The sequence below is a fragment of the Festucalex cinctus genome, chromosome 7 (genome assembly GCF_051991245.1).
Source record: "Festucalex cinctus isolate MCC-2025b chromosome 7, RoL_Fcin_1.0, whole genome shotgun sequence".
Classification (NCBI taxonomy): domain Eukaryota; kingdom Metazoa; phylum Chordata; class Actinopteri; order Syngnathiformes; family Syngnathidae; genus Festucalex; species Festucalex cinctus.
The window spans coordinates 21,792,841-21,937,019 of record NC_135417.1 but is presented as its reverse complement, the minus strand read 5'-3'; the positions used below and the strand labels follow the sequence as shown (position 1 = coordinate 21,937,019).

Here is a 144,179-nt window from a genome sequence, read left to right as displayed (position 1 = left end):
AGGACATGAAATAAATACATTTCTTGTCAGAGCTAACTATTTTTCAAAGACATAAATTCATCATTTTCAAATCACAGGATCCTGAGCAACATATGGTGGAAGCAAGAGATGACGCAGCTGCTGAGATTGCAGCCGACCAATCGATGGTACAGCACATTATTTGGATTCATCAAGCAAGATGAGTGATAATTCAAAAGGGTGTTTGAGACCTGTTTATGTCATGCAGGTGGCAGGCAACAGCAGGCAGAAACGCCACAATGGACCTTGCCGCCTTTGCTGTAACTGCTGTGGTGATGTGGCTTTCTGTGGCCTCTGCTGCCAATGGTGAAACATCTGCATTGTCACATCAATGAAAAATAAGCATCTGCTAATTTTTGTTCTGCCTGTGAACATTTCCCTTTGGTAGAGTTGAGGATGCCCACATGGTCAGTAAAAGAACTTGTGAAATGTCTCTTTGCACAATAAACACCAATAAACAGTATAATGTGTCAACGTGTTGTTTGGGTGCACAAATGACATACATTTATTTCTTGATCCCTCATTAATTATTAATTCTCAAAATGTCTTCAATGTGGCTGGAAGAACTGACATTTGTTCCATCAACGTGGCTGATTTCATAATGTTAATTGATTGGACCAAGTTGTCCAAATTGCAACTTAACTCTATTTAGAGAAGACTTTTAAACAACCACAGCTGCATACAAATTTCTGTACATAAAGTAAAATCAGATATAAACAAAGAATGTGATTGGCTGGCGACCAGTTCAGGGTGTACTCCGCCGACCGCCCGGTGACAGCTGGGATAGGCTCCGGCATGCCCGCAACCCTCGTGAGGGTAAGCGGTTTTGAAATTGGATGCATGAACAAACAAAGATGGTTGAAGTACTAAATTAACATAAAAATACAATACAACACTAAAACAATGATCATGAACATGCTGATGATAAAGCCAAAGAAGAAACATACATTTTAAGACAAGTTTTAAAGCTGTATGTGGAGGAATTTACTCCCCCAAATTTTTTTACAATGGCCTTCTTATTTGATCATTTCTGGTATATTGTAATGAGCAGATTAACACCTTAGCTGTTCACAAAGGGTACTACTGAAAAAATAATTTTAAATAAAAAATGTAAAATAATTTTAATGTTGCCAGGTTAAAATCTCTAGTTTTGAGAAAAATTGGATAAAGTTTTGGTCCTTGCATCTTTCAAATATCCACAGCAACGCGTAGGAAAACAATATTGACCCCAAACTGTCAGGAACTTTTGATCACTGGAATATTAATTCCAATCGCAGGTAATGAAATCATCTGAGATTTAAACTCTTTAAAAGTTTAGGAAGTTTGACCTCTCAACAGATGAAATCAGCCTCAACTCTGAAGATGACATTGAGTTTCCGATTCATCTTCTGAGCCATCATCAACCAAACTTTGGTTATTTTATTGTTGCTCCTTGTGATATTTTAAATTAAATCATATTACCGCAGTGGGAAATTTTATTTCATAATTGTGTGTGAATTAAAAGATTGGTGTGGCCAGTGACAAGTAAGTTTATTGATAACTTAACATGGATGTTATGTCTCAAATGCATTTATCACATAAAGAAAATGACAATGTTTGAATGGTTCAACACAGTCACCCACACCCCCAACGTAATACATAAGGAACACAACACTCATGTACAGTACTGTAATTACAAGTCACTCCAAATATGTGCTGCATGCATTTTAGGGCGGGGAGCCTCGCTTTGGGGGGATCATCACAATTCACATTTCATAGCTCATATTTCATTTTAATTTCATCTCACTTAAAAGAGCATGAAGTGGAAATTTGGGGTGATATTCTGCGACTCAAGCAGACGGTTCATTTGTGACATTATATTACTTACAATATCTACATTAGCCTAAACCAGAGGTGTCCAAACTACGGCCCGGGGGCCATTTGCGGCCCGCCATCCATTTTTCAGTGGCCCGCGACATATGCTAAAAATGGCATTTGACTCAGTTCAGATAAAATAAACAAAACAAAATTTTTTGGAGATGGTCAAAGTAAGAAGGGAGGGTATCGAAAAACTGGTGCCATTAAAGGTTATTTTAGTTCATTAAAACTAATGACAAAACTCAAATTCAAAAAACAGTATTTTTACTGAAATAAAATAAAAAACGAAAATGCTTTTAAAAAACGAAAACTAACTGAAACTACATTTTATGTTTACAAAACTAACTAAAACTAACTATAATTATAGCAAACATGTCCTACGTTTTAGTCTTTGGTAATTAATTTAATGCATGAGCCTTTGTGGATGATTTTAAATGTAATTTTTATTAGATTTATTTTTGATATAAACCGGAATCATGACGTTTGAAAGTATGTCACACAGAAGTGACGTCATCTAGCAGCAGCCAATAGAAAAACACCTTCAGATGACGTTGCCCCCATGCTGTTTTTTTAAATATTGCGCACCAGTAATATACATTAAAAAAAACTAATACTAATACTGAAAATAACAAACTAAACTAAAACTAAGCATTTTTTAAAGAACTAAACAAATAAAAACTAACAGAACAACCCTGAAAACTAATAAAAACTAACTCAAATAAAAAATTCCAAAACTATAATAACCCTATTGCCATATTACATATAAATTGGTTTATATACTGTAGCATTTTTCTAAATATGCAAAAGCACAAATAAATTATTTCTCCAATTTTTAGGACTAAACACAATTTCTCTTCACAACATTATGTGGCCCTTGCATCCTTCTGTTTTTCTGTATGTGGCCCTCAAATGAAAAAGTGTCACGCCGCCACCAGAGTGGCGGGTCATGCTCTTATTTTTCACAGTCAGGTTCCTGTTTTATTTTGAAAATACTAACTCTCATCTCACCCCAGGTCACTTACCCTTCCTGCAGCTCACTGATTACCGGTCCACGCCCATGATTACCACCACCTGTTCCCAATCAACCCGGACATAAAAGCCACCTGAATCATTCCCTCAGTGCCGAAGTGTCACATCTCAGTGCATGGAAGCGTCCTCACAGTCCTTGATTCACAGTCCTTGATTCACAGTCCTTGATTCACAGTCCTTGATTCACAGTCCTTGATTCACAGTCCTTGATTCACAGTCCTTGATTCACAGTCCTTGATTCACAGTCCTTGTTCGATGTCTTGCCTTGCCTTGCCTTGCCTTACCTTGTCTTGCGCCCTTAGTTTGCCCCTTGTTTTCCTCCCTAGCGGAGCGCCTTTAGTTGTCCCTGTTTTTGAGTGCCCTTGTTTTATCTCCAGTTTGGAGCTCTTTTTGTTCTGCCTTTTTTCCCTCTTTGAGAGGTGTTTTTTGGTTCGATTCATTAAAGCTGCAGCCTTGTTGGCCAACTTACACTCTGCGTCTGAGTCCTACCTCCTCGCTGCGTGTCAGTACACTTCGGCCAGCATGGACCCAGCGGAGAGGTTGGAGATCTGGCTGCAGACCCAAGAGACTCGCATGTCGCACCAGGAGAAGGTCCAGCAAGCCATGGCCACCCGGATGGGGGAACTTGCTGGACAAGTGCAGGAGGTTGTGAGCTACCTACAACTCTCCACGCCGACCGTCACGAAACCAGAGACCGCAGAACCACCGATCCCGACTCCACCCTTGGCCGGGGCTGGATTGAGACTGGCTCCCCCGGAGCGATACTCGGGAGATCAAGGACAATGTCAGGCATTCCTGACCGAATGCGACTTACACTTTGAACTCTCACCACAGGCTTTCCCCACAGACCGTTCCCGCGTGGCCTTCATGATTTCCCACCTGACGGGACGAGCCAGAGACTGGGCCACCGCGGAATGGGCACGGCACTCCCCGACTTGCTCAACTGCAGCCGGGTTTAGCAGGGCACTTCGTCTCGTGTTCGATCCCACCAACTTGGATCGGGAAAAGACTCGAGAGCTAAGCAACCTCAGACAAGGCCGAGAATCGGTTAATGACTATGCTATCCGATTCCGAACTCTAGCGGCCAAGAGTGGCTGGAATGATACAGCCCTCTTTGACCATTTTTTGAAGGGGCTCTCCGCCGCTATGCAAGAACTCCTACTGCCCGTGGACTTACCTCGCGACTTGGACTCATTGAACTCGCTGGCCATCCGCACCGATCACCGACGGCGAGATCTCATGCATACCAGCGGTCACCATCGAAGGACCGGCTCCGAATTCTTTCGGCACCCCGCAGCAAGGGAGTCACCACAAGGGGCACCTCCCCAGTCGTCCACCGCGGGGAGGTCCAGCGAGATTGGCGAGGAGCCGATGCAGCTTGACCGCGCCCGACTGACTCACCATGAACGCCAGCGACGTCGTCAAGAGGGGCGGTGCTACTATTGTGGAGAAAGAGGACATTTGGTGGTAGCTTGTCCCACCAAGCGAGGCCCTCCGGTGACTTCCGAGACTCCCAAACAGGTCAAGAACCGAAAACTCACGCAAGTCACGATTTCCTGCAATGCCATTTCCACAGACCTACTAGCTCTCATCGACTGGTGCGGACGAGAGCCTCATGGATTGGGGTCTGGTGAAAAAATTGCAGGCAGGCACGGAACCACTTTCTACCCATATGAGGGCCAGGGCGCTTAATGGCAAAGACTTATTCCTCATCACGCATGTCACAGAGCCACTCGAGATCCACATTGGGCAGCACAGAGAACTCCTTCATTTTCATGTCTTCCGCTCCCCATCACACACACTGGTCCTGGGTCATCCCTGGTTACAGATGCACAACCCCCGCATCGACTGGCGATCAGGGCGAGTCCTGGACTGGGGAGGTGATTGTGAACACCATGGGGTGGAGCGGCCAGCGGCAGAGGCACCTCCCGCTGCTATCCGACAGGTGTCTCTTGTGAATGACCAGGATTACCCGGACCTGAACACCGTTCCCACCTGCTATCATCCTCTCAGGGAGGTGTTCAGCAAAACCAAGGCCATGTCAGTTCCCCCACATCGATCCTATGACTGTGCAATTGAGCTGATTCCTGGGTCTTCCATTCCCAAAGGGAGATTGTACTCGGTTTCGGAGCCCGAACGCAAGGCCTTAAATGAGTACATCGACACTTCTTTGAAAGCAGGACTTATCCGGCCATCGTCATCGCCAGCTGGAGCTGTTTTTTTCTTTGTGGGCAAGAAGGATGGCTCGTTACGCCCTTGTATTGACTACAGCCCCCTGAATGAAATCACAGTCAAGAACCGTTATCCTCTGCCTCTGATGTCCTCAGTATTTGACCAGCTCCAGCAAGCCAAGGTGTTCACCAAATTGGATCTTCGCAACGCCTATCATCTTGTTCGTATTCGTGCAGGGGTGAGTGGAAGACCGGCTTCAATACTCCCCGAGGCCACTATGAATACTTCGCCATGCCCTTTGGACTCACGAATGCGCCAGCGGTTTTCCAGGCCATGATTAACGACGTGCTCAAGGACTTCACCGACCAGTTCGTATATGTTTATTTGGATGACATATTGATCTACTCACCGGACTTGAAAACCCATCAGCACCATGTCACCCAAGTCTTGAAACGCCTGCTTGACCAGCAACTCTACGTAAAGGCTGAGAAGAGCCTTTTCCACACCGATACCATCTCATTTCTGGGATTCGTTGTATCCCCTGGCAAGGTCGAGATGGAGTCGGAGAAGGTCAGCGCAGTTAGGGACTGGCCCACACCTGAATCCAGGAAGAAGATGCAACAATTCCTGGGGTTCGCCAACTTTTACAGACGCTTCATCCGCAACTTCAGCTCCATCGCAGCTCCACTCCATGCCTTGACCTCCCCACAGCAACGCTTCACCTGGACGCCGGAAGCCAACACCGCATTCAATGAACTCAAGAAACGATTCACAGAGGCCCCGATACTCAGAGTTCCTGATCCTACCCGCCAGTTCGTGGTCGAGGTGGATGCCTCCAATCTGGGTATCGGGGCCGTCCTATCCCAAAGGAGCCAGGAAGATGGAAAAGTGCACCCCTGTGCATTCTTGTCCCGAAAGCTCTCCAAGACTGAGCGCAATTACAGCGTGGGAGACCGGGAACTCCTGGCGGTCAAGGTCGCCCTAGAAGAGTGGAGGCACTGGCTGGAGGGCGCGGAACACCCCTTCATCATATGGACAGATCACCGCAACCTGGAGTATCTACGCCAGGCAAAAAGACTGAACCCCCGACAGGCCAGGTGGTCATTGTTTTTTAACAGATTTTCTTTTTCTCTGACTTACAGACCTGGAAGCAAGAATGTCAAAGCAGACGCTCTCTCACATATTCATGATCCGGAAACCACAGCAATCGAACCTGAACCCATTCTGCCTAAAGACTGCATAATAGGAACCATGTCCTGGCAAATAGAAGAGGAGGTCAAGGAGGCACTCCAGGACACAATCACGCCGAAGGAGTGCCCACCACGGCGTCTTTTTGTCCCGGAGACCCTAAGGGCACAGGTGATCAACTGGGCACACACCTCCCGTCTGTCTTGTCACCCAGGTACTCGCAGGACCCTGTTCGCTGTCGCCCGAAGATTCTGGTGGCCTTCTATGGAGTCCTCGGTACAGGAATATGTAAAGGCCTGCCCAGTCTGTGCTCGGAATAAGTCGTCGAATCAACCCCGGATGGGTCTCCTTCAGCCTCTGCCGATCCCCTCAAGACCCTGGGCTGAAATCTCGATGGACTTTGTCACTGGACTTCCCACATCAAATGGTAAAACCACAATACTTACAGTTGTTGATCGCTTCTCAAAGATGGTCCGATTCATTCCATTACCCAAACTACCCTCCGCCAAGAAAACAGCAGAAATCATGATTGACCAAATATTCAGAACCCATGGATTCCCGCGACACATTGTGTCCGACCGCGGGCCCCAGTTTGTTTCTCGTTTCTGGAAAGAGTTTTGCAGAGCCATAGGGGCCAAGGCGAACTTGACCTCAGGCTACCACCCAGAAGCCAATGGACAAGCCGAGAGACTCAACCAACAGCTGGAGACCGGGCTGCGATGCTTGGTCTCCCAAAATCCGTCCTCATGGAGTAAGAACTTGGTCTGGGTTGAATTGGCACATAACTCTTTACCTACCTCTGCCACAGGAATTACGCCTTTCAAATGTGTGCACGGATACGATCCGCCGTACTTCGCGGACCTGGAGGAGGAAGCCTCAGTCCCCTCGGTCCTCGCCATGACCCGCCGATGTCGCCGAATCTGGTCAGCAGCTCGACTGGCACTTCAACGTCAAGGCGACAGGGTGAAAAGAACTGCTGACCGGAAGAGGAAGGCCGCACCACAGTACCAGCCAGGGCAGAAGGTATGGCTTTCGACAAGAAATCTTCACCTCAAAGTTCCTTGTCCAAAGTTGGCCCCAAGATTCGTGGGGCCATTCCCGATTGCAAAGACTATAGGCCATGCCGCCGTGCGCCTTCGCCTGCCTCGATCCCTCCGGACCCACCCCACCTTCCACATGAGCCAGGTCAAGCCAGTCCAGGACAGTTCCCTGGTCCCGCCCGAGCCCGCGCCGCCCCCTCCGGAGATGGTGGTGGGGGGGGGGGCCCAGTCTATAAAGTAAGGAAATTATTGGACGTTAGAAAGCGGGGCCGGGGACACCAATACCTGGTTGACTGGGAGGGTTACGGGCCTGAAGAACGGCAATGGGTGCCCGCCCGATTCATTGTAGACCCCTCCCTCATCGACGATTTTTATGATGAACATCCGGAGATTCCTGGGCCGTCGAGAGCCGGCCGTTGAGGGGGGGGGGTACTGTCACGCCGCCACCAGAGTGGCGGGTCATGCTCTTATTTTTCACAGTCAGGTTCCTGTTTTATTTTGAAAATACTAACTCTCATCTCACCCCAGGTCACTTACCCTTCCTGCAGTTCACTGATTACCGGTCCACGCCCATGATTACCACCACCTGTTCCCAATCAACCCGGACATAAAAGCCACCTGAATCATTCCCTCAGTGCCGAAGTGTCACATCTCAGTGCATGGAAGCGTCCTCACAGTCCTTGATTCACAGTCCTTGTTCGTTGTCTTGCCTTGCCTTGTCTTGCGCCCTTAGTTTGCCCCTTGTTTTCCTCCCTTTAGTTGTCCCTGTTTTTGAGTGCCCTTGTTTTATCTCCAGTTTGGAGCTCTTTTTGTTCTGCCTTTTTTCCCTCTTTGAGAGGTGTTTTTTGGTTCGATTCATTAAAGCTGCAGCCTTGTTGGCCAACTTACACTCTGCGTCTGAGTCCTACCTCCTCGCTTCGTGTCAAGTTTGGACACCCCTGGCCTAAACCAACCCAGACAGCAAACCCCGCCCATTGTGAATCTCTTTGGGTGATCAAAGGATTTTACTGGCTAGATTTTAATGCTAATGTGAACGCTAGTGTAATGTCCCTACTTCTGTCCTTCAGCAATCTATGTTTTATCTTGTTACGAAAGCATGAGCACACCAACTGTCGTAATAAGTAGCAACCCAGCTCAGCTCAGCTCTGCGATGTTGGTGGAGGAAATGCAGAGGCGGCAAATCCACTGAACCTGGATTTGGTTCCTCGAGGTTCCCTTTGAATGCAATGCATGTGCATTGAAAATAAGTCAAACTTGTTCATTTTACAACTAATTGTTCATGTCGCTTAGTTTTTTCTGTCAATGCCAAAAGTGTGTGCTATCGATACAGAAAATGCATCCTTGAGTTTTTGGTCGTTTTTTTGTGACAACCCGGAACGCAGCAACACTTTACTTTATCTACCCAGTTTGCATAGCTTTGGTTCCCAGAAATAAATTTCCTGGCGCCATTCATTTAATTAATTAGGTCAATTCTTGTGATTTTTGTAAGTGTAATATTTAATGTTGAAACATAACACACATGAAACCTTTCGATCACATGACACTTCATGAGCCAGCCTGTCAGCCAGCCAGCAGTTAAAACTGGATTTGTGCCATAGATAGGGCAGCCCGAAAAATCCCTTCTCTTGTTCCAGTCACCAGATGAGGAGGGTCACATCCGAGAAGCAGGTAAATATTGCCAGGTATGATGAAAGAGTCCATTTGGTAACTATATATAAAGCAGCCTTTGCTACTTCTGACAGGATTAACTCAACCGAGCTAAAGAAACTAAACACAATCGCAATTGACAAACAACGCATACTGTCTGGATCATGATGAAGACCTTCAGTTTGTCTGTAGCAGTGGTCATCATGCTTGCCTTCCTTTTTATCCAGGAGGGCTGCGCTTTCCCCTCTGATGATAGGGTAAGATATGAAATAAATGAACAACCAAATAACCAACTGTTCTTTTCAGGCATCATTTTATACTTGATATTTAAATCGTAGGATCCTGTCCAGCATATGATGGAAGCAAGAGATGATGCAGCTGCTGACATCCCAGCCGACCAATGGACGGTACAATACACCATTTTGATTCACCAAGCAGGTTGAATGCTATTGTATATTATATAGGGTATATATAGCACCTGCATTATTCAGTACCAAATATTTTCCACCGGAATTATAGGTAAAACCGTCTTTCCCATAGATTTATTGGTATTTTTTTGCTGCGTTATGTTAAAAGTTCATATTTAGTCCATTTATCCAAAACCATTAAGATAACGCTAGCTATTGAGTGTAATATGCTTTCAACTTAAAATACTGTTTTATTTAAAAATCATGAACAACTTCAAAGGTGCATTAAAGTGATCGTTCAGCTTTTTTAACATGAATCTCAATTTGATCCTCACCTCCCGTGTGTGCGATCAGCACTGACTTACTTTAAGTGCTTATCTCTTTTTTTTAAATTGTTTTCATGCATTGTTTTTGTGGGAATGATTCCCACATGTTATTGTGATTTTTATTCTCCACACTTTTTTTTGCCGTGTAACAACTCTCACATAATACTTCCAATTTATACTGTACAAATTTCAACTAGCTTAAAAAATCGATGCCTCCTAGGGTATTTGTCGTCTGATTCCACATTACTTACAGTATTTACACAATTTAAAGTTTAATATAAACTTTTCCCCATTCATTTTCAATGGGACAGACATTTGAACTTTTTATAAATATCACTTTCCACGCCCACTTCCATACGTATAACTTATCATCATGACCAGGTGTCTGATACTGCTTGGTGGCACAGTTGGTAAAGTGCATTGCCCGTAACAAGGAGGTTATAATTTCATAATTTATCTCTCAATTTACTTCAAAAGCATTTCACATTCATTCAAATCTTAGCATTCGGCTATTAGCATTCAGCATTCCCACGCAATTTCTGTAGAAATTGCACTTAGTCTAGTTCTTTCTAACATTTAATTCCTCTATTTATTTAAATCCATGCTGGGATCAAAGATTACACAAAATTCTTGTTTACTCCTGAGCACATACATGCATGTATAAAGTAGTCAGCAATCAGAAAAAAATACTACTACTACTACTACTACTACTACTACTACTACTTTAAAGCTTACTTTAAAAATGATTTCAAAATATTAGCCAGCATAAAATAACATGGGCAATGAATGCGGGTGACACATATGTTTGCTTCTGTTGTATATAAAAAGATTAAAAAACTGTTTGTTTTAAACACTAGTCAAGTGGAAATGCAAAGTCCATTGTAAAAACAGAGGCTGCCAGCGATTAGGAAATATAAAACTACGAATGTCAGGATTTGCTGCACACACTACACAAGAGCTACTAGAAAGAATTTAGCCAGAGAAAAAAAATAAGAACGTAAAACCTACTGCTTTTGTAACAGGAACAGGATGCGCTCGGAGCAAGACATGACCAAGTTTTGAAAACATGTGAGATACAATCAGAACCACCGAAGGTAGGTTGAGATCAAGGCAATTTCAAAGACACAAATGAAACGAGTGATGTTGAACCACCATGCTCATCTCAGTTCTTTTGCCACACAGATGGACTCTGATGCTAGACGCACACCTGTCAGCAATGAGAAACGCTGCCGCTTGTGCTGTGGCTGCTGTAGAAAACCACCTACATGGTGTGGTCTTTGCTGTGAATGGTGAATACAGGAACCATCATCTGTCTGTATTATCACAATAAATCAATACATATCAATTCGTCTTCGTTAATGATTTTTCACCATTGAGAAACTGATCGTTGTGTTGCATGGCATTCCATCTAATCCCCTCTACATCCACATATTTGCTATTGTGTTTGCTCTGGAGCAAGTTACTGACTTTATTTACTCTCTACATAGACAAACAACCATTTATAATTGCATTTACATTTGGACACCCTGGGCTCAGAGTCGAGCCGTTCGTCCTCATGGTGAGAGGAGCCAGTTGAGGTGGCTCGGGCATCTGGTTAGGATGCCTCCTGGACACCTCCATAGAGAAGTGTTCCGGGCATGTCACACCGGACACACTGGAGTGAATGTGTCTCTGGCATGGGAGCGACTTGGGATCCCTTCGGAAGAGCTGGATGAATTGGCTGGGGAGAGGCAAGTGTGGGCTTGGTTGCTGAAGCTTCTGCCCCCGCGACCTTACGTCAGAGTTAATGGATGGATTGAATGATAGACTTGGAAAATGGATGTTCTTCAGTTAAACTAAAATTCATGTTTTGGGGATGTGGGAGGAAGCTATAATACCAGGAAAAAAACAAACAAACTCTGAAATACATTGTCAAAAATGAAACCAAATATAAATGACATTGCGATAGTTTTTTCTTTAAATGGTCAGCGCACAAAAGATGCTCTCAAAGTGCCCAGTGTGCTATAATAGCCCCTGTGTTCTTTCTTACTTTACCAATTAAAGACATTCAATGGTTTAATTACTATGGTCTCCAAATTGATGATTTTTTTTTTTTTTTTTTTTTTTGGTGGATGAATAGAAAGAAAGAAAGAAAGAAAGAAAAAAAGAAAGAAAGAAAGGTGTGCTTGAAAGTTTACATTACCTTGGGGCATGATGTAAGCTTATGAGCACAACAGTAACTGTACAAAAACTAACGGTCACTTAATGACTAAAAAATGTGATGAATCATTACCAAAATTCTCATGCACATCTCTACTCATGACAACTTCAACCTCTGAAAATATCAAAACAATATATATTATAATTTATTTATTATTATTATATTACATTTATCCATCCATCCATCCATTTTCTTGACCGCTTCTTCCTCACAAGGGTCGCTGGGGGTGCTGGAGCCTATCTCAGCTGGCTCTGGGCAGTAGGCTGGGGATGCCAGCCAATCGCAGGGCACATAGAGACGAACAACCATCCACACTCACAAGCACACCTAGGGACAATTTGGAGAACCCAATTAACCTGCCATGCATGTCTTTGGAATGTGGGAGGAGCCCGGAGTACCCGGAGAAGACCCACGCAGGCATTGGGCGAACATGCAAACTCCACCCAGGAAGGCCGGAGCCTGGACTCGAACCCGAGTCCTCAGAACTGGGAGGCGGACGTGCTAACCACTCTGCACCGTGCCGCCCTATATTATGTTTAAATTATTTAATTATTTCAAAAGATCAGCTTGCATGAAATAACATTGGCAACAAATGTGAGTTGCTCATATTTTACATTAAGGGGTGTGCTTATGCTGTGGGAAAAAAAACAAAAAAAACGGGGGGGGGGGGGGGGGGGTCGTTTCAAAGACCAGTCAGTTGGAAAAGCAAAGTCCATTGTAAAAACAAAGATAGGCTGCCAGTGGCTTAACTATAAATGCCAGTATTTGTCGCACGCACTACACAGGAGCTACTCTAAAAAGCTGACCAAGATAAAAATTTAAGGACTTAAAATTTTGCTACTTATTTAACAATTAAAACCACACAAGCTCGAAAGATGAAGACATTCAGTTTTGCAGTTGCAGTCCTTTTGCTCACCGTTATTTTAATACAGCAGAGTCGTGCCTTCTCATCAGTAAGAGTATGGTTTTAACCATTTTTTTTTCTCATCAGAACATTAACAAATCTGCATTTCACAAATAGGAACAGGAGGCGCAAGCAAGAGATGATGAAGTTTTGAAAACATTTGAGATGCAATCAGAACAACCAAAGGTAGGTTGTGATACACAGACAAGTGAAAGATTCAAATGGTATGAGTGATGTTGCTCATTTTCGGTTATTTTGCCACATAGATGGGCTCTGATGCCAGAGAGAGACACGTGAGAAGTGAGAGACGTTGCCGCTGGTGCTGTGGCTGCTGTGGTCAGCCATCGACATGGTGCGGTGTCTGCTGTGACTGGTGATTCCAGGAATGTGTAATACTGGTCTGTCATCTGGCAAACAATGAAATCAATATATAGGAATTTTTCTTCACCAATCACAACTGAAAAAATGATTGTTTTAATTCGTTATTGACCTCTTGTTATATTTTAGATTTGTTGCTATATCAAAATATATTTTTCAAGCATAAAATCAAATCTGAATGACATTGTGGTTGTTTTTTCTTTTTTTTTTAAATGTTCAGTACACAAAAGAAGCCCTCACACTGCTGAGTGTGCTATAATAGCCCATGCTTTGTTTCCTACTTTACCAAATGAAAACATTCATTGGTCTAATTATTGTGGTCTCCAAATGGATGTTGTTTTTGTGTCACGGGTGTCATATTTGTGTTGTGTATGTCTCTCTAGTGATGCACCTCGTGTAGGATGTCTGGGGTTACAAACAAAATCTTAACATGGCCACTTACATGGCCACTGTTTGTGCAGCGAAACAATATCATACAGGGTTTGAAGGAGATAATCAAAACATGAGGCTACTTGCAGGCTTGGATGTTGTTTCTGAGAGGCCAAATTACTGTATAATCACTGGGAATATTTCATATGGTGGCTTTAGTAGCAATTAGCCTGTCATACATGTGGTCATTTGTTAAAAATAAAGTTGGTAGGGACCCAAAATGAGGTAGGAAAGAGAGGACAGACACATAAATTGAAGTGCAAACAAGGACAGATGGATCAGTGACCAAGACCGGGTGAGACTGGTTGATGGCTGTGTGTTTGCTCCTGACTTGTTTGGGGCAAGTATTGATAGAAATGAAACACACCATGGAAACACAAGCCAAAACAAATATGGCAGAATTCAGGACTTCAGACATAATTCACATAATCCCTTGAAAGCTTTATAGCTCCGCTATGTTCATATTTAACTTGCATAACAACACTTGCAAGTTTGAGTATAACTTCATCTGAATTTTCTGTACCTGTTCTGCAACTATTAAATTGCTGTTCTTTTACTTTGGGAAGTGGCCATGTACTTTTTTTTGTCATGCCGTTTCCACTCAGTGTCATTGTGTGTGTGAATGAGAAGTGAATGCATCTGACTCTACATGTGTCGTGATTGACTGACCACCTGTGCAGGGCGCTAAGTGAGGCGCCATCTTCCTGCAACCCTACACATAATGCAGAGCAGCGTAGCGAATGTATGGATTCCCTGGAAAGAAATAAACAAACGATTGACCTATTCCAAGACAAAGGGTTCGCTCTGTCTTTCGAGTATCTTTAAAATGTCCTAAAAGGCATTGAATCCATGATTCTAACAACAAATGGCATAGGAAATATCTAAAATTTGCAAACATATTGGACTTTTTTTTATTTTTTTTTATTTATTTTAGTCAATAGACATATTTGTTTTAAAATTCTAACAAAAAAGTTCAGAGACCACCCAGCAAGTCTAAAAGCAACACCAAGGAATTTTTCACATTCATAAAATATTTTCATAACTCTTCTGATGAAACATCGACTTACCACTAGCTGAATGTTGTCATGGCCTGAGCTTTTACAGGGACTAAGCAACTTTGAGTAGTGTGGCATAAACCCTGCCACACAAAAAAATCAACACGTTTGACTGCTTTATACGGCATACATCACTTCACCCTTTCCTCATTTGTTGCAAAGACGGAAGTCAAATTTGAACGTCTATGAGCAATTTCTGTTGTTATGGCAGAAGCTGCAAAACAAACAACAAAGAAATGAAAACCATCTGACGAAACAAATAAAAAGGAAAAAAGGAGGCTACCCGGATAAAAGGACAGTCAAGGATCAAGATCGGCCCGGTTTTCACTCGCTGGTGTGAGCTTAAAGATGGCGCCGTGCTGGTCCTCATGGGAAATGTGGTCTTCTTATAGGCATGACGCTACTGCTCTTGTCAATATGGCGCTGCCATAATCAATCAAAACTTACAAGTTCTTAAAGCTGCTCAATAAATATAAAACTGCACACTCCTCACGTGCACGACGTTACATCTACTCGAAATTCAAACTCAATTCATTGAGTTTAAGGCACTTTTATAACTTATTTGTAATGATTGAAATGGTGTAGTTTTGTGAACATGACTTCAGTGGGGTGGGTGAAGGGAGTATGGGGAACTCACGAACACAAAATAGCAACTATCATGAGGTGAGAAATTCCCAGTGTGCTTCCCATCATCACTCAGAGAAAGATGCAATCCATTCCTGGATGCAGGGTCAGTACATTGACACATTGATGAAGCAACAGGGACCAAGAGGAGTATAAAGAGCAGTACAGTTGAGCACACTCTTCAGACTCCGTCAACGGGATCAGGAGAAATCCAATTGTTTTGCCCAAGAATATCTTGAGGCAGTCAGAGATGAAGACGTTCAGTGTTGTGATTGCAGTGACCATTATGATGGCCTTTATTTGTCTTCAGGAGAACTCGGCCAGCTCAGTCAGTGGGGTGAGTGTAGATGTGACGACTTTTTGAAGACAACCGTTTCAATGTTGAGATTTAATCTCAACACTGTGCTTAATTCTTGAACAGACACAAGAGTTGGATGATGTGTTGGATGAAGACAGTCCAGTTCCCGCTTTGGAGGAGACCTCTGAGGAATCCTGGAAGCTCTGTGAACTAACTTGGAGGGACGTTTCTCCCAAGTTCTGCTGGACATTTTGATCACGTCTGTTCTGTTTGGCCACACAGATGCCGTACAGCAACAGACACAAGCGTGCCTTCAAGTGCCGCTTCTGCTGTGGATGCTGCAAACCTGGAATCTGTGGAGTGTGTTGCAGATTCTGAGTTGTCTTGCGCTACAACTTAGACGCTTGTCATTCATATTTCATTTTTGCGTGACCATTTTCCTAATGTGAAATGTTTTTCTTACATTATCTATGTTACAATCAGAAGATGTGCCATGATAATGATCATATATTGTGTTTGGATTTCGAGCAGTTTAAATGTTTAAGTGTATTGAAATATGAAATCATCTTTATGGAAAAACTGCTTGTTTGGGAATTGTGTGATTTTGTTTATTTGGTTCATGGTCTTTAGCTATACTAGTAATACATTTTAATAATGTAAACATTTCTGCAGTCGAGAAATTATCTTGACATATATCTTGAAAGATGAACAGATTAAATCTTTTATACTCAGGTATTTACACACTAGGGGGCATATTCACTAAGAATGCGCTGCATCCGGTAATAGCGTGAAATATTGCACCGCAACTGCACCCGCAGTCTGCGCCCAGTTACCAACCTATTCACTAAGGATATTGCTCTAATCATATACCGGCGCAAACACGCCCACAAAAATGACAGCTTGGAGCAAATTTGCACCTGATTTACCACACATGGCAACGGATTTGCGCCAAGAACATGGTTGTTATAGTAACAGTTGCGAGAAAGATGACATTATCAGAAAGCGAGGTTGGACCGAGAGTAAGCGTTTATTGCGCCATTAAACTATACAGAACAGAGAGGACGCAAATGACGTCATTCATTCATAAAGTACAAATTATTGGTGCGATCGTTTAAAAAAAATATATTTTCAGAGGTTGCCGTGGGCGTACGGTATGCATCTAGCACGTACAACTGATCGTAAACCCAATCAGCCCGGGTCACGTTATGTGTCCTAAACCAACACGGGAAAATTCCCCCCTCTCTCTCTCCCACTCTGCGTGATCTGCCGTGCATGTAGTGCTGCAAATGGCATGCACTACTGTCATATGATCCCGTTGCGTCAGGTTAATACATGCTTTCCAAAAACGTTATTTGCGTCACGCAAACGCGGTGTGGCTATTTGCGCTGGCGTTAGTGAATTAGACGCTGCATATCAATGAGTCTCATTTGCATTGGGGTGGGCATATTTTGCGTCAAATGTATGCAAATTACCTAACTTACATATGCGCAAATAACACCGGCGCCCTGTGACGCAATCTGTTTGGCAGCGCGCTTAGTGAAAGATTTCCCCATCTGTGCGTGTTTAGTGAATTAGGCACTCACAGATTGCTCCATTTTTGCCGGTTAGCGCAATGCAAAGGTGACACAAACCTTTAGTGAATAGGCCCCTAGGTGTGTTTCCACAATCCTCAGAGTTGTGCAAAATGCAAGCTGTGCAAAAGCAAACTGGTAATGGAAACACAGAAATTTGGAAAAAAAAATTCTCAAAAATCGCAAAAAAGTTTTTACGCTCTCATGAGATGGCTTTTGAGATGTGTTGAAAAGTATAGAGAATAGAATAGAGTCAAACTGGTTTTTCACGACCTTTTTTTCCCATCTTAATTCATGAGACTTAACATTTCAATGCAAACATGTAGTTTGTACCTTGGAACACCTAATCACACATTATATATATATATATATATATATATATATATATATATATATATATATATATATATATATATATATATATATATATATATATATATATATATATATATATATATCACGCACTGCGCGTAGGGCACCAACTGCCTAAGGGGGCACCAAAAAACAAATCAAGCCTGTAAAAATAATCATATTAGTAATTATAATATCAGTGTCTAATATTTAAAATAAAAGCTTGTAAAGCATGTTAATAAATACAAAAAATAACGTAGCATTATTTACTGGACGAGCGGTATCGCTGGTCTACGTTGGTGCCCCAGATTTCCAGAATCGATTTAATTTGATTCACAAGGGCCCGATTCAATTCATGATTCACAACGATTTTCGATTCAGTTGAGAAATTCATGCAGCACATATTTTAGACAGTCAAAAGTACCAATGCTGCAAAGAGTAGAAACTTCTTGCTCTAATTTAATGCATTATTAAGAATATGAATATTTACATTAGGAATTGAATCCATTGCAGTTACATTAATCTGTTTCATTTAACATGGCCTGATAAAAATAATAAATAATAATTTAAATAAATTACAACCACAGCACAGGCTGTGTAAATAAATTGACAAAAATGGGGGGGTCGATATATTGATACATGGTTTTATGTATCGATATTGGGATATGAAAAGGTGTATCGCTATGATAGAGATTTATCGATATTTCAAACCCAGCCCTACTTACAAGTTATTTTGTTTAATAAAGCAAAACTGACAAATACTCAGATATTGTTCATTTCTACCAGGGGAGGGGTGATGGGGTGTGCGGACGGAGTGTTTTTGGGGGCACCACAAAACATTTATGCTTAGGGCATCAAAATAGCTAGCGCCGGCCCTGTATATATATATATATATATATATATATATATATATATATATATATATATATATATATATATATATATATATATATATATACAGCTGCCAGCTGAGATAGGCATATATATATATATATATATATATATATATATATATATATATATATATATATATATATATATATATATATTTTTTTTTTTTTTTTTTTTTTAGCGCCATTAAGCTGTACAGAGATGAGAGGACAACGACGTCATTTTATCCTTTAAGCACAAATGAGTGGTGCCATCATTTATTAAAAATATATATTCAGACGTTGATGTATGCATACAGTATGCAACTGGCACGTAAAAATTATCGTAAAATAGCAGGTCCGAAAAGAGCAGCAGTACATTTCGGACGGGAAGTAAAAAAAACAAACAAACACAGTATGACTATCAGTGAAAGTAGTCTTTCACATTTCACAACTTACTAAGCTGAAAATATGCTTTATTTTCGACAGTTTTTCAATGCTAACAAGATTTTGAAACATTTATTAATCCAAAGTTTCTCTAGAATTATAACATTACAATAATGACAATCAATTAATAAAAAAACGAAAAAAAGTAAGATTAATATTTTCAAAATCACCAATAGCAGCCTATGCTCTAATAATGAGTATGGGGGAAATCAAAGCAATAACCTACACAGACTATTTGTTTTGATCGTCAAAGTCTTTACATACAGAATTTAATGTATTCAATCTTACATACTGGGACATGAAACATTGGTCCACATAGTGTGTTAACATGACTTCTGTCATGGTTTGGGTTTAGGGAGGGTTTTTGGTTTTAGTTTTTTATGTTCATGTTTACTTTTGGTTCCATTGTTTGTGTGTTTTGTTGCGTTTTCCTTGTCTCCTTTGTCTTGTTAAGTGTGATGTTGTCCACCTGCGCTTGTCTACTCTCCCTCTTGTGTCAGCCAATCATTTCAATAGGGAAAGTGAGCTTTAGTCACTTCATATGGTTGGTAATGGAACTAATCAATCTCACAAGTCAAGGTTCCACTATAGTTAAAACACTTTCGCCCCATCAAAATCACACAAAAAATATTTGTATTTATTAAATGATCTTGGTTATGAAATAAAAGTGATTACTGTATCAGTATTCACTGACTTTCTTTTGACTGTCAAAATTGTAATGTTTTAATACAACAAATTCGGTATATGCTGAAATGCGACATTAGTGCAGATAAGTGGATCAACACTAAATCATAGTTTCTGTGATTCACAACATTATTATCAAATTAAACTCAAGTCAAGTTTGGAGAGCAGCAAGGTGTTTAGTCAAGGACTGTTATGTTCTGGAGTTGGATCCCAAAAGCGCAGACACAAATAAGAGGTTTCACACTTGATTTACATAACATCAAGAGGCGTGGAACTAACTTGACTTGACCAGAAACAACGAGAAGGCATCGAGTAAAAGAGGAGCAGGTGGGCAGTTAGGCTTATATAGACAGTGAATCGATCAGATTGGCTGTGGCTAGACATGTGGATAACAGGACTGACATGGAATTATCTGATTGGCTGTTTTTCTATAATTGTACTTTTTGTCATTTTATCATTCTTGCCCCTTGATATACTGCATATTGTATCACATTTAAACTTTTGTGTGAAATTAAGAAGTTAAAATATTGTACTAATTCAAACATGCCAGTATATTGCTGTTTAACTTTTCACATGTGTACAGTGCTGCAGTGATAAGCAAAAATAAAAAATCGAGCTTTCTACAGTATATATAGTATATTTAACATGTGTACTCATTTGCATATCAAAGAATGGATGGAATAGCTTATTACCACTTCTTAGGTTAAGTTGGTGGTCCATGTTTATGATAACAAGCTTGAGTTTAAGGCACTTTTATGAGACTTATTTGTAATGATTGAAATGTAGTTTTGTGAACATGACTTCAGTGGGGTGGGAGAAGGGAGTATGGCAAACTCACAAGCACACAAATGAGCAAATGTCATGAGGTGAGAAATTCCCAGTGTGCTTCCCATCATCACTCAGAGAAAGATGCAATCCATTCCTGGATGCAGGGTCAGTACATTGACACATTGATGAAGCAACAGGGACCAAGAGGAGTATAAAGAGCAGTACATTTGAGCACACTCTTCAGACTCCGTCAACAGGATCAGGAGAAATCCAATTGTTTTGCCCAAGAACATCTTGAAGCAGTCAAAGATGAAGTCGTTCAGTGTTGTGATTGCAGTGACCATTATGCTGGCCTTTATTTGTCTTCAGGAGAACTCGGCTAGCCCAGCCAGCGAGGTGAGTTTAAATGTGACTGACTTATTGACCACAACCGTTTCAATGTTGAGATGTAAACTGTGAATGTGCTTAATTCTTGAACAGACACAAGAGTTGGATGATGTGTTGGATGAAGACAGTCCATTTCCTGCTTTGGAGGAGACCTCTGAGGAATCCTGGAAGGTCTGTGAACTAACTTGGAGGGTTGTTTCTCCCAAGTTCTGCTGGACATTTTGATCACGTCTGTTCCGTTTGGTCACACAGATGCCGTACAGCAACAGACACAAGCGTGCCTTCAAGTGCCGCTTCTGCTGTGGATGCTGCAAACCTGGAATTTGTGGAGTGTGTTGCAGATTCTGAGTTGTCTTGCGCTACAACTAGGCGCTTGATATTCATATTTTTTGCTTAACCATTTCCTTAATGTGAAATAAGTTTCCGTTGCATTATTTATGTTAGAATCAAAAGATATGCCATGATAATGATCATATTTTGTGTTTGGCTTTTGAGCAATTTAAATGTTTAAGTGTATTGAAATATTAAATCATCTTTATGGCTTGTTTATAAATTGTGTGATTTCATTTATTAGGTTTGCGGTCTTTAGCTATGTCAGTAGTATAATAATGTAAACATTTCTGAAGTCAACTGACAAGATGAACAGATCAACATTTAATTTTTTTTATTCCCAGGTATTTATACACTGTAGCTCAGGGGTGCCCAAGTCCGGTCCTTAGGCGTTTTTCCACCGGTGGAACTTTTGGAGAACTTTTCAGTTTACCTTGGTAAAATTCAGTTCTCGTGTTTTTCCACCAACAACAATTACCAGGGTAATTAAATTCCCCAGGGGCCATCCAAGTACTATCTCAGCAGCAGGGTCTTGCTGAGCCAGGCAGGAACTTTGAGGGGGCGGGCTGTAATGACCAAGGCTGATTGGTCAAATTTGGGTGCGGTTTTTACATCAGCTGGGCTCAATCAAACTCATTTGAATTAATTACCGAGAACTTTAAGACACTGTAGAAACACAATGGGCTCTTTGCACAGCTCGACTACTTCCTGAACTGAATACCACATTTTTGTTTCCTGTCTTTCATGAGTGGACAAACTGATTAATCCAGGTGTGTCTGGCCAATGTTGTTGTAGTTACTGAGATCAGGCACACCTGGATTAATCAGCTTGTCCACTCATGAAAGACAGGAAATGAAGGACTGGTGTTGAGTTCAGGAAATAGTGGATTTGTGCAAAGAGCCCATTCTAAATTCCCTGCTGAACTTTTACAACCAAGAGCTCCCTTTACTCAGAACTCAAAGTTCCTGGGCTTGTTGGTGGAAAAACGCCTCTTGAGAGTCCCTATCCAGCCTGTTTTAAATGTGTCCCTCCAACATGCCTGAATCAAATGATCAGCTCATGAGCAAGCAATGTACCTGCTAAAAATATCACAGGAGTCAGTTAGTAACCTCTCAAAACAACCAACTGAAAGAGGCTGATACAGATACTCAAAGCAAAGTATTTACAACGAAATATTACATTTTGTGCATGCAAAATCTTGGCACAATGTCGATTGCTCATGCCAAAATGTGAACGCTGATCTAATAACTGGGTACATCCAGGAGTGTGTCTGTCAAAACTGTCATGGAGTTCATTTTGTGCATTGTAAGTTGAGTGTCTACAAATTGTGGAGATACTTATAGTGCAAGGGTGTCCACATTTTTTTTTTTTTTTTTTTTTTTTAATTTGTGGACCGCATACAGAAATGTGGAAGGATCGGTGCCACTTGAAAATTCTTCAACTTTTATTTATTAATCATGCTAAAATCTATCAATCAAGCAATTATGTATTGTTTATGTTTGTTGGTTAAAATGCCGCATAACAGATTTCTGTTACAGTTGATAAGGCAAATAGGTTATAGGAATTTTCAAGACTTAGGGGTGGTCAAGGGCGCTGTTTGCCATTAAACTAGTTCCACCCCTGCACTGACCAGCAGCTGAATCCCAGCAAACGGTAGTAAGTTGACCATTTTTTTTTTTTAAGTTACTTGAGGATCATTTATGTCATATCTTTTTAAATCAGACTTTGACGCAGAGCAGAAAGTGAAATAAAATATTTTTGCTTCTAAATTTGAATTATGCTTATTCACCAAAGTGTTTTGAAAAAAAATTATCTTATTTTAAAAGTTAATTGATTGGTACCTTTTCATATTCAGAAAAACTCTACAGTAGATAAACAAATTACAACGGCTGATTTTGCGTCGTTAAACATAGTGTCAGAAAGACGTGCAGACGACACAGCTGCGGGTAAACACAAATGATCTAAAAAGTACATAAGGCACGGATCTCCAATTAAAATTTAGAGGGGTCCAATTGCAAAGGCTTTCTCAGGGCAAAGGTTCGAAATCCAAATGGCATTTTTTTTTGTCATTTGCAAAGCCGACCTGTCATAAATAAATAAATAAATACATGCACATATCCTTACCAAATATATTGATTGGTGGTTTTGCAAATAAGATGTTTTGCTTTCCATGAAAATACTAATACCGGTATCTGCCTGTACTGTAAATAATTGTATTCCAAAAACACAGAAATATATTTTGTTGTTGTTGTTGATCTAAAGACACATTTGAACCCTTAGGAATTCAATCAAAAGAAATTCAATAACTTAAATATTGAGTAAACTGGGAAGTGAGTTCTTGGAGACACACCTGTCGCTATGGGCTATCAAGATGATTGTGCACCCGTCTTTTGAGGCAGCTCTAAAAATAAACTAGGTATTCTGGCTTATACGCAATGAATACGTCAACGTTAGCGTGCGACATTTTTCAATTTGAAGCTGCAAGTTTTTTGGGTTGGTGTTGTGTGCTGTGGCAAGACATGCCTGGAAAACTTCTAGGATTTTACTTTCCTTTTTTATTTTTAATTCTGCTGCAGACACCATTCAAACAGATGGCTCACTCAAAGCGATATGTCAGCGCACCTGCCATATTGAATGTGGCAATTGTGTTCGCAATTAAATGGTAAATAATTAGTAAGATTGAGTTTGGATGGGATAATACAATCAAAGGTAATGGTACCTTATTAATCCAATGCGTTGTGGCTTGATGATCCATCTCCAAAAAGAAAGTGAACAAGGGATCTTTACAAATAGCTTCACTTTGCCTCATCCAATATAGCTGCAGCGTCAACGTACTCACAACAGCGTTGCCGTCTACTGTATGTGTATGTCCTGTAAATGCTGTCTATGATAATACTGGCAGTGCTACGTGAATTTATCCAAATATATGGGGCAAGTTAATGCTGTCTGTAGGGTATTCGTAATAATTGGGCTCACCCATGCATTACATATGCTCCCTTAAACCTGGGCTCTGGCGACGGGTCTGTTTGGAGGCCACCACCCCTGATCGCTCGTGAGTTTATTGTTTTTGTTTCCCCCAGTTCAACAGTGATCATAACCTCAATACAAGACTTGCAAATTGGCTACATCTCCCAATGTGCCACACAGAGCTCTGTCTGTCTTCCATAAGATATAGGGGAGGGGGGCAGTATAAAACAAATATATATTTAAATCTGGGATACAAACGGCCAAAATGAGTTTCCTCCACAGGCTCTCCCATAGAGATAGGGTGAGAAGCTCGCTCATCTGGGGGGGACTCAGGAGGTTATGTCATTCTATTCTATTTTGTTGTCAATGTGCAAACACAAAAATGCTCAGGAAATGTATGAAATCGTAAAGATCGCATTATTAGGTGTGCAAAGGAAAGAAGGAAATATCTAATCACACTTTTTGGAAATTCCCAGTACAAAGATCACTGAAAGTAATGCTGACACTCATGAGTAAATAGCTTCCCAGCGAGTATAATCTATAAATAGGCCTACCAGTTGACCTTGCGCAGAATTTTTCATCTCACAGAGCATAACTCATCAGGCTCAGAAGGAATTATATTATGTAATTTAATAATTGAAAATGAACTAAATAAATGTTTATTGTGAACATTGCAGTATGGAAAGAGTGGAAGGGAGCATGAACAATGAGAGCCCATGAAGAAATAGAAAATGTGGTCTTGTCTTTGGAATACTATAAGATCATTTCAAAAGGTTCACTCTGGACTGGTCACCAACCAGCAGGGCACGTATAGACAAACAGCCATTCAAATTCACATTTACTCCGACAGACATTTTCTTTTGCCTTCAATTAACCTAACATGCATGCTTTAAGAAATTGGAAGGAAGCTGGAGTATCCAGACAAAACCCACGTTAAGTACAAGGAGAAGAAAGGTCGGAACCTGATCATTACCCTGTCAGTTGCTGTAAGTGGTACTTTCTGCTACCTGCCCCTCCTTTGCTGGAGTTTGGGTTCTTGCGCAAGTTACACGGAAACTCTCAGATTACGTAAAATTCTACTGACCCTTGATTTCAGTGCACACAATGGTGTAAACAGCGGTGGAACAAGGTTGGTCTCAATTGTAAGCGTAAGGTTAGTGTCGGGGGGAAAAAGCTGTTTACACAAAATATTATGAAATGTAAATACGCGCAAAGATACAATTTTAAAGTGAGCAAGCATAAAATAGGACAGAAAAAAAGCCAGAAACTTGTTTTCATAAATATTTATTCAGAAAGCAGAACCTACAAACACAATCGCCAGTGACATATCAAGCAGTAGCAACAAGACAGAATCTTGTACTGCAAACATATATAATAAAGCGGACACAGATCCAAAGATTTAATGCCGTTCACATTTGTGCAGTGTCTCATAGTCCTAATGTTTGACTTCATTTTCAAAAATGCAAACGCATGGTTTTCGATTATTCTGTATGCCATTTAACCAATATTAGGATAAAGTTAATAATATTAAATTCAGTTTTTGTTCACAACAGGAAGCCAAACAATACAGTAATGTTCAAAGCAAAACAAAAGATGACATCAGAAGAACCTTCATAAATCTATGAATTACCATAATTTCCGAACTGCAAAGCACACTTGATAAAAAGCCCAACAGATATATATATACAGTAGTATTATACTGGCTGCTTTGCTATATCAGACATGGGACTCCACATTATAACATAGGATATTTATAAAGAAAGAGGTCACACAGATGGAGTTTTTAAAACTTTTAATTACCTTAAACACCAGTACACTTACAAACTGAACACATCTAGTTACACAGTAGCCTCCCAGAAAAGTAATTTATCGCTATTTTTATCTTCTCCTGCGCACTAACTCCACCAAAGCCCTTTCTTCGTTAGTTGTTAAAAATCCATAAACTAACCGCATCACATTTAAAGGCGCAGTTCAAAGCGCAGGAAAATAAATAAATAAATTGCGGCTCATAATCTGGAAATTACAGTATTCTTACATTTTATTATTAAGCAAATATTTTGTTGGCAAGGCTGGAGACTTACATCATCACTACATCACATTACATCAATAATCGCCATTGCGCAATGACGTCAGAACGGAATAGTTCATTTGTTGGCCTTTCCTGTGTTCAAAAAGAAGTACCTTTTCATTTCTCCTTAACCCGATGACATATTCCAACAAGGTAGACTAAAGGTTAGGAGACTTTCTTCACTTTTATCTACTTCTCTTACTTCTTTCTTACTGTCACTTCCCCAGTCAAGCCAGTCAGAAGTCGAAATTGTTCATACCCTTTCTACCTTCCCGCAACAACGCAGTGGCGCCTAACAACCGCTGCCAGCAGTGTGACGAAGACAAATTTGCTTTCCAGCTAGCTAGCTAGCTCTGCTTGTTATCCAATCCAACACTGGGGCACATGACTTCTAACCACAATGGTTTTGAGTTCTTTTGTGCTACTTTCGGTATGACTGGATTGTTCACAACAATTATAAAGACCACAAAGGTCACATAAGTGGTCTGGTGTTAATTTGAAGCAGAATTGGTTTGGGAACACACAGACACAGATGGACTGATGGAGTTGAGAACGGTGAAGCAACATGGAGAAAGTTTCAACAAATTACAAGTGACAAGCTGAACAATGGCAACACTGTGGTTGGCATTTAAGCTTGTGTGATTGCAATTTAATTTACCCTCACGGACACAAAAATCCATGTATGCATAAAGACACACACTATTGTACGCAAACTGATAGACTGGAGCCTAGTAGACTCGCTAATACATTCATGTATCCTTGCGGGGGGCTGAGCAGCGTGCCAGCCGTGACTCGCGCCCAGACGGATGCCCGTTTTCCGCCCCCGTAAGAACAGAATTTCTGCCAAACCACACAGGGTGATAGTAAAAGGAAAGGGTTTTGTTCAGCTTCTTCTTAACACACACATATGCACACGCACGCACACACTCACACTGACTCATAACCACATGAGCGCACACATAACAGAACGCAGCCAGGCAGCAATTAGAGGCCTGTTCGTTGTTACCGCCAGTAAACTTGCTCCATAAATTGAGAAGCTAGTGTTTGGGAAAAAAAAAAAAAGTAGGTCTACATTTGTGATTTCATGAGACATACAAACGCACATAAAATATTAGTGGAGTGGCGTGTTGTTCTTGTATCTGAACACAGTGAAGAGTGATTACTAATCATATGAATTTAGATTTCAATTTCAATATTCTCTGAGTTTATTTCAAGATTATTAAACTATTATTTGGGATGCCAGTTAAATTGCAATGCACATGTTCTGTGTTCAATATCTGCTTTGTAATATTATTATTATTATTATTATTATTATTGGGCTGGATGACTGGTTAGCACACCCGCCTCCCAGTACTGAGGACTCGGGTTCGAGTCCAGGCTCCAGTTGACAAGACAAGACGCCGGTGGCGGCGTGACAGTACCCCCCCCCTCAACGGCCGGCTCTCGATGGCCCAGGAGTGTCAGGGTGCTCTGCGTAAAATTCATCAATGAGGGAGGGATCTACGATGAACCGGGAGGGGGCCCATTGCCTTTCCTCCGGGCCGTATCCCTCCCAGTCAACCAGGTACTGTCTCCCGCGGCCCCGATTATGAACATCTAAAAGTTTTCTGACCTTGTAAACGGGGCCACCTTCAATCATCTCCGGGGGGGGGGGGGGGGGGGGGGGGTCGGGTTCGGAGGGCACCAGTGGGCTTTCGTGGACGGGTTTGACTTGGCTGACATGGAATGTTGGATGAATTCTGAGGGATCTTGGTAGGCGAAGTCGAACGGCGGCAGGACCTATGGACTTGGTTACTGGAAAAGGCCCCACAAGTCGCGGGGCCAGCTTTGGACATGGTACCTTGAGTCTGAGGTGTTTGGCTGATAGCCAAACTCGCTGGCCCGGGCGGTATTCGGGTGCCGGTCTCCTTTTCCGGTCGGCGGCCCTCTTCACCCGGTCTCCCTGGCGTTGAAGCGCCGTCCGGGCCGCCGACCAGACTTTGTGGCACCGACGAACCATGGCCTGGACCGAGGGGACCGTTGCCTCCTCCTCCAGTTCAGCGAAGAATGGTGGATCGTAGCCGTGGACGCATTTAAACGGAGTGAGACCTGTGGCAGATGTGGGCAATGAGTTGTGAGCAAGCTCGACCCATACCAGGTACTTGCTCCAGGTGGTCGGGTTCTGGGAGACAAGGCATCGGAGACCGGTTTCAAGCTGTTGATTTAGCCTTTCTGCCTGCCCATTGGCCTCAGGGTGGTACCCAGACGTTAAGTTGGCTTTGGCACCTAGGGCTTTGCAAAACTGAGTCCAGAATCGGGAGACGAACTGTGGTCCACGGTCGGAAACGATGTGTACGGGGAAACCATAAAACCTGAATATGTGGTGGATCATGATGTCTGCTGTGGTCTTGGCGGATGGGAGCTTGGTTAGTGGGATGAAACGAACCATTTTAGAGAATCTGTCGACGACTGTGAGGATTGTGGTTTTACCATGGGATGGTGGTAGTCCGGTCACAAAATCCACTGATATTTCCGCCCATGGTCTGGATGGGATTGGCAGTGGCTGGAGTAGACCCATCCGGGACTGGTTGGACGTCTTGTTGCGGGCACAGGTAGGACAGGCAGCTACGTAGTCCTTGATTGTGGTCTCCATTGCCGGCCACCAGAATCTCCGGGCGACAGCATACATGGTCCTGCGGACTCCAGGATGGCAAAATAATCGTGAAGTGTGGGCCCAGTGTATTACCTGGGCCCTCAGTTCCTCAGGCACAAAGAGTCGACGTGGTGGGCATGACGTGGGGGGAGTGACGTTCCGTAGTGCCTCTTTGACGTCGTCCTCAATTTGCCACCTCATGGCCCCGACTATGCAGTCCCGGGGCAATGGTCTCAGGCTCGGCTTCCAATGGCTCGGACTCATGGATTCTTGACAAAGCGTCAGCCTTGACGTTCTTACTGCCGGGTCTGTAGGTCAGAGAGAATATGAAGCGGTTAAAAAACAAAGACCATCTGGCCTGTCGAGGATTGAGTCTTTTGGCTTGGCGTAAGTATTCTAGATTTCGGTGATCGGTCCAGATCACGAAAGGAAGTTCGGCGCCTTCCAACCAGTGTCTCCACTCTTCGAGAGCCACTTTGACCGCGAGAAGCTCCCGATCTCCGACCAAGTAATTGCGTTCAGCTTTGGATAATTTACGAGAGAGGAAGGCGCAGGGATGTGTCTTGCCGTCCTCCTGACAACGCTGAGACAGTACTGCCCCAACTCCAATACTCGAGGCGTCTACCTCCACCACGAACTGGCGTTTGGGGTCAGGGACTCTGAGGATTGGGGCATTGGTGAAGCGAGCCTTTAAGTCTTTAAATGCCTAAATGCCAACGCTCGTGCCTTCTCTCGGTCATTGTTCTCGGGGTCGAAGACTTGACGCAAAGCGACTTGAAAGTCCTGTACGCTTTGACAGACCGAGGAACCCCTGGCCCATTCGGCGGTTGCCCAGGTTTTGGCCCGTCCCGTCAGGTGCGACACCATGAAGGCCACTCGGGATCGGGCTGTGGGAAATGCCTGTGGTAACTGTTCAAAATGTATGTCGCATTCCGTGAGGAAAGTCTGACAGCGTCCGGGTTCACCGGAGTATCGTTCTGGGGAGGCCAGTCTTAATCCTACCCCGGTGAATGGCGTGGACGGTACGGAGAACTCAGGATGAGGAATTTGTCCGGTGGGAGCTGGCGCTCGACGCCGTGAGAGGCTCACCAGCTCGTGGACCTGGCTGGTCAATCCCCAATCTGGAACAGCATAGTCTGCTGGATCCGGTCCTGGTTGTCGAGCCGGGCCTCCTGGCTCTGCAGTGCGGCCTCGACCTTGCCTGCTGGGTCCATGCTGGCCGAAGTGTACTGACACGACGAGGTAAGGTAGGACTCAGACGCAGGCGTAAGGTAAGCCACCAAGGCAGCAGGTTTATTTCCGGCCAACAGGTGTCTCCTCTCAAGCTGAGAGGAGAACAGGGAAGCAAAAAAGTGGAGAACAAAAAGCGCTCCACTAGGGAGGAAAAAACAGGCAAAAGGTACTGGGGACAACGAAAAGCGCTCCGCTAGGGAGGAAAAAGGGCACAAGGCAAAAGGGGTAACAAAAGGCGCTCCACTGGGGAGGAAAAGGCACCAAAAAAAGGCAAAAACACTTGGCAACATGAACGAGGACATAAGGACTGTGGGACGCTTCCATGCACTGACTGTGACACTTCGGCACTGAGGGGAGAATGCAGGTGGCTTTTATTGTGAGTCTTGATTGGTAGCAGGTGGTGGTAATCATGGGCGGGGACCGGTAATTAGGGAGCGGCAGGAAGGGCAAGTGACCTGGGGTGAGAGGAGAGTTAGGATTTTCAAAACAAGACAGGAAACATGGACACAAAATAAAAGCATGGGCCGTCACGCCGGTGGCGGCGTGACACCCTTCTGTCTGAGTATACCAGGATTTCAGAGAACTGCAACCCTGGTCAGAATTACATAAAACCTCATAAAATAAGAGCCTGTTATTAAAAAAAAAGTCATTAAGAAATTACATTTATTGGAAAAAAACTAAACAAAAAAACACTAAACCGATCCATCTTTCAGGTCCATCTTTCCCTTAGCATGTGAAGGGTAAGTCCATGAGGAGCTGCTACTAATTGAAAGAGAAAAATTGAAGAAAACGACCTTTCTGAGGAGTTTTTGAACCGTGAAGGAGCTATTTTTGTATTTTCCACCATGTCCTTACCTTGGTGACGTACACTTTGCTAAGAGTGACTTGGTGAGTTTAAACTCATATTTTCTTTGATGCAATTTATTATATTGTGCTGGTCAAAGGATGAAAAAGAAGCTAGGGTGCTGAATTTATGTTGTTTTATATTTATAAAGAGGGATGTAAATTTTAATTTTGTATTTAATTGAACGCGAGTCGTTGTGCATGTCCTTGCAATGTTTTTTCCAACCGCCATTTCGAAACTGCGTCATTGTAATTTCACTCGATGGAAAATGTACTTTTATTCCTATTGGAGAAGGACTGCTTAAAAGATTAATATGATAATATGATAAAATGCTTAATGTTGTCATGTTAATCAAAATAAAGCTAGCTTCAGTAATTCAGTAAGTGACAATACAGTTTCATCGCTACTTCACAGTTTGGTTATGGCAACTTCATTCTCTCGCATATTTTCATTTGTGACCATAACTTTATCTTGTACCTCTCGATTTTGCAGCTTATTTTTCTTCTTCTATTTTTCCCCCCTAATAAGTCGGACCAGACCAATTTCGGGGAAATTTTGTTTTAGAAAAACCAAGACCATGAACATTAAAGCTCGTCACCACCAAAATCCCCGTTCCATCATCGTGGGTGCGTTCAGAAATATGCTCCAACCGCGCAGCTCCACTCAGTCCATTCGGAAACTCAGAATGCTGCTCAGATGTGTCGGTCAGTTATCAGAGTATCCCCTCAAAAACTAAGCCAAGTGTGGGCAGTACAAGGGAAGTAAACAGTTGTGTTCAGAAAATAATGCCAGATGAGCTGTTGTGTGCTGAGGGTTGGATCCCAAAGCGCAGACACAAATAAGGTTTTAACTATTTATTCACATAACTTGCCTAAATGAAAAACAACGAATGCATCGAGAATCACGAGACACCAAGCTCCCTTGGGCTGCGGAGAAGCACAGAGGAACGGAGAGCAATAATCTGGCAACCACACACATTTCTCAGACAGCTTATATAGACAGTAAATCGATCCCATTGGTTGTGGCTAGACATGTGGGTACCAGTGCTGACATGGAATTATCTGATTGGCTGTTGACCCAGTAACGCGATTAAAGATTCTTGACATCACATAGTTCTTACAGGTAGTTCTTGACATCACCTAACATCGCACAGCATTAAAGATTCTTGACATCACATTGTCTAAAACTAGTTGAAACTAGATGATCGTTACATCCGTACAAAACAGACGCTTGACTTGTCGCATTTATAGCTAAAGTTACAATCCTGGTGGATTAATGCGCTTTATAAGTCCTCGTTATGAAAACAAAATCAAGTTGCCATTAGCCTACTAAGGCTATCTACTTACAGCGTAAGTTACTTCTTATTTGTCTTATTTAGACAAAGAAGAAGAAATCATGGCAACTTGGTTTTGGTTTCCACAAAAAAGTCAACCTCTACTTCGCAGAATTTCACCTATCATGGGAGAATATGGAACATGTAACCTGCAGAAAGTAAGGGCATTCCCTCCTATTGGCTGTTGCTATATGATGTATAAATGCAAACACTCCTTAGCCAGTATCCTCAATGTTGAATGCTAAGCATGTAAAACTGCTGACAGTATTTCTTCAGAAAACCAGTAATAAATGAATAGCTGACATCCTGAAATAGAACTTCAGAATTGATTTAGGTTAGTGTTCCCCTTGACCAGAGTTGTTTCAGACTCTTAACCGACAAATGAGTCATCGGTCTTGTACAGTTAATCATTTAAACCAGCACCAGGCCAGAGCTTAGTGTGAACCAGAGACTCCACCGCAGGTCACACTCAGCAGTAAAAGCTGTGAGCCATCCGCCTCTGAACACTCCTACGTAGAGACACAATCAATGCCGCTAACATGAGGTCAAGACCTTTCTGGACAGCGGAGTTGATTAAACACGCTTGTACAACCCACACACTGACCAATAAAATCTGCTGTGCTCAGCATGATGACTTTGCTGTATAACCAGAGATTCGATCCCAGTAATTTCGGTCCAATATCCTGCCTGCTGAGCTCTACGTCCACCCACTTGAGGTAGAACTCAATATGGTTTTTGCCTCAGCAGATCCTTCCTGTTTTGTACTTGTTAATGTATAACTGAATATTTCCTCCTCAGACCCTCCAAGTGAAGGCAAATGTAGTTTTTGAATCATTGCTCTGCATAATCTGAACGCGGGGGAGGAAAAACATTCCGGAACAATGAGACCCCTGCTTTACCCCCTACTGTACTCATACCCACTAAAATCTGCGTACCCACAATACAACATTTGGCTCGAGTAAACAACACCCACGAGAAGCTACGCAATGCCCACTTCAAGAAGCCACAAGTGTCAGTCACGGTGCAAATCCATCCTTTCCGTTTCCTGGCCCTTAGTGAGCACATTACATCCTCTTCAACTGCTCTTAATATACTTTAATAAGACCTGTTTTCGATTATTTCTCCCTGGAAACCGGTAGTAACACGGCTACTCGACACATATAAAATTGAATGAATGGAGTGCGATTGCAATTGAGAGGGGGAAAAAAGAAAACTTGTGGATTTGTCCACACCAGCTGGATTTGGAGCCCAATATAATACTTGTGCCCATGCCTCTGAAAGTACCACTGTGAGGAAATATATGCCCAGCCCGTAATGTTTTTAAGGTGTGCATGATTCAGCTCAGGTCATACATAAAGCACTCACATGTCACATCCTGCGTGGAAGGACATGGAGGCTCAATTTCCCTCATGGGAACAAGGACAATGGTTAATGTGTTGTATTTGGCACCCAAATTTCAGAGCAATATGGGCCAACAACTTATTGCACCCACGGGGGAAAAAACTATACAAGTTTGGAGAGAAACGCCTGCAGTTACATAGATGGTTATAAAAATTCATGTCCCCAATGCACCTGTTTTTACCAAGCTGAGCTGCAGGTACACTTCCGCACACATAAAAATGAATGATACACACACCCCTCCAAAAATTAGTGGAACGGTGTGAAGCCAATTCCGTGATTTTTGCTGAAAATGTTTCCGTTTGGCATCAAGAGGTAAGACAAGATATCCTCATACTGTATTTTTATTAGGCTAAATCTGTATATGGATATACGTACACAATTTCAATGACCATCAAATTTTCACTTTGTAACAAATTACATTTTTAGGCAGAGGTGGGCACTTTCGTAATTTGTCAATTCCCGTCACTGACAATGCCCACCTTTTGCAGAGAATGTCATGATGCACGGAATGAGAAAGACCGTCTAGTGACCCCAACTGACAGACGTAAATATGCTTCAGTCAGTGATCAATCTGTGTGCTTTTTACGAGTCTTTACGACATAAAGCCCTCGCCGAAAATTGGGCATTGTCACTGACGGGAATTGGCAAATGACGGAAGTGCCCACCTCTGTTTTTAGATATGCGAAACTACTAGAACAGAAACATTTAATACAGTTTTGGAATTTTCATTTTAGGTAGTTTTTATTTCCTTTTGAGTTTGTTTTTTGTTTTTTTGTTTTTTTATGTAGTTAGTTTTCAGGGCAATCCTGTTATTTATTTATTTATTTATTTATTTTTAATTATTCAAAAAATGTTTAGTTTTAGTTTCAAGTATTAGTTTTCGTTTTTAAAAAAATATGTATTGTGTGCAATATTTAATCCCTGGTAAAATGAAAAAAGTAACACATTTCTTACCTAGTGTTGCATTTCGGCTGTCTTAAATGAAAAACTAGGCGAGCCGAGCCATTGGAGCCAAAAGTCAAGCACGCAAAATTGTCGCCTACAAGTGATGTCATCTGAAGGTGCTTTTCTATTGGCTGCTGCTATATGATGTCATTTCTGTGTGACACACTTTCAAATATGCTTATACCGGTTAATATCGAAATAAATATACTTACAATTACATTTAAAATCAACCCCAAAGCCTCATGTATTAAATTTATTACCAAAGACTAAAACTAGGAACATTTTCGCTATAATTATAGTTAGTTTTAGTTAGTATTATAAACTCAAAATGTAGTTTCAGTTAGTTTTTATTTTTTTAAAACCATTTTCGTTTTTATTTTATTTCATTTAGGAAAATATTTTTTGAATTTCAGTTTTAGTTATTTAATTAGTTTTTATTAACAAAAAAAAAAAACCTTGGGTAGAACCGATGGGTCACTGACAGCGCTTTTGTTTTGCGTTGTCAAGAATGACGTCATGGACAGTCAAATAGCAGTAGCAGTTCAAACTGAGCCACATTCTGTCCAAATCCTATATGTCAGCATGAAATGCATCATGAAATGTTATTCAAATGAGGGGTTGGTCCTAAATGTGGTCCTAGAGCTAAACTTTTCAGTTATTGGTAGATCAACATGTCAGTCTATCAGACTCTGCCCATGCCACAGCAAGGGCTAAGAACTCACTCACATGAAACAATGGACCTTTACAGGAACTTGTGTGAAGTTGTCGAGCATTGAAGTCGCAAGTTGTGGTGACAGTGGACACGTTGGTCGTCTGTTGCTGGAGCTCTCCATGCAATCCGTTGAGACTTCTTTGTTCGCTAACCTGCTTTGGTGTGAATGAGGGAACACTCCACCATCGAAGGGCAGTTTTTCAGCGGCAAATAGTCCAACACAAGGCAGGCTTCGGACCGCTCCCTCCCTCCCTCATGTATTTCATGCTGACAGCGTCTAAACACGAAATAAATATGAGAGCAGAGCGTTATTATTTATTGATTGGTATTTAATTCTATTTATATATTTATTTGTTATTTTTTTTAATATCCTGTTGTGTTTATTTGTACTTTTTTATTTACAAATTTTTGTTGTTTTGATTTCCATTTATATTATTTCATATTTGAATTATAATTTTTATATCCGCATTTATTTATTTATTTATTTTGGCATTTTTGCTCGTCCATATTTAATGACATTCACAGGCAAAGCAGAAAAAAATTGTCATGTCTGGAGTCATGCCAGGGTTAAGTTTGAGGTCATGACCTGTTAAGTTTGGGTTTATGACCGTGAGGTCAAGTGTCTGTTTTGTACTGATGTAACCATCATCTGGTTTCAACTGGAAAGACGCTGTGATGTTATGTGATGTCAGGACCTGTGTGATGTCAATCACTCCTTTAGGTGATATCTGGACCTATGTGATGTCAATCTTTAATCCTTTACTTAGTTACAACCAATCAGATCGATTCACTGTCTGTAGTAGCGTTCTGAGAAGTGTTTGGGTTTGCCGGATTATTGCTTTCTATCCCTCTGTGCAACTCTCTTTGTTTCTCGTCTAGTCAAGTTTGTTCTACGCCTCTCGATGTGAATAAACAGCTAAAACCTTATTTGTGTCTGCGCTTTGGGATCCAACCTCCAGCACATGACAAAAACAAAAGTAGCATTGACATTATTTAACACATAAAAGAAAACTTTAAAAATATTTAAGAGAAAAGTAAATAAAAGTAATGCCAAATCTGCAAAAAAAAATTAAAATAATCAATGTACTTGGGCAACCAAGCAGAGCTGTTCCAATACTTTTGCTCACATACAAAAAGGGTGGAATCAAACAAAAAGTGGTTCCTACTAAGTTGTACATCAGATCTAGATGTAAATACCTAAAAATATAACCTAAAATAGAATGTTGGTTTTGTGTCTCATAATCATGCATTATGCACAACAGTATATTGTATACAGAGGTACATTACATCCCGGGATATAAATGCTTCCAGTGCATGCCACTACCATAATCGTTTTGTATTTTTTTCCATTCTTGTCACATTCAGTTTGAAAAAAAATCAAATGAAAATAACTCTAGAGCAAAGTAAAAACGGTCACAGACAATTTACTTTTATTGAGAAACATTTATTTTGGGCAACACCATATTACTATTAGGTAATTCAGAGCAGACTTACATGACACTTTAGAGTTGAATGATTAAAAAAAAAAAATTATATAAAATGATGGTCAACATATGGTAATCCCATTCATTAGTATTAGGGTCACTTCGTCTTCTTCTTTTTTTTTTTTTAGTATTCCGACATACGTTTTGGCCGGAGCCCATGGCTGACCAATGTGATTCCATTTCCTTCGACTCAAAGGCCAGGAGGTGATTCATTAAAACAGCAAATTATAAAAACATGTAACATCCAGTGCAAATTTAGTTGCAATTGGAACAAATGTGTCACTTGTGCCCCAACTTCAAACTTATTGCAGGATAACACAACATGGCGAAGTAGAACACAGCTCCCCATTTCCTTATCCTTCCACCGTCTTCCATTGCATGCTGTGGAAGCGTGACGCCACTCTGACTTGTTTTAAAGATTGCTATCACTGCTGAGCCCACTGGGTTATTTCCTGCTAGCGGTTGCACTTGTTGGGCCTTTGAACCAGACTTTAATAAGAGGACTCAACACGACTAATGAAAACTCTCCCAGTCAGATTAAAAGAGTGCTTCAATCTCAGCCAACTAACCACATTTAGTGCAAACACAAACACACGCGCACACACGCAGTTCACAGATGTGGTTTACAAAGAGAGCACTATTCCCTCTGGTGTGTGGATGATTGCCAACCCGCTTATCAAGTGTCCCATTTCTAATGCACGCGCAACGCATTGTCGAAGTACAACGGTGACAATAAAGTCATCCTTTTTTTATAGAATGCATTTGCCAATTGCTTATTTGTAGCCCATTTAATTTGTATTTACTTTGTGTACTGTAAAGTATGTCTTTCGTGGTGGTCTTCACTTCAGTGCAATTTGTCTTCATAAGCTTTTAAGGTACCCACTTTAGAGGAGTGATAGTGTGGCCCAGGAGATGACATCTGGGAATCGTTATTAACCTATAACAGGAAGGAGATTTCTTCAAAGTTACTATTGTAGGATGTGGACTGATCTTTTTTTTCGGAAATATTTGTTGTTTACTTGTGTTCTTGTATTAAAAACAAAAAAAATGAAGTAGTGTAATATTGAGTCTTGGGGCAGCACAGTTAGTAGTGGGTAACACATCTGCCTCACAGTACTGGGGTTTGAGATTTGAATCTTGGCTTTGGCTTTTCTGGATGCAATTTGCATGCTCTCTCCATGCCATATTGTGTATTATATCTGGGTACACCAGCTTACTCCCACATTCGGAAAACATGCATATTCACTGAAGATTCTAAATTGTCTGTGTGTGAATGTGAAGGATTGTTTGTCTCTTTGACCTGCGATTGACAGGCCAGCAGTCCGTGGTGTGCCCCACCTCTTGGCCACAGTCATCTGGGATAGGTTCCGGGACTTTAATGGGGACAAGCAAAGTAGGAAATGGATGGATGGGTACTGAGAAACAAAACTAAAAAAAAAAAAAAAACACGAGTAGAATCCAAGTCATTTCCTATTTTACCGATAATTAAACTCAATATATTTTTACAGTCTCATTTAAAATGTTATTTTCCTCAGTTTTGCATTTTTTTGGCCTTGACACAAAGCTAATTGAAATTTTCCACAAGCAACGTTCCTGCTGGGCCATGAAGTGAGGAAATGGAAAAAACACTTTTTTTCTTTTCAATATCAAATAACAGTCAATTATGTTTTGCAAGCACATATGTATACATATATATATATATATATATATATATATATATATATATATATATATATATATATATATATATATATATATATATAAATATTACTTTCACTAGCTTTTTTTGGTACATATTAATTAAATATCATAATAGCAAATATATCAATATTGTTCTCCAATATTTTGCAGCCATAATTAGTACAATAGTACTATACTATTAGTATTACTAGTAGATAAATTAGACGTCACAATTATTTAGCATTAATATTTAGCGTTCTTATAACTATATCCCTGTGAACATTGTTATATTTTCTTTCTACATATGTTGCTTCACCATTTGTATTCAAATATCAATTGCTTCAGGGGTTACAGTATAACACCAACACATAGATGTTATATTCTATCTGGCTATGGAGTTTCTCATTATGTGTTAGCATTAGTATTAAAACCCCCGGGCGGTATTGGGACCCGCTTTGGGCTTTTTGATGGTTCTGACCAGGCTATTTCAAAATAAAATACCACCCATGCCCACAGGTTAAGCTAGCAGAATTAAAGTCTGAGCTACATGGTTGTTAGTGACACAAAGTGTAATTCTTTTGAATTTAAGTTTAGTTTGATAGTAAACTTAAACTGGAAGTGGCAATCAACAGCTTGAAGTCTCTTTTTGTTAACACATTCTGACCATTATACATGTATCTTCTCCAGAGTATTCTTGACTGCTGTGGATGTTGTGAATGTCTAAATAGTAAATACTGGACTATAACACACTATGTTCAAATAACCTTTTCAATTTAAAAGGACAGAGTGTATATTTTTTTTGATTTTTCAATGTTTATTTTTGAAACCCACTAGTACTTTGAGTAATATGCAAAACAATATGTACTATCACATTAACATAAATATATTTTTTAAAATACATGTAATTGTAGGTCTCGTAATCGCTAATTATATTACGTGGGTCATCTTAGAGGAGGCTGACGTGTCGTGCCATCTTTCTGCTACAGATATCCGAAGGAGAAGAACATAGTGAACGCAGTAATTGGTGGTAGGCTTGTGAGGCAATGTAGTGTGCATGCTTCAAAATGCTTTGAACTTAAGTCACTGCATTCTATTAGTTCACCACTAGGTGGCACAAACTCTACACACTGTAACTTTAAGGAGGGATATGAGATATCTACTTTTTATTGGTTGTATACAAATAGTTGTGTCTCGCCTTCAAAATAAAAACCAAGTAAATACTTGGCTATAGGTGTATATATGAAAAAGTCTGTGCTCTGCACTTTCGCCCCTGTTACAAAACTGCTAATTAACATGGTAAACACCCTCACGTATGGTAACCAGATGTCTCACTTCCCACATTGTTTTGTTCCGCTACTACGCATGTCCCATTCCTGGCGTCCCGTTTTTTGTTTTGTTTTTTTGTTTGGCACGTGTGCTGTATGTCAATCACACAGTTGTCATAGCGATTCATACGTTTGCGTTCTCATTTGTATCCACCGTCAGTGGCAGGCATTGGCCGGAACAAGAACTATTTATTGTTTTGCTATCTAAGAATCATGGGAAATGTAGTCCTGTTGTCCACTGTGGTCTCCATTCTGACGGTCAGACAACGCAAGCTGAGCTTTCTAGTAGTATATTTTCAATGTTACAGTACGTGGGTAACACAAGGTAAACAGCACAGCCAGGTTCTAATACCTGTCGGGACAGGGTAAAAAATGTTGGATAATAGTGAGTGAATTGATGAGCTTAGCACTGTTTATTAGCGAATCCGATTAGATTAGGTTATATGTATGGGGACGGGTCTTGAATAAGCCATCGGCTTCTACCCGTCAGCCCTTCTTTCGGATGTCAATGTTGCAAATGATGTGATGTGATCGATGTAACCTGTAATGTGTCCGAAAGGAAAACATGAATAAACCCAACTCAAAAGACTCAACTGAATGACGATGTGAGTCTATTGGGTTCTCATGCCTGTCACTCCGCAATTAGGGCTGGGTTTCCTGTATATAGTAGGACGTATAGTGTCATTGCTTTGGCTTCATGTTAATGGAACTGCTCAACGAGAGAGATTTACGCCACAATTTGTGAATGGAGGTGCAAGCTTGGACTAAACTTGTATGCTTGCACTAATGTTGGAGTGGTATCATTTCTGAGGAGACACACGGGAACGAGACTGACTGTGACATGCTGCGAGAGGGAACCTGGCGTTTGATGAATAAGTAGTCCAGCTGTACGTTTCAGATACAGAAGATGGGGACTTCGATTTTTGAGGATTGATCAAAAGTAATGCGAGTACATTGTCGAATACTTGCATAAAACCCAACCAAACTTAGTTTTGCTCCGCTGCCTTTTTAAAAACATATGCTAGCAAGTGAAAGAATGCCACCATATGTTTTGAGCTACGTATGTTTAACCGTGCCTTAATGGTGCGCCTTATGCTCATGAAAATATGGTAGGTAATCTCATAGTGCTAATTTACAGCACAGCACAACAGTGAATTTCAAATTAGGGATGTAACGATATCCAAACATCACGATACGATATCACGATATGAAGGTCACGATACGATAATTATCACAATATTGTGGGGAGGTTGGCGATATTTAAAAAAGATCACAATATTGTAAAAAATAAATAAATAAATAAATAAAAGAGCTCATACTAAAAAAGCACAATATTGTGCTTTTGTACATAACAGCAATGCATATACACCACCTACAATCTCAAATAATATAGAGGCACTTATTTGCTAATGCAAGCACACATTTATCACTCCACAAGCAAAAATTAGATTCCCCTTCATCCGACAATTAGCATAGATTTTAAACATAGAAGGCCAAAACATTCCTAATGAAAACTAAATTGCACTAATAAACCAGACACTAGAGGGTGCTAGAACTGCACAAATGGAAATCAATCTGACTTTTTTAACAGATGTGTTCCTTTTAAATATTGTGAACATCACGATGACGATATTGTGGGAGTTTTAATATCACAATATCACGATATTGCCCTTATCGTTACATCCCTATTTCAAACAATGCTAGACTAATAACCGCAGCGTATATATCTTACCAATCTTCTAATGTTGATGGACCTCGTCTCCACTCCATGTCAGGTTGTCCGGGCACAACATTTTCAGCGTCCTGATCAGCATCTGGCTCGGACATATATGGTCCAACATATTACATGCTGATCTTCTTCTTTTCCTCCAACTCTTCAAAGACTTAAATCTCCTCATTTAAGCTCGACATATCACTTTCTGAATCCATTTTTGACTGGTTTGTATACTTTCCATATTGAGTGCTGTCATTTTTGTCGCCGGTGTGACGTATCACTTCTGGGTTTGTCGGTCACCAGGCCCTAACTTCGGAAAAACTATTCTTTTTTCAAATATGCATAATATTAATTATTTTGTGGACAATGTTTAATTACATCACTTGTGACCCTTTTGGGCTTTTTATGAAGTTACTTCTAAGTTGGTCTTTAAATAAGCGGTTCAGGAAATGTATTGAAGGATGAATGGATGGATAACAGTGTTACTAACGTTAGCATATGATATTATTAATCAAACTTTTATATTTATTAATTTAATTGATATTCCGAGAAACATAATTTATTAAGTGCAATGTGCAGGCCGTGAAGATGTGATCAAATGTTCTGCTTGAAAATTAAAGACATGATTGTGTATTACTGAATATTCACAATACTGTTACACTATTTAGACCAAATTGTCCATATCAAATTCTTTGGCTTGCTGCTGTATTTGTGTTTTGCGGTACAACATGATGAATTCCACAAATGTTTTTGAAATCTTATAACACTGAAAGAAAAGCGTGAAAGAGTTTCATAGTGTCGCCACATACTTTATATTAGAGCTGTAGACAGTAACAAACAATTGTCATACAGTCACATGAAATGTTTCATAAAACACAACGTACACATATGCAGTCCTATGACCATACATTTGCTGGCGTCTAATTGTTAAACTCATATAATATATCAAAGCAGAGTTGTATACGTCATTTTTGCAAAAGCGAAATCAGTAGATGTAGTTGAATGGATGGAATACAACACCAAGCATGACATAACAAAACACATTTTTGCAGATATGCACATTTTGTCAAACTCAGAGAATATTAAAGCATATACGTGTAACAGTTTGAGGCAAAAAGAAATTGTCATTACAAGTACAAAATCGAATCAATAAATAAATCAAATATATATACCATATAAATGAAATAGCTATGTGATGGCTATGTTATTGTTTTTAATCATTTTAATATGCAGCTCCGTATTACAGCTTTTTATTTGATCTCTACAACATTTAGAACGGTGAACAAGTCAATACTGAAAATACAGCAATAAGCTTTCATAATTAGATAAACTATGTACATGTGTGTCTCTTGCCATGCTAGTCGAACAACTAAAGATCTTCGGATTTTTTCTTTCTTATACACACTATACAGTTAGAGCATACAGCGTACTGAACGTAAACAGTTTGTGCTGAGAATAAAATATTTTGCAACTATGCATGGTAATTTATTTAAATTACTCTCAAAAATGTACAGAACATAAAGGCCACACATGGGAAGAGTCTATATCCATTCAGACAGAAAGGTGAGGGTAGCTTTGACATAAATAGAGGGGGGGAAAAAAAAAAAAGTCTTTCATCTCAAGGTGCCATCTTCTTGGACGTCAGCCTCACTTACCTCGGAACGGTCTCTTTATCTCTTTATCCTCCGCCATCTTGTTCCCTGCTTCCTAGTTTCCTCTCTTTTCTCAGGGCTGTTTATTGACCCCCCCTCCCCTACCCATGTCCCCCTGACCAATCCAGCTTGCCAACTCTCTCACTACTTTCCTCTTACACCTCCTCCTATTTGGCTTGCCCGCCTTTCCAGTCTCCGGTTGCCCCCACCATTTTCAATCACGCTTGACAGTTAATGACATGAAGGGAAATGAGTTCAGTAATGTCAACTGTAAAAGTCCACAAGGCAAGTCATGGGGCGGGGCTGCGGGAATTGAGTCACCTAGCTGAACAGTGCAGCCAAGGGGAAGTAGCAAGAGGCAGGTGCGTGAAGTGTGTTTTTAGTGTCTTGGTACCGATATTGTATTGTAGACACGCATTTTGCTTTTGACAAATTTCGGAATCATGGCCATGTTCAGGTAGGTGAGGGGTGGGAGATGTTATTGGAGGTCTGAGAGGCAGGCGAGGTTGACGGTGTTTGGTGATATTGGTCAGTCAGAGCATGGTTGCAGCTAGCAGCTTTGCGTAGGTTTTTTGACAACGGCGAGTCCGTCTTTTTCAGTCCTCACTGGCTGGAGCGTGCAGAGGCCAAGTGGTCGCTGTGCTGGTTCTGGGCCCAAAATCGCAGCCTCTGCTTGCCCTTCTTCTTTGATTCTTTGGATCGATGCTTCCCTGAGCCTCCTGAGAAAAGAAGAAGAAAAAAAAAAAGAGGAAAACGTGTTATTCCATAAACTACCTCCTTTCTCCTTTTTGTTGTTGTTGTTGTAACCATAAACTACTATGAAGCTTGTGGGGCTACAATGTGAACATTGAAATGCACCCCATTGTCATGATCTGTTTTTGTAGATTTCGCTTTAGTTGTCATGTTTTCCTTGTCTCCTTTCGTCAATGTCTCTTGTTAAGTTTGTGTTAGTCAACCCAGGCCCTTGTGTCAATCAGCTCCTTCAGTCACGTGTCTTGTTGTCTCTCTTTGTCTATGTAATGATGTGTTGCTTTTGGTGTTTTGTTTGGAGTTTTGAAGTCAAGTCTTTTTCTTTGTTGGTTTTAGGAGTTTAAACTAGGGGTGTCAGGCGATTCAATTTTTTCATCATAATTAATTGCATTTCCCCCATAAGTTTGCATTAACATAAAACTGGAAAAAAAGTTAAAATGCTGTTTGTTTTTTTTGTTTTTTTTCTTAGCAATGCTACTGGGGGGCCACAAACATTAGGACAACGCCCCCCAAAATGGTGATTGCGATATTATGTGCGATATTTTTTTCCAAGGTCCTTTTCAATGATTTTTTTTTTTTTTTTTTTAAACAACAAAAACTCAATTAGAATAAACAATATCAGAGCTATTATACATTACAGGATCTTAAGATAAAGGCAAATGAAGCCTTTTAATATCATTTTTTTCTTTTTCTTTCGTTACAATTTATATGTCATGACGTCATCTAGTGGTGATTGGTGATCTTACAATGTAAACCTACAGTCGACCCCTGCACATTTGCAGTTCAACACCCATAGATTTGCATATTTGCTAATTTTTTTTTTCTTTTTAAAATATTTTATCATATTCTGAATTTATTTTCTATTGTTTTCTGCTATTTATTTTCCCTATTTCCCCCAGTCTTTCGTAGAAAATGCATATTGGATGGTAATCAAAATTTTGGAAGAATTTGGGGGTTTCTCTCTCTCTATTTTTTTTTTAAAGATTTGTTTATTTGTTTGTTCGTTTTTTAATTAATTAATGTTTTTCATTGTTATTTTTTTGAAAATTAATCAAGGGTCCACACAGAGTGGTCCCGTAATGTATGCGTGTCTGCCAGTTGCCCAATTACCAAATTAAAACGTTAAACCAATTACCTGCAAAGCCTTGTTCATTTCACTACCTTTGTATTTCCTTTTGGCAAAATAAATAAATAAATCCAGACATTTTAGTTTCTTCTCCTAACTTACACTTGTGTAACTTGTTATCAAGCAGGCAGTCCATCAAGCAGAACAAGTCAATTTGTGGACCTGACGTTGTCCAATCATCTGCCAAGATTCACAGCGGCTGCCCTTTCAAACACTTTCCATGAACACTTATCAAGTTATTGCCTCACGACATGATACCAAATACACATGAAACATTAAACGAGTCAATCGTACTGAATGTTGTAAGCTCCAATATTCGGGTCTGAACATGAGGTTTGAACTGTGCGTTCACCCCAACACTTTCCAGTGCCAATGGAACTTGTGAAACTCAACCCTTCCCAACTTCGAGGTTAATCGATCCCAGGTTTCCTCGCCGGGACAAGACATGCTGGAAACTGACATGCTGCTCTCATGGAAGCATGTGTGGTGAAGGTTTTGCACCCTCAACTCTGTGACAGGGAAAACGCTGGCTACTTAACCACAAGGCAATAATCTGGCTGCCAAGGCCACAAATAAGATAACGAGGTGTATGTGCGTGAGAGAGAGATTTATGTCAGACAGAGTGAGTGTGAGGGAATATAAGGTAAAAAAAAAAATGTAATTGGGGTAGGGGACTTGGACAATGAGACCAAATCTGGGTCCTGATGTAGAAAACATGGTACTCTCCACGCCATGGCTCATGTGGGAGTCGGGTGAAGTGTGGGAGGGATGCTTGAGCAAAATAAATAGGTTTTTGGAAAACTTTCAATAGCTTCTGGCTCTCATTTGTTCAAGTCTTTCTCACGAAAAAAATAGGTAAGCACGTGTAAAACGGCATTATCTGTAATTGCCTTCTCATATGTGCTTACACTTGGCCTTTAAAGCACCCCGAGAACACACCCTGCGCCCATTCCTGGAGTCAAATTTGCACTTGTTTAAGCTGCCACGCATGAGAAGGTGAGATATTGCTCAGCTAATAGGCTCTCTCGATGAATAATACAGATGCATGCAAACATCAAACCATCTCAGAGCTATTTCCTGCAATTAATGTCAATTGGTTATTTTGAGCCACATTTCCAATTTAAGCCACGGCCATAAAGCTTCTCACACGCAGCTTAGCCCGTGAGAACAAATTTCACATCACTTCCATCGAAATTGTATGCCCTGACATGGAAGAATGTGAGCGGAAAACTTTTGTACACTTGCTTTAACTGATGCCACTTTAGATTTTTAGCATGGCTTACAGCACGAGAATGTTTGTTAAAGCAAACCTGGACCAGAAAGACATTTGGCTTATAGCAGAATTTTCCTAGCCTTTTAAAGAGGCAATTTTCATTCAAAACAGTGTTGCTAGGTGCCTGATAAACAACACGTTCAGTGAATCAACTCAACGTAAATTATATTTGACAGCTATAAAGAAACCGGTGCGCCATTAAACTCCTGTAACACGGAAAGCTCAATTCCTTGGACACAAGGTTACATTTAAGCATTTACAGCAACTGTTTGAAATGTAAATAAAGACAAAAGTAAGAAAAAAAAATAGCTCTCGTGTTCGGGTCTGGGAACTTCTACAATGAAGCGTTAAATGTTTATACGTGTGTTTAATATCCACATCAAGCTTCTGCTTTACAGAGGTGTCATGTGCACATCATTTTATACAAATATTGAGAAATGACAACATTTCACAGCTTTAAAAAGGTTGTTTTCGAAACATTATTGCTTCTACAGTTAGTCTCTCTCTCTCTCTTTTAAATTGTTATGGACAAGTAAAAATTTTACAGGGTCTAAAAAAAATCTGATTAGAATAAGAGGCATTTATCGAATTCATTACACAGAAAATGCACTCTATGAGTTTATCTCTGATGTTTCCCAGTGATAAAGATTAACCTTACCACCAGTTGTAGTAGATTCATACAGTGCACCCAGTCTGACTATATCACCATTATTATAGTGCTATATGTGTTAGGCCATCTGACACACTCCACCACCAGTGTCATTTGTGGCCATGTTAAACTCAAACTTCTCATTTTTGGCAGCTAGAGGGCAACCAATCTCCACATAAGCCTCTTCCTCCAGATTCTGATACAATCAAAGATAATCTATCATATGTCTCCGAGAACCTCATTTAGTTTTTCCTCAAGGCACCAAGTATTCTGTATACTTCCATCAGCTTATATTACTTAATGATATTACCAAGGTTCATAGAAGAGGCCGTTTCATTTACCTGGAAACAAATTAAGTTGATTATTCCTTTCAAAACCTTTTAATAAATCTCATGGAATGTCAAGGTGATTTATTATTTTTTTTCTGGAGGCACAGAAAGTTGAAAATCATTTGCCGTCTCCGTTTTTACATTGTCAGTGGAACATAAAGGATTGAATTAAAGGAGAATGGCTTTTATCAGAAAATGATGATCCCTCACATGCTATTTATTTCCGTTCTGGCTGCGTTTACACACCACAGCAGAAGCATAACTCACTAATGTTTAGTTTTCCTTTACAGATACAATCTTTTTCTGCCAGCTTGACATTTGTATTTGAGCTGGAAATAAATGTAAATCAAACAAATAAACACAAAAAAAAAAAAAACAACAACTTTCAAGCGCAAATCAAAATGTTTTGTATTTCAAATCAGAAGCAGAGCTTGCGGTGGGACGGTTGTTTATTGCTGTCACAAACGACCTTTCGTGGAATTCTTTTATGTTAATGTGCCTGTGCGTGTTTGAAACAAACACATGCCAGTAATTCCTTGTATCCCGCTGAGTGTAAGCTCCTATGTCATCTACATGAACTTGAGAAATACTTTGGCAAAATATTCATCTATTTTGTCCATTTAGAGGCTCTCAGCAATCATTTTTAGACTTTAGACATACTTTATTGTCATTCAAATATAATGAAACGTTGTTGCAGAGCTCCATCAGAAAAACAAAACAAAACAAAACTAACAAAACCAACAAAACATCAATCACAACCAGCAGCTGAAAAATACCAAGGTTGAATATAAATAAGGATAGAATAGAAATAAAAATAGATTATAAATATGATGTATTTAAAGTGCAACCTCGGAAAGGGGTGTCGAAATTAATTAATTTATTTTTTAAATTAATCTAATCTCGATAAATGCATGGAAGGGAAAAAAAATCCAACAAGTTACCCACAATTACGCATATACGGTCACAGTGTTGCTTGTTTCCATACCACAAGGCTAAATAAATAATCCATCCATCCATCCATCCATTTTCTTGACGGCTTTTTCCTCACAAGGGTCGCGGGGGGTGCTGGAGCCTATCTCAGCTGGCTCTGGGCAGTGGGCGGGGGACACCCTGGACTGGTTGCCAGCCAATCGCAGGGCACACAGAGACGAACAACCATCCACACTCACAAGCACACCTAGGGACAATTCGGAGCACTCAATTAACCTGCCATGCATGTCTTTGGAATGTGGGAGGAGACCGGAGTACCTGGAGAAGACCCACGCGGGTACGGGAAGTAAATAAATAAATAAATGATAATTTAGCAATTGTTTCCTGTCTTAGACAAACAAAGTACTGGATAGAATCTTCAAACAAGTGCAACAAGATCACTGCCATTTAATTGAGAAAAAAAAATGTGCAGTAGTCTAAACACAGCATTCTGATTACTATTGTGTTTGTGGAATATGAATTAAGCGGCAAAATCCACCCACTTTTATCCATCTCAGGCGGCCATTTTGCCACGTGCTGTGGACTGAAAATGACATCACAGTTACTCAGGGTTCAGGTAAAGTCCAATCAAGGCTCACCTGTTTTCTGAGTTTTGTCATGTGATGTTTGCAAGCAGAGTAGTGATTGGTCGTTTCCTGAGCCCCGAGCAACTGTGTCATGTTCAGTCCACAGTAAGTGGAAAATTGGCCGCACACGGAGAATGGATAAAGACAGACGGATTTTGCTGTGTAATTGATATTCCAATAAACAGAATATTATTCATAATATAATTCTTAGACTAGTGGGGCTGAATAGAACATATTATTGTAAAGAACATTTTTGGGTTGGCTTCCTTCAATTAGCATTAATAATTGAGCTGATTTAGTTAAAATAAGCAAGTAAGTAAGTCAGCTTTTATTTGGATAGTGCTTGGGCAGAATTGGTTGAAATTATTCTCTTGCGCAGTTTTTGCAGTTATAGAATTTAGGTATTATATTGGTGAAAGCTGCAATGCATAGCATGTCACCAGCCCAACACGGTATGAATCTCCAAAAATTTGTTTTGAATCTCCAAAAATATTTTTTGAATGACTGAAAAATCTCTGAAAAAGCATAAAAATAAAAATAACTGACAAGAAAAGACCTGCGATTGGCTGGCGACCAGTCCAAGGTGTACCCCGCCTACTGCCCAAAGCCAGCTGAGATAGGCTCCAGCGCCCCCCGTGACCCTTGTGATGAATAAGCGGTCAAGACAATCGATGGATGGATAAGAAAAGACACATTTTTAAGGTATGACTTTACAGTGTTTCACCCATAAATTTTCAGAGGTTCAATACGGTCATCAGCCAAGTTTCAAAAATGGCATTTTGGCATCGTTCTCCCTGGGCATTGTTTCCCATTTTTGAAAAATGTAAACTCTGAACGTTCTCAAAACGTTAAAAAATATTTATAAACCTAAAAACTTGGTTTGAATCTCCAAAAAGCATATTAAATCATTCAAAAAGCCAACCTTTTTGTTTTTTTCTAATTTAATTTTACAGTGTTTCACCCACAAACTTTTCAGAGGTTCAAAACGGTCATAAATCAAGTTTAATTAAAAAAATAAATAAAAAATTGCCATTGTTATCCCTGAGCATTGATTTGGTTCCCATTTTGAAACCTGTAAATGGTCATCATTTTTAAAACTTGTAACTTTCAGGTTGAAAGACTGAAAATGTTTTCCCATGTTATTTGAAACTGCAATTCAAAGTCCCATTCAGTTACACAATAGCGACGTTCACAGGACCATGGAAGAACTACCTGGTGGTGTGGGGGGAAGGGGGAGGGGGCAGAATAACACTGCCAAAACGTTGCGAATCCAATAACTTCGTATTTGAAACTTGAAGCCACGCGGTGGTGGTGTGGTTGGGAGTAGGAAGCGGAAGCGAACTTCAGTCCAATCATCTTTTCTGTTTGCTGAGCAGGGTGGTTCTCACACTTTGTGGCCAATTGGACGGACTGAAGTTCACTTCTGAACAAAGTTACAAAAAATGAATACATACATAAAGTCCATAACGTATTACAGTATTGTGAATTTTCATGAGAAGCTTTTGCTAAATATTACTTCACAACTGATTTGTGAACAAATAGAAAAGCACTGACTATAGGCACAGGCCAAATGATTTCATCCACTAACACTGGCAGCGAAGGCCTAATCTTACCTCTGTTGCTTGTGGTATGAGAGAAATCAATGGCCAACCTGAAGGAGGCATTAAGACATACGGTAAATGGGATCCTATTCCGCTATTAAAAAAAAAAACTAATAAAAAATCTTGTTAGCCTTGCGCATCTCTCAGTGCAGGCTGCTAATTAATATCCTTCACAGCACAAAGGGAGGGGTTGACATGTAAATCAACAAATGTGAAGTGGAGGACTTAAAGGTAAATTCATATTCAGCACCTCATCTCTTGCATAAGCAGGCCGTAGTGCAGACCATCATTTGTGAGGGGAAAAAGAGAACTACTGGCGCCAGTGAGATTTGATTTCAGTGGGAGGAATTGGATTATCAGCCATTAAGGGCCTCCTCACACATACATTTGTAACGTTGTGAAGGGAAAAGGAGACGTAGCCAGGCAGCGTTCTCTTGACTTACACACCAGCGGCCGTCTGGAAAAAGGTTACGTACTGTATACACCAACGCATCCCCAAACTGCTACTCATGTTTCATCTGATTTATAGGTGGCACTCGGCCGAATGACATCAGGTGAGCTAAAGTTCAATAAGATGTAGTCCAAAGCTTGGCCCAAAGACTAAAAAGGTTTTGCTTCATTTCAGAGTTGGACGTTATTTCCAGATAAAAACATGCCAAAAATGGAGAAAAGTACAATATTTTAGAAACGCTGAGGCAAACAAATGCTGGGAAAAAGAAATGATTGTGACAGGGAGAACAATCATTTACAACACGCTCACCTTGCCAACCAACTGACAAGAGGTTCTCTGCACAGTGTCACTGGGCTCGTACAAGGTTACTGTGTGTCACTCTTTCATTCACTCTTACACTTTGTGCTTCTCTTCTTCCTCCCATGATCTGCTTCCTATCACTGTGCTGTGGGGCTAAAATGATTTAAAGCACACGCATTCCAATTCAAAAAGCTAATGTTGGGATTAGTTTGGTCATTATTTTCTCATCTAAAACCTGGTGCAGGATATGCGGAGGGATTAATGCATGCTAGCTCACCCATTCACTCTTTGATGCGCTTTCTTACTGACAATAAATTGAAGTGAAAAGCGACTTTGAGATTAACATCGCTAAGCGGAAAAGTCCCGGCTAAACATGCATGAATGACAAGGTGATTAATATGGCCAATAGTCAGTACGGACAGCATGTTTTTCCCTTCTGAGAGGGTCTATCATAGCCACAAATGGTCCAGTAGGGCCAAAGAACAGAGGATGACCCTGCACATTAAAGTATCCATCAGTCTGCTCGAAGTTTAACATGACACTTTACTGCATTTCACAATATGTTAACTGTTCCCTTGTGCTGTTTGGGTTACAACTTCTGGCTCCAGCGTCTAAAGGTGGATTAACAAGTATTATTATGTTCTAAGGTTCGCTCCCAAGCCTTTTCCCTTACGTACGTCTACGGTCCCTAACATTAACAGACTCACTGGAAACATTGCTTCCAACTGTACACAGAAACCTGCAATTCAGTGATTTGTTTGATTGCATTATTAATCTTGGAAACACTGGGACATGCGTCTTCATCCTTCCAAGAGGCACTTTGGAGGATACAGTATAACCGCGGTATTGTAATTTCTAAGCTAAATAAGTATTCAAGATCTTTTTTTGGACTAAGCATAGACTAAGAATAGACTGATATGGTCTATCGATATTAGTAGCCAATGCGTAACCTTGCTCTGCAAGCTGAATTCTCGCTCCATTTGTGAGTTCACAAACATTTTGTACCTAGCCCACTGATTTTCACCGATCTGTACACATTTTGTACGGACCAATCACAAAGTGATATTGTGTTTGAGGGCGGGATATGCAGCTGTGACGAAACCAGGTCACGCAGATACCGAGGGAAACAAACAAACCTAACATGGACGAATGGACCACTGATCTGAATATATGACTGGATAGCCGATAGGCCAAGACTTTTGAAGTCACAAGGCTGCCATATTGTTTCTCCCAAGAAACATTTTTTGGCATACGATTCTATACATTTACAGTATCGAAATTGGAGAATATTTGAGACAGTATTTAGTAGAAACAGCATGATTTATTATGTTTTAAATTTGTTAAACATAAACAAGAGGACTTCAGGCATTTTACAACTTGCCTTAAATACATGTATAAATTATATGTTTAATTATATTTCGAGGAAGAAACTTGTGTATATATATATATATATATATATGTATTATTAAAGAATTAATAAAGAAAGCATAATACTGGCGTGAAAATTTTGAAGGCCAATGCCGATATGCTTCAAAATGCCAATTATCGGCCACGATAATTAGCCTATCCCGAGTCAGGACATTTTCTGTCTGCAAGTAAAACAAATAAATGTAATAACACCCTATTTATGGCATTAAGTATTAAGTATATTTATATTCCTTTTCCAGGTAATACAGTTGGGTTTGGTTTGGTAAAGAAAGAAATTTCTTGTTTACATTGCAAAGGGTCACAAAATAGTCCCACTTTTCGGTATCAAGTTTTGGTGGTGCAGGTGGCAATGGTACATTACAGTACACGCGTTGAGAAACAAGGGATTCAGTATCATCATGAAGGAAATTTAAGTCTGAGAGGAGCCGAAAGTCGAACCAGTGACGCCAATACAATCAGCTCACATTACTGACAATCAATGACTCGCTCGATAACGATACTTCACTTCATGTCACCCACAATGGAAAACAAAACCTTACTGCTTTGAATCTCCTCTTTATGTAACTTCTGTTACGTCGTAATTTCAGTTTGATGGACGCGTTGTGCGACTTTGAGCGCCATATTCTCATATCAAGACATCAGGAGGATTACACTAAAGAGGTTCGTGAATCACACTATTGCAGGCGACATCATTTCAACATCAACGGGTGGACTGATACAGGCATGGGTGTCAAAGTGGGTTGGGAGGATTGTTGAGATGGAACCATGGTCTTTGTAAAGTTTTGAAGATAGTTTTTTTTTCCACTTTATTTATATATGTCAGTTATAATACCCAGTACTACAAATATTCAAATACAAATACATATTGCTGTGAAAATGTTGAAAATATTGCTTTACTAAAAATTATTACTGCCACTGTGCAATGGGGTTATTTTTGTACATGAGTGATTTTACTTATTCACATTTATTTTTGGCTCAACAGCGCCCCCTTCACATTCGGTGGCTATAAATACGTGAGTTTGTCACTGGTGCGGACAGTTCATGTGTCTGCCGCGGTAAATTGGTGTTAGCTAATTAACCGCAATGTTAATTTAACATTTTGTTCTCTAGAGCAGGGGTCTTAAACTCAACTAAAGTGTGGACTGATTGAGATAGAGTCCGAGTGTGTCTGAGCATCAAGTTTTCCACAAAAAAATGGGTTCAAATAATAATAATAATTAAAAAAAAAGCCAATTGTTTAAAACTTTAAATCCAGCAACTGTTTTTCTTGAAATTTTCTGTTCTCATCACCAACCTCTCTCTGCATGGCAGGTTTTGAAAAAGACATGACTGTGACTAGGTGACAGGATATATTTTCTTTCTACTTTCACGACTGTCAATTCAGAATTATGTTTCACCGAAAGCTGTCATGAGCCTGAGCCAAGAATGGGCGTCCGGGGCAGGCAGGAGAGGCAGAGCCTCCCTGTCTTCCCCTGCATGTGAAAAGTAATTAAATAAATAAATAAATAAATAAATGAATGAATGAATGAATGAATGAATGAATGAATGAATGAATGAATGAATGAATGAATGAATAAATGAATAAATAAATAAATAAATGAGATTACATTAAAATAGTTTCCATTTTGGTTATGTTGTTTGTGCTTTAATTTGGTTTTCTTTTTCAATCCACTTATGTCAATTTCTTTAATCATTGAAATGAATAAAATAACTGAATTTGTGCATTTCCTCTGGATGTGTGTGGAGTGAGCGGTTATATGAATGTGGGCGCAGAATTTGTTACTACGGCCCTTTTTGCGTGACACATTTTAACATCCGGCATCCACAAGTATGTCCGTTCTCATGACGTGACATTGTCTTAATAACAACAACAAACAAACAACAGAGCTTGCTGATTAATATGATGAATGCCTATAAGTCTTTCATTGCATCAGTTGAAAGTTAAGTTGAAAAAGAAAATTATATTGACTTCAGCTGCACCATGTGCTGTCACCCATTGTAATTCTTACTGTGTTGGAGGAAGTTAACAAGGGCCCCACAGGACCAGATGGTTTGTAACCAACCCATGCAAGGTTTATTAGTTTAAATCGACTCTCTGCAAGATTAAAAGTACATTATATGGAAAAAAATACACCTGGTTTTTCATCAAACAATAAAAATAAAGAATCAATCTCTACAACAGTGTAGAAGTACTACTACACAAGAGTCTACACTAGGGGTGTCAAACTCATATTAGCTCAGGGGCCGCATGGAGGAAAATATATAACCAAGTGGGCTGCATCGGGAAAATAACTTAAAAACAATTGCCGTCATTTATGCGCAGATTTTCGCTATTTGTGGGCCAGCCCTAAATTACAGAACTCCACTGTCATCATATTGGTCCGAAAAATAACATGGACCCAAATGGAACGTGGCAACATTTTGACCGTATAAGTTCCGGACGTGTTAAATCTACCTGTTTTGCATATATATATATTGTTCCCAGAATGCATTGCGTGGCGCAGTTAACTCATTAAGTCGCAGCACATTTTTCGCCGTTTGGCTGGATTTTGCAAGGCCCACAGAATATTGTATCCTATGGCTATCAAAACATGGAACCTACCAAACCAAACGATTAGAGTCTCTTCTTTCATCAGGAAAAAAAATATACTTGTATCTGTTTCTATTTTGCAGCAATTGGCATTAGAAGATAGCAGAGTTTCATGATTATTCACAAATCTGTTTTAAACTGTGGGGAAAAAGAGCTTGTTGCAACATGGCCCTGGTTGATCTCTTATACGCTGCTGCCACCTGCTGGCCGTTTTTGTAATAACTACCATTGCTTGAAGCATTCTCTTCAGTTCAGAGGCTGCATCAAATATATGCTCTAGCATAAAAAAACAAGCAAACATAAATATGTCTTTGGGAGCATGGTAATATTTAAAATAGAATGTATTTATACGTTTTTGGGAGCAAATGAGTTAATGACGTTATAAGGACACTAATCCTTGTCATAGCTATTTGTGTTACCAGTAAATGAATTTGTGTCGTATTTAACACGTTTATATCGGTCTATGATTTTAAAAAATAAAAATAATTATACAAACTGTAACTTTAAGTTGTGCGTAAAATGACGACATCCAGGACGATTCCCCGTACAAGTTGCATTGCTCATCTGAGGACTGCTTGTGAAATTACAAATGGATATGTTTTGATTGTGGACGGCTGATTAATTAGTCCGAAATTACAATTTATTATTATTTTTTTACTTTACAAAATCATCTCGTGGGCCGGATTAAACCCCTTTGCGGGCCTGATCCGGCCCGCGGGCCGTATGTTTGACACCCCTGGTCTACACAGGACCCATCCAACCAGCCATCCGAATAAGGGCAAAAAGTGGAGTACAGCCGGGACTGTTCACCTGGTCACTGTTCACACATACTGACCATTTAGAGTCTTCACTTGACCTCGCAGGATTATGTGGATGGAAACCAAAGTAGCTGGAGAAAACTAAAACAGTCGAACAGCTCCATCACTTGACAACAAGTTGTCAAGTCTTTTGAAGGCAGAAATAAACGGCTTCAATATTTGCTCTTTTTCTGTCTCGCGAGTGTACACGGGCTTGTGAATGCATGAAACGATTTGGAATTTCCACTTTGAAATCAGCTAAGCTAAAGAGCAGTGATTTCGCACAGCCGATTGTGTCATGAGAGCAGCCAGGCAGTGAACAGCCATTAACGACAGGCCCGCTCAGCCTGATGCGTCTGGAAACCACAGCACTCCCCAGACGAGCGAAGCCCCCATTGTGGTTTGCTATCTCCCGACTGGCTCATCGACACATCTGGACTTAAGTACATGTGGCTCTCATGCTGCACGGGCACTTGGGTAAATGAGGGATAATTAGGCTTAGTTGGCTTTAATGAATGGCTTAATGTTGTGTTTCATTTCAGATGAGAAAAATATAAAGCACAAGGCTTATCAAAGGCAGGGCCGTGGTGATGCTCCTAGAGGCGTGTTGCACTTGCGGCCTAAAAGTTTTGTAATTGTTGTACGGATGGGGTCAAGGCGAAGTGAGCTGAAGATAGCAGCAGGACACGAGGGAGTGGTTAAAATGTGACCACAGATTTAAAGATTGGGAACACACTGGGACACACGGTAGCAAATTGATCTTTATGTCTGGAAAGTTATACAGATGTGAATAGCGTCATTACTCAAGGACAGAGAGAGAGCCATAGCACTGGATTTCTTATACTTGTACTGTAACTGTACATTTGATAAATATGAAGAAAGAGTCTTTGATCATCTTTTAATTTTATTTTTTTGCACATCATCCCTGCTGTATATACCCTGTACAACATGTACTACAGATATACATACCCTCTTGAAGCGCGTGCATCACATGATGTTGTGCCACTCAAACATTCCAGTGACACTGCTACACATGACAATATGCTATGATTCATTCTCACTCAAATCCGAAAATTTTGAGTCGGTATTTGTCTTTAACGACTAATTCTCATCCCACTTCGAGTTACCGCCGATTCATGCACAGCCCTAATGTGTGTACATATATACTAGGTCAGAATCAGACCCGAAATCTCCACTCGCCGTTTATGTTAAATCGATTGGCATTGTAGGTTTTTTCAACAAGAACAAAAACAAAACAAAACAACAAAACCCACCTCATAGCCTAACACATGAAAAAATAGATTAAAATGGTAAATAATACATTTAATGCACATATAGCAGTGTATGTACATCATATGGTGGGTGCCCTAATTGCTTTTAGGCCACATATTCACTTACTTGCAAACTTAATAGACCATTCTAGTGTGACGTCACGTTGAAGTGCGCCCCTTGCGGTTGGCCCGCAGCACGTCAATGCGAGTGAATTAGAAAATAATTAGTGTGAGCTAGGAAATGGTCAAACAGTTGATAAATCAGCGACCAATGCTATGGTGAAGTTGTGCGCGGCCGACAGATGCACTAATGGCTCAAAGAGAGATCAGATGAGATCATTCTTTTGGCTGCCGGCAGTGATTCTAAACCCCGCGAAAGACAGTGAGGAGTAAAAGACTGGCACGGTGGCTAGCGTCAAACTACGATGCAACTGCATTGCACCCACAAAAAGTACGAGGATATGCTCAGATAATATTATATCAGGTAGTTTTTTTTCTAAAAATCTTTTTGACATACAGTGGGTCATAACATTATTCTCTGATTGTAAATTTGAGGCAACATGAACCAATCATTCATACTTTTTTTGCATAAGTATTCAAGTAATTTTGAACAAAAAGTTAACGATTTAACACGATTATCACAATTAACACTTTAACTCGGGCTTGATTTCTGCTGTGGAATGTGTAGTAAATGTGCCGTCTGTTTGTTAGCGGCTAGCAAGCTAAGATAGCTCGAAGACTTCGATATACAGTGTAGCACCCGTGTGACGGCGAGTGCTTGGGTTATACAGCAAGACGAGTATATCCGTACAGAAACGATTTACTGAATGACAATTTACACCATGAAAGTACTGATCGACGTACTGTTCCAACCAAAAATAACATACCTTAGGCTTCCACTTCCACTTTGCCACCCAACAAACTACATTATTTTGTAGCTAGTGGCTTCAAACTACTGGTTTCAATGATTTACAGTAATGTAGTATCCTATCCGGGACGTTTTTTTGTGACACTTGACAAATTTCCATAACCTTGCTCTCGCAACATGAATTCTCGCGGTATTTGTGAATTCACAAACTCCGAGAATACCATCTTGTACCGCTACCGCAGATAATCGCCATTCCCGAACCATTGGTGGTCCGGACCAATCACCGAGCGACATTGTGTTTGGGGGCGGGATATGCAACTGTGACGAAACCAGGAAGCCAGCGCCGACGCCGGACCTAACAAACAAACCTAACATGGACGAATGGATGCTGCAATTAATTTCGTTCTCGCAGAATGACTGACTGTTTCCATGTTGAATGTTGAACATTGAGAGGCGATTTGTGCATTTCTGGCTGACAAGATGTTTGTGCTTTCCCCCCCCTTCGACATGAACGGAGATGACATTTTGAAATTTTCACCCGTGGCTACAAATGTGTAGAATGTCGTCCAATCGGCTCAAATTATTATACAGAATGTCCCGCCTTTTCCCGACGAAATTACTGTGGAGCGGTACCAGATGGATATTATCTGGCTATTGCCATTTTAATGTTTCCCACCTTTTAACGAAAACGCTCGCTGAAAATCTAGCTCTCTACATTCATTTTTTATGGGACGTTTGCCTTCCGGGAGGCGCAGTGGAAGCTAAGCGGTGACGTCAGCTGGAAGGGTCTATTTCTTAAAGTGAAAAGCTAACCTCTATCATTCAGTACCTAACATATTTTGTTCCAACAGCAACCATGTTCCCACCATACATAGGATTTGCCTTCATGCCAAAGTGTTACTCATTCATGTGCGTGCACACATTGGTCCCCTAATTCCACCTGGACTGCTTCCCCCTGGTTTCCGTGGGCCTTGTAACAGAACAGAGTACAACATAGGAGGAAATTGTCCAGAAGGATTCATTCTAATTTCTGCACAAGGCCTTTCATCTCTCCTTTACTGGGAAATTTCATGAGGAAATCCCTCACATGTTTGGACATAGAGCGCAACTGTCCCAAAACAGGACCAGACCCTAACGAGAGGGGAGCCAAACTAAGTCAGGCAGGCTTAGGCACTAAAACAGAGAGAGACAGGGGCTATCAGGATCACGCGGAGACCCCTCAGCAAAAGCCGGTGATGAGGGAGTACATGCACTGATGCTTGTTGTTTTCTCTGATTGTAGTACTAACTCTGGAAGGCACTGTTCAGTCTCCTTTGCTTATCCGACACATATTGTTTGATATAAATAGCTCATTGGTTCACAGAGTTGTGGAAGAAAGAGGAACGTGTGTTTGATCTATTAGCAGAGCTGCTGCTGCACAGGGTAAAAGGAAAAGCCCATCCAGGAAGGGTCTGATCCTCTTTAAGGCCTGCGCTGCATCAAACACTTGTCAAACACCAGGCAGATGGACAGCTGAGTGGCTTCGACAGATCGGATCACAGAAACAAGCCTACAAGAATCACTGCTGCTCAGCTCATCTATCCAGACATGCCTCTCAAAACTCTTGTCAATAATCCCGCTTTTGTCTCACTCAAACACAAACACAGGGCTTTGGGCCATATGGCAGACATTTGCTTGTTGGTTTTAGATGTGTATGATTACAGTGCAATTCCAACAGTCATTTCAAGGTCTCACCTCACTGAGGTTTGTGTACCCCAAAAGGCAGCAGCATCTGTCAGAGTTACAGCACAGGAAGGCGAAAGGAATCAAATCAAAGAGAGACCTTAAGCTCCCACTAATCCAAGAGAGATGTCCAAGGTCTATTGGGATCAGGGACCTGAACCTTGCCACCCAACAAGAAAGATATTTACGTTTTAAAGGGGTTACTACCCTGGCAAAGTGCAGTGTGTGGACAGTAACCACGCAATTGTGTCTTGAATTTTGTTTATCATTCAGTTATACAGTCTTCCCACCAATACGAAAAAGGACAGATGCAAGGGCAATGCTATCTAGTGGTTTTATATATCTATGGGAAGAGCTTCAATTGACTTCTTCTACTTATTGCGCCAATGGAGCTCAACCTAACATTGCCATCGAGTGGCAGCAGCAATGTAGAGCTCTCTGCCTATGCTGACAGCACGTCTCAGACAAAAGAAAAAGGGACTTTCTTCAACGCAAACAGAAGAAGTTAATCAACTCCAACAACCCCATGAATGCAGGTCGGCCCTTATGTTTTATGCCATCAGAAAACCCGTAAAAGTCACTCTTTTAAGCTTAAATTGCTAATGTGTGACATCACCTCAGTGTTCAGTGTGATGGTGGGAGTGCAGGACTCGACTGCATGCTCTCTACTTACCACCATAAAGGTTCTACTTTTAGTTGCCCCCCCTGTATTTGTTGCTGTGTAGTTGACCTCCCCCTCACACCCACACACTCACAAAGGGAGAAAATCACAAAGATGTGGATACAACCAAAGAGAGCAGGTCTATACTTGTCACTTTGTTGTGTCTGAAAGTCTCCACCCTGGCCTATTGCTCATGGGCAAGATTGGGTCAGAAGCCAAAGTCTCCCTCTGAATCACTAGATGCAATTAAAAGCTGTAATGTCTCTATAAAACTGACGGCCAGATATAGAGATAGACAGGGAAGGAGGGTGGAAAGAGGAGGAGAGCTGAGAATGAGCTTCTGGTGGCTCAGTCTGAGTTGCTGCAACTGTGCACCAGATGTTTTCGGGCACCCTTGTTCAGATTTCCTTCTTTCTCCTCAAGTCAGATAACTGGGAGCAGACAGCATGCAGGGCTGCTCTCAACTATGCGCGCCACATCCTCTTCTATGACATGCGTGTTTGTTACTCAGGCAGCCTCGCTGAGTGAAATGTAACAAGCAAGCCAATGTCATCCCTATCTCAGACAGGAAAGGAGTGGAAAAAAAGCCCAAGAAAAAGTGCTGCTAATGCGGTGACTTACTCTGCCTGTGAGGTCGATTTTATTGTTTCTATGTGACTTTAACTTGTTTCTCGCAGTCTGTTTGAGAACGTATGCATATGATTCCTCATCTGCATGGTGTGGGAAATGATGACAGTTTTGTGGCCGACAGGAGAATTGTCAGCTGCACTGTAGTGGAGGTCTGGCAGACTCTGACCAGCTTGGGTTATCTAAATATGAGGTGAAAAACCCTGACACTTAAAACAAGGGTTAGGTCGATATACAATCGGGTGACAAATAAGAGCAAGCAGCCAGAACAGCTTCAATGTGCTTTGGCACTGATTCTACATGTTTCTGGAACTCAACGGGAGCAATACAAAATCATTATTCCAAATATATTTCCTTATTTGGTGGTGGAGTGTACTGTCTCCAAAGCTGATCCAAAATGTCCCAATTAAATTAAGTTCAAATGGTTTCAATTGAGCATTAAACCATTCAGTGATCCACGTTCTATTTCAAACCATCTGCATTTGTTTCTGCACTCATTTATTCATATTTTGCCACTCGTCACTGATCGGTGGACACTTGTGGTTTTTGGATGTGACTTTTTTTTTTTTTTTCCTTTAAGTAGGATGAGCAACTTTCATACAAACTTTGAAGTCACTTGTACCTGTCCTGTAACGTTTTTCTACAAATCATGATGTAAAATAACAATGCAGACATATTCAATCACATCAATGAATTTTGAGCGTTCGTCAGTTGTCAACAGGGTTGCCATTCTGTCATTATCAACCAGTCAATATTTCAAGTGGAACCAAATTGTAATCGTAAATCTGTTATTCGACATTCATCAGCGAAATGGCCGTTAGTCAATGTTTCCCGTCATTTGTTATTTTGCTCACATTTAGTATGTGCACACAGTCCTAACTGCCACAAATACCAATACTTAGGACTCTTTGCTGTTCAAAAACTTGTCTGACTTAAAATGACGCACCAAAGGGCTCTTAGCTGTCGCATTATTGCGGTCTGCAGTCACCTCACAACATGGCCGGCTATCAGTATTGGGACAGAGCCAGTAGAGAGAAAGCTTGGAGAATGATGTGCAAGGAAGATAGCATACCTGGTAAGTGTATATTTAATTTACTGAAGGAGAAGAGAGTGGCTCATCCCAGTCCCAGAAAAGAAGTGGAAGTGCTATTTTGTAAACGCATCACGTGACTCATGGGACGGTTTTCGTCGTCGGCTACAGGCCAGCTAACAGTAGCAAGATAAATAAACAAGATGAGACAACCAACCAACATCTACCAACGTCTACCGTCAACGTACATTACAGTCCCCTGCGGTGCATCAGTGAAGTGGGCGTCCGTCAATGTTTCAATGTGTCATTGGACTGCAAAATGATCCTTTTGTTCTGACCTGGTTATTGATGATTATTGACAAGCAAGCTCACTTCCGGCAATACTCGTTAACAAATCCTTCGTTCCTCATTGATAGATTTACGGACTTTACGTCAATATTGATAGAATGTCTTCCATTTCTTCCTATTTATATAATGTTATGTTGATTGAGCAGTAGTTTCGTAAATGAGCATATTCCCCCTCACAAAGCTATCCTAAATAATAGCTGATTGCTGAACTTCAAGTTTAGTAACATCACATTGAATTAGAACAAGAATTGTTGTTATTGCCCAGAGTACAACTGAATTTAAGCTGCATTTAAACTGGTTTGTAAAAAGTGGCAAACAACTGTAGTTCAAAAATAATAATAATGATCTTCCAGGTCTCTCAAAACATGATGTGGAGGGCAGGATTTGTCCAACAGACCTGAATTTGGCATAGTATGTGTCAGAGGGTGTGAAAAGAAAGAAAGAGCATAAACTGCCCATCAAGTGGAATACTCTCCAAGGTCGGCTTCACAGCCTTAAACATGTCATGGATAATATCAGCCCATATAATGCTCAGCAGGGGGAAATAGCTCCCATTCGCGGAGCATGGGAAACTTGTTCTGTGAATTTCTTGGGGTCTTCTCCCTTACTTGGGTTTGTTGTCACTTTATTTGCATATTACAGAATATGGGGGTATTGATGGCAACCCCGCATTTCCTCATTTTTGAGTGAGTGATTCATACGTATCAACAATATGATGACGTCTGTTAATCCTGTGAAAATGATTCTCAGATTCACAAGGGACAAAATCAAGACATATACAGTCTGTGAACATCACCATTGGTGATGTTTAAATTGTACAATTTAATCAGGACATATATATTTATCTGTCCAAAGCATTACTACCAACATTAGATTTATACCATCAAATAATCTTATTTTATGTGTTGCCGTACATGAGTCGACAAAAGTTAGTTTAGCAGAAACATAACTCAACCGGGGTGTGAAAAAACACTCAATTGGAACCCCTCCCAGTCATCCTGCCTTGAAACGACCAGATGACAATAACAGAGGAAAATGCCAAGAGCATTGCTAACCCTTTCACCTCCCATGTTCCTCCCCCAAATCTTTGAAGAACCTCCACTTTTATGGCTCATGCATGTGGTATGAAGATGGGCACTCCATATGAAGCCACCAGGATCATGGGGTGTTTCATATATTGCATTTCTGAAGACAGTTGATGTCAAAATAAGAGCAGCCTACTATTTATTTGTATATGGAAGGAAGGGCACATAGTAGAAAGTTAATCAGAAGTTTGACAAGATAACAGAGGGGGTCACAGTAACTAGTCCATTTCCCAACTACTGTTGAGGTGCCCTGAGCAAGGCAATAAGAACTACATTATTTGTGAACGGCATGAAGACATATTCCTTGTTTCTCTTTTCAGCTGACCTCTTCAGTTTTACAACCAGTTTTAATAGCGATTAATGCCAATGTCAGACTACGCGATTTTTTTGTCTTACACGACAGTTGCGCTGTCACATTACACGACAAACTCGCTCCGTGTCGTGGACGGGGCGTGTAGTCACACTACACGTCTGAACGCGACAAGACACCAGCCGATCATCGCGTGTTGTCTTGCCAAGAGAGACGCGTCGGCCACTGTTTGTCGGGGAGGTGGGACGAAAAAAAAAAAAAAAAAAAAAAAAAAGCATGGACAGGAAGTGTTTGCGTGAATGGAGCACGGATGGGACAAGTGTGATGCGAGCGCATTGCTTTCGCTCCCTGCTCCTCACTAGTGTTTAAAATATGATTTAGTAGCCAACACTGTATTTTAATTTATTTAGGCCTATATGCGCCGGGATAATTATAGCTGATTTTGTTAATTAATTTGCGGGATGACATCTTGTTTTATTATTTTATCAAACACTGAAATATTATATTGTTTGAGTATTTTCTACTGCTTCATTTATTCATATTTGACTTGTTTTAGTATGGTGCATTGGATTGTAGGCCACTCACTCCGAGGGGGGAAAAAAAACTTTCAAATGAGAGCGGGTGACAGTTAGGGCGGCGAGGCCTGGCCCGACTATATGAAAATGTGATCGATCCTCACTAAATATGTGCCCATCTCATATGCCCAAATTTCTGAAATTATTAGAACAACAGTCACAATATATTTTGGTCCTCTATTCACGTCGCTGTTGCCTGACGGGTTGCACGGATGCGTGCGCGCTCCATGCAGCCGCAGTGCTCCTGGGGGGCGCCTTTTTTTGTTTTTTTCCCCCCTCGAGATGCACCTGTCTGGCCCCATCCCATGAACTATCCAGGGGATAAATAAATAAATACATAAACGAATAAATAAACAAATGTATACATAAATAAAAAGAGCTCTAATGTGCTGTTCAGTGTGTGATTGACGTTTCGCTCCCTCTCGCTATTGGTCAATGCTGTGGAACCAAACGGACGACGACGTAGGTATGTCACATTATGCGTCAAGACGAGCAAAAATTCTACTTTCGTCGTGATGGTCGTGAACCGTCCCGGACAACAGGCGACCAGTCGTTGAACGTGTCACATTACGTCAAGACAACCCAAAATCCTTTACGACATGCCCCGTTTGTCCGCGACACGTCGGTCGGGCTGAAATCGGGCTGTTTTCGTGTAGTCTGACATCGGCATAAATCTAACTGACCCACCATGGTGGTGATAAAAACAGCAAGAAGTCACACTGGGATGGCCTGTATCCAGATCCAAACTGACCTGACAAGACAGGATACTTTTGAGGCCTAACTAGTTCCTGTCTGACCATATGGAGCGGTCTTATTAAATGAAGATTAAGCAATGGCTCCGTCAGTTAGAACAGGCCACAATGTGAGCCACACATAATCACTGTGACAGAGTAACTGCCAATTAGAACTCCCTTTCTGTCCTGGGAAAGCACTTCTCACTTATTGTAGCTCCCGCTGGCAGGAAGAACAGATTTAAATTGTCTGTGATATTTGCCTGGCCAGAGATAACCCTTAATCACCACCCATCATTACATTGCGGCAGAAATCAGAGCAGAATGTTTCGAGGACGTCAGTAGAAAGGAACATTGATCTGAATAAGTACAACTCTGATTTATGGACAAACAGACCATCATATGTTTTGCTGACATAAGACCAAGATACTCAATTTGACTCAAGACTAATATAGACTAGGGTGAGCTTGTGCATACTTTGCTTTGTGCAGACTAGCTGACGTCTTAACTTTACAACTCCAAAATGGCATTTTAAGCATGACATTGATGTTGCTAATCATGTTTGTATCTGTTTCTATACGGGTGTGTTTTATTTTGAAGGCCGGTCTATAACAGCTGTGGCCAAATGTCTAAGATCCTTGTCTGCCTCTGTGGGAACTCCAGTTCTACAATATCCACCTCCAACATCTCCTGGACACACGTCTATGGTGTCCTTGAACAAGACACTGATATCCTGAATTACTCCCTGGGCGATGAAGTAGCCTCATGCTCCAGTGTGTGCCGCTAACAGTGTGTGTTTGTCCACTATGATGATGGGTCAAATGCAGAGGTTAAATTGCGTGTGTGTGTGTATGACAAATAAGAATGATTCTTCTACCGCCGCAAGGATGTTTATGCAGATAATGCCTTTGTGCTGCTGGCCTGGCCACTGTTTCCTGCATTTGTGAATAAAAGCTTACATTGTGGAATATGCCTTGTCATCTGTTTCAACCTCTTGATAGGACAAGCGGGAATTATTCCACCAGACATGAAGAGGTCCATAATTACAAACAAACATCACAAATTCCCGCCATGCGGAACCAGCTGTGATGGTGGATCCAGAATGAGGGCGGCTTTGTGTTCTAATCTGCATGTTCTGAGTGAATTTGGTGTAAGAGCTGTCCATTGTTTGTTAATATGGATTATGACAAAGTGTTCTCGACTCCTTTGAAAATCAATGATGTCATTAGTGGACATCCACTTGACTTTCATCAAATTAGTCTTGACTTAAAAAAAATCTGAACTTGTGCAACCCTCCTAGACCATAAAAATAGCCTGCAAGATACTAAAATGGTTTTGTGTTTTGAGCAATGGATTTGGGCCGATCTCTGTACATTATTTTTTAGGGGCAGATATTTTGAAGCAGACGTTTCACAGACAGTAATGACCAGAGAGTTCACAGCACTGAAGATTCACCCCAGACCCAGACTGGGCATGGATCCCACCAGTCAAACAATTCCTCACGGGGTCTGGATCTGAATTTACATTAGCTTTTGTGCCAGACAAGTACAAAGACTTCAGTAAATAAACAACTGTCCCTTCTCTGACATGTCCAAATGGGCTTCAACAATAGGTTTTTCTACGTTGCCCTCTGGAGGAATGATGAGGTAGTAATCAAACTCTTGCAGACTATACTGTCTTCTAAAGTGGAACTCTCGGATACATGGAAAAAGTGTGGCAGAAGTAATGAGATGATCTTGATGACAGGAAAGGTAGTTAATCATCATGCTTCTTACCATACATGCATGGAATGACAGAAGGCATATGTAGTGACAGCATCTTGGAACTCAAATAACATATGAGGCACACAGCCAGAAGATTGTTTCTGGTTGCACATATGAGAAATCAAATCCCTCACAATCAGCCTAATGCTCGGGTACAGGTATCAAAATGTAATCATATTTCCATCTTTTGCATCACACTTCTTTGTATGACTGTCGGTGCCCTGTGCGGTATATCCTCCCTCAATTGGAATAGGCTTCAGGGTGTCTGTACTTCAGTATGTTTATGTTCTGAAAAATAAGCACTTAACTCATTGACTGCCAGACATTTTAGAAAATTTCAAAATTTTCAATGCCCACGCGATATTATGTTCAATAATGGGGTATATGCCACGGAAGAGGCGGGACGTGATTTTGCACATCAGTTTATTTCCGGTCCGGGTTGCGAACGAAGAACCCAGGGGCACAAAGACGGAAGCACAAGTATTTTTGACGCAGCCCACACGTCGCAAACCGAACCGGAAACAAACTGTTGTGCAAAAAACAGTCCCGCCTCTTCCGTGGCATGTACCCCATTATATATAACCGAATCTGCCAAATGACAAAATAGATTGTTGCCGTTCTGCCCTTCCCCGTCCTTTTACAATCAACAGTAGAAACATGGAGGTTACACAAAAAGCAGCCATTACTCCCATGGCCTCTCAAACTGTGTTTATTTCATATAAAATAGGTCAATGATGTCATCTACTGGTGATTTTGCATCAGTGAAGTTGTTTCCAAGTTTGACATTTACAGTGGTGCAAAATCAGATTATTCCCCACCAAGATCCATTGGAAAAAAACAAACAATTGACAAGTATACTTGTCAAGGGCAGTGAATGAGTTTTAACGTGTTTTTTTTTTTTTTTTAATTTAAAAAAGGGGCTGTGCCATGTCACACCACCCATAATACTTGCATAATTGTTCACATGATGTAAACTTATAATACCCTACAGCAGCCTATTAGCTCCTACTGACAAGCAACCAGAGAGCATTTTGTTTGCACAAATAAATACTACTGAAAACTACAATATGCCCTGTGATAACATTCTGAGATGTATTCAGTTTCCAAATTTTTCAAAGACTTTAATTTCAATGACTATATTGACCACATAAGAGACACAAACAAATCAGAACTTAAGAGATTGTTTCAAATAGAAAAGTTTCCACCATGTTGCTTAAAGGTCCCTTTCCATCATAATCCATTTTTCCCCACTGTTTTATGCACAACATATGTCAAAATGAGCCTGTGACCCGGTTTAAGGTTGACATTGTGCAGTTTGTCATTTGCATGCAATAAAATAGCCTTTGAAAGGCAAAAGCAGCGCAGAAACAAGCGGATTTTAATTTAGCGCTGTTGTGTCGTAGAATCGTATGTGCCAAATTTGTGGTTGCTACATACCCACTCGACTCAGGAAAATAGACTGACGGTGTCTCAATCTTAGAATCATCTACCAATCTCAGAAGAGGTGTGGAATATACTGCCTCAATTTATTTTGGGAGAAACTCCCAAGATAATTGTGCTGTGTTCGACATATTTCGTGGAGAATGGACTTGTCAGTGAAAGCCTTCACACGGTGTACGTACATTTCCGTTTAAAAAAAAATACATTTTTTTTTTTTTTTTAAGTGACACGCCTCTATACACATTGATGAACACATTGTGCAATCCCTTCAGGCCGCAAGGTCATGTGATGTCCTCAGGAAGGTATGCTGGTATTTATCTCATAATCTTAAAAAAACCAAAAAAACCACACAGATTAGGGACATTCTTCGGTTGTCCACATCACACGTGTGACTGACTACATCATCCACAAGGGAGATCTTGCAGTTTACCTGTATAAGCATACATTGAACACCAATGTCATGCATGAACCATAGCAAGTCCATTTCTGCTTCGGCAATGTCAAGCACTGTGTGCACTTCCACTACCCTGATATTAATGGAAATGAAGGGAGTCTTTGGGAGCCCCACTTGGTTCCTCTATTTTCTTTTTTAATGCACCATAACACATACACATTCATTTTTTTGGGATACGGGTGGATCGGAGTTGGGGAAATCTGTATCCTCCGCTCCATCCCACCTGCTCCCAATTTTAATACACCACATGCACACACTTGTATATACACTGGGTGGGGCCACATTCGGCGAGCTGGCGAACTCAGTAACAGGGTTGGGTGTCACTAGAACGCTGGCGTGACCACCGGGTCTTCTTCCCACCGGGCTTGGTGTTCCGGTGCTTCCTCCTCTATTATAAATTATGTATGTTTTCATTTATTCTTTGTTTAACCAGGTAAGGCAATGAAGAAACCGTTCTTACTTGCAGCACTGACCTGAAGGCATCTTGAGGTTCAATGCCTTGCCCCAGAACACGTCAACAGCAGACAGTCAGAGCCATGATTGATCACTGAGCAATCTGCTCTATCAACTGAGCCACACAATAAATAATATGTCTCAGTTTTGACATGACTCAAAAGTTCTGGCAAGCACCAACTAACTCCTCAAAAGCTGTTTTTTTTTTTTTCGTATTGATATACAGGTGGAAAGTTACGATCAACTCTTGCCTATTTGAAATTTCTTAAATAAGTATAAACCAGCTAGTGTTTGAAGAGTAAATTGCAAAACCTTACTTAAATGCAGATTGACAGATGGATGAAAACAACATGTGGTTAATACCACCACATATTTTATACATCCTCCACATAAAGGATGAACCCCCTTTTTTAAGGCCAAGTGAAGAATCAAGACACTTCTTGTGGCAACACCAGCTGAGAACAGCTAATCAATCCCAGCAGTGTGAGCGATTTATGCTGTTTACACTGACCTGCAACTTACATTGAACGCATCAGACACGGTTTACACCACTCTTAAAAAACAAGTTGCCTTTTGACATGATCTGCACTTTAGTTTCCATGCTTGTGTCTAATTTCTCAGAAGGATTAGATCATTCCAGACATAAGGAAAAGAGTACGATTGGCCACATCATTCTTGTATATCTCAACAAAGCTTGAAAACAGAGATCCATCAATAATTTCCAGTGTAATTCAGCTTCTTAGAAATGCAAGTTAGGGTTGAACGGATAAGCATTCCCATAAGTGATATATACTTACTGTACCTCTGTTGCTTTGTTTTAAATCCTTTCTCTGTTTAATCCATATGGTGTTATAATCCTGTTTTTAACAAACACATTTGTGTATAGTGTCGAAAGAATTGCAGATAAAAATGTTCATTTTTAGATTATTTTCCACATTTGACTGCTATGAATTCCTTTTATAGATTCCAAAGCTTCTTTTTTTTTTTTTTTTTTTGTATCTGCTTAAACTGGCTGCATCATGTCATCCGCCACCTGCATTTCAGACCTCTCGTGCCCTATGACAAAAACAGTATGTCTTGTGGAAAGTGACTTTTTTAGCCAATGTCAAGTCAATGTCTTTTCGTCTTTTTTTTTTTAAATTCTATTCATCCCATTCAGCTTCAGCAGCCTACATTTTCTACATTGTATTTATTTAAAGGAAAGAGTGTTAAGTTTCATTGGCTTTTGGCAAATGGGGATTTTCTCAGGCAGTTAAGCAGTAGGGAATTAATAACACATGCCAGATTTTGAAACGTACCTATGTTAAAGCATGTTACAAGGTTAGGAACTGCTGGGATGTCCATATAGTGACATTTTTACACATAACTTTAAACAGTACAGCAGGGATGTTACTCAGTAGGGAATCGTACCGAGAGATTTAAAGTGACCACGTTAGTAGGGAACAGTAGCTTTGTGACGGATGAACACAGGGAGCCTGCAGCTCGTTTCTAAGAAATGAATGGAAATAGTTCTTCAATTCAGACTTTACAATGTTTCACCAGCACCTTTACGTCAGGTATAATTTACTGTAGTAACCATGCATGTAAAACAAAATTTTTATCAAATATCCCAGTAAAGTCTCTTGAAAAGGTCAAACAGGCAAGGCAAAGGCATTGGAAGGTATGTGGGAGTTGGGGGAGAATTTCCCTGACAAACAGGACAGCCTTTAAGAAATAAATGTGCGGTGGAATCACAGTTTCCAGCAGCAGCAGCTTCTGTATCATTGAAATATGAGATCCCAACAGAGTTTATTGAGGTTTATTAACTCTTTCAATACTTGACTTAATCATGCTTGCTTTCAATGTGCAGTACTAATTTCCTCTATCTGTTAGGCATTTTGCTTTCTTTACTCAATAGCCAAAATGATATCTGCCACTGTAATTGGCTCCTTATTTGGTGAATTAAATATTTATACTTGGCTTATCCTAATGCAAAGTTTACAAGAGAGTACATTAAGGTTTAGTACATTTGTTTTTAAAGCACTGTAAACTGAATCCATCACACCAAATAGTGCGTTGAGCCATTAAAAATGACTACTGCAGATTTGACTTCTCATTTAATGACCTGCCACGCTTACTGTGTGCACCACAAATATCTCTCAAACTGACGGGAGGAAACAGAGGCGACCATTGAGGCAACCTGCAGATCGTCCTTAAGAAGGGAGGTGGGAGAGTAGGGGGAAAATATACCTCAGAGAGAAAACTGCCTTGTAGCCCACAATGGAAAATAACTGATATTTCATACATGGAAACGTCACAGAAAGCCTCACTAGCACAGACGAAGTAAAAACAATGTGGTGTGTTGGGGTTACATGAGACAGGTGGAACTCAGAGTGTGGACAAGGTCTGCGTCTGGGATCTATTTTCTTTATATTTGCAGCGTAAACTTTTAGATGAATGTGGAAGCTGTACAAAGTATTGCTGTGTGACCTCCCTACCTTTTCTGCAGTGTCTCATGGCCATTTTGCACCTGCGCGACTCAGCAATGGTGGGACACGGTATTGTGTCCTTGGGTGGTTTCTTTACAATGTGCCGCGTCCGGGTCTCCAGACCCCACCTGTAGCCGCAGGTTTTGTTTCTTCTGGTGCAAGCTCCCCATTCGCTCCACTGCCCGACCTCGCAGCCCTCTGTAGATAAACACGGTGGTATGCAGGGAAACCACAACAGAATGTCACTTAGAAGCAATCCACAGTCCACACGTCAACGCTTTAGTAACAGGTGAAGGAGTTTTACTTAGGATGCCACAAGTGGAGTGCTTGTTTGTGGTATCTAGAGAAGAAAATAATGTCAGAGGTGGGCATTCCATCAGTAGGTCAGTCAGGCTGGCACTGTCGGACGCCCGATTTGCTGATGACTGATAGAAACACGACTTTTTCTCGTGTGTTTGTTCGCGGGAGTTTCATAGAGAGGATTATATTGTGTGTCAGAGTGAGTTCTCCTGTTTTCAATAAGATCTGTGCGGCGACTGGTGGCTATGATTGGCTAAGGAGGCGGAACAAGCCAAATTTAGTCAAGATGTCATTCCACTTAGCAATACAAATCTTAGTTTGTCTTAGTTTGTGTCTAAAATTTTAATTCTTGTGTATTTATTTTTTTTGGTTGGTTATATATGGTTGTAGTTTTCCGTTAATTCTTGGTGAAATTATTTTTGCCAAGAATTAGGAATGTTTGATACCACTTTTTTGAGACCGATACCAATACGATACTCAAATCCTCAGTACTCACCAATACGGATACCAAGTGCCGATACCATGAGTAATTATGATACATAAAATTAAAAATAAATAAATAAATAAATAATGGCAGCAAATTTTTGTCTAAAATACCTAAATATCACAATTATAGCAAATTTCCTTAAAATGGATTGAAATGAATGGAAATTATATTTTTTCAATTTGCTCATAAGTCGTTTTTCATACAGCACGCAATAAAATGAATTTCAAAAAATAGATGATATACTAGAAAAACTAGACAATATAGTATATAATATACAAAGGTCTGTCTGCACTTCAGAGCAAATTAAATTGTTGAGTACAACTGAAGACTTATGTGCTCCCTTACCGGAGCCCCCTGTTGCGGTTAATAAATGCAAAATAACCATTTCCGCCTCAGTTCCTGATCGAAAAATGGCCACAATCACTTGCTGTTTGGACTCGGAGAGAAAGACAGCAGCATTAAGTTGTGTGATTAACTTTCATTTATCTCTGATTATCTAGTACTGGAGTTACAAGGTGCACAATGTATGTTGTGTTGTTTGTTTGTTCATGAATGTTTGAGTCAAATAGATTACTGTCAAATAGATTACTGCAAATATTTATTGTAATATCTCTGTTTTAGTTAGTTAGGTAGTAAGTCATAGTAGAAGAAAGAGAGGAAGTTGTGTAGGTCCTCAAGTAGCGGCGATGAACTGTAATTTCAGCTGTGACAAACTCTTATTTAGCGGCAATGGAAGCACGGTTAAAATAACAATGACTGACTGAAGATTCCAGTTTTGTTCGGCTTGAAATAACGACGGACCAACCGCTGACGAATGACGGACCGGCTAAATTTATTGACATGCCCATCTGTGAATAATATGCACTACAGTATGTGAATATGTACAAGTCTTTCATATTTGTGTTGTTACCTCCACACTCCATGGTGTCCTCCAATGGGGCAAAGCCCTCGGGGCACTTGTCAAAGCATCGCCCTTTGTGTAGGTAAAAACCTGACTTGCATTTGGTGCAGAAGTCTTTACTGAAGCAAGACTCACAGTTCTCTATCCTACACCCTGGAGAGAGAAGAAGAGACATCAGGGTCCATCTGATCTCATCTGGAGTTGATCGAGAGCTTTGGGGTTTGGGGAGTGGGGTTCGTGAAAAGGATTACACAGTCTATTCCTCGGAAAAAAAAAAAAAAAACGCCAGTGCCCTGTGAATCATTTCCCACCAATGCATGGTAAATGTTGTACTTTTTTTTCTTTTTTTGAGACAGCAAACAACTGGTTTAGAGATAAGCAGAAATCCCGATGATGTCCTGTGTGTCCGACTGACCTACAGTACATCAGCAGATTGCACGAGCATGTAACTGACTGGCTATAAAAGTCGAGTATCCATTAAGCAGTCTAGTATAGAACAGTAGAGTTCAGAACACGACAGTCAAATTTGGAACTGTAAACATTGATCTGGCTTGCATTTCCTCCATAATGCGAGCCTGATTGTGATAGACTACAGTAAATAGTGCAACATCAAATCAACAAGACTGCGTAAACTACCAAAGAATTCAACAAAGGTACATAACATTGATTAACAGTCAGCTTTGTCTCTGTAATCACACATTTAAGTTCCTCTCATTCAATTCCTGACATCGCATGTAAAGTGATTATTCCCTGTTCTCTATCAGTCAACCAATAGGTTGCAGTGTCTCTCTCCACGTCTTTGGTAGTGTGTAGCACTTGTGGCTTACAGTATATGGAAGCATGTCTAAGTGGTACAACAACTATCAGTAGTTTTGATTCCCAACTTTTGAAAATAGTAATAATGTAAGAAATAGTGTACCTTAGAAAAATGAATAGAAACGTGTCATTGAAAGAAAGCTTCACAGGAAGTTCACGTTTTGCACTAAGTGGTACACTACAGTAGGATGAACACGTCTTTGGGCTATGAATGATGTCAAACATGTCAGTTTTGATCACTGATGTCCAATTTTCATCTAAGTTGGCTCGCTGACTGGATCTTTTAGGATTTACAGATACAAAACGGAAAGGATGGGTTATGATAAGGGGTGGGAAAAATAATGTGAACACTCTTGCTAAAGACACAATGATGTAGATGTCATAAAACACAACATGACATGCAATAAGCTTGTGTTTTTTTGTCTGTGCAGTGTACAGGTCATGTGGCAAAGAAGATGATTGTAAGACAGTACTTCGTGCTTTCATACTCTGTAAACAAAAACAAAACCAAGTTTGAGCTGCCATAATGTCATAATTCACGATTTACTTTTAATGGTGTGTACCGTTCTTCGTATTTCATTCATGCCATACAGAAATGATGATGCAATGTGATGAACGCCACCATTTAGGCCAGGATTAGAGAGCCCTGATCCTTGTGAGCCACTGTCCTGCCTGTTTTTATGTCTGTCTCCCTCCTCCATCACAGCTGACTTAATTGATCAGCTCAACAGCAAGCTCTCTAGGAGCCTGAACCTGTTCATCAAATCAAGTGGGGGGAGACATTGAAAATAGGCAGGACAGTAGCTCTTGACGAGCAGGGTTCGCTGCCCCTGATTTAGGGATTGCATTCAGACAAGTTCTTTCCATCTTTCGGCATTGGTAACCAAAAAAGATTGCACACCGAACCGAAACTGGACCTAAGGTACTCAATTAGTGTTGTAGTCACGACAACACCAACCGAGACCGAGACATTATTGAGACTAGACTAGATTAGACTAGACCAAAACTGTTTATATTAAATACAAAGCACACGCACAGGTGCAGTGTCATCTGGTCCTTGTGCCTTATAAGTCAGTGGAGCTGGGGTATTAACCTTTGAGTTTCTTGGAGCTTAAACTTTCATTTGTGGCCTCTTACTGAGGACCCAAATGCTGAGAAACAATTGGTGCCAGACTCAGATGCAGATCAAACTGAATTTGTATTTTTATTTATTTATTTTTTTCATAAACAAAACAATAACTAACATAGGGGGAAAACTGCCAAATTCAGAAAGTAACAAAGTCCTGATATAAAGTCTAAACACAAAGGAGCAAAGAAACTTGGCACAAACAAGAGATAGGGACTCGACAATGGTACGTCCAACAAGGACTGAAAGGAAACTAAAGAGACAACAAGAATCACCTGAACAAGACACAAGTGGCTGAGGGAGCTGATTAGAAAACACAAGGTACTGAGATGATGGGACATGGTAAAACTTAGCGAGACAATGACAACAGGAACACATAACTGTTTACACAGAAGCAAATCCGGCTTCGTTCCTCAAACAAATCTTGTACAGACATAACCGTCTCAAGCCATGCGAGTGTACAAAAGAAGACGACTAGGGCGTTTAACGGCTGTAATATATATGCCAAGTCTGGAGTGGGCTGTAGTACTGCCACAGGGAGTTAACGGAAAGCATAGAAGAAGAATCAGCGAAGAAGACGTACCACTGATTTGAATAGCCGGTTTTGAAGCCGCGAGGCCGCCATATTACTCCTCCCAAGAAACGTTTCTCGGCATACGAGCCTATACAGTTACAGTATCGAAATTAGAGAACATTTGAGACAGTACTTGGTAGAAACAACAACAGGGGTCTAGCAACTGAGCGATGCAAGAAAAGGGGTCTTCAAAGTAGTTTGTACAGTAGTCTGCTCGTGAGATGTGAAGAGGCTGCCCTGTAGATTCAACGGCTTGCACGGCCGTGTATGGGCTATCGACTATCCAGTAATATATATACAGATCAGTGAGACGAACACAACACGAGAAGTGACTATCCGGGTGATTCAAGGACAACATCACGCAAAACATTTTGCTGTAGAATCATAAACAAGATAAGGAGGGTGCGCAAAACAACAAAGACACGCCTACCCGCCATTGTTGTTGACAGACTAGCGGTTCGTGCAAAGTCACAGAAGAAGTAGCTATCCTGGTATGGTGTCCACATTGGAACGTACGGGGTGCGTTTTGAAATCTTTGCACTCTGGAGCCCGGTTTCAAAAGTGATCGGTTTCAAGCTCTGAAACCAAGCCGCCGTGTGGACGAACTGCCCAAACGGTAAAAAACATGTGCAAGAAACATTGATAGAGGTTTCTTGTGAACGGGGACTAAAATCTAACCAAAACAAAACCAAACAAAACACAGATCATGACATAAACATTGCTACTGTGATTTTCCATATGTGAAAGCAAGAGACACAGACGGTTGCGCTTTTATCTATGACCCTTACAGGGCTCAGGAAAGAGAAGGCTCTCACAATCACACCCCTTAATTACACCATCTCTAGCTAACCATCAGGCCTCCTCCTCAACATTCCTCCAAAACGAGGGGGTCCCTCCCCACATTACTTTGAACCCTAAAATATGGCCTCAGCCCACTCATTCTGGTCCCACGCTTACCAGAGCAGCCTAAACAAACTATGGACACATACACATGTGCAAACACACAAAGCAATCAGATATGGCTTGAGATAGACCAACTGCGTGAATCTGTGATAAAGGTTCATAACATACTGAGAAGTGTTGCAATACTAAACAAATCATCAACATCTTTGGTTATTTCATGTTTGTATAATGACAATTTGTTGTTCTTGTTCAAGTTACAATTTGAAAATACATTGACTTTTTTTTTTTTTTTTTAATCTAATGCGATTGTGTAACCACACAGTAACACAGCCAGCTTTACCTGAATGAAACTACATCAGACAGGTGTGATAGAGTGAGAACACAATTCAGGGACCATTAGGGAAGATAATAAATCACAATGCAAATTAGAAAGCACAACACTGTCTTTTACCCTTTGCACCTCCCAGGCCTGTCATCACCAGAGAGACTTTCAGCTCCCTAAAAAAAAAGAAAAAAAAAAGAAAAAAAAAAAAAGAAAAAAAAAAGAGGAATAATAATAAGGGAGAGAACATCTGGCTGTACTCTGTAGCACTCACAGCTTGTTCTGCAATCCTCAGGTATCAATAGTAAATACAAGCCAGAGGACCAGTTCTGAAGATATTTACCCAAAAATGTTTAGACATTTGTTTATTAAATAAAAGATAACTAAATATGTCCCCCCAGGAGATGGATGAGGTGGATAGCACATCGATGAGACTCTCTGGCAGTTGCAATGCAGAGAGGTAGAGCTTGAGGGTCAGAGGTCATCATATCAGAGAAAGGAATGAGTTGGGAAGAGATCGTTATGACAGAGAACTATCCCTGTGTCCAGTTATCAGGAAAAAGGCTATCAAGGACAGTGGAGGCTATCTACGACACTGGAAAATCTCTCATGTTGACCACCAACAAGTCTGCTGGTGGAGTCAGTGGATTTCTCAGCAGCTCCGCAAACAGATACAGGGGAGCGGGTTCATTCGCCCAGTGGGATTAACCTCTGGACCACCTTTAAAGGCTTCAGCTAGGTGCCTGTGGGAAACTAATGAGAAATAATGAGGTCATCAGATCTCACTGATGGTCCGGTGTTCCTAGGACTTAAACATATTATCGTCATTATCTTCCAGCCGAGTTCTGCCTGGGAGTTACAGAATGAAGGAAGATGTTGGCGCTGTGAGAGGAAATTCAAAAGCTGTCGGGGCAATGTGATTATTGCGATGTCATTGGTGCTGCATGACTTTCGGATTCAGATGCATTTTAACTCGAGACATGAGTCATCAAGAGTCACTTGTCACACAGTAGTACATGCTTGGCAGAAGCCTGTGTCTGAGGAGGATGTGTACCAATTGTATCAAGGACACGCAAAACCTCATGTCAGCTTCAGTCAAATTTAGTTCCTCTGCAGGCCAGCAGTGTCAAGTGTAATCATGCAGTTTATTTATAAGAATATGCACTGCTTAGAGAAAGGGTGCTAAAATATCCTGGCAAAGATTGATTATGTTCCAACTTTTACATATCTGAGCAGGATATGATTTGTCACACCACTCATCTCAGACTCCTCGTGAAAGCCAACCAGACTTGATGTTGCATAGCAGGAGTGTCCATTTCCTAAAAGACCTGGCAATGTGAAAAGGAAAACAAGCCCTATTTTTTTCCATTCTTTGCCTCCAAGCTGAGTAGAACAGCTCTGACCTACTCTCTAGGCCTGGGGTTTGGCTGACATGGAAGCTTTGGCTTGCTCACTGCCACTCAGCCATGACACGCGGAGCTATGGATGGCAAGAGTTCACGGCAAAGGCCAGAGCTGCCATGTTCCTCCCGACTCTTTCCATGCTGTTTTTTTTTCCACATGGGTGCACCTCCACATGCCAATGTCAAACTAGGTGAAGCAAAGGTGGTATTCTTGTCAATCACAATGTCCTTTAGAGGGAAAGACGATAGCAAGCATTTTAGTGGCTCTCCTGGTTTCCTCCCGCAAAGAAATAGACAGCAGTTCACCAATGATCTGCTTCATTATCTTCACAGTCAGCTGCAACACTCACACAAACATGTCTTAAGTTCAGACAGTGGTCAAGCACACAGCATTTTTATAGTCACACAATCGTCGGCATTTTCAGCGCTTCAAAAAACATGCAACTTGCCGTCTGGCTTTTATGTCCTGAGGCAGGGCTTGCTTTGTTGTGATCATTGTATTATCTTCCAAATCTGAAAGTGTGGTTTGTAAAGCTGTGATGATTAAACGTCCCTCGGTAAAGAAAAGAGGCCAAAAGCAACTGGTAGTTCTGTTGGTCAGGCAATACAGTGGAAATACCCGCAAACTTCAGAATTTGACTAAGGAAGATAGGACCTGAATGAGGACGATTCAGGAAGAAAAAGCCGACAATCCAGTCTTTACACCTTCGGAACTCATTTCACAGATGTCCATTGTCATATGGCTGACATTTACCACAAACACGCCTAAGTCCTGTGATTGACAGGGACCTCAGACTATTTAAAAAAAATCCAAGGTAGTAATAAATACGCAAAAGAAAACACCTATTTATGTACTATAAAAAAAAAGGTAGTAAAAGAGAAATCACAATTGGTATGAGTGGCACACATATTTTATGTCACTAGATTATTTAAGCTGTTTCCAAACTGTTGCCAATCCTGTGCCCTGATCAGGCTGGATGCTATGGAGAGAAATTTGTGTCTTTATTTTCAATCAAACAAAAAAGGAATTTGCAATCAAAAAAAAATTTCAATCAAACAAAAAGGGGATTTGCAATCAAAAAAAAATTTCAATCAAACAAAAAGGGGATTTGCAACCTCAAATAAATTTTAATCAAACAAAAAAGGGTTTTCATATAAAATAAATATTTGCAAACAAAAAAAACCATTTCAAACATGGATTTGTATTTTAATAAAATCTTTTGCAAACATTTTTTTCGTTTTGTTTGCGAATCTGTTTTTTGGTTGCGAATCTGTTTTTTGATTGAAACCTGTTTTTTGGTTGCGAATCTTTTTCTGTGTTGTGTGGGCGGGGTCCTCCGTTCAACCGATGATAGAAGCCTTGTCATTGGTCAGCTTGGAAGCCGCTGCGACAACTTTCATTGGTCAGATAGGAATGGGGGTGTGACAATGTTCGTCTGACTATTTCCTGGTTCATTTTGTCCAGTCGCCGCCAGCATCGAGGTAAATATGACACCCCCCACTTCTAGTTTTCCGTTTTGTTTATCTGACATTTATCTAAAAGCAACCCTTGATCTATCGTTTATCCGGTGATTTGTTCTAACCATTACAATTAACGTAATCACTCACTCAGCATTGCTTAGCCATGTTAGCTAGCTAGGTAACTGATGGTCCGATACATGAGTCAGTCATGAAGCTATGTTGTTGGCAGTCAAAACACAAATATACGGCTAATTTGGGATAGCTGTTAGGATGAAGTTTTTTTGTTTTTTTTTTATACTCATAAAGAAACCTTTGCATTTGTTTCACATACAGGCAGGGCTGGGAATCGAATTTATTTACACTAGCTGCTTCCCCTAAATCTTGGATGTTTGAAGTAGAGATTAAATTCGTGATAATTCTGTGATTATTATTTATTGGTCCTGGTTGTTTACTGTATGAGTCAGATTGAAACAGAAGGGGAATCTGAGTTGTAGGTGTACTTTTGCAATTACACTGACTAGATTTTTTATTTTAGAGTGCGAGCAGACCAAGGGGTAGAAAATGTAGACATAGCGAGATGCATGTTTACTGTAAGAGGAGCAGGCCAAGGCAGTTTTATTGCTGGTAAAAGCGTACATAACCAGAGGAAAAAACTTTATATGAGTAAAAGTTCTTGGAGTTACTGTAGCTTTCATAAATGTATTTGATATTACAGATCCAGCAAGCTGAAGAGACACGAAGAGACCATCACGGTGAACACGGGATCGTTATACCTGACATCCACTGTCGTTTACCTGAGGAAAGACTTGTTGCTTTACGGCAAATCAATCCAAACAAGGAGTCCTTGAGTTTTGGTCGCGTCATTTATTTGCAGACTCTCAATGTTGCTTCTAGTGCTAGTGTCTCGCGGCCCAAAGGGTCATTTAAATTTATGTAAAAAATGAAAATAAATTCCTGTGTAAAACAGTTTGACATTTATTTCATAAAAAAAAGCATGCATATGAACTAACAACCAGTCAATTATTCAGCATTTTATAGATTTTATACAGACATTTTTCTCAAGAAATGATTGGCCTGCCAACAAGAAATCAAGAAAGCTCAGAAAATGAACTGTTAAACTTAAAACAAACATTTTGGTAGGAACAGCCTGTAATTACTCAAAAAAAATGAAATGGATGTGATTTTTTTTTTTTTGCCCTTTCAATTACACTGTGTCAAATCTGGCATCAAAGGTGATAGCAGTCAGTAGATGTGATTTAAAGGAATGGTAATCACTCATATGAGCAGTTGGAAATGTAATGGTGTTTGTGCAGGGGGTAACATAATGTGTGACCTGGCATGTGTACCTCACAATTGTGGTCAAAGTTTATTGATATTTTAAATTGCTCTCTGTCTGACATAAGCAGGTGCTTGTGGCCCTGCTCAGTTATCCACAGCATCACCTCATGAAGAGAGGTGACCAACCACCAACTTCATCTTCTGCATCTAAAAAGTAAAGAAAAGTGTGCTTGAATTAAGTACCAAACATGTAAAAAAAAAAATTCTGACAAAGTTATGTTTGACACATGTTTTGAACATTATTGAAACAGGAAAACTACAATGAAACAATCACAGGAACTAAATGTATTTATATTACGTAATTTGTCACTTCCTCTGTATTTCAAACACCCAAGACATAAATGTAGCAGAGGCTACTTATTTCAATGACCAGAACTTCTCATAAGTGATTAATAATTAGCATTTTATTAATGTAATGATGTAATGTAATAAAATAATCATGAATAAGCATAATAACAGCTATCTCAGCAGGCCGTTTATTTGGGCCGTTTCTCGTACCAACAAAACATCACGATTCATGACTAGACTAACCAAAATCAAACGGTTACGTGGCCTGGATCCTAGTAGTAGCAGTGTCACCGCTTTGACGGTGCATGAGTTCCCCCTCTTTTTCAACCTGACTCGTACAGTAAACAACCAGGACCAATAAATAATAATCACAGAATTATCACGAATTTAATCCAAGATTTAAGGGAAGCAGCTAGTGTAAATAAATTCGATTCCCAGCCCTGCCTGTATGTGAAACAAATGCAAAGGTTTCTTTATGAGTATAAAAAAAAAACAAAAAAACTTCATCCTAACAGCTATCCCAAATTAGCCGTATATTTGTGTTTTGACTGCCAACAACATAGCTTCATGACTGACTCATGTATCGGACCATCAGTTACCTAGCTAGCTAACATGGCTAAGCAATGCTGAGTGAGTGATTACGTTAATTGTAATGGTTAGAACAAATCACCGGATAAACGATAGATCAAGGGTTGCTTTTAGATAAATGTCAGATAAACAAAACGGAAAACTAGAAGTGAGGGGGGGGGTTATATTTACCTCGATGCTGGCGGCGACTGGACAAAATGAACCAGGAAATAGTCAGACGAACATTGTCACACCCCCATTCCTATCTGACCAATGAAAGTTGTCGCAGCGGCTTCCAAGCTGACCAATGACAAGGCTTCTATCATCGGTTGAACGGAGGACCCCGCCCACACAACACAGAAAAAGATTCGCAACCAAAAAACAGGTTTCAATCAAAAAACAGATTCGCAACCAAAAAACAGATTCGCAAACAAAACGAAAAAAAATTTTGCAAAAGATTTTATTAAAATACAAATCCATGTTTGAAATGTTTTTTTTTGTTTGCAAATTTTTATTTTATATGAAAACCCTTTTTTGTTTGATTAAAATTTATTTGAGGTTGCAAATCCCCTTTTTGTTTGATTTAAATTTTTTTTTGATTGCAAATCCCCTTTTTGTTTGATAGAAATTTTTTTTTGATTGCAAATTCCTTTTTTGTTTGATTGAAAATAAAGACACAAATTTCTCTCCATAGGATGCTGGTTTGCAGCGAACATATCTGAAGTTTTTGTGTGGTTACTGATCACTGCAGAGGGGCAAGAGCAACTATGTTCGCGGCGAGCCTATATGTGTATGTGAATCGCAGCAGGGGTGCGGGGGGCTTCCTGGAAATTGCGCTCAAGAAAGAAAGATAGAAGGAAAAAGGCATTCCATCGGCCAAAAAGCTTGTTTGCGATGGGAATTTACTCTTTGTATTATGAAATGTGACATAGATTTGGATGTACATAAAGCAACCCACCATGTGACTATTGCTACAAATATGCTACACATTTCCTGTGGAGCGGTGAATTGACATCCACAAACACTAGTGTGGGCCTGTGTGGACGATAAGCACCCCTGGGGCTAATGCTGTACAAGTATCACATATAAAGCTATCCCTAAACTACTAAAAGACTTTTGCACCCATAATAAATCGACACGTGGCTATATACTGTATGAGGCTTCACAACTAATTAAGTAGAAGCATGTATTGGGCTGCTTGGAATGCAAACCAAACCGGTTTGGGTTCAGCTTTTTCAAATAAGTGTTTTACAAATAGCCATGTGCTTTTCATCTAATATCCGACTAAACTTGGAAAGCTCAATACAAACACATATGCTAAGTGAAATTTAAGCAGCTGGTAGAATGTGGCCATTGTAACCGGGGCAGCAAACAGTTTACAAAAACGTAACCTACCATGTACAGTGTTTGTGATTGGGAGTCCATATAATTCAAGAGGCCACAGTAGCACACATGACCACATTCAGACGGACAATAATTTTAGCACCAGAACAATATGCCAGCATCCTCAATTTTGTCATAAATTACAGTTTAAAACAACCAGGGGCTTAACTTGAGTTTGCTCAGCAATGTGAAAATATCTTCAAGACACTATATGTATGTAATTCAAGGGCATGCAAAAATAATGCACCATGTGATAAAGAGCTACTCATGTACTTGTATTTTAATTTGTCTCACGATGCACATGACGGAGGAACAGACTGGCTGACATCCCTAAAATAGTGGTGACGAACTGTAATTTAACGATGACAGAAAGACGGTTAAAGTAACAAGGACGGAGTGATGGACTGACAATGACAGATTTGGTCGGGTTGAAATAATGATGGACTGACAATGATGAATAAAGATTGATTGCCTGGCAAAATTTACTGATTTACTATAAGCTTTGTTTGTCCAACATTAATTCAGCACCTATAGGCAATTCCTAATGCAACATGCATGACATCAGAGTGATTTTTAACAACTGTGACAAACAAAGATGGGACATATAAGTACAATTATGTAATTTACTGCAAATTTGCTCTATAGGCGTTTTTCCTCCGCTGGAACTTTTGGATAACTTTTCAGTTTACCTTGGTAAAATTCAGTTTGGGCGTTTTTCCACCAACAACAATTACCAGGGTAATTGAATTCCCCAGAGGGCATCCAAGTACTATCTCAGCAGCAGGGTCTTGCTGAGCCAAGCAGGAACTTTGAGGGGGCGGGCTTCAATGACCATGGCTGATTGGTCAAATTTGGGGGCGTTGTTTTTACATCGACTGGACTCAGTCAAACTTATTCGAATTAATTACCGAGAACTCGAAGACGCTGTGGAAACACAATTCTAAATACCTTTACAACCAAAAACTCCCTTTACCCCAGAACTCAAAGTTCCTGGTCTTGTTGGTGGAAAAACAGCTTATGTTGCCAAAAAAAAAAATTCTAATTGCAGTCATTTTACTTTTGTTCATGAAGTCGTCTTCAAAGAGTTGATTGTGATACCTTCTCTTCTGCGCGCTGAAGTTTTTATGTTTTGAAAGTGGCTTTCCGTCTTTAAGTCAATAGGATTGGGTGAAAACGTTGAGCAATCTTCCAATGGTTTCTACATGTTCATATTATTGTGCCTAAAGATTTTGGCACCTTCCATTTGGGCTTCATTTGAGTTTGTCTGCCAGGAGTTTGGCTCAGAGAACCACGAGTTCAAGTTCCTCTCTGTTTTCATAAGAAGCAGTCAGCCAACACCTCCTGCCCCATGTAAACCTATAAAAGATCTCTCACACGCTTGCTCAATCTCTCTATCTCCCTCCCTTTTCTCTCTTTCTCATGTTAAAATTGTTATTAGAACTGAGCGCTATATGAGGAGGTGAGGGAGATATTCAATTAATTGGATTTTGGAGTCTGTGATTTGCTGGCAACCAGTCCAGTGTGTACCCTGACTCTCACCCGAAATCAACTGGGATAAGCCCGAGCGCACTTGCAACCAAAGCAAGGATATGCGGTTCAGAGATGGACCGATGGCTGGATGCACTTACAACAATTATGAATATTGCATAAAAAATAGTTTTCAAGAACAACGATTGATTACATTAATCATATTTACAGTTTACTCAATGCTCAGGTAAAACAACATGCATATACAGTACATGTATCATATGTTGCTTTGTAACGAGAACAAATCAAAGTTTAAATTTGTTAAATTAATAGAGTTGTAGAGATTTCTCATATTTAGCGGCATTGCTGTTGAAAGTTAATGCTTTATCACACTGTAGTCAAAATACACTTGATGGTGTGGAATCTGGAAAATTCAGCTGTCACTGGCTAGATGTTCAAAGTCTAAAATGACTATGACTGCCAATAAATAACACAGTCTGGTGAAAGAATCCGCAAGCTTGCACAAAAAAAAATTGCCAAGAGACATTAGCTTGATGCCTTAATGATAATATGCCATCGTCTTTGTAGCTCAAACAGTATTCAATGACATGGCTAACTTTTGTCCTTCTCACTCTTTATCGATCAATATGACAAAATAGAAATAGAAATGACCATCATAAGGGGTCTTTGAGCCTGCTTTGTCTGGTCACCTAGGACCTTCATACAATGGGTGAACCTGCCAGGGGCATAAAGCCCCATAAAGGATCACTGGACTCCTCCAATTAAGGTGAAAGCTCAGGCTGGGGATGCACAGCCTCATATTGCAAAGATCTGTACACAATTGTACACTGGATAGTGAAAACATCCCAGTTCTTGCAAGGCCAGCATGCTTTGTTCATGTTTGGTATGGTCTAGACCTGCATAATATGAGTCTATGTGCTCCAGTTCCTATATATCTACTAACTTTGTAAACCCTTTGAAAACAACATTTCATTGGCCAGAATCAACAACCTGATCATTCCTAGGAGTGTGCTAAAAAAATCGATACGGCAATATATCGTTGCGGGCCTTATTACAATACACGTATCGATACGAAGGCGTCAGAATCGATATTGCTCATTAACTTTAAATAGGCAGTTAACGTTTGCCTTTGCAGCTTGCATCGTACTTAAAAAATAAAAACCAGCAGCGTCTTTGAAGTTAATTGCCTCATATCGGCTCATGCCTATTAATACATTTTCCCGGTGTGTCTGTGAAAGCTGCTCCTTGCTCTGCAGTGAGTGCACATTTAGACCAGGCATGCTGCTAGGTGGTAAACCAGAAGTGCTACTGACAAAAACATTTTTGATAGTCAGCATAACAAACATATCCTTTAGGTATACATATGACTGTTATTATAAAATGTGAGAAAATTAATGCAATATATCGGGATACGTATCGCCTTGAAGATCAAGTATTGGGATACATATGTATTGCGATACGTATCGTATCGTATCGTGACCCCTGTATCGTGATACGTATCGTATCGTGAGGTTGGCGGCAATACCCAGCCCTATAATCATTTCTATTCAAAGTAAATTTGTTGTACTGCTACAGACAAATGTTGATCACAGATACAGTACTGTTTTCCTGGGAGTGTATGATATGAGGAAACTGAGGTGGTGTGGGGAAAGGACGTAATCTGTACAGTATGCAGGACAAAAAAAGCTCCGTCTCACTTACTGGAACACATGTTGAGTTCGGGGCTGCGCATGCCGTAGTAACCAGCCGGACAGTCATGAAGACATTCGCCATATTGTCTCATCCTTTCTCTCCGCAGAAACAGGAAAAGTTTGGGCTGGCAGTTTACACAGCCGTTGTCTCTGGAGCACACTGAGCAGCCTTTACAGATGGGGTACGCTCCATAGCTAGCTGCAAGACATAATGGAGAGGCAATCATCAAAAGAGGGGGGAAAAAAAAAAAAAACTTTAAAATGTTAAATTCCACAAACTTTGATCATCACTTTGTGTTCAGATCTTGGTCTCTGGTCCAATACTTTACATTGGTAGTAAAAATAACTAACAAATAAAATTAAGTACAAACTCAGCGTTCCCTCAACTTCGTGCTTACTGTGTGCTGCTGTCATTTTTGTAGTCACATTTGACTAAACAAACCTTTGATCCATTTTCTATAGACCAACTTTGGATAACATTGGTGGTACACTCTAAACCAGGGGTGGCCAAGTTTGGTCCTCTAGAGCCCCTATCCAGCCTGTTGTCCATGTCTCCCTCCTTCGGCGCAGCTGAATCTAATGATCAGCTAATCAGCAAGCTTTGCAGAAGCCTGATAACGATCCTGATCATGAATCAGGGGTGTTAGTGGAGAGAAACATGGAAAACAGGCTGGATAGGGGCTCTCGAGGACCGAACTTGGCCACCCCTGCTCGAAACGGATTGCCTGTCAATCCCAGGGCACTTGTAACAAATAATCGTTCAGACATAATAGGCACTTTAGAGTCTTCAGTAAACCAAACATGCACTCACCAGATCTGATTAAAACTAGCGCATGCAAGTGTGAAACCATTTTGTATTTTCCCATTAACTTTGGCGTTTTCCCAGATTTAATTTATATTTTGCTTTTACTTTCATATGTTTCAATACATTGGTGACACAAAACAATGACTGATGAAGGAATGGGGAATGTTTAATACATGCTTCCTCAATCCTGGTTCTCGAGGGCCATAGTTCAAAGGTTTTAGAAGTTTCACTACAACGCACCTGAATCAAATAATCAGATCATCAGCAAGCTCTGCATAAGCCTAATAACGATCCTGATCTTTAGAATCATTTGTGTTGGAAGATGAAAATATGTAAAACCTGCTGGACTCCAGACCTCCAGGATTGCGGAAGCCTGGTTTAATACAATAACAGTTGCTTGTATTTTCAAATGTGAAAATCTTGAGTACAGGAACAAAAATGCATAAAACATCTAAAAACTGCCCTTATAAATCCTGATTAGTTATGAATGTGATGTGAATGTGATAATTGTGGTCAGAGCTGGCATCCACGATGATTCAGTTAAGAAACTTGTCGAAAGAACCAAAAAGCCGCAGTGACTTGTCTCGGCTCAAGTTGCTTGTGGAAGACAAAGATTCCAATATAAAGACAGCCATTTTCCACGATATGTGACTTTCTGTGTGATGTCCTTAGCATTGCATTCACCGGAAAAAGTCCTTGGGCAAATCCAGTCTCTTCAAATATGGGAAATGTCAGTTAATCCTCGCCAAGTCTTAAATATCCCAAGCAGTGACCACGCAACAGCGCTGATCCGACTCAGCGCCCTATGCGTAATAAAACAGTACACAAAAAAGACTGGACAAACCTTAAAAGACGGCGCAGAGTTTGCCTGCTTTATTGGCCATGGATCATCATATTAGATTTCACTGGATAGATTCACCCAGATGAAAGTGAGAGCTACGATGGACCAGCGCAAGTATTGGTTTATAATTATGTGAATGTCAGTCAATTGATGCTGCTATGATCTCAATGTTTAAAAAACATTTTCTGTGTGCTCAGAGACTCTTTTAGTGTTATTTTTATTCCCAATATAAACAAATTTTCCTTCAGTGAAACTGAATGGAAGTGGAATGGAAAATGCCCGCCCTCCTGCCCCCGACTTCTCGATCGCCGATCAGCCCGGGTTATGTTGCAAAATGCCCCAAAAGAGTTCAGGCAGCAAATGGAGATAACTGTTACAGTACACTGTGTTGTGAAATGTGTTCATGTTTGCTACAACATTTTAAACATCTGGAATTTAAAAAGGAAGTTAACTTTTTTTTTTTAACAATAATATGTCCCATGCAGTTCCAATGGTTTAAATATGGTGTTTTGGTTAATATTTATATTTGGTATGAGTTAAGCAGCAAAATCCAGCCATTTTTATCCATCCCAGGGGCGGCCATTTTGCCACTTGCTGTCAACTGAAGATTGTAACGGCTGTCAGCTCGCACTTTTGCTTTTTTAGTGTCAATCTTGGCGGCTGGCACTTGCGCTAAAAATAACTTTGGCATGGATGATAAACACTGCTGCTTCCTCGGTACAGTTCAATATCAAGTAAACAGACCTACCATCACTTGAATGCTACTTTCTTGCTCATCATTCTGTCCCGGCTGGCCTTGTTGTTGCGCTAGCAGTGACAATAGAGAGAACGCAGTGCGGTACGTGCGAACTCCACTGACTACAATGCAAACACGTCGCCGAACCGCCTCCCCCGCTTTTGGTGTGAACCCAGCATAAGGCTGACTCCCGCTTTAATCATGATGTCAAAGTCATGATGTGTACATTTTTATCAATGTTAATCTCGAGTAATTTTTTACATCAGACCTCTCTAAAAATGTCAAGGCAGAGAACTCATTTATTTTATGTCTCAGTTATTGGATTTCATTATATTGTGCAGATGAATTGTAATGTAGCCAGTGAGTCTCTTTTTTTTTTTTTTTTTTTCAGTCTTATTCTTTGATCAATGTCTGCCTTAATTGTCAATCTGCATGAAAAACATTGAATTTACACATGCTAAAAAATCCTGCAGTGACAGCAAAGGAAAGACATCTTGGCAAACGTAATGAACTGCGTGGCTGGAAAGCTAATTCTCTGGTTTCTTTTAAACTTGCTCATTGGCTGTGTGCTATCAATAGAATCATTAAAATAGTAGAAAAATAAAATCTGAGGCTGCACTGCAGTCATTTTAGATCTGGCAGGTCAGATAAAGAATTAGTGGGTGACAAATCTTTTCACTTTGCTGAGAATTTGTATTGTATAATATGTTCAACACCTTTCAGCAGATCCCACGTTCTGGTTTGAGCATAAAACGGGACAAGAAAGAAAAGGAATGGCTGGATAGTGTGGAGACAACCTCTAATGCTGATCTTGGGAGATTAGCTTGTATTTTTCTGTGGAAAGGTTTTGAGGTTCAGGCCACAGGTATGTCAGAAAGCAGGCCATATTTCACAGTGTCTGGGGCTGAACTGTCCCATACCAGTTAGTGCACACAAATCCGCCAGCAGGTTTCAGCAATTGTAAAATACAAAACACTTGTTAATCTGTTGTTTGACATGGAAATAACAAACTGAAACTTTGATTTCTAAAAAATTGTGAGTGGCAAAACATGAGATGAGATCTGAGAAACTCAAGCAAGACTGACCTAGATTGGAAGGAATATATTCTTAAATGTGCTGTGCGTTGCGGTCTTTTATTGTTTCTTTTGGTACAATACAGACAAACATTGAAGTGCATCTTTTCAAATGTCTTTTGCATTTTTACACAAACATCTGTCTGCATCTTGTCTTCATCATGTAGTGCCATAAATCTTTTTGGCTTGTTTTAGATTTGTCTTCCTCTGTCAGTCATGTTAAAACACAAGCGACTTAGATCTAGAAGTGTTTATTGTGAGATGATGTATTTGAGGTTTACCATATTGAATATGTTCAAAACTGGATAGAGGCACACACGCCATTTGAAGAGCCACTCCCTGCATTCGATAAAGTGGATCGTTTTTGGTTTCAGCCGCAGAATACATATGATGGCAAGCGAAACAAGTCCACAATTACCACTTCTAACATTCAAAGTGAACATTCCACCGTGCCTAAAGCGTTGTTTTTATGAAATACAGGGTCCATGCAAACATCAGTTTTTCTTACTCAGTGTGACAGGCCTGCAAGGCAAATAACTTGTCTAAGGCCACTGGTCTTCAGGAACCACATTAAAACCTTTTCAAATATCCTCTGCCTCACCCGTCCACAATCTATTGTGACAGCTAGGTTATGAATTAATGTGGTGTGCTACACAGAGATTATATTTATATTTTTATAGTTTGGATTTACAAAGGAAAATGTATTCAATGTGCACAATATGTTTGAAAAAACATTTCAGTTCAACAGTTTTAGTCTTATTTGCCTTCTATGAGATTCATTATTAAAATTTAAAAAACAACACCTGAAAGCTAGTAGTTAAACTAGCTGTCAATACAGCTATATTCAATAATATACAGTCCCATACAAAAGACAAGACTGAAAACATTTGATTTTGACAACAATAGATGAATATGCAACTAGAAAAGAACATTTCTGCTTTTTGTCCAGATATTAAATCTGGTACTGTCTGATAGATATAGTAAATATATTATTTCTAAAAAAAAAAAAAAAGTACCACATATTTTAGGTGACCAAAAGTTAATAGAACAAGCCTAAAAACCACTAGGACTGGGTATTAATTCTAATTTCCTCTATCAATTCGTTTTTTTTGTTTGTTTTTTATTTTCTATTCAATTTGATACACTTCAATTCAATCTGACATTGATCATCACATCAATTTTTCTTAAATATCAAGGACATGAACAAAAAATCCACAAATATTAAATTCCAAATTAAATTTTGCGGCGGCAGAATCTGCTTAAATGATTAGGTTTATTAATGAAGTAGCACGTGTTATAATCACTTAAGTGTTACACAAACGTTGACATCAGCAAGGATGAGATGAAAATATTTTCATAACGAATTCAATAATTTTATATATGAATTAAAAAGATTCTGAATTGTCTTGTGCAATAAGTCAGGTATTTCACAAATGTAAGAAAATACTTTTAAAGGGATACTTTACTTATTTAGCCATTTTTGGCAGTCAAACATTAATATTTTGACAATAATAAATTTGATATTTTCATTAATTTTCATGTACAATTAGTACCATTAAAAATACATTTTGCAACTTGCTGTCGACTGAAAATGACATCACAAGGACCCAGGTAAACAATCACAGCTCAGCTTGTGAATGTCACATGACCAAACCTAGAAAACAGATGAGCTGTGATTGGTTACCTGAGCTCTTGTGATGTCATTTTCAGTCGACAGCAAGTTGCAAAATGTGTTTTTAAAGGTACTATTTGTACGTGAAAAATAATGAAAGTATCAAATTAATTATAGCAAAAATATTAACTTTTTATTGCTATAATGGGCTAAATAAGTCAAGTATCCCTTTAAATTTATGTGAACAGTAAATTTCAAGAAAACAGTAAGATACAAAAAAAATGGCCTTTAAAATTCCATTTTCTTCTGAATTTATGGGAAAAAAGAGATATTAATATGCGGCCTAATAGATTATTGGATTTATTAATTGATACCAGGCTCGAAAAGGATAATCAACTCAATATCGATTATTTGATTTTTTAAACCCAAACCTAATAACCACATGACATCATTAAACTTTTCCATTCTTCTTTGTCTTTCTTGTTCAGGCTTTCATGTGTACTTCTCGCATTTGTTGGTTAGCAAGTTTCAATCTTATTGTTAAGTGAATATAGTATATGGTGATGGTCATGAACTGTTTTTAATTGTCTCAGTTACCAATGGCTGCCATTTTCTTTGGATTTCCCATCTGACATCTGTTCCTGAGTACACTAGTGGTTTCTTTCTTCAGGCAGTTCCAAATGGTTGGACTGGATATGGCCAATTTTTGTGCAATGGCCTGAGATATTTTCCACCTCTCAGTTTCACAAAGGCTTGTTTTTCAACCAAAGACAACTCTATTCAGTTACACCTGGTTACACCACTACAATCAACAGGCAAAACCCAGATTTGAAACTGAGTGTAGCCGTTCAATGATAATTATTGGTTGGATGATTGATATAATACAAACAATAATACACACCTGTCTACATAATCCAGTATTTTTGCTCACATGAAACATGAGCGTGCTCAAACAAAAGGTGCTATCTTCTAAGTTGTGTATAAAATCCAAATAAATGAACAATTGAAATGTCAATCTTTTGTTGTCAACCTGCATTCGTTCTGAAACAGTAATAGCAGGATGGACTTCAAATCTCAATTTGACTTCAAAAACTTCAAATTATTGGCTGATGAGAGTTTATAAAACACCAGTAGTGACAAGGCGGGGTCAGGTAGGACTCAGACGCAGGCGTGAGGTAGGCCACCAAGGCAGCAGGTTTATTTCCGGCCAACAGAGGTCTCCTCTCAAACTGAGAGGAGAACAGGGAGGGGAAAAAGTGGAGAACAAAAAGCGCTCCACTAGGGAGGAAAAAACAGGCAAAAGGTACTGGGGACAACAGAAAGCGCTCCGCTAGGGAGGAAAAAGGGCACAAGGCAAAAGGGGTAACTAAAGGCGCTCCAAAAGGGAGGAAAAGGCACAAAAACAAGGCAACAACGCTAGGCAACATGAACGGGGACATAAGGACTGTGGACGCTTCCATGCACTGACGGTGACACTTCGGCACTGAGGGGAGAATGCAGCTGGCTTTTATTGTGTGGGTTGATTGGTGGCAGGTGGTGATAATCATGGGCGGGGACCGGTAATGAGTGAGCGGCAGGAAGGGCAAGTGACCTGGGGTGAGAGGAGAGTTAGGATTTCAAAGTAAAACGGGAAACATGGATAACAAAACAAAAGCATGGGCCGTCACGCCGGTGGCGGCGTGACAGTACCCCCCCCCTCAACGGCCGGCTCTTGACGGCCCAGGAATGTCAGGGTGCTCAGCGTAAAAGTCGTCAATGAGGGAGGGATCAACGATGAACCGGGAGGGGACCCATTGTCTTTCCTCCGGGCCGTACCCCTCCCAGTCGACAAGGTATTGCCTCCCGCGGCCCCGATTACGAACATCTAAAAGTTTTCTGACCTTGTAAACGGGGCCGCCTTCAATCATCTCTGGGGGGGGTGGGTCGGGTTCGGAGGGTACAAGTGGGCTTTCGTGGACCGGTTTGACTTGACTGACATGGAATGTAGGATGAACTCTGAGGGATCTTGGCAGGCGGAGTCGAACGGCAGCTGGACCTAAAGTCTTGGTAACAGGGAAAGGCCCCACAAATCGCGGGGCCAGCTTAGGACATGGTACCTTGAGTCGAAGGTGTTTGGCAGACAGCCACACCCGTTGGCCTGGGCGGTAGTCGGGCGCCGGTCTCCTCTTCCGGTCGGCGGCCCTCTTTACCCGGTCTCCCTGGCGTTGAAGCGCCATCCGGGCCGCCGACCAGACTTTGTGGCATCGACGGACCATGGCCTGAACCGAGGGGACCGTTGCCTCCTCTTCTAGCTCGGCGAAGAATGGGGGATCGTAGCCATGGACACATTTGAACGGGGTGAGACCTGTGGCAGATGTGGGTAAAGAGTTATGTGCGAGCTCGACCCAAACCAGGTAAGTGCTCCAGGTAGTCGGGTTCTGGGAGACGAGGCATCGGAGTCCAGTTTCGAGTTGCTGGTTCAATCTTTCAGCCTGCCCATTGGCCTCCGGGTGGTATCCTGACGTCAGGTTGGCCTTGGCTCCTAGGGCTTTGCAGAATTGCGTCCAGAAACGGGAGACGAACTGTGGTCCACGGTCGGAAACGATGTGTAAGGGGAAACCATAAAACCTGAATATGTGGTGGATCATGATGTCTGCTGTGGTCTTGGCGGATGGGAGCTTGGTTAGTGGGATGAAACGAACCATTTTAGAGAATCTGTCGACGACTGTGAGGATTGTGGTTTTACCATGGGATGGGGGTAGTCCGGTCACAAAGTCCAATGATATTTCTGCCCATGGTCTGGATGGGATTGGTAGCGGTTGGAGAAGGCCCATCCGGGACTGACTTGAGGTCTTGTTGCGAGCACAAGTCGGACAGGCAGCTACGTACTCTTTTATCGTGGTTTCCATAGCCGGCCACCAGAATCTCCGGGCAACAGCATACATGGTCCTGCGGACTCCAGGGTGACAAAATAGTCGTGATGTGTGAGCCCAGTGGATTACCTGGGCTCGGAGCCCCTCAGGTACAAAGAGCCGCCGTGGAGGGCATGCCGTGGGAGGAGTGACATCTCGAAGAGCCTTCTTGACGTCGTCTTCAATCTGCCATCTCATGGCCCCGACTATGCAGTCGCGGGGCAAAATGGTCTCAGGCTCGGCGTTCAATGGCTCGGACTCGTGGATTCTTGACAAGGCGTCAGCCTTGACGTTCTTACTGCCGGGTCTGTAGGTCAGAGAGAATACGAAGCGGTTAAAAAACAAAGACCATCTGGCCTGTCGAGGGTTGAGTCTTTTGGCCTGGCGTAAGTATTCCAGATTTCGGTGGTCGGTCCAGATCACGAAGGGGAGTTCGGCGCCTTCCAACCAGTGTCTCCACTCTTCGAGAGCCACTTTTACAGCTAGGAGCTCCCGATCACCGACCGAGTAGTTGCGTTCAGCTTTAGATAATTTTCGTGAGAGGAAGGCGCAGGGATGTGTCTTGCCGTCCTCTTGACAACGCTGGGACAGGACTGCCCCAATACCAATACTCGAGGCGTCCACCTCCACCACGAACTGGCGCTTGGGGTCAGGGACTCTGAGGATTGGGGCATTAGTGAAGCGAGCTTTTAAGTCCTTGAATGCCCCTTCTGCTTCCGTGTTCCACCTAAATCGAACCTGTGGGGAGGTCAAGGCGTGCAGGGGGGCGGCAATGGTGCTGAAGTTTCTGATAAATCGCCGGTAGAAGTTGGCGAATCCGAGGAATTGTTGTATCTTCTTTCGTGAGTCCGGCGTGGGCCAATCTCGCACGGCGCTGACCTTGTCCGCTTCCATCTCCACTTTTCCGGGTGACACGACGAATCCCAGGAAGGAGATGGTGTTGACGTGGAACAGGCTCTTTTCCGCTTTCACGTACAGCCGATGATCCAGCAGGCGTTGCAAGACTCGACTCACGTGGTCTCGATGGCTTGCTTGGTCAGGAGAGTAGATCAGGATGTCATCCAGGTAGACGTACACAAAGTGGTCGATGAAATCCTTGAGTACTTCGTTTATCATGGCCTGGAAGACTGCTGGAGCGTTCGTGAGGCCAAAAGGCATGACCAGGTATTCGTAATGTCCCCGGGGAGTGTTGAAACCAGTCTTCCATTCATCTCCCTCGCGGATCCGGATGAGGTGATAGGCGTTCCGGAGATCGAGCTTTGTGAAGATCTTAGCTTGTTGCAACTGGTCGAACACCGATGACATCAATGGCAGTGGGTACCGGTTCTTAACCGTGATGTCGTTCAAGGGGCTGTAGTCAATGCATGGGCGTAGGGATCCATCCTTTTTGCTCACAAAGAAGAAGCCTGCGCCAGCAGGTGAGGAAGACGGTCGGATGAGGCCGGCTTTCAAGGAGTCGTCAATGTAAGTGTTCATGGCCTGGCGTTCGGGTCCTGAGACCGAGTACAGTCTCCCCTTGGGGATGGTTGATCCGGGGATCAAGTCAATCGGGCAGTCATAAGGTCGATGCGGAGGAAGAGTCATGGCCTTGGTTTTACTGAATACCTCCCGCAGGTGGTGGTAGCAGGAGGGAACGGTGTGCAGGTTCGGGTATTCCTCTTGAGTGGACGAGGCGAGGGACACCTGGTGAACCTGGGCTGTGGTGGTCCGAGATGCTGTTTGTTCCAACCCGTGAGTCATACAGTCCTTTCCCCACTCCAGTATGACTCCGGAGGTCCAGTCGATCCTGGGGTTGTGTAAGCGCAGCCAAGGGAGTCCCAGAACCAAAGTGGGGGAAGAAGCATGGAAAACATGGAAACGAAGAGTCTCGAGGTGCTGTCCGATTCGTACTTCCAGGGGTTCGGTTATGTGGGTGATACTGAAGAGCTCCTTGCCATTCAGCGCTCTAGCCTGGATGGTCAGAGGAAGGGGTTCGGTGGTGGCTCGTACTTTCTTTACGAGGCCCCAGTCCATGAGGCTCTCGTCGGATCCGGAGTCGATGAGGGCTGCCAGCTCGGTGGTGAGATTGCGGTGGGTTATCCGGATTTGCGTGAGCCTGCGATCCTTGGCGGGTCGGGGTGACGGGAAACTCACCGGTGAGCTTCCTTTAGCGGTGCAGGTTCCCACCAGGTGGCCAAGATCGCCACAGTAGAAGCATCGGCCCTCTCGGCGGCGACGCTGTCGCTCCTCGGGCGTTAGCCGAGCCCTTCCAAGCTGCATGGGTTCCTCTCTGGCGTGACCCACCTCCCCTGGTTCTGGTTGGGGTGAAAAGATGGGCTGCGGCCTCCCTGTCACCAGTGGCCGTGACCAGGAGGTGGGTTCCTCCCTCCTTCGGAGTCCGCCGATCGTGGTCAGTTCCTGGCGACGGTGATCGGTGCGGATCGCGAGGGAGATTAAAGCGTCCAAGTCCGTGGGAAGTTCCACGGGAATCAGAAGTTCTTGAATAGCGGGTGAAAGTCCTTTCATGAAGTGATCATGTAGCGCTGTGGCGTTCCAGCCACTGTTCGTGGCCAATGTTCGAAAACGGACAGCGTAATCGCTGACAGGCTCTTTGCCTTGCTGAAGTCGGCTCAGTGCTCGTGCCTTCTCTCGGTCATTGTTTTCTGGGTCAAAGACTTGGCGCAAAGCGAGTTGAAAGTCCTGTACGCTTTGGCAGACCGAGGAACCCCTGGCCCATTCCGCGGTCGCCCAGGTTTTGGCCCGTCCCGTCAGGTGAGACACCATGAAGGCCACTCGGGATCGGGCTGTGGGAAATGCCTGTGGTAACTGTTCGAAATGAATGTCGCATTCCGTGAGGAAAGTCTGACAGCGTCCGGGTTCACCGGAGTATCGTTCTGGGGAGGCCAGTCTTAATCCTACCCCGGTGAATGGCGTGGTCGGTACGGAGAACTCAGAATGAGGAATCTGTCCAGTGGGAGCTGGCGCTCGACGCCGTGAAAGGCTTACCAGCTCGTGGACCTGGCTGGTCAATTCCTCCATCCGGGACAGCATGGTCTGTTGGATCCGGTCCTGGTTGTTGAGCCGGGCCTCCTGGCTCTGCAGTGCGGCCTCGACCGTGCCTGCTGGGTCCATGCTGGCCGAAGTGTACTGACAAGGCGGGGTCAGGTAGGACTCAGACGCAGGCGTGAGGTAGGCCACCAAGGCAGCAGGTTTATTTCCGGCCAACAGAGGTCTCCTCTCAAACTGAGAGGAGAACAGGGAGGGGAAAAAGTGGAGAACAAAAAGCGCTCCACTAGGGAGGAAAAAACAGGCAAAAGGTACTGGGGACAACAGAAAGCGCTCCGCTAGGGAGGAAAAAGGGCACAAGGCAAAAGGGGTAACTAAAGGCGCTCCAAAAGGGAGGAAAAGGCACAAAAACAAGGCAACAACGCTAGGCAACATGAACGGGGACATAAGGACTGTGGACGCTTCCATGCACTGACGGTGACACTTCGGCACTGAGGGGAGAATGCAGCTGGCTTTTATTGTGTGGGTTGATTGGTGGCAGGTGGTGATAATCATGGGCGGGGACCGGTAATGAGTGAGCGGCAGGAAGGGCAAGTGACCTGGGGTGAGAGGAGAGTTAGGATTTCAAAGTAAAACGGGAAACATGGATAACAAAACAAAAGCATGGGCCGTCACGCCGGTGGCGGCGTGACAAGTAGAACTGAACAGATACAATAGGGACATTCCGGACACTTGTTTTAAATGTGCTGGAGAAAAAGGAACATTATTTCATTGTATGTGGCAGTGTGGAGAAGTGAGAAAGTTCTGGGATGAGGTGAAGGTGATCATGGAAAAGGTGGTATCTAAAAAAATTCCTTTGGATCCAACACTTTTTTTTGTTGGAATTGTTTACCGAAAGGCACGACTACAGCAGTAATGAGAGAATCCTTATAAGCATTGGTTTAACAACGGCAAAGAAATGTATAGCGTTAGTATGGAAGTCTAATTACAGACCAACTGTCAAACAATGGCTGAACCAGATGTTATCAATATTCCCTCTGGAACAAATATCGTATATTCTAAAAAACAAGCAACAGACCTTTGAACGCCTGTGGACACCCTTTATTAATTACATCACAAAGATGGAAGGAAATTAATTTTTGTTAATTTTATTTCTTACTTTTGTTTGTATAAACTGTAACCTGTTATCTAAGTGACTAAATTAGTTGAACTGGAGACAATTGTTGTAAGAGCATGTTTGTTTGTTTGTTGCGGGTTTGATTCCCGGTAGAATTGTATTGAATGTCTTGGAAATGATTAAAATAAAAACACTGTTGGGAAAAAAAAAACAACAAACTTCAAATTGTTATGTTTGAAATGTCCACATATCTTAATTAGGAATGTGCAAGTCCCAACTTTATATCTCAACAATCTTGGTGAACCTGGTTTCATTTAAAGGTCCCCTCCATAATAATCAATTTTTTTTTCCACTGTTTGATTCATAACACGTGTAAAAATGAGAATGTGTCATGATTTAAGGTTGACATCTGTGTAATTTGACGTTTGCATGCAATAGTCATTGAAAGGCAAAAAAAAAAAAAAAACCTTGCAGAAACGAGTGGGTTTGAAAATGGTGCCGTTGTGACGTTGCCATATGAAGTCGCTGGTGGTAGTTGCATATCGAGGCCTTCTTAAAATAATCGCCCAACCCAATCAAGCCCAATCAACCTAAGTCATTTTTTCAGATCTTTCAGGAAATACAAAAGAACCATTTACATCATGAGGAGATGATTTAGGCTTACTATGTATGTCCATAAACTGTTTTCTTACAGTTCTGCTTGCTCCACGCTCACATTCTTGATAAATTCATCTTTCCCTCAACTGCTATTGTTCTGCCATGTTATTCTTGGTGCAAATCCAGCATCGCCACTTGTGGTAAATCAGGTGCAAACTGAACTCAGCTGTCAAACTTTGTGGCCGTGTTTGCGCTGGTATATAATTAGAGAAATATCCTTTGTGAATAGATTGTTAAGAGCTATCAGCGAACACAGTGAATTTTTTTGTGAATTTGGCCCTCAGTGCGCAACTTGTGCATGCTGAGGCGGACTGACCAGTGTGAAGACATTTTCTGCTGCTGGTTCTCAGTTGTATTGATTTTCTTAGGTCACCTGTTAGTAAAGCATCACTTCCTGAGCGTTCAAATAAGGTGCTGAGCTGTGTCCGTAGCCCGGAAATTTAGCTCACTGGTAGCGCTCTGCACTCCCTGGTTGCGGTGCGGGTTCGATCCGTGATTTGCGCACCCCTGGTGCCCAATGTCATTATTTCTTCATTTGTCAAGTAAGACTTCAAAACAGAGTTACAGTGGACCCTCGCTACTTTGCGGTTTACTTATTGCGGATTCACACTGTATTCGCCCATTCTCAGTAGTGAGTAGCCCATAAAATTCTTTATTTATGCTGCTATTTTTGTCCTTTATTGTCTTATTTAATGTCCATCCATCCATCCATCCATCCATTTTCTTGACCGCTTATTCCTCACAAAGGTCGCGGGGGGTGCTGGCGCCTATCTCAGCTGGCTCTGGGCAGTAGGCGGGGTACACCCTGGACTAGTTGCCAGCCAATCGCAGGGCACACAGAGACGAACAACCATCCACACTCACAAGCACACCTAGGGACAATTTGGAGCGCCCAATTAACCTGCTATGCATGTCGAATGTGGGAGGAGACCGGAGTACCCAGAGAAGACCCACGCGGGCACGGGGAGAGCATGCAAACTCCACCCAGGAAGGTCCGAGCCTGGACTCGAACCGGAGTTTCTTATTTAATGTGTTTAATTGAAATATAAACAGCTCTTTCTTTCATTCAGTACAATCTATTACACCTTTAATCAAAATACAGAATATTTGGTCAATTAAAAAATGTGTATCATGATAATTTTTTTTGAATGACACTTTAGTTATTTTAATTCTTCTTAGTAAGTCAGTGTCCCATCAGTGATGAGCAAGTAGTCAGGTTTCCACCAGTTGTTTAGAAAAAAATTTTTAAGCGAATTTACTGACAATGCGCAATACAGGCATGTGACTTATGCCTGTTTCTATCTGTTCTGAAAATTGCATTAATATTCATTCTTTTAATTAATTCCAAAACGTCGTGTCCCCCCCGCCCCCAAAAATACCTTACTTTATCCTCCGCTATTGCTTCGTGACTACAAACCTACGTGCGACGTAATATCCGGTCAAAACGTGCAACGTATATCCGATCCGGTCTTGTTGGCGTTTATTCGTAAAACCCTTTTCCATAGCCAAAATTTGCATTTTCCTGTTTTCGATACGCTTCAAAAACCACTCCCTCCCAGCGTAAAAACGTTTTGGGTTTTTTTTGCGAATTTTGGAGTCTTTTTCGAATTTCTAACGTTTACATTCAGTTTTATTTTCGCATTTCTTGAAAATTCGAATAAAAATGGGGGGACGGAAACCTGACTAGTTTTAGAACAGATCGCAGATACTTGTACAAATGTCTCATTCCAACCAGCACACCACTTGCAGAATAAGTTAATTAAAGGCAATTAACTTCAACAAGGCCGCGTGTTTACTTCTGGGTCCCTCACGATTAGGGCTGGGTATCGATTCAGATTTCCAAAATCAATTCGATTTGATTTTCACGACCCGTTATGTGTCTGTTTTGGTGTTGATGTAACGGCATCCAGTTTCAACTGGTTTTAGGCTATATGATGTCTGGACTATATGATGTCAAGGATCTTTTATGCTATATGATGTTTCTTAATGTTCCGAACTATCTGTAATTACGGAGTCAACAGTCAATCAAAGAATTCCATGTCAGTACTAGTACTCACATGTCTAGCCACAACTGAGATTGATTAACTGTCTATTTAAGGGTCTGAGAATTGTGTGTGTTTTGCCGGATTATTGCAAGCTGTTCCGCTGTGCGTCCCCGCAGTCCAAGGGGGCCTGGCGTCTCGTGGTTCTCGATGCATTCTCGTTGTTGTTCGTTTAGTCAAGTTATGTGAATAAATTGTTAAAACCTTATTTGTGTCTGTACCTTAGGATCCGTCTCCATCAGACAACACTTTAGAGGAAAATGAGAGCGCTCCTCCCAGCCAACAACAATGGACTAAACCAAACCAAAGCAAACATTAACAATATACAAACTTATCAAAACATGCAGAAAAAAGTTATTAAATTGGCAGAAGCCACTAAAAATTACACTTAGTTAAAAAAAAAAAAAAAAAAAAATGGATAAAAAGTAGTTGTGGGAGTGGGACATGTGATGAAGGCAAATTTATTTTCTAATGAGCAGCAAATCTGTCGGACCCTTTTCCAGCTAGAAATAGTCAGGTTCTTTGGTCTAAGGCTTTCCCTCCTGTTTACTTTTTAACTTATCATATTGTAAGCACATGTTTATCATTTCAGACTGCACTGCTGCGCATAGCAATTTAGCAGGATTAAACTGAGAAAACACGTTTGGTGTCAGAAATATTAGCCAGGCCAACAGAGTCCTGTTATCCACTAGGTGAGGCTTGAGAAAAAGCAGCCAGTCAGTGCTAAAACAGGCACACAACTGCAAAAATATGGGCTAAATTCCAATTTATAGAGTGTGTTATAACAGAAGCTCAAGGGAAGTCGGTTGCTTTTATTCATCAGGTTGTTACCAATCACAAAGGTGTTACAATTTGGGTAGATGTGCAAGCCCTGCTGGGAGCGTAGTGGTTCACTCAGATGACTTCCCAAGATAAAATGTAAATTTCACCAAAAAATGGTTTCAATTTTAGGACTTTTCATCTGTGCATTTTCCCTCAGATTACAGCTGTCAGACTGCATTTCTAAATCGTCATCAATCTGAAAACATGTCCAGTTCAAAGAGGTTAGTTCATTCTTCATTGGCATTGTTTTAGTATAATGATGGATTATAATTTGTAATCGCAGGTCAAATCACATCTGGGCCTGCTGATGTGAGAGGGAAATTACAAAAGAAGGTGACCTTGCTGACCTAAACATAAGATTATTGTATCTCTGGTCTTGACCAAAACCATACAAACATGTGAAAAGAAAATTTCAGTCTTTGAATACTCACAAAAGTGCGGTTGCATTTTGCAATTTGTGACTGAAGTTTTTAAAGCCAAACTACCTGTAAATGCCATTAGCCCAGATTGTCTTCTTTTTCATTCATCTTTTGTTTTACGGCAGCTTCCTGTCAAGAGGCACATGCCATCAGTCGGCAAGTGCTTTTCATCCGTGCAGTTGTGATATCCACTACATATATTGTGTTTGGACAGAGCAGGTGTAGGAGCACTTTATGACACTGAAGAATTGAAGCACAGTAGGAGTTATCTGATGACTTACGATGGCAGACTGTCTCTCTCTCTGGGTAGAAGCAAACATGTGGTTTACTTCTTGCCAACTCTTCCCTTCTCTTGCCCATACATCTTTATTCAATATTTCGTATAGAAAAGAAAACAGATGTTACAGTGATTTGCCCCAGTTGAAACCCCACTGGACCTATAAATCAGCTATTGAGTCAATACAAAAAACACATTTTTGTCGATAAAGATGATATATTTCAAACCTAAGTTATTGCTGTATGAAATTTTATATTATGACTCAATGTGGAAATGTGTCCAAAACACCTTTAGGCGAGTCCAGAGCTCATGAAAGCTGCACTTGGAAATGATTAGTTCAGCTGTGCAATAGGTGTTTGCAAAATTCGGTCAATTTGTCAGGAAATTAAATTTGATGTGCAACTTCATTTATCTAGCACAGCAAAGATTGGCCTGATGTACTAGTATCCCAAATAGGGGGTGTTGATTGCATGTTCACTCACTCAAATAGATTGCTCACACTGTCTGCAACAGGTGTCAAAGTGGCGTTGACTGCTGTACTGAAAGGACAGTTTTGCACTCTCGGTACAGTAGCGCTTAAGTTTAAAATTAAGTTTACAAGCAATGTGATTGGACGTGTTAGTACAAAGGGCAAGCAAGCATATTTCTAGGTTACAGAAATCTATCACTGAGAATTTTGGTGAAACCAGCAACCACAACACAAATGTTTTGTTTGATTTAACAATCTTCCCATCTTGGGCAACAGTGCATGTAAAATTGGGGACAGCACAACCAAAAAACTGCTCTGGGAGAGGACAACATCAATTGCCACAATGACCCAAATCAGTGTTGCAACGGATCACAAAAGTCACGGTTCGGATCAGATGAAGGATTTGAGCCACGGATCGGATCAGTTTTAGGATCAGAAAAAATAAAAAATAAAAAATATTTTGTAAAATCTTTTCCATCATTAAAAAAATAAAAAATAAATAAATAAATCTAAATTTCTAATATAGTAGTGCCTTCATTTACGCATAAAACACTTTTTCTCATTAAATTAAATATAATCTCAATCCAAAATGTCAAATATGGCCATTTAGGATTTAGGAACACAACTTTAAGTGCAAGATTTTATACATGTGTAAAATAACAAGGTACTAAGGGCTTAACTTGTGTTCCCACAATGTAAATGGCTATGTTTGACATTTTGAGTTCAATCTTTTTCTTTTTTAATGGGCAAAAGTTTTTGTTTTTTTTTATAAAATAAATGAACTCAACATTCTATTAATCTTTATTTTTTAAATAATGAAAAGACCTCAAAGGGTAATTTAAGGCACATTCCTTTCCTTTAAACATGGAGAATGAATTACAAAGTAGCCTTGTTCCAGAAATTTGAAAAATAGCCAAGCACCCGTAGGTAATGCTCACAGCTAGCTGCATGCTAGCCAGTAGCCACTTATGTCGAAGACTTCTGCCATATCATACAATGACGACGTAATTAATTAGCGGTTTCTTAGCGTCCTCTGCAATCGAATATGCGTTTGGGATAGTATTGTGTTGATGTTAGTCGCAACTTAATATCAATCAAAACTAGAAACATCTAAAAGGGAAGTCAAGCTAGCCATCGTGCCATGACATGGGCCACTTTCAAAGTAAATGTATACTAAGGCCATTTGCATTGCCGTCAATGTAAACAAACTTTATTTTGACGTTAGCCTGAGCGTAAGCGGTGTGTTACGTTGAGTATGGTTCAGCCTCCTTGACATGGCTGAATGTACACTTTTTTTGTCCCAAACAAACCAATACGCAGGTCGTAGGCAATTTGAACCGTGGGGCCTGATCCAAACCGACTGCGGAGCAAGGCTGATCCGTTTCACCGCTAACCCAAACACAACCAGCTCTTAAATGAATGAACGAACGATCAAAAATGATGGAACTAATTCAGAAGCTCCAAAATTCCATTGATGAATAGATATCTCACGATATTTTTTTTTTTAATTTCTGGAATTTCATAATTGTTTACACAAGTGCAAAAGATCTGTTCTCCCTGTCGCCTCTCATTTTGACTGTGCCTCATTATCATGTTTACGCACAACGATGCCATTGGCACCTGCCTTTCAGACACGCAGACGGATATTTGGCCCATTTTTGGGGGTGCTTGACAATAGCAACACAATAGCACCCACAAAATTTTAGTGTTTGTTTTAACAAGCTAGAAAATTACATTATATATATAAAACAGAGTTTAAAAGTAATATTTAAGCAAAAATACAGTATTCTCCCCCCAATTTGTATAGAAAATGGTTTGATCCACCTCAGCCCTGCGCTCCCACCTCTGCTGTTGCGTGCCGTACGAGCAGAGCATGCATTGATCGTCCTCCAGCTGTACCTCCCTGTAACTAGTCAAGTGAAATTGTAAGATTGTAAGTTCCTTACTTCCACCAGGATATGTGAAAGGTTTATTACTCTACCACTCACTACCAACACATTATTTTAATTACTAGTCTACTTTTTTTTTTTTTTTTTTTTGCTGTTTAATCATGATACTTGTTATGGTAGTTAGTTGAAGTTGACCACGCCAATCTAACATTAATGATATCAGATCTGTTTCAATCTGTCCTATTGATGTTTCATGGGATTGAGGTCAGGGCTTGCAAATTCTTCCACACTAATCTTAACCTCATCCTGATGCTGCAGAAAAGGGTCTTCCCAAAAGTGTTCCCGCAAAGTTGGAAGCATGGAATTGCCCAAAATGTCTTGAATGAGTTAAGAATCAAGGGGGAAGACCATGCCAAACTAGCAACGTATTAACAAAAATCCAGAATTTCCCCATTGTATGACTAATAAAGGCTTTCTCTAGTCTATTGTAAATTGTTAATTATTTAAAGGTGAAGGCCTTTGTGTATACAGTATAGCATACATTTGCAAGAAACCACTTTTGAGTTTGAAAGTTACTCTTGTTTAGATACTTTTGGAAAAATCAGAAATTGTTTCCTGGCACACTGTTTTTACTTTGTACTGTACTGGCCAGGCTTCTGAAAGGTTCTAAGTTACCGTAGAAAATTAAGAAATTATGTACAGTCCGATTTTTTACAAGCATGTAATCCTTGAAAACTGGATAAATCTGAATCCCTTCGGAAAAGACCGCAAAGGAAACACAGGTGAGTGATCTGTCTCTGCTTTCACAAACATAACTGTTGTATTAGTAACTAATGAATGGCTCTGGTAAATATATGGAACCAAAAGGAAGTAGGAGGAGTTTGGAGTTTTAAATATTTCATTACATCAAGCATGCTCTCCGAAATCTCCTCAAGCTGTGAGAGAAATGTGTTTCCCTTCACAGGAGAGAGAAGAAATAGGTGGGTGGAGTGGCTCTGATTAGGCCACATGTTGGTAATTTACAACACATAAAACTCACACCTAATTTTCACACCTGTAGCGCAAGTAATTGTCTAGTAATTCACTCACTCACCCATTCACACAGTTGAGTGTGTCTTTTCTGTGGATTTGCTTCAACGTTGGACAACTCACAGGAGAGGATCAGTAAATTGATGGGCATGCTCGGAATATTTGCACTCCGTGTAGCCTTGATGTCTTTTTCACCCAAAGTGCTGATCACACTGCCTGTACCATTTGTCATCATGCTGACAAAACGTAACCCCACCCTCACATCTGACAACCAATAGGTGTTGGATGGGGATCTTTCCTACATGCCAAAAATGTTCAGCTCCAGATGGGAGATATTTTCACAAGGTGACTCACAAAATCAGATTGTGAATCATAAAACAAAAAAACAAAAAAAGTATCCTAAAAGTGTTTTATTGTTTCTTACTGATTGATAGTGCCAGCAGAAGAAGCCAAATCCATTGAATAACAAATCGTTTCATGGACCATCATACTGGACGGGAAGAAAAATGTCTGAAATATTTCTGAACAAAAGTAACTGAGTAATGAAGAAGCAAAAACAACAGTCAACGCTCATGTTCACCAAAGCATTATTTAACATTGTAAGGTTTGTTAATGACATAACATAAACATGTTATGTTGCTGGTTTCAATGATTATTTCGTTATAAAGTTAAATACTGTACGTGTTTTGTTGCAATTACATACTATATACTATATATAAACTTTCGTTCAACTGTTGTTTTTTTAAGTGCTTTATAAGTAAAGTTGTGTTGTGTTGAGTGAGATCTCTTTTATGCAAAAATCATATAAGGAAGTTCAAATTGATGAAAGCAAAACAAAAAAACAAAACAAAACAACAGCCTAAACACAACCACCGCAACACATCTTTTTTTTGTCAACAACCATCTTCTGTAAAACAGATGGCAACAAGGCCCGACATGATGGCTTCTACAAAAGTCTACCTCATTAACCTTTTAACAAGATACAACCTAACACCCTGACTCTCCCACCAAGGCCAGGAGGGAGATCTGAGGTGATCAGCAAGGGTCAAAAGTGGAGCGCACCACAGGGGACAGATGGCAAAGTCTTGGTCTCATTTTCACACATGGTGCCTGCTACAAGAAACTAAACATCAAAGCCTCGGTTATCTCACCCAAAAGCAAAGATGACCCAAACATCTATAAAAGATCATTCATAACAAAGTTTTAGGTCTGGTTAGGCATCACTTGTTTGTCAGTCTGAATGTTGAAGTCTCACAGGATCTTGGCCTAGTTGTATAGGTTGCCATCTGTACTGTAGATCTTGGACCTCCAGTCCATAATTGGTACATGTGTTCTGGTACACTATTCCTGTTACCTGCCATACCTGACAGCATCTTAAACCATGTTGTAATGTACTGCATTGTCTCTGGAGCTTCTTTCCACAGCCTGTACCTGGGGTACAGTCTGATATGGTAGACCCCGGTCTCTGTTAATCTTGTGTTTAGGGTCTGTCCTATTGGCAATATTAGTGCCTCCATGCTGTTATTCAGTCCAGACTTTTCCAGCCACTGGTATGTTTTTTCAATGTCAGCAACTTCTTCAATTTGTTTGTGGTACCTGCCATGCAGGGGCTTGTCATTCCATGGCAGCCCATCTGGCTCCTTCTCCTTACTAGGCTTCTGTTGTCAGAGACATTCACTAAGCAGGTTCACTGCAGCGAACTGCATGCTAAGAAAAAGGCTTAATGCTAATAAAATCTCAAATACTGTGGCAATTGTTTTGATACTTTCAGATGTTGGAGTTGACATGAGTAGAGATGTGCATATGAATTTTGGTGACGAATCATGACATTTTTTGTGTTATTAAGTGACGTTTAGCTTTTCTACAGTTGTGCTCATAAGTTTACATTCCCCAAGGGTATGTAAGTTAAGTTTTACATTCCCCAAGGGTATGTAAACTTTCAAGCACAACTGTATATAGTATACACATATATTATTTAATGTCAAGGTATGTGCATTCTTACTCAATTATCACTTCTGGGTACATCAGTGATGACTGGCCATACTAAGTAGTAATACAAATGTATGACTTAAACCACTCATGAACATCTCCCTTAACACCTGTGATAAACAACTAAATTGTATCCAGACATCAAGCAGGTGCCTGGTGCTCTGTCATCTGGCTTCACTGTTATTTCATCACCACAAAACTGCTACTTAATGGCTGGCACTACCCGGGCATTGTACCAGCAAATGAATTGTGTTGGCACTTCAAGCACGGGGTGTGCGTGCGGGGGTGTGCGTGTGTGTGTGTGTTTTCATCTGCACCATGTGGGAATGGACTCTTAGGATGAATGCCATGAGGCTGAAGTGTTCAAAAAAGTTCAAATGGATCACATCAAGCAAAACGAAAACAATGATGTGCAAAGTTAATTTCCTCTCAGGAAAAGTACTGTGATTCTGGTTGTATAAATGTAAAGAGCTGTCACAATAAATATTTCAGCTTAAGTGTCACAAGGTGTGTGTTTACACAGTATGTTCTTGTGAGAATGTCAAATAACGTGACATTTAAGCAATATATACAGTATTTTCTGGGAAGCAAGAAGTTGCAACACAATGCACAACATTTTACAATAAAAACATCCGAAACTGAAAACATTAAAGCTGCGGGTGTCAGGCGATTACATTTTTTAATCGTAATTAATCGCATGACGTCTCCGGTTCGAGTCCAGGCTCGGACCTTCCTGGGTGGAGTTTGCATGTTCTCCCCGTGCCCGCGTGGGTCTTCTCCGGGTACTCCGGTCTCCTCCCACATTCCAAAGACATGCATGGCAGGTTAATTGGGCGCTCCGAATTGTCCCTAGGTGTGCGTGTGAGTGTGGATGGTTGTTCGTCTCTGTGTGCCCTGCGATTGGTTGGCAACCAGTCCAGGGTGTCCCCCGCCTACTGCCCAGAGCCAGCTGAGATAGGCGCCAGCAGCCCCCGCGACCCTTGTGAGGAATAAGCGGTCAAGAAAATGGATGGATGGATGGATAATCGCATGACTTCAATAGTTAACTCACGATTAATCACAGATTTTATATATGTTCTGAATGTACAATAAATATTTTATTTTAATATTTATAGTCTAAGTTTTCAAAACTCTTGTTAACACAAAAGTGGGGGAAAATCTAAAACTAAACTAAACTAGAAATATGGCTGCATCTTTTTGTCAGTGATACAGTAATTTCAGAATAATTCATTAAATCGAGTTAAAAGTAAAGATGTACTCTACTGTAAAAAAACAAGTGTGATATTGATTTGTGCTGAGGTACTATTTCTGCCACTAGATGGCACAATTGCATTTGTAAGACTTTGGTGCATTTTTTCTTTTCGATATTAAGAGCTATCTAATCCAAGGGTGGGCAAACTCGGTACTCGAGGGATGGAGTCCTGCAGGTTTTGGATATTCCCCTTCTAAAACACAGATATATGATCAGCTCATCAACAAGCTCTGCATAAGCCTGGTAACGATCCTGGTGATTGGGATCATCTGCACAGGCAGGGAAACATACAAAACCTGCAGGACTCTCCCTCGAGGACCGAGTTTGCCCACCGTTGAAACATGAAATAACTAATTCTGCACATTTTTTAAATTGTAAAACACAACTTGACCCCAGTCTCCACAAATATATTCATTATTGTGTGAATGCTGACAGCATCCCACATATGTTATTTGGATTTTTATTCTCACTTTTTTGCCGAAAAACAACTCCCACATAATACGCCCGATTTTCAAAATTCAACTTGCTTCAAAAATTCACGAATTCCGGGTTATATATAGTCTGATTCCACATTACTTACAGTACTCGCACAATTTGACGTTAAATATAAACTTTTCCCCATTCATTTTCAATGGGACTGACATTTAACTTTAAGTCCCACTTTACACGCCCACTTCCATACATACAACTTATCATCATTACCAGCTCTATGATACTGCTCAGTTCTTTTTATTCATGTATCTTTCAACTTCAATTAAAACGTTGTAATTTTCACATAATTTATCTTGCAATTTACTTCATAAGCATTCAGCTAAGCATTCAGCTATTGGCATTCAACTTTCAGCATTCCCACGCAATTTATCCAGAAATTGCACTTAGTCTAGTTCTTATATACTGTACAAGATTATTATTTAAAAACGGGACCTACTGCCAACCTGCTTGACACTCGTCATTAAAGGGTTGGAATTGGGGGGGATTAGATCACCAAATGATTCCCAAGCGTGCCCCCTGCTGCTGCTCAGCGCTCCCTCAGGTGTTGGGTCAAATGCGAAGAACGAATTTCGTCCTACATCACTGGTACTTCAACTTTATAAAATTCACCATAATCACCTTTGACTTACATACCCCCAAATTTAGACATGGTTCCAAGAACTTCTGCCGTCAAATCGTCACATGTGCCGGGCACATGTCAAAGAAAAGTCTTCTAAATGCAAAAACACCCAGCATTGCTGCATATAGATGATCAAGATGCGCTAGTTTTTACATTCAAGTGCAGCTGCGCCGGCTATGAAAATAGAGCCCTTTAAGTCTGCCTAGCATGAGGTGACTCAGTGCATTTTTTACAATGCTCTAACAGAATCGGATACAAATTGTGCCCCTCTTGTGCCTTCAGACCACAGTAGATTATTCTCACATCATCAAACATAAGAGTAGACAGTCCCCGCTACTCATGCATAAGGATGCACGCACGCACTAGCTAACCAGCCCCATATTGTCAGCTGCACTTCACTCCTGTCTATTACCACAACAAAGCAGTACCCAGTTAGAAAGTAATTAGCCAGTAAACATGTAAACTGTGTGACCGCTCTCTGAAGATAGACAGACCATGTAACTCCTGCTGCTAACAGCTGTTTACTTAACCAGGACTGCTTCTTGTGCAAGCTGGCCCCAATTCAAATAAAGGAATAGACAGTTACTTCATAAGTCAGATGTAGCACAAGTGGGCAACAGGGTGGAGTTTCCGAACATCAATAGACTTATTATTTTCAATTCATCAATTGTAAGAAAGGTCACCAACATTTGTCACCATTTTAAACACAATTTAATTCACAAGGACAACAATGAACACATGCGGGACAATAACACATACGCAGCGAGATGATATCAATCAAATTTAAGAAGTAAATATTTAGCATCATAATGGGTGTTAAGGCTGTGCTGCAGAACTACTTCAAAGATCTTCCACCCCACACCCCCACCCATGTGTGAATCTCATCTTGAGGGATTAACTAGTGACAGATACTGAGGCTCTTTTAATGGAAAGTTAATGTTGAACATAAAACAAAAGGTGAGGTGACCAAAACATGAGCTGACACGTGGACATGATGTATCAATTAAATCTTCTCAGTTGTTTCCTTTAGTTTGCCATGAGGTTATTGCTTATTTTAATTGTGCACTTCACTTCTAAAATTTGTGAGTCTTTTTATTTTTTTTATTTTTATTTTTTTTTTGGCCATTATCCCGGACTATATAAACAGTCCGTGACATACAGATGTATCTAATATATTACACCTTAAAATAACTTTGGTTTGATTCGAGTTTCTGGCTACCTAAAAACCTTTTCACCCAACTCCACTCACCCATGTTATGTTCACCAGATGGTTGCTCACTGTTTGGTTTCCAGCTGACAGTGAGTTCATTGGCACTTTTTTTGTACTAATAACAGATGTCCAAAATAATAGACGCAAGTTAAGTTACAATCCTGCCAGTTCCAAGGACAACTCTCGTAACAAGTTGTCAGTCATCTGATCTCCTGCTAATATGAAGTATTTATTTATTTATTTATTTACAAGCAGTCGGCTGCTTTTGGCTTATAACTGAACTCATAGCTGTGATGATGAGGAAATCTGGTAATAATATCTAATATATTTACTACACTGAAAACCATTTTCAAAGTAGAGCCGTAGAAACCAACATTTACAGGCAAGTTGCTCTTGCAGATTCGCTTTGCTCACTTTCATTATATTATTGATCCATTGGATTGATTGGATGTACTGGCTTCTATGGATCTCACTCTGCCTTATCGATCCTTCCCTCCTTCCTCTCTCTAGTTTTTCCTCTGGTCTCTTGAGATCTCGCCAAACTTGCTGGAATTTGGAGGCTTCCGGGGTTGGCGTAAGACTTTGATTTTGTAATCATGGGGAAGGCAGGAAGTGTTTGGTCGGTGCTGGATTTCACTTTGATTTACCTTTCTTTTCTCTTTATTTCTCTTTTTTCTGACCTTTTCTCTGGTCTCCTGACCATTTAAACCTCACGACTCTGGCAAGATTCTGAAGTACCTGGTTAAGGCGAAGGGTAATGGGATATTTATAAGGTTTTAGGTGAATGAATGAGTATAAATTTCTACGTATTTGCACGCACGCACGCACGCGCACGCACGCACGCAAACGCACGCAAACGCACACACGCAAACGCACGCACGCACGCAAACGCACGCACACATACACACCAAAAAAAAAAAAAAAAAGAGCAATGATGACAAGACGTTGAATCGGTAAGACTACCGAATGAACAATTCTGAGCTCTTAAGAAAAAAAATAAAAAAAAGAAAAAAAATAAAAAAAATAAAATATTATTGATCCAACAACCTTGGCGGATGACATTTTAAAACCAGGACATTAAAATTGGGGTTTCCCTCAGAGGTCTGTTATGACTGAGAAACTATATAAATATACTATCAACAAATAATATTGCATGTACAACAAATTGGTGACTATTTTTGGAATCAGAAGTCAATGAAAACGACTTGTTCAACTGTTGCTTCAATTTGTTTTCAAAAGGGGTTTAGTCACAAACAGAATGCTTATGATATATCATCGTAATTAAAAGTGAAGACCATTTGGAATTTTGGTCCCCATTTCTAGCAAGAAATATGAAATAGACGCACATAATTTGCTGTAGCGTGCCACATAAAATGCTGTGGTGGTACAGATCTGGTCTATAGGCCTTGAGTTTGATGCTGGTCTGTGCATTCAACAGAATGATGCACGTCTCATATATTGACTCTCCCATTGTGATATGGCCTTTGCATTCCCAACGCGCCTTTTATTCCCACCACTTAAAGCTACAGCAAATGACCCTCCAAGACCTCTTTACATCTGACAAGCACGCTACGTTTCCCCGTTCTGTTACCCGCCCACCCCCACTTACTCTGAGAGACAATGAGCTCAGCATCAAGGCCCAGTAATGACTCCCAGCCTTAGTTCTGATTAGAAACATACCGGGTGCTTCTGGGCTCCGCGGGCAGCCTCCTCACAACACAAGGCACAAGAGCTTTAAGGACAGAGCTGGAATAGACGTTGAAACCTCTCCCAAGATTTCATTCATTGCTCCTGTACCAACTAGTCATTCATCAGTTTGAAGGTGCCGTTATCAACAATAACCTCAAACTCAGTCGTAATCAAAACATAGACTCAATAGAGGATGCATCCTGGTGAGTCTATATTATTATTATTATTTTTTCTTTATTTTTATTATTATTTTTTTGTGGTGTCAAAAATAGTGTGTTAATTTTAATTTTAATTTTAATTTAAGGCCACTAATTTTTTTTAAACACATGATTAATGACCGCCCCTTACTTGGAAAGCCTGTACCGAGTGAATTCCAGTCGCAACGCAATAAATGTAATAATAATAATGCATTATATTTGTGGAGACTGGGGTCAATTTGTATTTTACAATTTTAAAAATATGCAGAAGTTCATGTTGAAGATTAGCTAGCTCTTAATATGAAAAGAAAAAAAACACTGAGCTGTCACCAACCTCTTACGACGCTAATAGTGCCATCTAGTGGCAGAAAAATTACCTCAACACAAATCAATATCACACTCATTTTTTGTTTTGTTTTGTTTTGTTTATTTCTATTATGTTTAAAAATTTTCCACTTTTATGTTAACAAGAGTAAGTAAGAATAAAACTTAGGGGCGACATTTTTGTACATTTTATTGTACATTTAGAACAGATGTAAAATTTGTGATTAATCGTGAGTTAACTAGATTAATTAAAACTCACACCACTAGTAAGACACAGTTAGAACCTGCTTATTGTAGCACTTAATTCTACAGATTTGTCACAGCTCCACATGTGGATCTAAAACATCAGACAGTGAGTGGGCAGTAGCGGGGATTACTTAAACCACCCTTACCTTTCTTAATGGCAAAATTTGGTTCACAAAATTACAGGCAAGCTCTGCAGAGAGATGCTTTATTGCATCTGACCAACTTACTTCCTCTCAATAACAAAAGCATTGCATGCTGAGCTGTATTTTGATGTGGTGTGTCGGCATAATTAGAGATCCCATAAAGGCAGGGGGATGGGGGCGAAAGGGAGTCATGTCAGGGCTTAGCAAACATGGTCCCATTGCTCACTGTTTTTAGGGCAGAAGCCACACAACTGATTATTCTTGCACATAATGCCAAAGTGTGTGTTTCTGCACATGTTTGAGGCACTGTCTCAAGTGGCCGCATGACGTTTAGAATTACCGTGCCTTGTAGATCGATGAGAAATGGGTAGTTATCTGCACGCGCACAGAAGAACACAATACAATATGGCAAACAACAGCAGATTGCATGCACTGCATTTTCTTGAAACATTAGACACTAAAGTAACGTTATAAGTTACAAATGGTGACCCCCCCACACACACACACACGCACACACACACACACCAAAAGAGTGCATCAAGGTGACATGGCAATTAAATACAGTGAACCCCCGGCTTTTCACGGTTCGCTACTCACAAATTCACCGACAGTATTGATGTTTTTTTTTGTTTTTTTGTTTCTGTGCTATTCACTGAAAACGTTTCTATTCTCTTTAATTTTCCATGAACTTTAAATAACACTGGAGAACAATTTGAAAAAAAAAAAAAAAAACATTTTTGAGTAGGATTTTTATGCTGATTAAAATGAAAATTGGCATGCTGATTCCAAAATTTTTCTCTGCAGTTTACCCCCCCAAATAATCAAAATTCCACTGATTATCTGTAGTAAGACTGTAGTAAGTAGAGCTGATTATGATTAGACTTGTCTACAGCTATGTGGCAACGTGTTTGTTCAGTCACATACATACATATTTATTTAATTATTATTATTATTTTTTTTAAGAAACCTGAGATTCTATAACTCATAAACTTGACGTGATAGAGAAAGGCTGACAACAGTTTTGGACTCCTCAACCAAAAATTTGTTAATAACCACTGTCAGAACTAACGCAATAACAATTGTGTTGTCTAGTGTAATGCTTTAAGATGCCACAAAAGGGTACCAGAGTAGTAATCAGTCCCCACAATAATGCCTGATGGGTGAATTAATTTTCTATACTGCTTGTCCTAGTGTCTCAGATAACTAGACTTTTTCCCTGCTGGGTAAATTCTGCACTGGCCACCAGTCAATTGCAGGGCACATATAGACTAACAACTATCTAGTCTAATATATAGTTACTCCAAATGCCCCCATGATCAGTCCCGTGATTTTGAAGATTTTTTTTTGTACCGTTTAACACTATTTTGTTGTAATTTTCATTTATTTAGGATGGAATTCCACTGTCGACCATTGGATGCCAGCACACACAAGTTCTAGCGAAAACAGGAAGTATTTCATCTCAGCCAGTTTTTGCTGAAAATTATTGAATAATTCTCATTATGTCGTCAACTTACACTCAACAAAAATATAAACACAATACTTTTTTGTTCCCATTTTTTTTATTAGATGACTCAAAGAGCTAAAACTTCTTCCACATACACAATATCATATTTTTCGCAAATATTGTTGACAAACCAGTCTAAATCTGTGATAGTGAGCACTTCTCCTTTGCCGTGATAACCTCACAGGTGTGTCATATCAAGATGCTGATTAGACACCATGATTGGTGCACAGGTTTGCCATAGACTACCTACAATAAAAGGCCACTCTGAAAGGTGCAGGTTTTTAAAAAAAAAAAATTATTTGGAGAGTGGCGGTATCTGGGGACTACTGATTATCTTGGCAAAGGAGAAGTGCTCACTAGCACAGATTTAGACTGGTTTGTGAACATATGTTAAACAAGTTTTAGATCTTTTGAGTTCATCATAAAAAAAGAAAATGGGAGCAAAAGCAAAAGTGTTGCGTTCATATTTTTGTTGAGTATGTAACTGAAATCTTGTCCAAATATGGCTGTTCCTTCCTGTGCATGTAAGGCAACTATGAGTAAACTTATAATTGACAATATTTTTTTCTGCTGTGCATAAGAGTCAGGCTACAGCTGCATCTCATTGTTTCCAGTCAAACAAAGTTGTTATCTTCACACACAGTTGTCTTGGCTAGAAAACAAATGTATTTATGTTCTTAGTTTAGTCCAGGTGTGTATTTAGTCAATAGCAAAATGGTAGAAATTGGACGATTTAAACATTTCCCATGATCAGATTAATTGTGGGGAAACACAATGGCAACCTATTGTATCCGCATCATTACCTTTACACAGATTGTCCCTAAATTAGTAATGTGAGAGGAAAGTAGTCTGGAAGTGGCTTTTACTCCAAGCCTGAGGGCTTTGGGCAGCTCTCCTACCTGTGAAACCCTTGTATGAGTCATTTTTTCAAAAATACGTCTTTTGTGTTGTTATTTTATGTGTTAGTAATGATCCACGCATTAGAAATTTTACAGCCCAATAAACTTGAGACATTGGAACCAAATTGGCTGGTCATACGTAGTAGCTTTATGAGGAAACATATTGAGGTGTAATTGCCTCAAGAGAGCATGTACTTGAGGGAACAAGTACACAGTAGGTGAGAACGCAAATCTTCCTTGCATTCAACAGGGACACTGAACTTCTTGTCTGCAGTTACATATTTTCCACTAGCCACATTAATATGTGGGCCACATAAGCTTTTACATAATACATTCATTTCATTTCAGATTTCCGAAAAATCTGCTTCTACACTGTGGTAAAATGTCACTTAAAACAAAAACATCTGTTTGGCACTCAGCTTAGCCAGCATATGAGATCCTGTCATGATAATGATTGAGAGTGGAAGAGAAGATCCTTTTGTGTACCTCCTCCACCCGCCCCAAAAAGGAAATAAAGACAACTACCATGTACTGTTTTTCATATACACTCTTTGGATATCACATTAAGTATATCTGAACAATCCAATGAAACACACACCAGGAATTGGTATCAGTGCCGTTATCAGTTTTATTTTATGATAACTCAAGGAGGCTGCTGATACCAGCCACCGATACTTCAGGAAAATAAAATCTGACATCAAATTAGTCCTCATCAGCAGTAGTTGCCGCGATACGGCAGTTTGACACATCACATCATTATCTGTGTCAGAGAGACAGGTCTTTGTTCACAATTTTTGTCATTGTGGTATATCAAAAGTACTTGAGGTATCGGAAGTCGGTATCAGTGAAAGAGTGAATACTTGTACTGGTCTGAAAAAACGAAAAGAAGAAAAAATATTAATTGAGCAATTGTTTATTATGGTGGTTGCATTTCGCAGTGGTGTAGAACTGCACTACATTATATTTTAAGGTATTTATAATATTGTGTTTATTTTTGGCTATGTAAGAGAGACATGATAAAGTGTAGTTTGTAGATTGACATAAGCACAATGACAATAACAGACTTCGTTTAGTCACACTAAAAATTAGCTTTGCAATAATGATCCACCCGTTTTTATCCATTTTAGGGGGGCAGCCAATTTGCTACCTGCTGTCAACTGAAAATGGCATCAAAGTTGCTCAACACTCGACCAATACAACGACCAATCATGGCTCACCTGTTGTCCGAGTTCGATCATGTGACACGCTAAGTTGTGATTCGTCGTTCCCGAGCCTTGAGAGAAACAGTATCTTCACAAAGGCAAAGTAAAGGTTTAATACAGTTGCCATAATGGATTTTATTAGATTACGTGTACCTAATTTTATGGTCTGTAAGGCCTTCTTACTTAAATGTGGGGCAACTGAATATGAATTCTCCATCTCCTCCTCCATATGAATATGTATATTGTCCATTTAATTTGATTAGACATAACTACATCCATGAGAAAAGTGGCACAATGGATAACTACAACTAGCAATTTAACTGTGCTTAAAGTCATAGATAGATCACGCTACTGCATACTTTGGCCTCTGCCGGGACTTTCAGCAGTGTAGTATGGCATGCACTCACTGAGGAGCCTTTCACCAGTTTCATCTGATACACTGTGACTCCAAGCAGGAGCTGATGCTACAGACAAGGTCGACATGTGCGGGTTAGTAGGTCAAACAAGGAGCTAGTCTTTTGACCGAGTTCGGAGGCAGGGTCAGACTAATGTGATTTATCAATAGGACGCAAAAGTGATTCATTGTCCGTCATATCGTCTGTGATAATCCACAAGATAGGCCGTGTTCATCTTGCCTAATAAGTGAGGAGGTGTCGGGGGAAGGTGAATAGGCTGTTTGTTAGGAAGAGTGTGTAGCATTGTTCTGGCCTTGATACACTGATTCGAGCGCCACGAACATGCACCTGCAAGATGACCTTATTTGTGTCAGCTTTTTCGCAACAGCTTCCTCCTCTCGTGTACACGCTAGGGATGTAGCGATATCCAAACATCACAGTATGATATTATCACAATATGAAGGTCACAATACGATAATTATCACAATATTGTGGGGGGGTTGGCAACATTTAAATAAGGTCACAATATTGTAGCTGCTACCCCCGCGACCCAACCTCGGATAAGAGGTAGTAAATTGATGGATGGATGGATGGATGGACAATATTGTAAAAAAAAAAAAAAAAATAGAGCTCATACTTAAAAAAAAGCACAATATTGTGCTTTTGTACATAACAACAATGCATATAAACCATATACAATCTCTAATAACAATATTGAGGCACTTACTTGCTAATGCAAGCACACATTGATCGCTTCATAAGCAAATTAGGTTCCCCTTCATCTGACAATTAGCATAGATTTTAAACACAGAAGGCCAAAACATCCCTAATGAAAATTAACTTGCACTAATAAACTAGCCACTAGAGTGTGCTAGTACTGCACAAATGGAAATCAACCTGACTTTTTTTTAACAAATGTGTTTCTTTTAAATATTGTGAACATGACAACGACAATATTGTGGAAGTTTTAATATCACAATGTCACAATATTGCCGTTACATCATTACATCCCTAGTACAAGCACGCATATACACTTTTGGATTAATGGAAGAGCCTGAGAAAAAAAAAAAAAAAAAAGACAAGAGTTGTGTTGCTAAAGCTCGGGCTCAGGTCAAGACTTGGCTCGCCGTAATCCCTCTCAGGTGATGCTGTTCAGTGTTCACATTCAGCTCGTTCCAGCTGATCTGCTTAAATATGCCTTCCTCATCCCCTAACAGCCCCCCCCTCCACAACCACCACCACCCGTTTCTCACCAGCAAGGATGATGAGAGTGAGGGAGAGCTGCTGCTTTTCCTCGCCCATCAAAACCTCAGCTCATTTTTCAGCCTTTCTGCAAAGCCATCAATGTGTCAGTTAGCTGGTGCCACACAAGAATAAAGTCAACAAACCGTGACAGTTTTATGGAAAGAAGAAGGCCAGGATGCAGGGCTCACATCACCTGGATTAGACGAGCACGATGTGAGAGAGCCGTGTTAACAGACGTGCCATCTGAAGGGGCTGCCTTCCCTTTTTCCAAAGGCTACAGTGGCAATGCGGGTTATGAAGCAGCCACTTGGAGCGTTCCCTCTCTCATCAACATATTATATTGCACAGAAGTGCCGTGTTCCAACATTAACACTGCCAACCACAAACTGGGGATTGTGTGTAAGCTTTCAGCGCACTAGGCCTGGTTTTCAGGGAGGAACAGTCTGAGATTTTACATTTGACTTCACGTACAGCACGTCGACAACCTCTTCTTATCAGTGCTTATATGGGCCTAACCTCAAAAACGCTCAAATATATCAAGTTGAAACAGTTTCCAACTCGAATGCTTGTCTAATGTCTGCCCTTATTATTCTTTGTTGAAATAAGGGCACGATCAGCGTCACGTCATCACTATTTTCTGTGGATATTGGCATCAAAACATATCCCGCAATCCTTGTACCGACTTTCATCAGCGCTACAATATGCCATGCATTTCTGACTTTGCTCTCGACACCCTGCTCGGCCACGGTTGTTTCATCGAAACACTTTATCCTTTAAACCATCTGGAGAAGCAGTTCAGTAACACACCACCGTGAATTGAGCATAAAATGATCGCAAATTAGCTGCAGACGTTTGGGTATTCAAATTCCGGGCTGCAGATTTAAAGGGGTTAACAGTATCACATGGCAACTTTTCACCACTCTGGCTGCTAGTAGTACATTGGCCTATTCATTACCTGTTTAAACATCATGTTGCTCCTGGCAGTCCTACTCAAGTGTGATTTTATGCAGTCAGCAGGTGGCATCATTAACCAGAGAACAGAAATAACACGTACAACCGTTGTCTTGTCATTAGGCCCTTTTCTATATCAGCTACATGACAAAACAGTCACTCCAAAAAAAATTAACGAGACCAATGTATCAAACATTCTGTATTAAAAACTGACCATGCTCAGTATTGACTGACAATGTCAGAAAGGTCTAAACCAGAGGTGTCCAAACTACGGCCCGGGGGCCATTTGCGGCCCGCCGTCCATTTTTCAGTGGCCCGCGACATATGCTAAAAATGGCATTTGACTCAGTTCAAATAAAATAAACAAAAGAAAAATGTTTGGAGATGGTCAAAGTAAGAAGGGAGGGTATCGAAAAATAGGTGCCATTAAAGGTTAAATTAGTTAACTAAAACTAATGAAAAAACTAAAACTAAAATTTAAAAAAACAATATTATTACCAAAATAAATTAAAAACGAAAATGCTTTTTAAAAAACGAAAACGAACAAACTACATTTTATGTTTACAAAACTAACTAAAACTAACTATAATTATAGCAAACATGTCCTTTGTTTTAGTCTTTGGTAATTAATTTAATACGTGAGCCTTTGGGGACGATTTTAAATGTGCTTTTTAGTAGATTTATTTTGATATAAACCAGAATAATGACGTTTGAAAGTATGTCACACAGAAGTCATCTAAACTAATACTGAAACTAACTAAAACTAAACTAAAACTAAGCATATATTAAAGAACAAAAAAACAGAACAGAACCCCCCTTGAAAACTAATAAAAACTAACTAAAATGAAAAATTCCAAAACTATAATAACCCTACTGCCATATTACAAATAAATTGGTTTATATATACTGTAGCATTTTTCTAAATATGCAAAAGCACAAATAAATTATTTGCACAATTTTTAGGACTAAACACAATTTCTCTTCATCACATTATGTGGCCCTTGCGTCCTTCTGATTTTCTGTATGTGGCCCTCGAATGAAAAAGCTGGGACACCCCGGGTCTAAATGTATTCATACAAGTATGTTCCCAGTTGTGGTTGTACTTTTCAGAGGTGGATAGAGCTTGCACTGAATCATGCTGAGAGGCATTTGTCTTGTTATCTCATAAACAGTATTATATGAATTTAACATCATAAAAAAACACCTACTCCAGTTTGACCAAACTATAACATTAATACTGCATTTTATGTAAATCTCAGGTTGTGTTCCCTCACTTTTCGCAGGTGATACGTTCCACGCCAACCCGTGATAGGTGAATTTTCGCGAAGTAGAGGTCTTTTTTTTTAAACATTTTTTTTTTCCACTTCTATAACCGCTAATACTGTCTGTCAACTGAATGAGCTCTTCTTGCAGAGTTGCATTAAACCTTGCCTTGTTTAAGTTAATTGCCTTCAATTAACTTGTTTATCTAGTTCTCCTGCAATGCACTGAGCAAAAGGGGGGGCGGGGTGGGGGGTGACAGCATTGGCCTTATTAACTGTGGTCTGTTCTAAAAATAGCTCACTAATGATGGGACACTGACTTGCTAAGATGAATTAAAAGAAGAAAAATGTTAACTTTTTGTTTAAGTTACCAAGTAGTCTACATTTTGTTTAAAAAGATAATAGATTGTTTTGAATGAAAGAAACAGCAGTTTTTATTTACTCATATATTTGAAAAAAAAAAAAGGACAAAAATAGCAGCATAAATGGACCCAAATAAAAATTGGCGATCCGCAATAAGTGACCCGTGAAGTAGTGAGGAACCACATTACGTTTGAATCAAATTGTTCCACTTTCAAATTGAACCATCCTTGAATCATTTCACACCTCATTAAAAACTTCATCAAATTGTCTTTTGTGAAGTTCTAAATCCATCATCCATAACATATTGTCTGAATTACAAAAGTATCATTTTTGATAACTTTTTTTTGTGGTCAAAATTAAAAGATGTTTGGTGACTGTATACATCATAACCAAACATTAGATTGTGTCATGCAGCATGTGCGCTCCAAAACAATTTTAATTAAAAAAAAAAATTTAAAAAAAGTATCACAATCACAGTCTTGACAATTTGATTTAAAACATTCACATGGTCTCCTTGACAAAGCTGCCCAGTACATTACAGCCCTTACACCTCACTCGGTTATGCTGATACATGCATGCATCACATCAGTGACAAAACATTTTCATGCGCGTTCCAAAAGGCATGAGTGTTGTTATTGTTCCACATAAAACAGTTGTGCTCGGCATGAACACTGTGGCCAAATTGAGTTTCAAGCGTGTCTGGGACTCAACACCGCTGAACGATTTGGATAGCTCCTGGTACATGCCAGACAGACTGTATAAACCTGTCAGAACAACGTGGAGGACTACAAAAATACTGAAGAATTTTTAGACTGGACAATGATCTCTTACACACCTCTCTGAGTTGCTGTGATAAATAAAAACTGTGGGCAAATAACGTTTAGGTCGACTTTCTCAGATAAGGTTTCTGCTCCATGGGATCACTTTGATAAGTCACAATGGGGTACATGCCATGGACTTCCCACTTCCAGGTTTCCACAAATCCGCACTGTTTCCGGGCACTGCTGGTTACGTTCCAACACTCGCACCCCCCCCCCCCCTCCCCTGCCCCCCCACCCATCGGCGGGAGCGCACAGAGCGTCTCAGCTCTGAATTGCTTGGGACAACTGAGACAGACTACACAGTCGCACCCGTCGACAGGAAAGCGAACTGAGGGGCACAAGGGCAGAAGTGCAAGTATTGGGACGAGGCCCACACATCGCAAACCGGAACCGGAAACAAAGCTAATGTGTGAAAAACCGGAAGTCGGACGTCCCGCTTCCTCCATGGCATATACCTCATACTTTTGAAAACTGGAGTCAGATTGTGTACTGAGTGTTTCAGACGCTCTGGGGGGTATTAAATAATATAATATACAAACGACACACCAAAATGAACGGTTCCTCGAATCAATACATAATATTAATAAAGTATTTCATGATTTTTTTTTTTTATTATGCGCTGAAAATCTTCCGAGCTGGGTGAGCTCAGTGCCTCAACTGGATATGATATACTACAGCCATGTTTGTTTACCTGCTGAATCTGTATGCATGCAGATCAGACGAGACGACCCACTGAATTTAAGCATATTATAAAGCGGAGATGAAAAGAAACTAACCAGGATTCCGTCGAGTGAAGAGGAAAGGCGCCCGTTTGTCTTTGGTTGCTACCCCTCATTGGCAAACATATTAGCTTGTAGACATATGCTGCATTCGAGGATGGTCGGAAGTCGGAATGACCGAGTTGAAACTTCCCAGTTCCGACCTCAAAACGTTTGAGGTGAAAGTAAACAACCAAAATGGCGGATAGTAATAAATAGTCTTTTATTTTGGTCCTCAAAACTCAATTTGACCTCCAGAAAACTTGATTTTTTGCAATTTTGCTTCATTTATTGTTTTAATCTTATTTCATAAGCATTCCATACAGTTAAGTAGTTTACCGTATAATTTCATGCAGGGATATAGCGGCAATTATAGCGGATATTGCGGTACATGAAGTTGTGGTGAATATTTATGAATGAAGAAAGCTATCTAGTTTTATACTCAAGTAAATTGTGTTTTGCCATTCAGAGTGACGTCACATTGTAGTCCGCCGGTGAAGTCGGGGTCCTTGGTTTTTTCCAACTTCGCGAGTGGAATTTCCGAGTTCAAGGGGGCGTTCCCGGACGCACTTCCTGGTTTGAACTCTGATATTTCCGACTTCCGACCATCCTCAAATGCAGCAATAGGCTACACTCTTGTTTGTTTCTTTTTTTGAGTTGCCTCTAAGCTGTAGTGGCGCAGTGCTGCCACCTATTGGCTCAGCAGATTAACATATGACTGGCTACTTGTAATGCAGCCGACGGTGCACGCGCTGCATGGCAATGTGAGGTATCGAAAAGCATCAATACTCACTTAATGAATCGATACTACGGATCGGGACAAAAAGTAGTGCGATATATTGCCAAACGATATTTTGTCCCAGCCCTAGTAAGAACTAAAATATGCTAACACACAAATCGACGACTTATAGCAGGTAACCTCTCGGTCCTGAGACGGTAACAGCACAGAAACATGAATGCTTATTCTGGCTTGATCCTATCATTTGAGCAGCAATCAATTTTCTATGTCACTGTGTTGGCGGAATAAAATGTTCGGTCACTGTAGGCCACACTCGATCTCGTCATAACGCCTCACTTTCCTTGTTTTCCACATTCTGATATGAATAACAGTGATTGGGGTTAGGTTAGCAATAACATCAAGCTGTTTGCTTTCGCCAAACAACACCAATCTCGCTGAATGACCAGTAACAGCTGTGGTGCATTATTTCATCGGATACCCTAATCATGTCCGCATCAAGACGTTAGCGAAAGGACTCGTTTTTTTTGTTGTTGTTTTTTTTTACTACCCGACAGCTTCGCTGCTAAGGAACAAGCAGCACCGGGTGTAACCCGGCAGCGTTCGGTAATTTTAATAACATAATACGTGCAGCTCAGAAGATGGTAAAGCTTACTCCACACGTGTCACTAAATATCGATTTGAGCTTAGCTGTCACTATATCACAATCAGACCCTGTAATATATCGATCACGATCGATCAAATTACAAGGCATGTTTTGCGTGACATTTCCGCATTAAACACTATGAGACAGATTCAAACAATAAAAACAGAGCGAGCAACTTACTGACAGCTCGTCATCGTCAGCTTAAAATTGCCTTTAGGGTGAATTCTTGACATGTCTCAATCATTAAAGACTTTGTAAAGTTAAACTGTCTTGACTGGCTCTGTAAGCGCGGGGGGGGGGGGGGGGGGGGTGATGAAGATTAGAAGGGCCCATGACATGGTCCCGAGAATACAGTAAAATATTTTCAGGCAGAGGGGTGCCAAAGTTTTTGCCTTTTTTTTTCACAGGACCCATCGCCCCCTCCCAACCCACACTCACAAACAAGTAGCAAGTGAAGCAATGGTGTGTTGCCATCCAACATATTTAGGATGTTTGAACAGGACAAAAATACAAACACAACTCCGAGACGCTATCTAACAGAGTCATTCAAGACAGAAGAACAGAGGAACACAAACAGAAGGGCGAAAAAAACGTGCGTGTGTGCCAGTACCCCGCAGTGCTTCACTGATTATTTGCAGATGGACAGTGGAGGGCTTTCAGAGTGTGGAGGTTCCCCCTGGCACGCAGTGCATATGATTAAATCTGTGATTGCCATACAATTTACAAGAAGCAACCCCCTCCCCTGACTTTGAATGAGTTCTCTATTCTAGAACATTAACACACAGTGGGGAGCGGCTATCCAAAAGTTGGTGTTAAAAAAATAAAAAATAAAAAATAACAGCCCGAGCCAACACCCTGAGGGCGCCCAAAGGATCCGATGAGTTATGTCACAAGTCTTTAGAGGACTTTGCTGTGGCTAACCCTCCTAATCCCACTGTCTCCTCATTCATTGAGAGTATAGTGCAGTGTTTACAAAGAGGCTGATCCCCTACTCAACTGCGCCTCCGCTGAGCAATTGTTATGCGGGTTTCCTACCAACTGTTCAAAGTGGTTATGAGATCAATTAAAACCAGCTTAGGGGGCTTGAGTGGAGATGTGCAATTCACGTGTCAGGTTAAAGGGGTTCCTTATCCACTCATTAAATGGATCTCAAGATAATAGCCCCCAACCCCTCCAACGAGATGTAACTTTATTGAGCCATGCGCATCAGCATCTTTTTGGACAGATTCACTTTTAGTCCTCAATGGGGCATGCACCAATAAAAGACAGCCTAAAGCATTTTATTGCTGTTGTATACTTTAAAACACAATTTGAATAGTATCACTCTGTTTTTCAATTTTGCAACAACACGTGCCTGGCGTATTTGCGCACATTTGAAGCATGCCTGCAATGAAAAATGCACAGCAGCATCCACAAGCTCATATCTTTATGTCATATAGACTTTCTTATACTTGTCGTTTGGTATAAGAATTTGGAATGTTCCTTGCTTATCGTCTATGACAAAACGCACCTCAGCGTTGTCAGAACCAGAAACACGTGTCAGCCTAACTTTTTGTGACGTCATTTTAAAAGCGCGTGTAAAATACAGTAGGCTAATGCACTGTGAAAATGAAGAATGAACAGCGTTTGCGTTGAACATCGTCACCATGTGGATGTTGCGGTATATGAAGCTGTAAATTTGTACCTCTTTTGTTTCTCCTCCAACGTTGTGACGGCGCTTGACAGTTGCTGTACTCCATACAGTTCAATACTATCAGCGCAAATGAGAAGAGTCGAAACTGCATCTGGACGGCGATGAAGTTGTCCGGACCCCGATAAAAAAAAAAAAAAAAAAAAAAAAAAAAAAAGCGGGGTGCCAAGCGGGCTCTGTAAATAATGTCCGGAGTTCCTTTGAGCCGAACTGCAAATTTGTCAAACATCAGACGAGATGCGACTCAGTATCAGGTCGCCAATTGGGATCATTTTATGGAGCGAGATGATCCTCCGCTGAGTATGAGTGTCCTCGTCGGTGCGCTGTGGGGTATAATCACAAAAGAGATTAGTGTAACGAAATCAACACCTAAGCGTATAGTGATAGAATGTGGATTAAAGTCAGCAAATGAATCAGTCGTTTGTGTGGTAATTTGTTGAAACAACAGAAAGAAAAAAAAACGCCCCTTCCACGACGTTGGCGCAATCGTGCGTAAAAGTGAACAAAACGACCAAATAAACGTGCAGTCCAACTACCTTGCATCGGACGAACTGTTCCTCCGCTCCGGTTCCGCTTTTATTTTAGGTTCCCCTTGGGTGCAAGTGCAGCGTGGGAACACGCAGCATCCCTTCTTGTGTGACAAAACTTGGGATTCCAAAAAAGAAAGCAGAGCTCCGTGCAGGGACGCGTTGCGGCGTGCACGAAGTGAATGAGCGGCAGAATTGTTCCCCTTTCTGTAAAATTCTTAGATTCCGTTCAAGTTTGTCCCGCAGTGGACACAAAACCACGCGTGGTTGTATTTGGACGGAGTGCGAGGCGCAAATGATGCGTGGCGTGTGCGTTTCCGCGCGCTGCTGAGGTTGAGCGGTGACTGACTCCAGATTGGTCCTGATGCTTTCTGCCTCCTTCCTCATATACAGCCGTGCTGATGTCACGAGTGGAGACTTCTACTTTTTTTGTTTCTTCTTATTTATGACGCTGGAGATGACATGTCGTGTACTCGCTCCCCTCCAGCCACCCCCACCTTCCTTGTCTATGGTGCGACGTTGCTTCTGGGTGCTTGTGGGCGTAAACGAGCTTTTTGAGCCTGTTGATGTAAAACAGCTTTAGGGCCCCGAAAAAAAAAAGTCGTTTTGGGGGCTGTCTAGATTTGGCGTAGTGACTGCGGGAGTAATTTAAATGTTTCCTGTACAATCACCCATATCCCAAAGAGGATCCCACTTCCTCAATGCACTTCCAGCCAATGCTTTCCACTGAACTCACAAGTTTAGCCGGATCAAAAATGAAATGACATACGTTTAAGACTACAGTTTGGTCAACTGACGATAGTCCAGTTGAGTAATTAGAAGTTGGAGGACGAAAAAAAACCCGAATGATGAGCCTAATGTGCGTAATAAGATGAGTCTGCCAGTCTCGCCGCGTCGTTTTATTGCGCGCCAAGGACTAAATCCGCCACCCGTCCCCGAAATTAATGTAAATCGTTAGAGAGGCTCAAGTACAGTTGTGGCGCGTGTATAAATCATTCAGTAATTTAAGGGTTTTCTTGAGTTCAAGCATTTAAGGCTGACCCGTGTGACCTCATAAATGGATACAATCTCGCGCCGGGCAGCTTCTCCTACCTTGATGAGGGAAAGACACGATGCTTGGCTGGCATTCGCTTCCCAGTGACATTCAAACTCTGGCAGCTTGTCAACTTTGAAACTCTTTCAAGGAAAAAATATGACTCACGCGTAGTGTATTGCACTTGTGTAATATAGAAGGTAATAACAGAAGTTTTCCGTTTACATGGCTTAAAAAAAACCTCACGTGATTATGCGTATGAGGGTAAACCATCAGGCCATCCTGTTTGAGCAAACCCAGCAATTACAGCAGCCTGGAAAGCTGATGTGGACACAGGTAAAGAATGCTTTACCCAATTCAGCCACTAGGTGTGGCACTTAATCTTTCATGTATTTTCAAGGAATGAAAAAGGTTTCCATTTTCCAGTATACCCTCTCGTCATCACTCGACCCATTACATGGACTTTCATGACGAATTAACAATTTGTCAGAGGATGTTGCATGACAAGACATTGACAGGTGAATTGAAAAGAAATGAAATTTGATTACATTTGCACTTAAAACAACAAAAGCAGTGAGTTGGGATTTCTCCCCTAAGGCAATAAAACATGAGTAAGTTTCTATTTCATCACTGGGACTAATAAAAATAACCCCTCTCAGAGTATATTAAAAATAAAAACCATAGATGTTTCCTTGCCAAAACCTATAGTGACCTTTGTTCTAACTTTATTTATTTATTCAGTGCGCACTGAAGGAGATTGTGGTCAGGAGGACTGTTAGCTGCAAGCAGTACCATTAGTTTGGGTTCCTCACTATAATAACATCTGAGAGTGCTTTGTTAAGGTGAATGTGATAATTTATGCCTCAGGCACTTTTTATTTTCATGATGTGTCACTGAGAAGGGGGACGGCAAAGCAATCACTTTATTCTCCTCTTCCCTTCTTTGCTCGGCAACCTCCCTCCCTCTCGTTGCAGTGCACAGATAAATGGAGATGACGTCAGCATTTGGAAAATCTGGCTCCAAGCCCTCAGTGCCATAACAGCAATGAGGTAAGATGCTGTATACTTTCATCAGAAAAAAAAAACAGACTGAATGTTTTTTTTTGTTGTTTTTTTTTTGACGAGGTGACATTAAATCTATATGTCAGTGTCAATTGATGTATCTGAAAAGTATTGTCTGAATACTGTATTGAAAACTCAGTTTAAACATGCTTTTCAAAAAGACTTATTGTCTTAAACAACCTCCCCAGCAAACTCAGGCATAGTCTTACACACTGGAGTCCATGTACAAATGCTATTTTTGTTAATTGTTTTTTTTTTTTGTGATATAAAAAAAGCTGTAACCTGTCGGAAGAAATTACATCTTTTAAAGAGGATATAAAACAACTGAGAAAATGTGATTGCACTTGATTGCACACCATCTTATGATTGGGGATGTGATTGTGTTCAGAGTTAACCAATCACATTCAAACCAACTATTCAGATAAATTGCTTTTTTTGGCAATAAAAAAAACAAAACAGTCAGCAAGCAAGAAATTATTGGTGACAACTGCCAAGCACAGTTTATTGCAGAAGTCATGAGCAAAAATACATTGATAATACCAATTGCTGGGAATTCACCTGTGCTACAGTATCTTACAAAAGTAAGTACACTCCTCACATTTATGCAGATATTTAATTACATCTTTTCATGGGACAACACTGAATACATAACAATTTGACACAAAATAAATTGAGAAATACAAAGTCAGTGTACATCTTATATAACTGTAAATGTATTGTTCAAGGGCGGCACGGTAGTCGAGTGGTTAGCACGTCCGCTTCCCAGTTCTGAGGTCTCCGGTTCGAGTCCAGGCTCGGAACTTCCTGGGTGGAGTTTGCATGTTCTCCCCGTGCCCGCGTGGGTCTTCTCCGGGTACTCCGGTCTCCTCCCACATTCCAAAGACATGCATGGCAGGTTAATTGGGCGCTCCGAATTGTCCCTAGGTATGCGTGTGAGTGTGGATGGTTGTTCGTCTCTGTGTGCCCTGCGATTTGTTGGCAACCAGTCCAGGGTGTCCCCCGCCTACTGCCCAGAGCCAGCTGAGATAGGCGCCAGCAGCCCCCGCGACCCTTGTGAGGAATAAGCGGTCAAGAAAATGGATGGATGGATGGATGGATGTATTGTTCAAAATAACTGAAAACACAGCCACGAACAGCTAAACTCCTGGCAACAAAAGTGAATATACCCCTAAGGGAAAATATCTAAATTGAGCACAGCTAGCCATTTTCCCTCCCCATATATGTGACTCGTTAGTGTTAGATGGCCATCCATCCATCCATCCATCCATCCATCCATCCATCCATTTTCTTGACTGCTTATTCCTCACAAGGGTCGCGGGGGGTGCAGGTGCCTATCTCAACTGGCTCTGGGCAGTAGGCGGGGGACACCCTGGACTGGTCGCCAGCCAATCGCAGGGCACACAGAAACGAACAACCATCCACACTCACAATCACACCTAGGGACAATTCGGAGCGCCCAATTAACCTGCTATGCATGTCTTTGGACTGTGGGAGGAGACCGGAGTACCCGGAGAAGACCCACGCGGGCACGGGGAGAACATGCAAACTCCACCCAGGAAGGCCGGAGCCTGGACTTGTTAGATGGCCACAGGTGTGAATAGGGAGCGGGTATGTTAAATTTGGTCTTACAGCTTTCACATTCTCTCATACTGATCACTTGCCATGCAGCTTCAGCACAGTGGCTAAGATCATCCAGCAGTTTAACAGGACAGGTTCCACTCAGAACAGGCTTGCACCAAACTGCTCTGCATGGATGTCATTCCAAAAGGATGTATCTTTGAAAGATTGATTGATTGATTGATTGATTGATTGATTGATTGATTGATTGATTGATTGATTGATTGATTGATTGATTGATTTGTTTTTTGAGCAGATCAGACATGAGATGTTTCAAAAAGCCAAACATAGTAATACATCATAACAAACCATCAGAAAATAATTATGGCATGAAAGAAAAAAAATCATGAATAGTGGCAATAAAGAAAGCTCAACAACATCTGCAACTCAAAAAAGGAGTGGGAAGAAGAAAACTTCAGATGTTGCACAAGGAAGCCCACTAGCAGTTTATTGAAGACAAGCAGACTAATGACATGGTTTACTGTGGTCTGATGAGACCAAGATGAATTTATGTTGTTTAGATATGTGTATTGGGGCAACCAAGTGAGAAGTACAAAAGACTGAACATTTCTGAAGTAAAGCAGCTCCCCACGGTTTACAATGGGAACAAAAACGGACCTTGGACTTGTTTGTTTTCTGACTATATAGTGCTTGTACTATTTTATAAAATACATATACATTAACATGCTCTGGATTGGCTGGCAACCAGTTCAGGTTGTACCCCGCGTACTGCCCGAATCTGGCTGGGATAGGCTCCAGCACCCCCATGACCCCTGTGAGGAATAAGCGGTTAAGAAAATGAATGGATGGATGGATGGATGGATGGATGGATGGATGGATGGATGGACATTAACATGCACATGAAAAAAGAAATGTGCTTGAATCTGCAAAATTACAATATTAAGTCTACTAGTCTGTGTAAGGGTGAAGTGCAGACACATAAAACGTGCTCTTAGTAGCTTATTTCGAGTAAAGAGAGCTTTTGTTGCTGGTTCGTCAGCATTCTTTAGCCTTGTTCTTGTGAGCTGCTCATTTCAGAGTCAGAACTGTGTTCATGTTAACAAAACAAATTGACTTTAGCACTTTTTATCTCTATCTTTTTACACCTAAATATTACTTTTAATTCTATGGTTTCTATACATATTAAATACAGTAAAAATATATCTTTATATCACTCCAAAATTTTGGGGGTGCTATTGTTAACTTTAGGGGTGCTGAAGCACCACCAAAAATAGGCTAAATACGCATCTGGTGGTGGGAGTGTCCGTGGTATTGGGAGCTACAGTTTATTTAGGGGACCATGGATGCCAACATGGACTGTGACATACTGCAGCAGAGCATGAATCCCTCCCTCCGGAACCTGGGCTTCAGGGCAGTATTCCAACATGATAATGACCCCAAACACACCTCCAAGAGGACCACTGCCTTGCAAAAAAGGCAAATGGTAAAGGTGGACTGGCCAAGCATGTCTCCAGACTTAAACCCTATTGAGCATTTCCTCAAATTGAATGTGGAGCAGCGTAAGGTCTCGAATATCCGCCACCTCCGTGATGTCATCGTGGAGGAGTGGAAAAGGATTCCAGTGCCAACGTGAAGCTCTGGTGAACCAAGGGGGTTAAGACAGTGCTGGAAAATAATGGTGGCCACACAAAATATTGAGACGTTGTGCATTTTCATTTAGGGGTGTACTCACTTTTGTTGCCACGGGTTTAGCTATTAATGTCTGTATTTTGAGGGAACAATAAGTTTACACTGTTATATAAGCTGTAAAATGAATACTTTTCATTGCGTCAAAGTGTCATTCATTCAGTCTTTCCTCGTGAGACGATATAATTAAATATCTGCAGAAATGTGAGGGCTGTACAATACACACTTTTGTGAAATACTGTGCACTCAGTCAACTCACTTGTGTACCCCCACCACCCCAAACGTATGTTGTTTTTCGACAATAGGAACACCATTTAGCCTATTCCATCTCAATGAAAAGCAAAAAAAAAACAGTCATGTTTTACAACGGGTGTAATTTACATATGATACTCATTTAGTTCTTGAACAGTATGTGCACATTAAAAGGCAGGAATGTGAAAGAATTGCCTCTTTTAGGGAAATTACGATGAAGATAGAGGGAGTGTGTTAGCAAAAGACTGAGTTATGAGAAGGTCAGATGTAGGGAAAAGCGGGGGTGGTGGGGGCGACATTAAAAAGATTGTGACCGTCTGGCTAATGGTTCTTTATGGCTCCCTCATGTCCTCAGATGGGCAGAATGACTGGCAGAGATTGTGACCGCTGGTAACTGTACATCACTTCTGTGTGCCCCTTCAGCTGACGTCCAACTCAAGGGGACTGCCACCGAAGGTAAGTGTACCACTTAAACACCATAAAACCAATAGACTAAACAGCTATTCATCATTGCAGCTCACACACACACACACACACACACACACACACACACAAAGTGTATCAGACACAGAATTTTTAACTGGCCCACTCAATGACTCAATATGTGCATTTAAAGCTCATCAGGTATTATGTTGCAAGACTGACCACTCAAACATCAACTGCAGAATGAAATGATCAGAAACAAGACAATCATTAGACAACTGGCTTTGTTGATTTAATCAAATCATTGCAGAAGCACAATGCAAAGAAAAAAAAATGCAGCACAATGTTTAGGAAACATTTATCTTTGAACAACTAAAGGTTTCCTGACCTGCCCAACTTTGTGTCTGGAAGAAAACAAATGATCACATTAGAGCATTTAAAGATCAAACCCATGTTTTTGTTGTTGATCGTGGGAAATGTGCAGGCAGTTAAGCGCTGACATTTTCCTTGTGTGTGTGTAATGTGTGTGTTCTGTTGGTAAGCTCTGGGTGATTGTGGGCTGACAGGGACCTTAAGCAGCTGGCCCAGATGGCAGGCAGTACATGTTTTCAATACAGAGTGTAAGTGATTTGTTGCCTTAAGGACATTGGGATATCATGGTGTGCTGTGTGTTATCTGTAACCTCTATCATCTCATTACAAAATCTCTGTAATGACGGTACACTTATTTGCTAGTTTTTTTTTTGTTTTGTTTTTTGTGACACAGGACAGGGTGATGGGTGATGTGATTGTGACTCAAACAATAGGGAGGAACTTAATTGAGCACATCAAAAGTCCGACACTTAAAAGCTAAAGAGTTAAAAGTTGAACATTTAGGATGCCTTTCGAGAACATGACCTTGATGCTGACTGCTAAAGCAGCAACCTATCAATTTACGTTGACAGCCATGCCTGTTTGCAGTGTAGGAGATGTGTGACATAAGTCACATCTCAAGTTCAGAGTGTCTGCATGATTATGATATTTGGGATAGTTGTAGTACTCTGGGCAGTCTACATACCGCTAGAAATTACAAGGTCAACATCAAAAACACTTCAATGGGATGACTGGATCCTGAGCCACATATTTGCAACACATCCTAAGTGCAGGGGACGCTGGCCATTGAGTAATGTTCACCAAAAGCCAATGTGTGAGTTCACCTTATTTACGTTTCTGAGCTGAGTCACTGTGCTCCGGTCTCGTTTTATGGTTACTTGGGTTCTACCTTGTCATTAGGAATTTTAAGAGCAATAGAGGGATGAAAGCGTTAGCACTCTTAAACTTTAGACTTAAACAAAAGCTCATTTCGCATAAAGAGAGCTTTTGTTGCTGGTTCGTCAGCATTCTTCAGCCTTGTTCTTGTGAGCTGATCATTTAAGAGTCAGAACTGTGTTCATGTTCACTTATCCATTTGAATGGTTAGCATATGTATCGTAGCCTTTAGCGATGGGCTAGAAGAAATAATCTAGTGTGTTTCATAAAATATGAGTACTGTTGTTTGTTCTATTGTTTTAGCAATAGATTCACTTTCTCATTCTTGATAGACAATATTTAGCTGTGAAATAAATAAATATTGTTTTTCTACATCACCTTGATCACAAATACCGTCCTTCTGTAAACGTACGACAGTGACAGTGACAAGTCCAATTCACATGAACTGTAGGCATATCTAGATAATTCTATATCATTGTGAGGTCTGAGCTATGATTTACTGATTTACTGATTACAGATAACATGGAACAACAACAGCAGGGAGATCAAGGGACCAAACATGGCAAGTTAGACACACAAAGGCAAGACTCAAGTAAGTTTAAGTCATAGCCTTCAAGTCTCCAGCAAGACCCAAGTCACGTTGTCTTGGGCAAGTCAAGTCGAGTAATTAGTCAAATTAATTCACCCTATGAATTAGGGCTGCACGATTTTGGAAAGCGAGCTAGCTTCGTGTAGTGAGCTTCGGATTCCGCCATTCATCGTTGTAGAGCTCCACCGAGCTGACCGAGTACTTTGAAAATAGCTGAGAGCCGTCAGAGGACATCTTTATGAAGTGAGGCCGGCTGCAGAGACTGATGAAGATGATGATGAAGATGAGCTCGGACGTTAGCGACATTTGAGAGGCGTTTCCCCCAGACGAGCAGGAGCGCTGGTCGGATGGTCTTCCGCATGCGCAGTTTTTTAAACGTGACAAACAGATGTTTGGCTTCCACTTTTTGAGACATCAGTGAATCCACCTTTAGGTAGTTTTTTTTTACCTCCTTCCCAAAAACTGACATCAAGACATCTGTCTGTTTGCAAAATATTTCAATACATCAAAAAAGTCCTTTGGTCCACTCATAGGGATGTCACAATTACGAAAATACTGTGTTACTGCAATATTAAAACTGCCACAAAATTGTCATAGTCATGTCACGATGTTAGAAGCAGCACATCTGTAAAAAAGGCGAGGTTGTATTCCATTTGTGCAGTTCAAGCACCTTCTGGCGATTAGTTTAGTGCAGTTTAATTTTAATTAGGCATGTTTTTGGCCACCTATGTTTAAAACCCATGCTAATTGCCAGGTAAAGGGGAACTAACACATTTGAATTCCTCAACAAATTGACTCAATTCACTTGCGCGTTTGCATTAGCAAGTAATTACCTCAATATTAAGTGTTATTAGAAGGTTGTTTATGTACATTGAGGTTAATGTTACCTATACTATTTCAACTATATGTGCAGGCTTGGGGAGTAGAACAGTACAGAATACATGTACCAGGACTACGTATTCAGAATACAAAAAAATAATTTTACATAATTTTCGTTTGGTGCACTTCACATTCACACTGTAACCTACTTTTTGCATGTGTATCTACATCCTGTAAACACATCTACGTTCGTGACATTCATTCGTTGCTCCCATTGCAGAGAATTTACTAGGGTGCCATACAGAACACAGACCTGAAAATGGAGGAAAATATAGTGATGTGCTCTGCATGCCCTGAATCACAACATGCTGGCAGCAGCATTGCTAAACATTACCCAGAGAATAGCACCACAAGGCCTGGCTTGGTGGCAAATGGTGAAAATAATCCTGGAGTTGGTTCGGATCGACACAGATTTGTATTACACCTGAAGCAAACTGCATTCTGGATTGGTTTGTGTGTATTCACACCTGCATAAAAGGTCCGGATCAACGTAGGAAAACGACCCCAGGTCCGTTCCTGGTATCGTAGGACTTCCATGTTTAACTCATTTTCCAAGTCTGTGCTCTGTATGCCACCCTAGTCATTTTTGTCCAATGGGCGTGCCGATCGTCACATGTGGATGTGTGAATGCATGAGAAAAATTATGTCCGCTCTTGGTCCAGACCAAACAAGCGGACCAAAGAACTTTTCTGGTGTGAATACACCCTAAAACACTTTGAAACAGCTAAACATACCGTAGAAGTGTCACATCGGGAGGACTGAGAAACAATGGTGATTGGAATACTGCAGCTGGTTTCCCTTGTGGCTTTCAAAACTGCTAGACTCCTTCAATAACCACATCAAGACCACCACCCCGCCCCCCATCCCCACACATACGCGCACACACATTTCTTGGCCCCTTTCCTTCTCACTGACCCCCAACACAATAACACGCCGACCACATTTGATATAAAGGCCCCAATAAATATCCCAAATCTAACTGCACACTGCCCACGATTATGACAATGATATTGCTTATCTCAAAACCAAGTCCGTAACTTTACAACCACTGGAAAAGAAAACTAATATAAGACAAATATTACCTACACAAACAAACCATTAGACAGTACAGTATATTACTGTATCTTTTTGTTTGCCCAATATAATAGGGGTTCAGTTACACATCGTATAACGAAACAATTCACAGTTCATTAAACCCATCTGGCGAGAGTACTTTCAAATGAGCCACACCAGTAAATTGGACTAGACCAGAACAGAATACCAGCTTTCATTCAGTAACTCTCCAATCATTAAATCCCAAAATCAATTGACTTCCATGAATGCTCTCTTTAGTTTTATTTATAAGTACATTGTACCTCTCAGCAAAATTGTGATTAAAGACAGACAGCACCCTGTTCCTGGTGGCCTTCTATGAAGAACAAGTGGACATTGGTCAGCATTGGGGCATGTTTGTGGCCTCAGAAGTCTCAGATACTCAGGTTAAGTTCCTCTGCCGGTTCTGAGTTTATAACCCCATTATGCCAGACCGCGGTAGGATCAATTATTGTTAGGCTTTATTATGTACTGTCACATTTTTTATTGTTTGCTTATCCCGTTCCCCCACTCACGTTGTCTCACATCCATCCCATGGACTAAATAAGTGGTCCTTAACCAAGTTTCGGTGACTCGGTGTCTCAGGGGTTCGACGGAAGTCAATACACAACCGACTCCATTGATTCGTTTCGTGACGGCCCACCCGATCACAGAGCTGCCAACCAATTGAAATTCACTCCGAAAACAATTTGCTTGAATTTCCATATTTTTAAAATTTCATCAAGAACACGCGGGACCCCGTTACCACAGTTGTCATGTTCTGTGCTCTCAAGCTGTGTTTCTTTTGTATGCAGTAGCAGCTTAATTTGTGGGTGGCGCTTCGCGACACACACCTGCTGCCAATCAGCAATCGGCTGCCTATATGGAGGCAGCTGAAGCAATGTTCAGTTGTTGGAGTATTCACTTGCTCACTTCTGTAGCCCAATAATAGTATCGACACCAAGCTCCTGGTCCACGTCTTCCTCGCGCCTTGTCTCGTCTTGTTAAGCTGTGTGCAGATGGGGAATACAAGCACACGTTCTGAGCTCAAGGTGAAGAAAGTCAGATTCAATGAAAAGGCTAATCTCCCTGTTCATTTTGTTCACCAGTATATGTGTACCTATATGTCTTAAATTTGAAAAGATTCATATTTTATTTTTCAATAAAGAATGGTTCGGCGAATGTGCACATAAAACTGGCGGGGTTGAGTACCCCCAACAAGGTTAAGAACCACTGGCCTAAATCCTGATTGCTGTAACTGCTGGAAACATAGTGTAATTGTAGCATTAGCAGCCCAAAGGTCAAATACAGAAAGAGGTTATAGCACGGTTGATCAGTATGACTAACATTAGCTGCCCCACAGCTGGTTAAGTCAGGGCATCAAAACATGTGGAAAGTGATGTATGACAACAAAATAACTACAATTGATCGTTATTGGGGACTTAACAAGAACGGAAAACGTGCCAGCTGTCAAATGACTCAGATTTAGGTTGTGATGGGTAACACATGTTTGGCTATTACAAAATGGCACGATTAACACCAAGGAGACTGGAGATGTTTTGTTCCATGCCAAGGTCACTCTTTCCAGTCTCAGATGCTTCCAAACGGAACTTGTTTGATGCTCTTCACACATGGCCTATGCACAACAAATGGATGCCACATTTTAACATTTTTAATGTTAGCAACCAACTTTCTATTGTAACTTGTTCTCATTTACTGTATGTGAGCTGCCCTGAGGACTGAATGCTATGTGCTTTCACCGCTGCTATCTGCAGAGATGCACCTGTCATTCACAGCACAGCATAACAAGCACAGACAGCACGCACACCATTTAAAATTTTCCTGTTTAAGTATTTATTCAGAATTGATGAGATTTATTGTAGTTCTTTTCTGTGTTATATTACGGTTGAATGTTTCGGTTATCGGCACGGTGGGTGACTGGTTAGTGCGTTCGCCTACCAGTTCTGAGGACTCAGGTTCGATTCCAGGCTCCGGCCTTCCTGGGTGGAGTTTGCATGTTCTCCCTGTGCCCGCGTGGGTCTTCTCTGGGTACTCCAGTCTCCTCCCACATTCCAAAGACATGCATGGCAGGTTAATTGGGCGCTCCGAATTGTCCCTAGGTGTGCTTGTGTGTGTGGATGGTTGTTCGTCTCTGTGTGCCCTGCGATTGGCTGGCAACCAGTCCAGGGTGTCCCCTGCCTACTGTCCAGAGCCAGCTGAGATAGGCTCCACCACCCCCCGCGACCCTTGTGAGGAATAACCGGTAAAGAAAATGGATGGATGTTTCTGTTATCCTAAAGTTTTGTTTGTTTGTTTTTTACATTTGCACTAAAAAGTACTGTTTAAATGACGCATGGTAATCAATGACAACTCATTTAGGATCATTATATTGTATTTTATTTAACTTTCAATTAATTTAAATTATTACATTTGAATGAATGAAGGATTTTATTACAGACTCAAAATACTAATACATCCAGGTAATATAATATATACAAAAATAGCACTTAAACTGATAAGTGTGCAAAGATTCCATTATTTGAGTCATTTCGCTGGCAGATAAATTTGAACATCAAATTTCTTAGTACAGCCGAAAGGTATTGACTCTTTCACTTAGAAGGATTTCACTTCCGCTGGTCCTTTGACTTCTATTAAGTAATAATCTCATTACATCATTGTAAAATATCTTAATTTTCTGCAAACTAGTTTAACCGTATACCAGGATCCTCACTAAGTATTTAGGCACCCCACTCTGATCTAGTTTTTCAAATAATTTCCTTGAATATTTGTTAGTGACTCCGATTGAAGACACATGATTAAATGATTGCTGTGCAGTGGTCCTGGGTGTTTTGTTTGGCAATTTAGTAAAGTGGGGGCACATGTCAGTCAAGTCTAGGTCAAATACGATGATCAAAACAAACACGATCTGGTTTCCTCACTGGGGAGTCCAAGCTCACCCCTAACCCCGCTAAATGTGAACTCTAAAACAGAAGACTTGAACACAGAATGCCCAAAAGTGCCTGAGGCCTCAGCCTGTACAAAAACATATTCCTGTAATCTAATTTATAAGAAGTCTGGCAATGTTTTACTCCAAGAAAGAACTTTGTGTATTAGTGCTGGGTTGCTTTCTCATTGTTTCAGACAAAGCTGCAGCGAGGACCCCAGCTAGAATTAGACCTCACAGGGAAAAAAACTAAAGCAAGGTGAGGAAAGCCTGAAGACTGGAATAGAGAAACGTGTTAGAGGGAGCAAGGAATGGTTAAGAAACTACACTATTGACATCTATGTGCCCTTAAGCCAAGCAGACAGCCTCCATTACTGGTTTTATTTTACAAAACCACGATCCTCTTCCTTAGGGGAGAGGAGATAATGTTCATTTCGACCCCTTATTAAACACTCCAGTGAGTCTCAGTGCCAACCTCACACATAGAAAAAGGGTCAGGCATTGGGATCTAATTCTGTTAAAAGAGAGGAGTACTTGGAGCATCCATATTTGAAAATAATCCCCCCTCAGCACGCCTGGCCTGAAATTAATGCATTGATAAACACTAACACATGATATTGTTCAAGTACTTCAAGCCATTTGGAGCAACCCCACTTTTAGCTTGGGTTACAATTGATTTTTCAGGGAAACTGAAATGATCATGCGGTCTTTTTTTTTTTTTTAATGACTCAGATGTGAGATGGAAAGATCTTCGCCGTTACTTCCAAATTCATATAAGACAATCTTTCAAACTGCTTATGATGGTTTTGTGATGGCTTATCCTTAAAAAGTAAAATATTAAAAAGTAAAATATTAAAAAAAAAAAAAAAGTAGCAAGTGTGTTTTGAGGTTACAGAACAAGCGTATCGATTATATAATTAGTGTACTGTAAACTAATGTTAGAATTCAAATATGGATGCAAAGGCCGACTTGTAACGTGGGAACTCAAAACTCTTGATATTTGTGGTTGTAGTAATACTGGACCAAAAAAAAAACAAACCTTCACATCAACTTCTGGCCTGCAATATTTCAACCAACTTACAAAAGCTTGCTAAATATCATTGAAACCATCACATTCAACAGCTGTAATAATAATAATAATAATAATAATAATAATAATAATAATAATAACAACAACAACAACAACAACAACAACAACAACAACAATAATAATAATAATGAACACCCACATTAAAAATGTCATCAACTTCATTATTATTTGCGTGGGTGCAAGCTTTGGATTTCGGGTGTCCTGAAAACAGTATGCACTCTCTATTGTAATATCATTTCAACTTAATTTCCCTCATGGGATCTATCTATCTATCTATCTATCTATCTATCTATCTATCTATCTATCTATCTATCTATCTATCTATCTATCTATCTATCTAGCTAGCTAGCTAGCTAGCTAGCTATCTATCTATCTATCTATCCAGCTATCTATTTAGCTAGCTAGCTTTACAACACAAAATATGGTTAGACGCTAAAATGACTTCTGATCTACTTTTGTTTTGCAAACTTTATAAAAACTGTGTATGTTGGAAGTACATTAAAAAAAAAAAGTGAAAAGAAAACAAATTGTAGATTCACTGCCTCTTCCAGTGTTTATCACTAACATTTGTGGCACTCAACAAGCAAAGTATCAAATTGCAATAAGTGTGCCAGAAAGAACTAGGACTCCTAATCAATTCCATGCAATCTGCAGCTAAAGATTTTGAACATCACTGATCATGTTCCGTAGTTCAACCTTGACTAACAGTGAATGCATGAATCATGTTCAAGTCAAGACAATTCATTACTTCTTGGCGAGAAATATTGACTGTCACCTGCAATACTGTTTGTTGTCACGATAATTATCACGATATTGCGGGGAGGTCGGCGATATTTAAAAAAGATCACAGTATTGGAAAAAGAATTAGCTCAGACTAAAAAAAGCACAATATAGTGCTTTTGTACATTACAATGTTATGTTATTATTATGTTTTATTATTATTATGGTATTATTATTATGTTATATTGCGTTCCCCATTATCGGACAATTAACGTAGATTTTAAGGGTGCTAGAACTCCACGAATGGAAAATAACCTGACTTTGCAGAAGTGTTTCATTTAAATATCGTGAACATGACGATGACGATATTATGGCAGTTTTAATATCACAATTTCATGATATTGCGCTTATTGTTACATCCTTACAACATATATGCACACTGGCCCGTCTGCATTCAGTTTTCTCTACTGTGTGTGAATCAGAGAAGAGCAGAGGTTTCGCTGCTGATTGGCTGTTACTCTGGGTAGGCAAATGCTGTGTCAACAGCTACCGATTCACAGAGGAGAAAAGTATAAATGAATAAATGAATGCATAAATAGATTAATAAAAAGGCAGATGCCGTTAATTGTCAAAGTGCCAAATATTGGTCCCGATAATCGGTCCAGTCCAGAATTGGTCTATCACTACCAGGGATGACCCAGGATACGCTGGAGAGACTATTTCTATTTTTTAAGAGTTGGAAGTGGCAGGGAAGAGATAAGTCAGGTCTCCCCTGCTTAAACTGGTACCCCTGCAACCTGACCCCAGATAAGTGGAAATAAGTTGATGGACGAAAGCCGAAAAAAGTAACCCACAGCTCACGTATATCAGCATAGACTCCTGGGATAAGTTGTTCTTGTATCGGTTGTAAATGGTACAACTAAAAGTAAAATTTTATTGCTAACGTGGTGAATATTTGCTCTACAAAGAGATTATTAAACAAGAAATGCTGCCAAATTCTCTGGTCTTGATTGGACTCTTCCTGTGGTAAAAATCTAATTTCTGCAGCTCGCTGTTCAGCCAAGCTGGGCAGTTTCACTGTTTGACAGTTTCACAACATGCATGAATTGTGGTGTGCGCCATTCCTATTCAGCAGTAAACACCCTCTCACATCAGAGACGTTCACCTTCAAAAGTTTGAAGATAACCACTTTTGTGTTTGCTTAAGTTTGCAAATTGCCCCTAGTTCTTTCTGGCTGAACAAATCCCATCGACAAGACACTATCAGGCACCGCACATCTTAGCAATGACAATGCTTATCGGACTGAAACTGATAAACAGTTGACTACTCTAGTAATTACTGTCATCTGTGCTTTGGACCACCAGATACATATAAAAACCCTTTCATGGGGAATCAAATGTTTCTACTATAAGGTATAGATGACCTATACTTTAAAATAAATGCCGCTCTCAAACATCTGACAATAATTCTAGATTTGGTGGGAAAGAAAATTGTGTATGTATAGCAAACTTGGTTCCAACTATTTTGAAGGGTCCAGTGAACTGAAGACAGCAGGCTTGAAAACAATATCCATATTTTGCTATTACAGTAATCAGTAAATAGATGGGTGCCACTCTTCTCAAGGGTTCATCAAGACAAGAGCATCCCAGTGGAGTATCATTTTACATCAATCCCTCTATGGTCTGTGAAACTTCCCTTTACCTCTGTTACCACAAGGTTTTTACAAGCCTTTGTGAGAACCTTAAAAAGAAACTAAACATCCCAACTTGAAACGGAACAATTTGTGGAGAATGTTTGCAGACCATTACAGGTAATGTATTAAAGGTGCTGTTAAATACTTTTGGAACCACCCAGCTTGATAGGCTTCCTTGTTACTTGAATAAGGTCAATAAAAGGTTAATACTGGACATTTACTGTTGAAAGTACATACATACATACATACATACATACATACATACATACATACATACATACATACATACATACATACATACATACATAAAGTCAGTTGACGAGTGGAGTCTTAGCTAAACTATAACTCAGAGGAGACAATAGTACAGTAGACCAGGTCAATACCCTTGGCAGGGTCCTCGAGGGTACATGACAGTTC

General features: G+C 40.7%; 4 protein-coding genes and 1 long non-coding RNA gene across 5 annotated transcripts in view; 4 read left to right on the top strand and 1 right to left on the bottom strand.

Moving 5' to 3' along the window:
- LOC144022901 (hepcidin-like) overlaps positions 1-452 on the top strand; it is a 603-nt gene extending 151 nt beyond the window's left edge. Inside the window, exons 2-3 of the mRNA XM_077528094.1 lie at positions 78-146; positions 227-452. Coding sequence (XP_077384220.1) covers positions 78-146; positions 227-328 — 171 coding nt within the window. The 3' untranslated portion in view covers positions 329-452. The remainder of the gene's footprint in view (positions 1-77; positions 147-226) is intronic.
- Positions 453-8,906: 8,454 nt separating this feature from the next.
- Positions 8,907-15,950, top strand: LOC144022399 (uncharacterized). Its single transcript, XM_077527151.1, has 8 exons — positions 8,907-8,972; positions 9,047-9,208; positions 9,290-9,358; positions 10,707-10,778; positions 10,867-10,952; positions 15,479-15,611; positions 15,696-15,797; positions 15,855-15,950. Exons 2-8 carry the CDS (start codon positions 9,116-9,118, stop codon positions 15,948-15,950), a joined length of 651 nt encoding a protein of 216 aa, XP_077383277.1. The 5' UTR covers positions 8,907-8,972; positions 9,047-9,115.
- A 4,621-nt stretch (positions 15,951-20,571) lies between these two features.
- On the top strand, positions 20,572-21,091 carry LOC144022258 (hepcidin-like). The gene is made up of 3 exons (XM_077526924.1): positions 20,572-20,658; positions 20,743-20,820; positions 20,902-21,091. The coding sequence occupies exons 1-3, from the start codon at positions 20,572-20,574 to the stop codon at positions 20,995-20,997; spliced, it is 261 nt and encodes an 86-aa protein (XP_077383050.1). The 3' UTR covers positions 20,998-21,091.
- Positions 21,092-42,105: 21,014 nt separating this feature from the next.
- rspo2 (R-spondin 2) lies at positions 42,106-127,998 on the bottom strand. The gene is made up of 6 exons (XM_077528175.1): positions 127,506-127,998; positions 126,964-127,292; positions 86,683-86,871; positions 73,323-73,466; positions 71,635-71,823; positions 42,106-43,688 (listed from the first exon to the last, which is right to left on the bottom strand). The coding sequence occupies exons 2-6, from the start codon at positions 127,196-127,198 to the stop codon at positions 43,573-43,575; spliced, it is 873 nt and encodes a 290-aa protein (XP_077384301.1). The 5' UTR covers positions 127,199-127,292; positions 127,506-127,998; the 3' UTR covers positions 42,106-43,572.
- LOC144022950 (uncharacterized) lies at positions 79,890-80,883 on the top strand. Its single transcript, XR_013284445.1, has 2 exons — positions 79,890-79,938; positions 80,633-80,883. It is a non-coding gene; the product is annotated as an uncharacterized LOC144022950 (long non-coding RNA).
- Positions 127,999-144,179: the final 16,181 nt, after the last annotated feature.

What these genes read in the sequence shown, in the direction of transcription:
- LOC144022399 (XM_077527151.1), top strand. Translation starts at nt 9,116, where the DNA reads ATGATGAAGACCTTCAGTTTGTCTGTAGCAGTGGTCATCATGCTTGCC. An exon ending in TGTAGAAAACCACCTACATG is followed by an intron (nt 10,953 to 15,478) that starts GTGTGGTCTTTG and finishes CAACGGGATCAG; the next exon opens with GAGAAATCCAATTGTTTTGC. An exon ending in GTGAACTAACTTGGAGGGAC is followed by an intron (nt 15,798 to 15,854) that starts GTTTCTCCCAAG and finishes TTGGCCACACAG; the next exon opens with ATGCCGTACAGCAACAGACA.
- LOC144022258 (XM_077526924.1), top strand. Translation starts at nt 20,572, where the DNA reads ATGAAGTCGTTCAGTGTTGTGATTGCAGTGACCATTATGCTGGCCTTT. An exon ending in CGGCTAGCCCAGCCAGCGAG is followed by an intron (nt 20,659 to 20,742) that starts GTGAGTTTAAAT and finishes ATTCTTGAACAG; the next exon opens with ACACAAGAGTTGGATGATGT. An exon ending in CCTCTGAGGAATCCTGGAAG is followed by an intron (nt 20,821 to 20,901) that starts GTCTGTGAACTA and finishes TTGGTCACACAG; the next exon opens with ATGCCGTACAGCAACAGACA.
- rspo2 (XM_077528175.1), bottom strand. Translation starts at nt 127,198, where the DNA reads ATGTTTGACAAATTTGCAGTTCGGCTCAAAGGAACTCCGGACATTATT. An exon ending in CGAACTCAACATGTGTTCCA is followed by an intron (nt 73,467 to 86,682) that starts GTAAGTGAGACG and finishes TTCTCTCTCCAG; the next exon opens with GGTGTAGGATAGAGAACTGT. An exon ending in CATGAGACACTGCAGAAAAG is followed by an intron (nt 43,689 to 71,634) that starts GTAGGGAGGTCA and finishes TTCTTTTCTCAG; the next exon opens with GAGGCTCAGGGAAGCATCGA.